This window comes from Cornus florida, unplaced genomic scaffold (genome assembly GCF_030987335.1).
Source record: "Cornus florida cultivar Cherokee Brave unplaced genomic scaffold, ASM3098733v1 CherokeeBrave_3.0.0_Hap2_Chr06, whole genome shotgun sequence".
Taxonomy (NCBI): Eukaryota; Viridiplantae; Streptophyta; class Magnoliopsida; order Cornales; family Cornaceae; genus Cornus; species Cornus florida.
In genome coordinates, this window is record NW_026775576.1 from 71,280,368 (window position 1) to 71,424,546 (window position 144,179).

The following is a 144,179-nucleotide window of genomic DNA, read 5'->3' on the forward strand; positions in this document are numbered from 1 at the left end:
CACACACAACTCAACCATTACTTCGTTAGAGGCAAGTTCAGAGATGAGTAAGGCAAAATGGCAAGTTCAGAGTTGAGTAAGTCGATGTCAGGCGCCTGCCCCCCTCTTCATTATTACTTGGATATCTAATCCAAGATTCATTTTTCAATAGGGTTTAATTTGTTTAGGTTTAACATGTAAATTAAATTATTTATTATGATGAGAAGAAGAGAGCTTACCCGAGAAAGAAGAGAAGTTTGGCCGAGAGTGATGATCGCCTGAGAAATTGCTAGAAAAACGCACGACAAAGGGTTCAGCAGGTAAGTGATGACTCTGCCTGTAAGTTTGGCCGGAGGTGGCGAGGTGACGGCCATGAATAAAAAGAGATGGTGGGTTTGTGGTTGAGTGGATGGATAGATGGTGGTGGCTTGATGCTTTGGTATAAGTTGAGGTCGAGAGAAATGGTGATGGAGAGATGGTGGCACGAAGATAAAAGAAAGATAAAATAAAAGAGAAAGAAGAGAGAGAGGATACAAAGAAAAAAAATAATAAAAAGAATTCAAACGGCCAAAGGAGATGTGGGCCAAAAAATTTGAAATTATTTTGAAATCACATTTTCTGTGTGGCTTCTCATTTGGGGTGTCAAATTATTCCGTGTAATAGTATTTTTTAGGGTAAATTATTCCGATCAGATTTTTGGAGTTAAAGTGATCACGTGACAATCATGTGACACACACTATTTTTTTAATGACCATAATGCCTTATAAGCATGAAAAGACATTAATTCTCTTTGTGTTACCATCATCACCCAAACAAACCCTTATGCACAATGTTCATCATCAATACATGCAGGTATATATATATATATATATATATATATATATATATATATATATATATATATATATATATAGCATTCAATACCTGTGACTTTAATGGCCACTCTTCCTCTAAACTGCTCGAAGTTGTGATGGCCTTCAATTCAAGGTTTCTGAAAATACACCGGAGCAATCGTCTTAATCAAGTTTTGGATTGAATGAGGCAAAATTGAATCGGCATCAAAGGCCATTATGGGCCAATAATAGCCCTAACGTTGAAGGCGTCGAAAAAGTGCAACGAGGGTAGATGCACATGGGCGAGCACGAGAGGAGCATCTGTGGGGCCGATGGCGCGCGATAGTGCACCACATGAAAGTTAAAAGTATAGTAGGACATGCAACAATTAGAACTGCTTAAGCTCGCTGAGTGAAAGTGGTCTTTTAAGAGTCTGTAGTTGCTGAATGATAGACTGGCTCTAATCAGTGGTTGATTCTGTAGAATCGATGAAGTCAGAATCTTGGTGGGGATGATCCCTTGTGGTGACCAGGATGGGGGTGGTAGGTCTAGAAGTATGAATTTTGGTTGCCAAAGTGGCAAGGGCGTCAGGGTAACGGTTGCAAGATCGTGGCACATGTGCAATCCGAAATCTGTCGAACCTGGCTGGGAGCATCTGGAGAATGGTCCGACAAGAAGCCAACATTGGTTCTTTGATCAAACAACACCGGTGGTCTGTTGAATGACAAGTTTGGAATTCCCATTAATGCATAATTTGGTAATGCCTTTGTCGAGATCCATCATAAGGCCGAGGATGAGGGCTTCGTACTTGGCCTCATTATTCAAACAGCGAAAATCAAGTTAAAAAGAAGCAGTGTGCTCGTGGCCTAGGGCAGTGAGGATGATGCCCGCACTTCCTCCCACAGAGGTCGAGGAACCGTCAAAGGCAAGATTCCACTCTCCTACGGAAGCAATTTGGAGGTCCTCGAGAGAGAGGGGAAGGTAAGGTGGCTCGTGGGAACACTGAGGGAATTGGGCCAGTAGGTCAGTGAGCGCTTGACTTTTTATTGCCTAAGAGGTACAACAAGATATGTTAAACTCGGAAAGTGCTAGTAGCCACCAAGAAATTTTGCCTGAAATTAAGGGTTGAGATAGTAGGTGTCGGTAAGTATCATTGTTGTCACCAGTTGGACGCGATGCGCTAAAAAGTAATGCCAAAACTTTTGAGTCGCAAAAACCAAGGCGAGGCTGAAGATGCAGCAAAAGGCTCTCTTCATTTAGGAAAGTTTGTTATTACACTTCAAAATATCTCCACCACTCAAAAAATGGTTTTTTCCCTTTCTTTCCCTTTATTTATAGACTTTAAAATGGTTCTAGAAGATTCTCAACTAACTCTTCATTCTGGACCGATCATTTTGGCTCATCTATGATATAGGCCCATTTCCTTTGCTCTGACATTAGGCCTTTAGATTGATCTTCCGGTCTGAGCCTGATTGGTGATGACTTGGTTGAACCATGTGCTCTTTCCAGACCCGTTCCTAGCGATCTGGGTCGTACCCGGCCAAGACACTTTTGGTATCCTCATTTATCCCCATAATCCTTCCCTAATTAATTAGGGTAGGATTATCAATGGGACTTAATCATGATAAGATGGCTCAAGGCAGCGATGTGGAAGCAAACGGTTGGCTCGATGACCCATGTCTTGAGACTTGATGCAGCATCATTGCCGTGATCCCTTAGGTATTGAACCATCTCTTCTTTAAAACCCCAAACCCTAAATCATTGTGCTCACAGCCTCTTATCATCTTCACCCTCAAGCATTGTCTCTTTTATCCGCCCCCGTCAAGAACCAGTTTTCTCCGGTAAGGTTTCCTTATTTTTTCCAGTGATCTTTTCTTGTTTTCTCCAGTGAGCTTTCCTCCATAATTTTTACTTTTCTGTAGATCTCTTTCTTTAAGGTTAGTTCCCTTTCCTTACGATTTTTCTTAGAAAAAAGAAACTTAACATTAAAAAAATTCTCACCTCTTCTTAATGGCTTCTCCTGATTTAAATGTTCTTTGTTTGAGAAACAACATCCCAAATAGTGTTTCCTTTCGAGTTTACCCCACGGACCTAGATGAGAGATCCGGGGAGGTCTCCTTCCTGGCGACATCCTTTTCTCTATTCTTCATTTGAATGTAATTAGATTTCCCTTACATCCGTTCTTCTGTTATGTATTCAGCCAATTAGGGCTCTCACCTCTTTAAGTTAATCCTAACTTCCTTAGGGTAATATCAGTTCTTTTAATTTTGAACTGTGATAGGAATCTAGATCTTGATATCATAGATCTCCTCCTCTGTTATCAAGTCACCAAAATCAGAACCAGTGACATGTACTTCTACTTTTTTCCCATTGAGCAACGATCCATATGTACGGACAAACTCTCGTCTAAAAAGGGTTGGAGAAAAAATTTAATTGGGGTCAGTGGAGATTGGCGAACTCCGTTCGGCCGGACTTTCCCAATCCCAACCACTTTCGGGAAGTGTTATGTCCCTCTATATAAGAAATATAAAAAACATCTGACTGATTGCCCTTATGAAATTTGTCTTCCTCATTTCTGAATTTTCTTTGTAGTTGCCTTTACATCAACCATGATGAATTAGTTTATAGCGTTTGCAGGGCCAGACTTGATCTTTTGGAGGAGAGAGTTCTGAACGACATCCCGTCTGCCACTGACTTGCTCACTCCTGACAACCTTTCTGATATATCCGTTCTTGGCACTACCATGAAGAATATTCAGATTCCATCTTTCAGCAGGAGAATGTGTTCTGCAGCCACTCCTGCGGCTGCACCAGCCACCTATGTGGCCACTTCAACTGCCCCGGTTATGGCTTAAATCGCTGAGCGGCCGATCACTAAGCCCTCTATATCCACCTCAACTGAAGTTTAACCTATTATGCCAAACGACGAACCCTCTGAAACCTTGAATGAAACTTTTCCACACGCTGCTCAGAACGCTAAGGATTCTTCTCAAAATGTTATGGGATCTCCCCCCACTCAAACTAACGTTTTGGAAAAGAGCCTGGGAAAAAGACCCATGCCTAAAGGTGGTTCTGATCTGAGTGAACTTCCTCCAGCCTGGAGGGCTCAGACTTTCAAGGTCACCAATACTCTTTCTTCTCCTTAATTGATCATTTCAGAGAGTGAATCAGCCAGAACCGCTGTCTCTTCACCAGCGGTGGTTCCATGGCGTCCCTTATTCAAATGAGAGGATGAGCAACTTGTTGCCCCTACAGATTCTTTGTTCAAGGATCCAGTCACCTCATTTTCTTTCTACAAGGGCATTAAGGATACAAAGGTTCAGGACAAAATGACCTTCAATGAGATGTACCAGCATTTCCCAGCAGCTACTATTGAGGTAATTCTTCTTTTTCTTTTTTTTCCCTTCTGTACCAACTTTCCAGTTCTAATAATTTTAACGCCTGTACTTACCAGAACACTTATGTCTTTGTGCAGACTCTGTTTGGGATGTTCACATTTCAGAAGAGTATTAAACATGAAAACAAGAAAATTAAGTCTCTCTCTATCAGTCTCAACAGGTTTGTCAAAGCTGAGAAGGAAGTAAAAGCCAAAAATACACAAATGTTGGTCAAGCTGAACGAATTAGAGAAGGAGATTAACGCTTTGAGGGCTGAAAGAGATGCTCTAAAGAATGAGCGGGATTCTCTTCATGATGAGCTTGACGTCCTGAAGACAAAGAAGAACGTCATGCCGACTGAGATAAATGCTCTGAAAACTGAAAAATGGATCTTCAACGCACTCTAGTTGCCGAACAATTGACCCGTTCCATCTCTAAGGAAAAATTCTTGAATAACCGCACTGCTCTGCTTAACATCATCGATCGGGTTGATGGCGGTATGAAGGCTCTTCATGCCCGTTTCTCTAGGATCGGAGCTCTCAGATATGCCGAGGGGTATAGGGATGGTTTTATTGACCGATCTCCCCCTGAAGGTAAGTCTAGCTCCTGTGCAAGTCCGGACGAGCTAGACGCATCTCTAGACATTGACCCACTGAACGACTACAAAGATCCACTCTCTGCTCCTGTTGAGAACATATTTATTAAGTGCAAAAAGATTGCAACCTTAGGGATTATCCCCCCTGTTCGTCCTCTGAGCGTTTCTGCCATTACCACCGTTGTTCCTCCAGCCATTATCGCGACTGAAAGAATTTCATTAGCTGAGAATGTTATTCACCTGGACTCTCCTTCCAGAAATGAGGAAGCACTCAATGGTGGGAAAGGAGACAATCAACCAGCGCAAATCAATCTCGTTTCCTATAGACGGCGCCATTGAAGATGCAACAAAAAGATCTCTTCATTTAGGAAAGTTTGTTATTGCACTTCAAAATATCTCCACCACTCAAAAAATGTTTTTTTCCCTCTCTTTTCCCTCTATTTATCGACTTTACAATGGTTCTAGAAAATTCCCAACTAACTCTTCATTCTGGGCCGATCATTTTGGCTCATCTATGACATGGGCCCATTTCCTTTGCTCTAAGATTGGGCCTTCAGGTTGATCTTCCAATCCGGGCCTAATTAATGATGACTTGGTTGAACCATGTGCTCTTTCCAGACCTGTTCCTAGCGATCTGGGTCGTGCCCGGCCCAGGACACTTTTGGTTTCGTCAGAGGTAGTGTCACTCGATGAGAGAATATCATGATTCAGTATCTTGGATGATGCGACTGATATAGCATATCAGTTTCTCTTGTTCGGTGTGATCTTGGGCGAGAAGGGCATCGACTGACCGTGGTGTGGAAGTGATGTACAACAGAAGAGGTTTTCTATAGATGGGCGGCTGCATGGTCTGTGGAGAGGCAAGGATTGCTTTGACCATGTCAAAAGTCGTCTGTTGGGCGACACTCCAATGAAAAGTGGGCTTGCCGCAAAGAAGATCGGTGAAAATGAAGGTCTATTCAGCCAAGGTCGGAATGAATCGACGTAAGTAAGAAACTTTGACGAGGAAACTTTTGAGTTATTTCGCAGTAGTCAGTGGAGGCATGTCGAGAATCTCCTGTGTCTTGGTAGGATCGAGGTTTATGCCATGACGATGAACGATGACGCCGAGGAATTTGCCATGATCAACACCAAAGGCACATTTAAGCGGGTTTATTCACAGTTGGTATTGTCGGCATTATGCGAAAACTCGACGTAAGTTAGCAATATGAGTGTGCTCCTCCTTGGATTTGACGACCAAATCGTCTACATAGTCTTTAACATAATGATGAAGCAGGTCGTGAAAAATGGTCGTCATGGCGCGCTAGTATATGGCTCTGGCATTCTTGAGTCCAAAAGGCATGACTGTATAATGAAAATTGCCGAAAAGAGTACGGAATGCTGTTTTGTGGGTATCGCCTGCGGCCATACGAATTTGATTGTAACCGCTATATCCATCCATAAAAGAGAACATTGCGTGTCCCACCGTTGCATCAACGAGTGTGTTGATGATAGGCAACGAAAAATTGTATTTGGGGCACGCCTTATTGAGGTCTCTGAAGTCGACGCAGATATGAATCTATCTGTTCTTCTTCTTTACTGGGGCGACGTTAGCCAGCAAAGTCGGGTGGAGAATGGGCTAGATAAAACCAGCTTGAAGTAGTTTCTGGACCTCATCTTTGATTTGCAGTTTAAGTTCATGGCGAAAATTTTGGGGTGCCTGTTTGACAAAGGGTAGTTCAAGCGGATGTTGAGGTGATGCTCAACCAGGTCAGGACTAAGGTCGAGCATTTCTTTGTAAGTCTTTGCAAAGACGTCGGAAAACTTTGTTAGCAAAAAGATTAGTTGTTCTATAATAGGGGACTTAAAGCCCACAGCAATGAAAGTGATGCGAGGTTGTCCTCTAACAGTTGCCATATTTACTTCTTCAAGGTCATCGAACGTTGGACGTTGAGAGTCTGAGCTTCGGGACTCGACTAGCTCGGCAAGACATGTCGAGTCCGGACACCGTCATAAACGATAAATGTATTTGTCATCTTTATGTTGAATGCATTTGCATTTGCAAGGCGGCGAGCGCTTAGGGCGAGAGTACATTATGTAAGGTCCCGGGGAAAGGAAAATGTTCTTCTGCATTTGATCCTATGTGGGCATCGGGATGGAGATTATGTGAGTTTTTCCTTGTTGCTTTTCGTTAAGTTCGTCAATAAAAAGGGAGTCAATGAAATGAGCTTCAGCTCGAGAGAAAGGTCACTCTAAACAAAGAAAAGTAACAACACGATTCCCTAGGATGCCTTTGATACACTGATGGTATGTGGAGGGCACGATTTCAAAACGATGCATCCATGATTAGCTAAGTAAAATGTGGTAAGAAGTTTCTGCCTCAATGACGTGAAATCGAGCATTGACTCGAAACTTGTTAACAGCAAGGTCAGCAGTAACATGGCCCAAAGTGCGTCGAAGGTCATTACCAAAACCTGCTTTTTCAATAGGCTCCTTGATAAGGTGGGTCATGGGGATGTTAAACTTTTGAAACACAGCCAGAGAAATGACATTGATAGAAGAGCCATTATCGAGAAAGGTTCGCTTGAATTCGACACTATTGAGAAGGCTAGTAACGTACAAAGGGCGATTCTGATTGGATGAGGCTTTGCGATCCGTTTCATTAAAGGATATTGTAATTCCCTGCGACTTGGAATTCATTGGATGGGGTTGGGATGAGATAGTGTCTGCACACTGTTCAGCAATTGAGGTATCAACTAGATCTCTTGGTATGGGGCGAGAATATTCACCAAATTCATCGAAACAAGTTATACCTGCCGCGGCACCAAGGAGTCGAGGATATAGACCTGACGGATATCAGTCGGGTTAGTAACTTCGAGCTCGTCGCTGGCGATTTTAGTCTGAAATAGGCACCTCAGTATCCTACAATCAGTTGTCGGATGGAACGTGGTCTAATGATATATGCAGAAGTTTGGATTAGCTCGTTCTTGGACAGTCTGGCGAGGCACCGATAAGACTACATCGCCATGTTGTATACACTTTTTCAATGTATCGGCCACCTCGTTCATGCAAATCGGGAATAAATATGGGTCATCTTGTCGTTGTGTGCGTTCTCTCGGGTCCGTGTCCTTACGCTTTTTTGAATGATCCTCCTTTGGTGGTTGTGAGTCTGGCCTATGAGCTGGCACTTGTGCGACATTAAGCTTAGAATCCTCTGGTAGGTCACGGGTGAGATTTCTGACCGCGAGGATAAGATCGGTGAAATTGTCAAGCCGTAAATTACACAGGTTGACCCAATAGTCTCTGCTTAGACCTTGGATGCAGATGTCCACTCGGTCTCTCTCGCTACTATTCTCAAAGCATCCCTTGGCTCACGTTTGGAAACAGGCTACCAATATGAGCGATGTTTCATCTGCTAGTTGTGTTTCCTTTGTCAGGGAGAGCGTAGTAATGCGCTCTTCAGCTTCCCGGAATTTGGCAAGAAATTTGTCAACTAGTTGCTCCTATGTGGTTACAGAGTCGATTTCGAGACTTTTATACCATCGATACATTAATTCAGTGAGAGATTTTGAAAATTCTCACAGACGTAGCAAATTATCATGACTATATCCGCCGAGCGCCTTTACAAAATGAGTGACATGCTCCTCGGGGTCGCCAGATGTGCCATCATACTTGGGGAACTTAGGTACGAGGTAACCGACAGGGTAAAAAGTCAGGGCGACGCTGCGTGGATAAGGTGGCTTGTTTCGAAATGCCAATGACCAGGCCGCACCAGGCGAGTTTTTTAGAAAGAAATCTCGTAGTTGAGATTCGGTGACCAAACCGTACTCCTTGCATACAGGGTTAGGTGATCGAGCCCTGTTTTGGGCTCTGGCATGTGCATAAGTCGCTGGTGCTAGAGGGTCGGTAGCATTTGAAAACACTGGGAAAGCTGGCTACACAGGTGGAGTTAAAAGAGAGGAGTGGGCCTTAGCTCTCTTAGCAGCCATCATGTAATGACCCGGTCATTTTCCTCCATTTCCTTTTCTTAGATTTTCACAGATATTTTTTTCCCGTTGATCTTTTCTTTTCTAAGTTCGGTTTCTCGTCACTTAGTGTCATCTTGAGTGCTCGGGGATGGTTTCTGAGACTCTTTCCTTAGATTGACAATTTCCTTTAAGGACCAAGTCATTTTCACATTTTCACTTTTGTAACACTATCCATTTTTCGTCTTGTTCTCGTTTGTCACTTTGTTGGCACAACCTCACTTTTGGTGTTCAGATTTGATTCCGGTTTTGCATGCATCCATGATATTTAAATTCCATGCTATGTGTATTTTTACTTTTGTAGAAAATCATGCTAGTTGTGTACTTTCTTCCTTAGAGGTGTGGATGCACACTTCTTGAAATTTTTCTTTCTTTTGGGATTTTAGTGTAATTACTATAAGTAATTATTTTTCGTCTTAGGGACCATTTTGTAATTTAATTTGGAAGATATTTTCAAAAAGACCTTTTTGTAATTTTCGAAAAGTGTGAAAAGTGTCACACTCTCATTGGTCCACTTGTTGACATTTGTGTGGGGACACTTAGGTGCCTTGGATGATGACATTTGGAGGGTGGAGATTCAACCACTTCTTGGCCTAGGATTGGTGCACTTGTTGGCTTAGATAGTTGACAAGTGTAGGCTTAAGATTAAGCCTAGAAAGGATCCATTGATTTGTGACAAGTGTAGGCTCACAAATTGGTCTTGCATTGTGTGTGTGAGAAAGGTAGTGCAAGAGCACATAGTGAGTGGAGGATTACTAGATCCTCCACTCACTATTTTTTCACTTTCATCTTTTTCATTTCCTTGTTCTTCAAAACCCTAACCTAGCCACCATTGGAGAAAAGCTTGGTTAATAGCTTATTTCTTCATTTTGGCCTCCTTCCACTCACCTTGGACCATTAACCTTGATAGACAAAAGTTTCCTCTCACTCTCCTCTTCAAAACCCTTGTTTTGTTTTCCATTTTTGAGTTTGGTTACTTAGGATTATAGAGATTCAATTCTCTATTGAGGTAGGAGGTGTTATAGTTTATTATCTAAAGGTTTTTGCTTGCTTTTGTAATGAAATATAAGTTGTATGCACGTTTTATATTAATTTGAGAAATTAATGATTTATCATAACTTGCATATAACTCATTTTAGACTTGGTATATGGCATGGCCATGACTTGATCTTTGTTATATATTAAATTGGGATGATTTAAATGAGTTTTGAAATCTAGAAATTTAATGAATTTAATTTGATTTAAATTCTACTTTATTGTACATTGTTTGTATTCCATTTTTGACTTGATATATGGCATGGCCATGACTTAGTCCTTGATATATATTTATTCGGGATCATTTGAATAACTTTTGAAATATAGAGATTTAATTAATTAAATTCTACATGATAATGTCTTGCTCATTTTGCACTTTTGATGGGATATATGTAATAACCATGCTATGTTGTTTAACATATATCAATTTGAGGTTATTTGGAATCGATTTGAAATCTAGAGACTTTTCATGTTAGGTTGATAGTCTCATGAAATATAATATGTTTAATTACCTTGTGAGCATGCTACTAACTTGCTGTAGAATTAGTACCTATGGCCTTTTAAGATGGTAATTTGACTGAGCATGATATGTGATATCATTGTCTTGAATAGCTTGTTTAAATATTTCTTGTGTAGGTATATAGCTTGTTCAGAATATTACAATTGATTACCTTGAAGGCTTGTTACTAAATTGTAGCTTATTTAGTATTTGTGGCTTAAGATGGTAATTTGGATCAATTGTTGTAAGATATTCTTGTTTTGTATATAATTGCATATTGAAGACTTGACATGTCATATACTATTTAAACCTGAATTTTAGGACACGGTTTGTGTGGATTCAACCTTACTTGTGTATGGAATGTGGTAACTTGCATTTGATTTTGTATAAGTTTTGAACTTATTGATTTTGGAAAGCTTGTGAGGACATAAATTACGTGATAGCTAGGGTTTGGTTCTAATACGAAGATAAGAGTCTTCTAAGTCATAAATGCGTACTAAGTGGTACCTTGTGGGTCGTAATTACCCGAAAATACTTGCTTGGTCTAGTGACCGCATGTCCTAATCTTTCCACTATTTGATTTCGCATTTAATTTCAAATTGTTAATCATGGATTACTTGTAGCTTGAGAATTAATGCTTACTTGGATATTTGAATCCTGTTTAGTATACTTGAGCTTGTATACTTGCTCCATGAGTTTAAATTTTATTTAGTATACTTGTGTTATGTATACTTGTCACATGCGAAATCCTATTAGTTTGGTATACTTGTGTTTGTGTACTCGATTTACGAGTTTTTCATATTAAATGTATACTTGAGTAGATATGCTTGGATGTTGCATAACTTGTTTTAATATGGTTTAGTATACTTGAAAATATATGCTTGAATATCGTATAACATGCTTTGACATTGTTTAGTATACTTGAGCATGTATACTTGTATGTCGTAGTTCATTTCAATTGCTAATGTAGCTTGAGATGATCCCTGAGTCTCACTTTTGACATAGACGTTAGGTGGCATGTCCCTTTCGAATTGTTTCATGTTAATGTAAAAATCTGTAAAAAGTTGAGTCTTTGTATGCTCATTCCCTACGAGTAAACTTGTTTACTCACCCCAAAGTTACCAGGTGATTTGTCAGGTATGAATGCCTTGGTTTGGGATGCACAATATCCCGGGATCGTTTCGATGAATTGAAGTTCTTTAAGTGTATTCTTGTTCATGACTCTTGTAAAGGTTGGCTTGAAATGCCACCTATAGCCTTTTATGTCAAAATGTGTAGATTTGATTTCATATATGTAATGTTTACATAAGTACACCTTTTGTATTGTATTTGACATGTATGAGATGAGGCCGGAGGCCAATAACATGTATTTTGTATCCAATGTAAATTTTGATTTCATGAAATTTTATGAAAATATTGAAAAATCACAAGTCATTGTCTCACCATGTTTGCATCGGGTGTGGGAATTCCATTTTCATTCTTTCATAGGGTCTTATTTATCATGCATGAAGTGTGTCCAAGGGCCAAATGATAATTTGAAAGCATTTCATAATTTTGGATTTCAAAATTTCTATTTCAAGTTTATTTTCATCTTTTTGGCCGTCGGGGGGTCGGATTTTGACTCGGCCATTTCCGGGAGCTGTGGACCATTCCTGCGCGCTCAAAATCACTATTTACGTTTGCGTGCATGATCGTTTTCATGAAAAAACCCTTTCGTTGGTAAAATGAGCCTTCTATGGACTCATTTCACATTTTTGTTGAAAAATTCAGCTTAAGGGCAATTTGGGGATTTCCTTTGGAAAATAATTTCCGGTCTCAACTCCATCACATAGAAAATGTGATTTCAGGGGGAGTTTCTCCACGACATTTTTTCGAAAAATGTCATCTTGGTCTTGAAAACCGCGTTCCAAACTCATTTTTCTACAATTTCACTCTTTCTACTGTTTGGGTTCAAGATGTGATTTTGGTCCAGCATGGATGTTCTGTCCATGTTGAACCGGTTCAAGGGGGGTTGAATCGGTTCAAGTCTTCCAGAACCTGTTTGCAGGTTCAACTTTGGCATTCCAACTTTGAACTGCCGTAACTTCTTCGTTTCAACTCCGAATTGGTCCGTTCTTGAGTCTAAATTGACCACGTCGAAGTAAACTTTCCAATGGTACCAATTTCAATTTCAGATTCTTCTCCTATCTCAAGATATCCTTATTTTAGTGAGAGGGTGTCAGATTTGATTAGAACCAAGATAGGGTTCATTTGGGATTTCACTTCCTTTAGCCTTGGGACTTCATATGAAGTTACCAAATGATGTTTTTGAATGTTTTTTTTATCTCATTTGACTTGTTGGAAGTCAAATTCCTTCCTTTTAGGGTAAAATGACCATTTTACCCTTGGTCATTCTTTTGGTAGGGTTTTGATACCCTTGTCTCCGTTTTGCTTCCGTTGAGTCTCGAATTTCCTCGAAGGGCCATTCTTGTGTCTTAGGGATGACGTACATCTCTAAGGACTTGTTTTTGTTTTGCTTCCGTATTATGGATCCGCTTCGGGTCATCATAGAACACACTGGGTTGAAAAATCCAGGGTCGTCACACTTCAACTGAAAATCTTGTAGTAACATGGTTTCTATGTTAGCCAGGCGCTCTCCTAAATCTCGCTGAGTCTGTTGTAGGGACTGCGATGTGGACATGTGTGGTCCTGCGTACGTCGACTGGTCTCGACTAGTTATCGTCTTGGCATCTCCGTAACTAGAAGCTTTATCCTGCTCGAAATGCTAAGATTGCTCCAGGTGATTGTTCAGATCCATTGGCTCTGTACTGACATCCCCAGCGGAGTCGCCAAATTGTGGGGGTTTTTTAATGGAAATCGATATTATTTAATAAATGGGAAGATATCTAAATACAAACAATGGAATCTCTGGTGATTAGGAGCTTCAGCCCTTATTTATAGGCCCAGGCCCTTACACGAGTACAGAAGTCCCTCGAGACTTCCAGTAAGGTAGCAATGATGGCTATGCTAGATATAATAGAGATATCCTAGTCTTTTTACCTTGAGGCTAATTACTATTACATTAAATGCCTATCCTTTCGAAGGCGGCGGTAGCTGAAGCTCATAAATGCGATTGCCAGTGTCTCGGTTGAGGCGCGTGGACTCCTTGTCCTTCAGTTTGCCAAAGTACCCGCCTCGAGTGGACTTTGGTGTCGTCAGATATACCAAGTGGCATTAGGGGCTTGATCCCCTACAACAACAACCTTTAAGATAAATTCTCCAGACAACACTATTCATGCCTTTTATATGGAGAGCTGAATGAATCTTTTTATGCATCAAAAAGATAAATATGGGAAATGATCATTCAACAAATATTTTTAGCCTAGCTCTAACAAAGTAAACATTTTAACCTCCACCGTAGCTCTGTTTGTTTGTAAACTAAATTTTAGAAAATTTTTTTTTTTTTTTTTGGTGTTTAGTTGTAAGTTGTCAAAAAATATTAAAACCTATCAAAAATAATTTACCCATCAATTTTCGACAAATTAGACAAGTTATTTTACACTACCTAGACCCGGGATAGACTTAAAGAGGAAGCAGGGGCAATTACCCCCCTAAATTTTTTATTTTTTTTTTACCAATAAACACTAGTATTTTTCTTATTTTGCAGTTATACACCTATGAAATCTAAATATAAAAAATAAAAATGAAAAAATCATAAAAAGGAAAGGAAAAAAATTCCCAAAAAATGTTTTACGGAGCACACTGGAACCTCCATGTAGTTCCTACCATGCATTATAAGCATTTCAGCAAGATAGGAGTATATCACATCTTATTTAAGAGCATGTTTAGCACAAAACATACATGCTGTGGACTAAGCACAGAATTCTCATATAATAAAACAAATCCATCTTTGATCAAAGGATGCAAAGATCAAAGAACATCAATAATTTGTTCAACACTAGAAGCATGGATTTAGCTTCATCACTACAATAATTTTCAGTACTCAAATCAGACCAAAATTGTCATCGGAACAGAATATGCTAAGAAACCGTTCTTCATTTTCTCCGGATTTTAACATCAAGAATCCACTGTACCTTCCCCTCTGGCAAGCGGAGTGCCACCACCTCAAACTTCTCCCAAAGATGACCTTGCCACCTGATTCCAGTTTAAAATAAATAAATAAATACTAAATCAGAAACAAAATAGCTGTACTAAATCAAATTCTGTCCTTGAGCATTATCTCAACTTAACAGTACTAATTTTAAGTGAAAATCTCAACTCTTACAACTCAAACATCAACAAGCACACTAGTAATTGAACATGCATTCCATAAGAATTAATCCGAATCTACAATGAAAAAGACAAACACGGTCAAATAACAGAAAGTGTTTCATTATGCACTGCTGTTCAAGACTGCATAAAATTTCTAGTAAATATTGAAGTAAAATTTTCAATCAGATTGTCAAAATCTCAAGAGCACTAAAATTCATTCAAAAAAAAATTTTCTTTTTGGTCAAGTAAAGAATATCGAAACTAAGAATATTTACGTTGAAAATCTCCTATGCGGAACCAATATTGCAGTGGATCCAAAACTAGGCACAGTTAAAATAACATCTCAGGAAAAAAAACCATCTATGGAGCAGCCGCTACCACATCTCCAGTGAAACCGGCCATGACCATGATTGCCTAGATGATTTCAGCAGCTATCATCTCCTCCAGTGCAAACCACTGGCGATAAACTTAGTATCACTAACACCAAAATCCCCACCGCAGTCTCCATCTAAAGGACTGACTTACACAGCTATACCACTGGATTAGGACTCACATTGTTTTCAATTTCACCACTGCCAGTCCCACTGCTTCTACTAGCACCTTTGCCTTTGCCATGACCACTAAATCCTCATAAGTCATAAACTATCCAATACATTTCTTCTGACACTAAAATTATATCAAAAATATGATTTTGTCTGCAATAATCTTAAGGTATGCAAATCATGCATAGATGCAATAACTTAAGGGAACAAGTGAAAAGAGTAACAAAAACGAAGCCTGATCCAAGCCCTTTATAAAGGAATGCGAAGTACAAATCTAAACTTTCAGAAATGCTTATTTATGCGAGACTCGTGACCATGGATCGATTTTCTTCAGCAATTTCAAGCTTGTCATTAATCATGAAAGATATGAAATATTCAGGGTGGCAGAAAAGACAACAATAAGAAGTTCACTATGACTTTGCTTCACCCAGAAGGAGAAAATTAATTGGCACCAGATGTTCAAATTCTACTTGCCATTTACCTCTGTTGTACCTATTTCAAGTCCTGGCCTAGTGATCATGTTTAGTGTGCTTTAAAGATGTTGAAGGAGGTCAAGGGAATACAGGGAGATAAACTTTAGTGAACACAAGTTTGAGAGAGCTACAACTTTTCAGCTATTGATGATGAAACGGATTCCAATGCACATGTTACCGATAACAACTACATAATGAGATTAAGCAAAAAACCAGCACACCGATAAAATTAAACCTAAAGATGGCTGCAAGAGTACAGTACATATGGCGCAATGTCAATCTATATAACAATATTGTATATTCCAAAAAAATGAATTAGCAAGCTAAAGAATAATTCCACCCAAGAAATTTCTCTCCCAAATCCTATCCTAGTTTTTCCACATTCTACTTACTTCTTTGTTTCTTTAGGCAGACAAAATTCAGATATCAGAGTGCACCTCTGCATCATGAACAAGAGCCATTCTCCACTGCATGTCCTGATCTGGTGAAACAAAATGATAAATCCAACCACCCTTCAGTCTTGGCCCAGTCAACATAACGTGTAAATTGTTGCTCTGCATCAGGCACGTCCAAAGCCAAGTCATCAAGAGATTCTGCCACTCTTCCAAAACCCTTCATCATTTGATTCATCGTAATGAGTCCAATGCTAAAACACTCCTGAAGCAAACCCCACAATCTATCATTCTTCTTCTCCATAACTGTCACCAATGATTTCTTAACAATCTCATGGTGGAAAAATGGCATGCTTAACTCCTTTATGCACCGACAAGCTTCCTTCATATCCCCCCCAGACTCAAACTCCTCTAAAATCTTTCCGATCTTGTCCTTGACATCCTCAATTGCCCATCCGTTCCTGCTGCTGCTGCTGCTCCCTCCACCACCCCAACACCTTAATATTCGTTCTCCAGAAAGTCGAGCCTTTAGCAGTGAATTTGCCATTTGAAGCACTTTGCTCCCAACTGAGTCTGGTCCCAAACACTGACTCCTAATCTCTTCCAAGTGCAGCGGGGCAAGGACTTCATCCACCACTGCTCTTGCTAAAAACATCGCAAGATCATCAACAACAACTGGAATATCCAGAACAGTGTCTTCTGCAGATTCTAGCAGCAAGATGAAGCCATTTACGACATCATCAGCTGGAAAACACAAGGATGACAACAAAATAGAAGCCATTTCTTTCTCTCTATTTTTTCGATCCATCGCTAGAATTATCAGTTTCTTAACAAATATAGCATTCAATTCGGCCAAGGAATTAGAAGAGGTCTCTGATTCTAGACAATGAATTACCTCTGAAACATCACCAGACAAAAAGTACTCCTGAACTATGAATTGAGCCTTCATCTTGAAGGATTTTGCGGCACTATCTTCTAATGACGATGATTTTCCAGTCTGTAGGGACAGTGACTTCAAAGATGAGGCACACAACCACCCCTCTGATGCTGCCTTGGAGATCAAGGACTGCAATATCCTCCTTGCATTTGGGATGTCAAGCGATAAGTCATCGACATTGTCAATAATCCGTCCAAATCCCTTTGATATCTGACTTGAATTGATCAAACCTTCTTCAGCAGCCGTCTTCAACAAATCCAAAAGCTGGCATTCAGCTTGCTGCCTTTCCATGGCCATTATAATAGCCCGTTTCACTATCTCGTGATGGAAGAATGGAACATTCAAATCCTTAATGCACCTGCAAGCCTCTTTCCTGTCATCACTCATTACATACTCTATCAGCAAATTATTTATCTTTCCTTTCACATCTTCAACAGTTTTGTTCTTGCCTCCAGCCCAACGGCGCTCAATGATTTCTGCATGAAGAGGGGCCGATAAATAGCCCTTCTCAGCTCTTTTAATGACATCAACTCCCTTTGAATCATTGGGTAAGGAGGCAATTTCTTTTGTCAAAAAAGCAGGAGGAAGTATGTCATCAACCACACCTCGAGCTATAAACAGTGCAAGAACATCAACTGTATCTGGTATATCTACGATAAAGTCATCTGCAGATTCCACTAGTTTTCTGAAACCTTTGTATACTTGTGGTGGATCAATGATATCAGCATAAAGTGATGATAACAGAACGGCGGCCATTTCTTTCTCTTTGTCATGCTTATCCATAGCCATAGAAATAAGCTTCTTAACAAAATAATAGTTATAGCTTGGCATTCCTAGTTCTCTTAATTCATTGGCAGTTGAGATAACATCATCAGTGTTGAAGTATTCCTCTGCAATTATTGTAGCTTTCTTTTTATACTCCTCAAATGTTGCACTCGATTTTCTTGCACTTAATTGTTCCTTTTCCTGCAACCAAAAATTAATTTCATTTTGGGATCCATCGATATTAGCAAGGAGCTTTAATAAGATTAAAACTTCAAAATTTAAAACCAACAGCTTTCCCTCTCTTGAGAAAAGATAATTCATGGTGACAACAATAACATAAGTCTTCCAAACAAAAACAAAAAAATGATGTTGATTCATTTAAAGAAAAAAAAAAAAAAATCAAGAGATCTTAATTACATACCTCATTGCTGGTGTAGTTTGGGTCGTTGGGGTCAAGGGGGACATATTGGTCATCCGTATCAAGTAACCCACCCCAAGTTCCTTTTCCCCCAGAACCACCTGCATAATGATAATAGTTATGCACAATGAGCAATAAACCACAAAATATTTGAGTTTAAAAGTTCAGCAAGTACTTAATGCAAGTACTTGACCACAAAACATATTGCCCATGAAAGACAGAATGCGAAACTGACCTGTTTCTTAAGCTGTGGCATCATTTTTACCCAAGACAAATAGATTTTGGCAGATTCTTAACAACCATAACTACCAATTATTTGTTTTCATACTCTATATCACGGTTTTAATTGTTTCTAATTATTAGACAAAAAGCATCTTTTTTGGTCTCAAACAAGAAATAACTCCAGTGCTGTAAAGATTATTAGGAGTAATGCATTGCCTTTTTTAGGGCGGCCATCTCTTCCAGAATGTGAATGCCTGTAATTCTTAAGTGGGCTGCCCTTGTTCGTGCCATGCTTACTATGATCATGACCCTTTGGGGACCTTGAAGATTTCGGGGATTGTGGTGACTTTGGGGATCTTGGAGACTTTGGGGATGAGGAGATCTTTAATGGAGAAACAGATAATGGATCCGCACTTTCTGAGGTTGATCGAAGTTGCTCCTGATGCTCATTTGACATGTACCCGTTAGTGACTTCCATCATAGAGAGATTCTGAACTTCACTAACAACTTAGAGAAACCACAACGAGAACCATTAATTTGCTAATACTGATGATGTTAGGTGCAGGATAATATTTGAAATTCGAAAGGAACCAAAATACAATGCCTCTTTACTCCAAATTACTGTAGTTCTGCATAAAGCTTTCTTCTTGATTGTAATATTCCCTCTATTTGTGTTCTATTAAACGTCTTAATCCATTGTGCTCCAGCACTGCAAGAACTCAAAGATAAAAATTATATATATATATATATATATATATATATATATATATATATATGGAATCAGAAAAAAATGAGAAGATCATGTGAAAAGTGAGACCAATTAATAGAAATACCAATAAGAAACCTTATCCTGTGAGCCATTGGTTATGCTCTTTATTTTATTTTATTATTTAAAATAAATAAAAATGAAAACAACCTAGCAGTAAGCAATAAACAACTATAGTTGTATTTATTTGGGGTGGAGGAACAAAGTGTTGAATAAACTCAATATCATTAAATTATTATTATCATACAATCAAACAAGGATGAACTGGCTAAACAAGTTAGTATATTTGTGGTAAAAGTTGATCATAAATTCACAAAAATATCGCCATCTTCCTCAACAGAATGAGTAGAACAATGTGGCATTCCAAGGTTGTGTAAAAAATTAGAATCTGTCACAGGAGGCCCAACCCTATTAGCATAGTGGAATAATATATATAACTTAAAAGCCCCTTCGGTTGTCTGATAAAATTAATCAAAATTCATAAAATATAACCATCCTCTTCAACAGAATGTAGAGTAAAACTTGGAATCTTATCCAAGTAAAAATGTGACCTTGGAAACCAACTTCTTGCAACAACAAAAAAATAGGAATATATATATACATATACATATATATATTTCTCTACCCAAATCAGTATTTTGTTTATTAAACGGAGCAATATACAAAAAATGCTATAATTCAACCTAATTACAAATTTTTTTGTTTTTTTCCTAGTTGATACTCACACCCCTTCTCGAGGAATTGTTTGCACCCAAGAGAATTTGAACCTTAGACCTGATGCTTCTTGAGGCACAGGCCAAGTTCTTACTACTTGAGTCAATCCCTGGGAATTTAATTACAAAACTTGGAATCTTATAAAAGAAATTAATAATAATTTGGCCTTGGAAACCAATTTATTGCAACAAGAACAAAATCAGAATATATAAATATATAAATGTATATATTTCCCTACCAAAATCAGTATTTTGTCTATGATATATACATATATATGCTAACTGTATTTTTTTAATTTGTTAAGAGTGTGTAATTCACGAGTTTAAACTATCCACCAAGTTTGTATTCCAATAGTGTCTCTTCCGCCCAAATAATTTCATGGTAAAGTGGTAGAAACCACTGTTTAATGAACATAACACAAATCTAAACAAAGCTAACTAGAAACAGGTTCAAGTATTATATGGTAATTGAGATAAAATTGAGATTGAATCTTACCTTAAATGGGCATGTATGAGAAAGAACCCGAGTTCGCCGGAGTGACATGGCACACCGGCGGTGGAGATGAATTTAACCGGTAAATGATGGGGGTGTAAATTGTGGGTACTCTTTGAATTTAATTTGATTCTTGATTCGTGGGATTTAGAAATGTGTTGGATGTGGTATATGCATGGAATGAATGGAAAATGTTGTTTAGATGATGGAAAAAAGTTGGATTTGAGTAACCGTAAGGATTCAGATCCGACTGAAAAGTTGCAGAATTTTAGCAGGTCAACTAACTGATTTCTCACACGAGTGCCCCCTATTGCCTTCTTCGTGAGGCGGGGAAAACGCCCAAAAGTGCAGGACCCTTTTTTTATTACTGTATTATTATTATTATTACTTTTGTACAGTATTTTTTAATTGTTTGAACTATTATTCTTTTTAGAGTATACCTCTTTTATGATGAATTTTTTATTAATTAACTTCAAAAGATTGACTTATTCAACAAGTCGTTTAGTTTTCAAAAGTCATATAATATATATATATATATACACACACTTTTTGTATCTAGAATTCGCAAATGACACAAATCATCACAGGAAATTACTATTGAGGCACAAAAACAAAATAAAATAAAAAAGAGAGAAACACTTTATACAAAAAAAAAAAAAAAAAAGACTCACTTTTGAATACAACAAAGGGCAAATTGGATAAATGTCATAAAACTCTCATCTAGTTTCAATTTATAGCAAGAAACTCAGTAGTTAACATAAAATTTGTGTAAGTATCTAATTTGTTGCAAAGTCGGAGTAATATTATTTTGACATAAAAGCCTTTAGTATAAATTTAAGAAAATATTTCTCTCTTAATATAAAATTAAAATTCATAAAAATTACAATTTTTCTTAATGGTACATCTATAAAAAAGAAAATGAGAATACCTTGGCATAATTTTTTTTTTTTTTTTTTACTTTTTTAATTAAAAAAAATTCAAAAGAAAAAGAAAACCTAAAAGGATAATCATTTTATGACAACCTAAATTTACATTAAGGAGCATTTTCGTATTATAATTTCACTTTAATGGTGTGTATTTAAAATATATATATATATATTCTTAATTTTTTTGTTAAAAATTAAAAAGGAAAAAATCAAAAATAAATTTTTAATTTATATTGAAGGGCATTTGTGTCATTATAACTCACTTTGCAACAAATTAGATAAGAAAAAACTACGCTCAAGTAGAATGAGGAGTTCTAAATTACAAAATGGTTTATTTTTAAAGTTTAGTGAAGGGATTATTTAATTTAAGTAAACAATTTGATATTTTAGAATAAGAGATTGAGGTCATTTTAAACCTGAATAATTTTTCTCAATGCATATGTAATTATTTTGCCTAATTCAATTAAAGTGAAAATTAAACTTTAAAACTTGACTACTTTCTAATTTAGGACTCTTAAGCTTACTTAAATGTAGTTTTCTCATTAGATAATAAGAAAAAAAAAATGTGTTAATTTTTTTTTTAAGAAGTTTCTTGCCAAAAATTAAAAGTGAAGGGGTTTTATACAATTTGCCCAATAACAAATTAATACATCATTTATAATTAGTATTTTTTAAATCATTCATATATCAAATATGTGTTTGGCATGACACCAAATTAAAAGCCAGATTTGATTCTATGGTAGACTAACGGCTAGACACTTGCCCCTTTGACTAAAAAATTTAAACAATTAGGTGATATTTTCTATCTACCATGTATGTCCATGATTTTTTTTATTCGAATTCAATGGGTTGATATAATAACCTACACAGCGTTGAGAAAGAGAGACCGAGGGAGAGAAGGTGTGGGGTAGTTTTTGAAATTACATTAATGCCCAATGATGTAGGATGTTTTAGTAATTTTATTTATTTATATATATATATTTTTTTTTTTTTTTTTGGGTCTAATTACCCACCTCAAAAAGATGGGAAGGTTAGCTTCTCTTCCTTCTCTATTTACTTAAATCTTTGTGAATTTATATATAGATAAATATATATATATATATATATATATATATATATTTTTACACCTCCATTCTTAAAACGTGCTTTGCAAGTCGTATTTTCTAGTATTCTTTCTGTCTCAAAATTTGTAAGTCACGATTCTTAAAATAGAACGTTTGTTTTAAAACAGATGTAATACTTTTTATAAGCACTTACAAATTGTTTAGAGTGATTTATGTTGGGTTTAACATTATCTAAAACATTCTAAAATTATATAATAACCTTATAAATATCTTAATACATACAAGAGTGTTCTAAAATTTTCAAATTTTAAAATATTAGCTCCTAAATGTAATGATAGATCTTCTCCTATAAATAGAGATGGTAGTAACACAAGCATTTCAATAAAATTTAGCAGTGTTTGTATTATAAATTTTATTATCCATCAATATTGGGTCCATATTATATTTTTATAATAGTATATATATTTGTTACATGAATAGATAAAAGCATACATCTTAGAATATGCACTCTCTCACCGATAAAGAGAGAAGAATTTTGATGTGGTGTGAACCTTTAGATACTGACAGATTCAAGGGTGGACTCTGATGGATCCATCTAAATAAAATTTCAAATAACCTGGTTTTATATCACAAATGTTTTTCTTGAATATTCATCTGTAAAATAAAAAATAAAATAAATCTATATTCAATCGTCGCTTCTGATTTATAATCTAAACATCTATCATTTTTTCACGAAGTTTTATCATGTCAGCATTAGTATTATTTATAAATAATGGTCCACATTATAACGAGGCAAATCGTAGACTCACAAACTTTTTGTAAGTTAAAAACTACACATAGTCGAACGGTTGCGTCTAGAAACCTGATAAATAAAATTCTCATACTTTCCTTATATTCTGCATCAATGGCACCTTCTCTCTCATGTTGCTTCACTCCCAACAGTCGCGTCTCAAGTTCCACACGATAGCCATTCATCACTATATATATATTTCAAATCATTAATTCTTCGTGCAAAACTACCCAACAACGTATACACGAGTATTCACACACAACTATTTATATATATATATATATATACACAATGCTTTTTTCAACTTCCTCGTCTTCATCATCTTCAAGTCCTGCAATCAGCGATGAAGACTTCAACCTATTTCACTCCATCGACCGCGAATTATACTCCATTTTAATCTTTTACCTATGCCGGGACCCTGCCGAGTCCATGCAAGTCATGGCACTTTGGTTGTGGCTTGAAAGGGCCGGCTACGAATCGCGTCTGGTCAAGAAACTGCTGTCAACTCCGGTGCCTTTTATTAACGCCGTTGCCGATGAGACAGTAACGTGCTTGAAATGTATAGAGACAGATAACTTTCCCACTGATCCGGAGGGAAATGACATCCCTACACTAAAAGCTTTATTAAGAAAGAGTGTTGCTATTCAATACTTTCACGAAAACAGGCTTACCATTCTTCGTGGAGTGACAAAGATCATGAATGAGGTATGTGCAAGAGCTTTCGACGACATATTGAGAAGAATTTTTCGAATCAAGTCTCTTTTCAATACACACATGGTTGGTGAATCGAGCAGTAGTTCTGGAAATAATGAGAAGAACGTGGTGCCGAATGTGACTATAGTACCGATGGGTTACTATCAGTCCCTTCTAATGGCGCCATTACATTTAGACTTGGAAAATGAGGGAGCAGTACTCGATCATAAGCAGTTTTGGCCGAGTTATGATCCTAATCACATGGTGCACGCTTATGATCCTTACGATCTCGCGATGCAGCGCCAGTTCTTGAACAGTGAGTTGGGTGATCGGTTGAGCCGTCTTAGCCTCTCTGTTCCTGTGGAAGAGAAGGAAGTCCCACAAGATGATAGGACAATCTTCTTGACATTTTCCAAAGGGTACCCAATATCCGAAACTGAAGTTAGAGACTTCTTCACTGGGTAATCTCCCTCTCTTCTCTTCTCTATATATGCGTATATTTAGTGTGTGTGTGTGTGTGTGTGTGTATATAGGAGTAAAATGCATTAATTTTTTAATTTTTTTTTTTTTTTCACTCTCATTTTATTTGACGATTGTGTGATTAATATATGGAGGAACGGTTTTGACAGAAAATTTGGAGATTTTATTGAAGTCATTCATATGCAAGAAGTGCAGCAGGATGAACAAGTACTATACGCTCGCGTTGTGTGTCGTTATGTTCCCATCATTGATGTTGTCCTCCATGGTCAAATGAAAGCCAAGTTCACCATCAATGGGAAACATGTTTGGGCCAGAAAATATGTGAGGAAGAACCCCAGGTCACCGCCGACAGTAAGTTCACCACCGCAACCAGCCTCCACGGTGGGGTTGCCACAACCCTAGTTTGGATGGGTAGTGTCCTGCATTGCATGGAATGGTTGGGTTAAATAAATGTTTGTTGAGTGGGATGTTGTTAATTTGTGTTCGTCGAGTGATGCTGTTAATTTCTGAGAATTGTTCTGAGTTGTATCATTGTGGCTACTGGTTATGTACTAATGAATGTTCCTACTATGAATAATAATAATAAAACTAATAAATAATTTTATTATAGTTGGGTGACGATATTGATGCTAGTGACATATTGATCATGACCTTGATACGGAGCTGGAGCTGCTAACTATGATAAATGGTGTAGCACAAACTCGTGCCGCATCTTCTTTATGCAGTCGAAAATGTTATCCAAAATTTGTTGTTTGTAAACACATTTTCAAAGAATTTTTTTTTTTTTTTTTGTAAAATCTCCATTTCTACTACCATTTACCTACAAGGATTACGTCCGTATAGCCCTATTAAATAAAATATAATTGTAGAGAGAGAGAAAAAAAAAAAAAAAAAAATGTAAAATATTAAAAAAAAAAAATTATAATTTTTCTCTCCTTGTTATTATGTTATTGTCTGTTATTGTACCCTATGGGGATTTTTTAAATCAGAACATAAAATTGAAAGCAAAAACGGATTTCAATGGATCAAATCAAATATTTTTTCAATCTCGAATACACAAACCACCAACATTTCTTCATTAATCTTCAGACATGAACAAAATAAGCCAAATTCTAATAGTTTCTTGTAAGGGAAAAAAAAATACAATATGTAAATTACTCTCTTACCTCATTAATTATAATACAACATTTTTGTCATTATTATATAATTTTCATTACCTTCTCCTCTGGTTAAAAAAGCCCAACACTTCAACAACTGAAGTGTTGGGCCTAAAGCAGCTTGCTTTAGTTGAAGTTGGGCTGGTAACGCATTTTCCTTTTAGAAAAATGCTACCAATGCTTTTGTTTTCATTGGTAAAATGATTTGTTGGCCGACCAAGTAGGACTTGCAGGGTCAATTGGAATATATTAACGCCTAAATAGTATTCTTTTCATTTAAAAATAAATAAATAATAGAAACAGGAATTTTATATCCACCACAGTTTACTATTTTTCACCCAAAAAAGAGAGGTTGAGTATTCTCGTTACCACGGGATGGTATGATCTCTCCACCCAAAAAAGAGAGGTTGAGTATTCAAGCTCCGCAACGAGCATGTTATTGGGGGTGTGTCGTTGAACACTACACAAGGGAGATTAATTACCAAAAATTTCAGAGGAGATAACTATTGTACTTTTTCAATCTACAACATACAGTATTTGAGGGTATACATACAGCAATTCTGCCATCAATCAAAACTGAAACTTAGTTTACAATTTCAAGCATCACTGGAAGCTAGGTCATAGAGAAGTAATTGCAGATTTATGGGCAATATCATAAACAGAAATGAGAATTTCCACACCTATCAATATGATAATAAGCCATTCCAGAAAATCTGATTTCCTGTTCTGAAGGATCTCCTGAAGAAACCGAATATTGTGCTGCAACAAAGAATCAAAATGTCACCACCACAACATTCATGTCGACTAAAAGGCAATTCTGCAACTGGTTCAAATATTGAATTAAAAAAAAAAAAAAATCCACGGCAAAGCCACTACTGTACCCTATCAAAATGTCACCACCACAACATTCATGTCGACTAAAAGGCAATTCTGCAACTGGTTCAAATATTGAATAAAAATAAAATAAAATAAAAAATCCACGGCAAAGACACTACTGTACCTCCACAAACTTCAATTTAAAATCAAGACTTGCAAATCTCTGAGTTAATTCAAATTCATCTCTGAGATATTCCCAAATCTGAGCATATTTGGCATCCTTCCAGGCAATGTCCGATCTGAATAAAGCCAAACAGATTTTCTATGAGCATACGCCACAAATATAATGCAAAGACTGATATTGTCTAAACGTATGCAAAAGGATAAAATAAAAAAAAAAAAATGAGTCAAGTTATGCATAAGAACTACAAAAAGTAGGATCAATTCATAAAATGATTCATTTTATGTTCAGCAGTTAAAACAGAAACATGGTAAAATCAGTATGGTAATAGTAAGCTTATATAAATTGCACAATGGGAATGTGATGAAGTAATTATAATTGCAAGTGGTTAGAACATTAAATTAAGTTGATCATTTTATTTTTCGCTGTCATTATCATCTGTTTTTCTACTCAAAGTATTTTAAGATTTATGAACCGAGCCGCCTTGTGTCTTCTTGGGTATGTTCCAAACTTGATGGCAAGGGTTCAAGGCCTGGTAGAGGATGAAAATTTATAATTGGAAGAGCATTTTGCCTTTAACCAGCATATGAATAATGATGCGTAACTAGAACCAAGTCACCAGCTGCCCTTTAAATTTGATACAAGTACAAGCATTTTGAATTCTTTAATTTAGCTATCTGGAATGGAATTTGTATCAAATCCACACATGCATTCCATAACGTAGTTTGCTAGGATATGGGTATAGTATCTTCAATCTGATGAGCTTTCCTAGGGACAAGGATACTGCTTTTCTCAAACATTACCGTGGCAACAAAAATTATCACTTTGTGAGATGGGATGTTTTTAGCAGAAAATTTCAGCATTATCTTTAATGAGATGAATGTTAATCACCCTTCAGAAATTGCTGCTTTAGATCAAGTTTAGTCCAAGAAGCAAAGTGATCCATAGGCTGAGCAATAATAAAATTCCAAAGTTCTATAAAGTGACCTCCGTAGCACAACAACATCCAACACTCCCAAATATAGGATGAACACACCCTAAAGCATCCAACATGTTTATTCAGAAAAGAAAAGATATAGAAGAAAACTTTTGATATCGTACACAAGGGTACCACAAGTCAAGCATGCAATAGACACTTTGAAATACTGAAGAATAATAGTATCCAAAATAAAATTATATAATGACATTTGTCGAACTTCTACTTCCACATTATGCAATTTTTAATATAGAAATTTAGGAAATTAATAGGAGTCATGCAATTTTTCTGTATAGCATACATAAAAATTAAAGATATTTATTGCTATTGTATCCTCTCCGTGTCCAAGCTCTACCAATTTTAATCTTGGTGCATATCCAGTGTTGTGTCTTATCCATACCCTTAATCTACGTCTGTGTTACATGAGGGGAATCCATCAATATTTTCAAAATATTCCAAGAAGTTAGTTGCTTATATTCGACAGTTTGTCAATTTTTTTGTCATCTATATCTAATTATGATATTAAAACAGTATATTTCATATTCCCTTCAGAACTTTGATGTATGTAAAAGCAGAATATTTATATTTCACTAATTTGAATAACTATATTAAAAATAAATTACTTTAACTTATTTTTCTCATTCATTAGAATTTTTTCTTTAAAATCTTTGATTTCTTATTATTGGGATTTATATGCCCTGGCATAGCAAATTCCTGTTTGGATTAAAGTGACATATGCTCCTGACGTTTCTGAAATATTTATGTTTTATACAATTGGTGAATTCAATGTATTATATTTCGATTCATTATAGAATTGATAGTGTCCATTTGATTATAAGAGATATTTATATATATGTATGTGATGGCAATCAATGTATGATATATAAATAGTAATCATAAATGGTTCATAGTCGGTAATTATGGATGGACTCATAATTAATTAAGATTTAAACTGGATCCGCGTTAGGTTGAGATATATTGCGAGAGCCGTCGTATGCAATTGCTCCCTATCATCGTCATGGCATTTGACTCTTAAGCATGAGAAAATTATAGACTCTTTTATTAATTAATAATTACTTTGATTTGTTCGGCGGATTCTTCGGAATCCTTAGACCGACACTTTGGGCAGTTATGTGATTAATAGGTAGAGGGTTATATTTTCAATATTTGCATCATTACTACTTGTATTTATTTTGTATTGATTATGGTTGATCACAAAGTAAATTCGAAGGCCTTCGTGTGTTTTTAGACAAAATGATTTATTTTATATTTATTTATTTAAATTATTATTTTTGTCAAACAAATGTTTTATTGTGATCGAGCCAGAAATAATCAATGGTATCAAAATAAATATATTAATTAAGTAGTCGGATTGATAGCTTTATTTATCCGATAACTAATTAAAAATAGAGGGGTCAAAGTGTAATATTGACTTAGAGGTTATTTATTATTTAATTGAAGTTCAATTAATTTCTTTTAGTGGAGTAGAAATTAATTTATGAATTAATTGAATTGGGTCCATGGACCGGGCCGATTATTAATTCATTGTAGCCAATAAAATAATAGGCCCAATGGATTCTCACTCATAGCCCAATTTGATATTGGAATCATATTAGATTTGAGACATATGAATTAGAGATTGAGAAGGATTTGTTGTTTCCTTTTCTTTATTTTTATGTTGCCTATAAATATACATGGTCTATGTATATTTTGGGTGTGATTTTTGGAAGAAGGAAAAAGGAATTTATTTTCTCTCTCTAGAAAATTAGGGTTTATATTCTCATCTAATGGAGGCTCCCACAAGCCTATTTTTCCAAGGTCATTCATGGAGGCTTATGAGTGATTCCTAAAGGCAAAACAATTACCAAGAAGATGGAGATCCAAAGAGAAGGCATCTTGCTAAGGGATCTACAATAAGTGAGAACATTCACTTTAGAGGAAAGTTTTAAAGGTTTACTCAGACCTTTGATGTAAGTATTCAATCTGTTAATTGAATGATATATTATGTTTTATTTTTGCATAAAACTTGTCTCTATGTAATAAATCAAGATCTATGAATTAAAATCCCTCGAAAAATTTTAAAAACTTGCACGTTTCCCATCAGTGGTATCAGAGCATGGTTTGATTCATTACTAGAGATCATGATTTTATGAAAACCATCATTCATGGATCCAAATTTATATATGCATATGTTTATATTATTATATGATCATGATGTATGTATAATTGTGAATGAATGATGATGAATGTTTGGGTCATGGATGAAGCTTATAGGTTATTGGAATGTAATTTTATCTTTAGATGAATGTAATTAAGGCTTTGATTTAGCCGTTTGAAAGTTCAATGATGTAATTTAATTTTTTTCATTATATTTCAAGTTGTAAATTTATTTAAAGCCATGTAATATTCATCAAAGGGTGCTATGAAGCTTCAAGAAGGTCCAAAAGGGTTAAATTAGGCTTCAGAAATTTTCTGGAATTTTTTTGGAATTTTTCGAAATTTTTCTGGAATTTTTTGGGCTAAATTTATATTTTCTGGAATTTTTAAATAATTTTCTGAAAATTTTCGGCGATTTTCCGGCGACCGGAGTGTTGCCGACGGCAAGAATGGCGCCGGAATAAAGTCTGTTGATCCAGTGTAGCATGGTACACTAGCTTTTATTGCAACCGGATCATGAACCATTGGATCAGTTTATGGAAGCTGAGAAAGGATCCTATGTAGCGCAGGTACATGACAAGTTCAAGCTACACCCAATGAAGGGGAGCGTGAACATCACGCGCCAAGGGACGCAGACCAAAGAACCTTCCGGCGCGTGCACGCGCCGATATCCAGTAGCTTGCTGGCGCGTGTTTAGCACGCACCAGACCAAGCTGCAACATCCACGCGCGCATGCAGGCGCGTCCACGCGCGTGCCACGCGCTGCAGCCCCTTCCAGGCGCGTGCGAGCGCGTGGGGCCCCGTGCCACACGCTGCTTCATCCCTCAGGCGCTTTCCAGTGCATGCGGGGTCCTCCGGGCGCGTTCCAAGCGCTGTTTTGCTATTCCAGGTGCTGTTTTGACCAATTCGAACGCGTACAAGCCTCTGCAGGTGTTCACAAGTTTTTTATTGACCCTTGCGCAATACTTAGAGCAATTAAACGTTAAAAGCTGATTCCATTGGCCGTTTTTATTTGCTTTATCTGTCATTTATTGATGTATGTGATGCATGTAATAGATAATTGTTGATTAATTATTATTCATGCATTGGATCCATGATATTTAATTAAATGACTTGATTTATATTAATTAAATTATGAAAATTAAGTGGATCTGATTACTAATTAATTTGAGGGCACTTATTGGGAAACGAAAAATTATTTTTGAAAATTATTTTTAAAGTGTGCCTCCAATTAAATATTAGTGAATCATTTAAAAGTCCAATTATTTTTTCTAAATTTAATTGGATTAAAATCAAGACGTTTTGCATGCATTATATCATGTAAATGAATAAAATGAAAACCCTAATTATGAATGATTAAAAAAAAATTGAGTGGGAGCGGGGATTTTTATACATTGCCCCATGGCCTTCGTTATTAACACCATTGTAATTAGATCTTCAAAAATAAGGCCCCACGCATGATTTGAAGAGTCTTAATATTACAAGAATGGTTGTCTCATAAAAATAAAAAATATTAAATGTTCATTGTAATTAGATCTTTAAAAATAAGGCCCTACGCATGATTTAAAGAGTCTAGATTATAATGACAACATATTTAATGTTTTATTTTTCGTTAGAGCATTAATAACGTTACACACTCAATCTAAAATCAATAGTGTTAGCTCCCCAACGGAGTGGTCTACACTAGGTGATTTTAGAAAGGCTAAACATAAATCGGGAATCATTTCATATGATAGACAAGGCATTGTCTTAAGAGATATGGAAATGATGGGATATGCCCGCCAATAGTACTAATGAACTTCGCCAACCGAATAAGTTATTGGCATATTGGTTATCCGATTTTTCATGCAGTGGTTAAGGGATCCACATATTATTGTTTTAATGGAAGTGCTCGCCTAATAGTAAATGAATCTCAACAATAGTAATAATGAACTCCTTCAACAGGATAAGTTATTGACATATTGATTGATTGATTTATTATGCTAAAGAGTTGAGGGACCCGTATCAATTAAAAGGGATTGATCACCAATAATGATAATGATTTCTTATTCAATTGAGATTTATTATATTATGTGGTTAACAAACTCACTTTAATTTTAAATATGCATGATAGTATTAATAATTCACCTTGCATATTGTATAAATGCATTTATATTCAGATTAATTATGTCTAATCCAGTTTATCTACTTGCTTACATATTCAATGTAACTGGACCTCATTAATATTGACTGAGAAAGGAACTTAGATATTTTATTCACAACGTAAGGGTACAAATGTATTTACTACTCCTAAACCTAATTTTTTTACTTTAAGATACCCAAGAGAACATTAATGCTTTGAATAAGTGAAATAAGGCAAATGAGATGACTTGGTGCAATATTCTAGAGTTTTCCTCGAATACGCTCCAAAGCTAACATTTACATTATTTTATTTTCTTCAAGCACCATGTTAAATTTCAATAAGATGTTTTGGTGAGATTAGATAGAGAGTATACCAAAGTACTATGTCAGACTTGAATAGCATCAAGATAGCCTAAGGAACTCCAGTATGAGATCGAATTTTGTAAAATGATAGTTTATTATTTAAAAAAAATTAGCTGGAGATCAATAGGGCTGACTTGGGTGGTAAGTTTCAAGTTGACATGATTATTGCCTTATTACCAAACTCGTTCGACTCTTTTATAGTGAACTAAATAAGGAATCAGTTTGAGTTCACACTCGCTGATATTCTTATAGAATTGGTAACAAATGAAAGGATAATCAAATAGTATAAGCATTCCTATCAATCTAACCTAGTCTATACCATCTTCTTCTAGGCCCAAGGTGAAGGGCAAAGTAAAGAAGAAGGATGATAATAGGACTAGGCTAACACAAAACATGGGTATCTAAAAGGTTAAAGGGAATAAGGCAGTGTATGTTGAGGGCAAAGAAAACTGTTTCTTTTGTCGCTAACTAAGACACTAAAGGACAAACTGTCTAAGCAATGACGTGGCATAAGAAAATATAAATTTAATCACTGAGCCATGTTATGTGGTTGTATCTATTAATTCCTGATGAATAGATTCTGAAGCCACTAAACATGTTTGCAATTCATTGCAAGGATTTCAGGAATCCAGAAGCCTCGATGATATGGAATATATTTGTACTTGACCTAATGTCAAGGTTGTAGCTAAGTCAGTGGGAGTATTACATCTGAAAATAGAAAGTATGAGGATATTAGTATTAGAGAACTATCTTTATGCACAGAAGTTAGACGCTATCTTATTCTTGTTTCACTTGTGGTTTATAAAAACTGTGTTGTTATTTTGTAAAACTGGTTTTATAAAATTGAATAGATATGCGATTACTTCTGGTGTATTGAAAGATGGTTAATATACTATAATCACAAACTCTTAAGATTTGCAGGATGTAGAAACTAATGTTGCATCTTCTAGATTGAATGTTAAGAGAAAAATTGTTATTCCTGACTCATTGTATTTTTAGTGTCTATTTTTGGGTTGTAATCAGTCAAAATGAGATTCAAAGATTGGTCAAAGAAGGTTAATTACCTAGTGAGGCAGAGGAGTCTAAACCAAACTTGTGAATCCTGTTTTGAAGGATAGATAACTCTAAGGGCTTAATCAGCCAAATGAAATAGACATAAAGGACAATTGGAGTCGGTACACACTGACACGTGTGGTCTTATGAACATCCAAGCAAGATTACTCACATTTTGGATAAGTTTATCTGATGCAACACAAGTCTTAAATTCTTGGTATATTCTGAGAAGGTCAAGACTGATGTGGAGCACAGATTAGGTAAACTTATCAAGATACTTCGATCTGATTGAGGAAATGAGTATTTCTTGGGATAGTGCAAAGACTATATGGTCAATGAGGGTGTTGTGTACCAGTTTTCCTCAATTGACGCTAAATGCATTTAGGTGTCAAATAGGAATAACAGAATTCCTCTTAACATGGTTAGATCTATGATCACTTATGCCACATTATCTCTTTCATTTAAGAGTTTAGCGTTAATGACATCGATGCGCATTATGAACTGCATTCCATCTTAGTCTGTCTCAAGGATACCGTTGAGCTGTGTTTTTGACTAAATCTTTAGTCTGAATCACATGCGCATATGGGGTAGTCTTGCACATGTGTGCTTGATATGGACAAGTAAGTTGGAAACAGATCATACGCATGATAGATTTGATAGCTACTCTAAAAGTCACTAGGACGGATTATTTTATGATCTCAATGATAAAAGTTGATTGTTTACACTCACTGTTTATCTATAGGAGAATCATATTATGAATCACATACCTAGTAGCATAGTGTTAGAGAATATGGTATGAGTACCAGATGTACCACATATGAACACACTTAGTATAGAGATTTAGAATTATAGATGAATTCCCTATTGATGCGTCAGCATCGTCTAGTACACAGATTCCTTCATCGGTACATTGATGTAGTGGGAGGATAATTATCTAATCCGACAGAATCATGTTTTTAGGTGAGACCGTTATGGACATCCCTGTTAAACATGAGTTGGACCCAGTAAGCTACACGGAAGCGTGAACCGATATGGATACAGATCGTTTTGGCGAGTTACTATGAAATCAGAGTTGGAATCTATGTATTCTAATAAATTCTGGGATCTTGTAGAACTTTTTAGTAGGGTGATTCCTATGGAAGGCAAGTTAATCTACAAAAAGATACCAGAAGATTTCTTAGTGAATAAATTATGGGTGTACAAGGGAATGTCATTATTTTTCTGATTCTATATATATTGATGACAACCTACTCATATAGAATGATGTGGAAGGTTTGTCATCAATAAAGAGGTAGTTGTTCAATTACTTTTAAATGAAGGATTTTTCAAGATGTAAGCTATATTCCTAGGATCAAGCTTTTGCAAGATCGGGTTAAAAGGAAAATAGGCTTATCTTAATAATCCTACATTAATAAAGCTTTGACCAGGTTTGGTATGTATAACTCAAAGAATGAGTTTTTACTTTATTAATATGGATTGCTCTCTCTAGTAAGTAGTTTTCCAAGACTAGCAGAGGAGATTAAGCAAATGAGACTGGAACTATATGCTTTGGCATATGGGAGTCTCATATATAACATGGTCTATACCAAACATGACATCCGCTACATTGTAGGGATAGTCATATGATATCAGTCCAATCTTGGACTTGATAACTGGTCTGTTGTGAAAAATATTATTAAGTACCTAAGGAGAATCAATGATATCATACTTATTTATGGATGTGATGATATGGTCCTAGTCAAGTATGCTAGTTTTGATTTTCAATCAGAAGTAAATACTATGAGGTTCGTGACTTTGTGTATGTTCACTTAATGGAAGGGAAATCAGTTCGTAGATTGTTAAGCAGATTTCAACTGCTGACTCAAACCTGCAGGTGGAATATATTGCAGCCTTAAAGGCGGCAAAGGAAGCCTATTGGTTTAATCTCACTGATTTAGAGGTTGTGGAGTATACTAGCCTGCCTATTGAGCTATGTTGTGACAATAGTGCAGAAGTAATCCAAACCAATGACCCAAGGTTCTATAGAGGAACAAGATACACTGAGAAGAAGTATCATGTTCTATATGATATTGTCCGGCAAGAAAATGTACTTGTAGCTAGAACATTGCATTGGAACACAACTTTATTGATCCATTATCAAAGGTGTCATTGATCAATAATTTTGATCATCATCTGGATAACATTGGAGTTATGTGCAATTTGAATTGGCTATGAGGGCAAGTGGGAGCTGTTGGGATTTATATGCCCTGGCATAGCAAATTCCTGTTTGGATTAAAGTGACATATGTTCCTGACGTTTCTGAAATATTTATGTTTTATACAATTGGTGAATTCAATGTATTATATTTCGATTCATTATAGAATTGATAGTATCCATTTGATTACAAGAGATATTTATATTTATGTATGTGATGGCAATCAATGCATGATATATAAATAGTAATCATAAATGGTTCATAGTCGGTAATTATGGATGGACTCATAATTAATTAAGATTTGAACTGGATCCGCGTTAAGTTGAGATATATTGCGAGAGCCGTCGTATGCAATTGTTCCCTATCATCGTCATGGCATTTGACTCTTAAGCATGAGAAAATTATAAACTCTTTTATTAATTAATAATTACTTTGATTTGTTCGGCAGATTCTTCGGGATCCTTAGACAGACACTTTGGGCAGTTATGTGATTAATAGTTGAGGGTTATATTTTCAATATTTGCATCATTACTACTTGTATTTATTTTGTATTGATTATGGTTGATCACAAAGTAAATTCGAAGGCCTTCGTGTGTTTTTAGACAAAATGATTTATTATATATTTATTTATTTAAATTATTATTTTTTTCAAACAAATGTTTTATTGTGGTCGAGCCAGAAATAATCAATGGTACCAAAATAAATATATTAATTAAGTAGTCGGATTGATAGTTTTATTTATCCGATAACTAATTAAAAATAGAGGGGTCAAAGTGTAATATTGACTTAGAGGTTATTTATTATTTAATTGGAATTCAATTAATTTCTTTTAATAGGCCCAATGGATTCTCACTCAAAGCCCAATTTGATACTGGAATCATATTAGATTTGAGACATATGAATTAGAGATTGAGAAGGATTTGTTGTTTCCTTTTCTTTATTTTTATGTTGCCTATAAATATACATGGTCTATGTATATTTTGGGTGTGATTTTTGGAGGAAGGAAAAAGGAATTTATTTTCTCTCTCTAAAAAATTAGGGTTTATATTCTCATCTAATGGAGGCTCCCACAAGCCTATTTTTCCAAGGTCATTCATGGAGGCTTATGAGTGATTCCTAAAGGCAAAACAATTACCAAGAAGATGGAGATCCAAAGAGAAGGCATCTTGCTAAGAGATCTACAATAAGTGAGAACATTTACTTTAAAGGAAAGTTTTAAAGGTTTACTCAGACCTTTGATGTAAGTATTCAATCTGTTAATTGAATGATATATTATGTTTTATTTTTGCATAAAACTTGTCTCTATGTAATGAATCAAGATCTATGAATTAAAATCCCTCGAAAAGTTTTAAAAACTTGCACGTTTCCCATCACTTATAAGAGTGCAAAATATGGGTTTTTGCCTAAAAAATTCGACAAATAAACCAAGTTAACTAAAATATTTACAAATTAATGTTTCTTTTCTGTTATAAGCCTTCAAAAAATTAGTTTATTGGTTTTTCGTTTAAAATTCTATATAAGTACCAATGTAATTGACACATTGTTGAATTTTGAAACAGTAACATAATTTCAATTATTTTCCTTCAGTACTAGCAATAGAACAATTACCTCTCAAAAAGTCCAAGCTTAAGAATCACATCAGCTAGATTAGAATTTGCCTTTCCCACTAATTGAAAAAGTTTTTTCCTTTCCATTGTAAAGGTTCCAGTTTTTTCCATCCCACGGTTAATGTCAGTGAATTCTGCAACTATTCCATCAACCTGCAAGGTTAAAAAAAAAAAAAGGAAGTATTCTGAATACATTTAACCAAGCATGAACTCCACAATATAAAAATATTAAGCTGGTTTGTTGTATACCTGGCGTACATAGTAATCAAGAGCAATACTTTGACCAAGAACACTGCCAATGGTACGGATTCCATCAATATTCAAGTACTGCAACATTATGTAATCTAATCCACCTTGCATCCATGTTACTAGAGTTGGTTTCTCTCTCACCTCATACTCTATATTTTCAAACACAAAGTAAAGTTCAGTTAACTGAAATTTTCAAAACAGAAAAAGCAAATCATCTTGCAAAGTGCTCATAAATCTAACAATACTTGGGTGGAAAAATAGATGATAATAACAGCAAAAAAATTAAATGATTTGCTTAATGTAATTCTAACCAAACACTTAATTAAAAGAATCCTACACTATTTCACATATAATTTTTAAAAAGAAAAAATGTCAAAATGTCCATTGTCAAATGTTCCTCACCATTAATGTTATTATGCATGTGATGAAAAAGTAACAAGGGAGGGAGGCAAGGAAGGAGTACTGTCTCAATAAACTGTATACCACAAATGCCATCAACTTTGCTACTCTAGATATATGTAATCAGAAACGGAAAAATACCAACAAGAGATTAAGGAAGAGGCATGCTGGACCTCCCCACAGTATTAAAGAAATACTCACATCAGAGCATGGTTATTGTATAGTTCATTTTGTGTATATTTTGTGCATTCATGAGTTTGCACCCCTACTGACTTTTGTATGTAAAAAGGAAGTATATTAGAAACTGTTTTGAGATACATGCACAGATAGACTAGCCTGTACCAGCTACTCAGAACCTCTAATATTACATTTCCCTTCTAATCCAGTTCTTCTATCCCAATTTTAAGTGGGCCTTTAAACTGTCAAAAATGGATTTTAACTGGAGCACAAGACCATTCTAGTAAGCCAGACATATTTAAGTGCATGGCAATGTATTCATGAAGAGTAAAAAAGCAATTAACTCAGGTCAAATGGTGGGACCCCACCTCCATTTCTCCTAAAAGGGGGAAGAAAGTTTTATTAAAGAAAAAACCCACACGCAATATGAATACGCCGATTGGTCAAGTTGTATCGCTACCTTCCTCCCTCCCTTCCTCCCTTCTCTCACTCTCTATCGCACGCAAACACACACTTTTAGAACTCATACTTGTTTTCCAAAAATAATAGCTAAAAGGGTAATTTCAGCTATTTAAATTGGGTCAAATAATCCAACATGCCTGGTTGCCACCAAATTTTCTACAGGGAGGTAACTAACTGTAACTAAATGAAACAAGGGAGGAGACATAGTGTTAGGTAAGATCCATAAGGAGTGCAGCTGTAGCACGCTAGCACATCCACCCCTCTAACCAACAAATTAGAGCAGAACCTGTAAGCCAACATCCTCTCACAAAGGTAAGATGCCAATTGGCAATTGATAACTGTTGGAGCATTAAAAATCTTCAAACAAACTTTTGGAGGACCAAAGACAAATTGTACAAGCACAAGTGATGTGTGTATTTTTCTCAGACCAACACAATTATAGAGCACATCTGACACTTGGTCTTGAAAACCAGAAAGTGATTTTTTAATTTAATAAATTCAAGTAGGTTCTGGTCTTTACTAAGCCTCCTTTTTTCAAGTAGGTTCTGGTCTTTACTAAGCCTCCTTTTTTCTTCTGGCCATGGGAAAACATTCCTCTTCCATAAACCTCACAGTCACAATTTGAGCTATATTTGTGGAATCTAGTGGACCGCTGATCAACAACTCCAAAGTATTTACAAGTAACATTCATTGAGGAACTTTGAGACATCTAAGGAATAACGTAGGTGCCTGTTAGGAGAACTTCTAACATCTGACATAATCAATTAAATCCAGCAATAGCGCGCCACTTCAAACAACCTGGAAATCACTGAAATCAACAAAATGAGGCTATGTGTGCATCTTTAGTTGGATTACTTGACCCTTTAACATCAAATCATTCCTGGCCATATGAAAGTGCAAAAATTAAAATCTTCAGCCTTCATGTTAATAAATGCAATGAAGATATCTTTGTTTTTTTGGTTGATAAGAAACATTACTTTCAACCTATTCTGTTCTCATATTATCGCTCATGACATTTTTAGCTAATCCTTGAACTTCTCTCAGATGCAAAAGTGTTTCTCATATAGCATATCACATAAAAAGGAAAGATCAAATGATTTTGTTGAACAATTTTTATAAACTTAAACTCTATAATTCATCTATAGGAATTCTATACATTAAAGCTCACCATCCTTTCTCATCTCAGGGAGCAATCCTGAAGCATGCTTTTCTACGATTTTAATATATCCATCAACGTCATGATCATGAACATTAAACAAGACAATTGAGCCATACTGAAAAACTACCATGTAACAGCAGTCACTTCCACTTAAACTGGAACCCGAACCCTGAGACAAAAATAATAATATCAATAATAATAACAAAGATTTAAGAAAAACATTCAGTTTGATGAATCATGCTCATTAAATTTAGAAATTTCTGGATTGCATGTATCATGTACAAAATTGGAATTTGGATTTGATAAAAGTCGCATAAAAGCACATTATGATGAAGTAATTATGACTAGAAAACTAGAGGTCATGGAATTAAGGAAAGTTAATGAAGTCACTACTGTGCCTAAAATTAGTGATGGAGGATTGCACTTTCCATGATCAGTCTTAGTAAAATTGTTAATCATACAATGAACTGTCCGGGAATAAGTACAATCACTCTGCTTCCTGAGAAAGTAGATAAGGCTATTGTATGACACACTAAACTTATCAATTGAAACAGAATTTATCATGCTTCCTTCAAATAAGCACATACTAATTTTGACGTTTGATGCACCAGAATTGAGGATCCAAGCGGGAAAGAACCAGGTGCATGTACAGAGAGCTTAAGCCATTCTACCTGATTGATCAAATATGAAGGTTGCAAAAAGAGGGCCATCCAACTGAATGTTACAATCTTGCATTCTTTCATAGTACTCTCCCAAAATTAATGGTCACATCTTGAAGAGGATGATGAATTGACGTGTACAATTTGTAAAGCATCATGATTGCTGATAGTAATGCTTGAGAATCCGTTATGAGTGATACTCACATGACTAGAGCTGAAACTAGGGAAAAGGAGAAAGACTAATGTGCAGTTCCTAACAGGTCTCCTTCAACAGATTCCATGTTTTTCCTTATTGCAATTACTTCTTGTCAGCACTAAAAACTGTCTAACACCCATACGGCACCTCATCAACTTTGATTAGTAGCTGATACTAAGGTGGGCCAATAATGGGCAGGTGCATTATTTTTTTACTGCATCATAATGTCATGCATACTCTCCCCACCACAGAGGTGGGCATATTGTTGACCAAAGGGAGGATCCTTATCAGGAACACGTTCAGATTTCGTCCATGAAAGAGAGAGAACATGAAAATGCCCAACCATTTCTCAAATAACCATCATATCTGCAATATGAAAAGGCCTACACTCTTTAAGATAATCCAATGAATCAAACCCAAACGCGCAAACTGAATGAAATGACTTCTACACTGTATGACTCCTCTTCCTGATAAAATTGGTTAGCCTCCACGAAATATGGTAACAATGCTGCATTAGTTTCATGAGAATACACGCAAAAAACTGCATCCCACAATTCACTTGCACTACTCAAACTTATAAAGCCACCGATGACTTTTTTGCATTAAGAAGGAGTGGCATACAACCATATATTTAGCCACTTTTCACTTCACAGATGGCATATCAGATATCAAAATTTGACTCCCCTCAAGCCAAAGTTCACATCATCAGTTCCAATCCTGTATGTCTAAGTTTTTTGCTTCTAATAACAGATCTGTCAAGTTTTGTGCACATAAGTTGCAGTATTGAAGCTATGATATCCTTAATACTTCTAAAACAAGATAACACTTAACAATACATTAAACCTTAGCGTTGTAATTTTTCTACACTTGTAAATCTTAGTTTCAAACTGAATAGTTTCCTTCTCCAGTCCCTCCCACATTTCCCCAACCCTTTTTCAGAGCTTAAGCTAGGTATTTTTTAACAATTTTCCTTTTTAAGTTATCAAACAGATTAGTAATGCTTATGATCAACAGCCCAAATATCTAAATAGACAAGAGGAAAGGATTAGAGAGGATTGTTTATAGGATATAATATTTTAATACAATACATTGATAATTGTGCAGATTAACAAAAAAAATGCAATCAAAACATGGAGTCCCTCAAATCAATGAAACGAGAAGGAAAACTTACATTCGGCTCAAACTTGTTGTCGCTGAACCTTAGAACAACATAATTGGTCATACGGGATGTAGGCGGAATGAAATTGGGTTTGTTTTGTTCCACTAAGCTTCTCAAATCCACACTACACCAAAATCAGCATAAAATTCAGTATGCCACTTCATTTCATCAATAGTAGCAAGTCTTATAACACATCTTCTAGTTTCTTATAAGTATGAGCACAATAAATAACAAAGAAAACAGATTATGTGAGATCCAGTTTTGTGAATATAAAAACAATGGAAAATAATCAGATTCCCCTTGCATTTTCATCTGTTTTCTGGAAACTCAGAATGCACAAAACCCATTTTCTCTAGCATTTCGTCCTTCAAAAAATTTAAAATAAATAAATAAACGAATAAAATAAAACAAATGTCTTCAAAAGTTCTGTCTTTTCTACTTTATGAACCACCTGAACATGTTACTAAATATGCATTCAAGTAATCCACAACCTGTAGCATAAATTCCACAGATATACAATGAGAATCAAACCTAGTAGAGAAGAAATAAGCCCTAACTGGAATAGAGATCTTCACATCCTCCTCACTCACACCTCCACCATTGCTACCATCCCCAACCTCCGAGCACGAAACGACGTCGTTCCACTCCATCGTATCCGGCGACGAAGACGGTGACATGCATTGAGCGACGACGAAGCTCAAATCGGAGACGAAACTGCAAGCGCTTCTAGAATTGAGATTCGAGGAATGAGAAGTTGGGGAAAAAATTAGGGTTTCGGGAAGAGAGAAACAAGAAGAGTGAAATTGTGGTGGTTTAGCAAGGACAGTACTGGGGTTTGAATGCGTAAAGAGTGTTCTACATGCTCTGATTGTTCTTGTTGTGGAGGAAGGAGAGGTTGAAGAGGAGAGAGAAGAAAGTAAGAGCACAGTCTTCGTGTGAGCGTCAATTGTACAGTGTCTCAACATCTTCATCTGAGCATTTTATTTTTGTATACTAGTATGTATCGACGAAAACAGAGTTGTACAAATATATATGTGTGTAAATATAGAGAGATTGTGTGTGCAGTGGTGGTCATGTTTTAGGATTTGGAGGTGTTATGTATATGCAATCTCCATCACTGATTTTTGATCTGGAGTTGATGGCCGGAGCTGTTCAACAGAGGTAAGGTTGGACAATGGCCTGTGAATTTGTTAGCACGGTGCACGCTGATCCGAACCCATCCAGAAAGTATAATTTGATCCAATTTCACCATCGGATACTGTTTGGTTCAATTCGGTTCGGGTCAGTTAAATCTGGGTGAAGGCCGCAAAACAGGAGCAGGAGCAAAAGGGAAAAAGTGATAAATTTTAGGCTCAGTTTGGTAGAGGGGAAATGGGAGGAAAGGAAAGGGAAGGTGATGGAGGGTATCTAAAAAAACTGTGTTAAAATGGGTGGAAGGAAAAGGAAAAAGAGGGAAGGGTTTGGAGGGTTATGTATAACCTTCTACAGTGATTTGTTTAACTTCCCAAAAATGGGAGGAAAGGGAAGGCAATGGTTGATGCAATATTTGTGATGCCAATTTTACCCTCAAAACAATATACATAAAAATTAGCAGTTGCAGAAAGAATGAAGAAACGGCAGGCAACGGCTAGGAACAGCGAACCCGAACTGGAACTGCGGCGATGGCGAACCCAAACTAGAACTGCGGCGATGGAAACTTGAAAGATATGGGTTTTGATTTTCTGAACAATCTGATATACCGATACGGGTTTTGAATTTTTGATTCGTGCAGACAGAAAGATAAACTGAAATATATAGGTTTGGGATTCTTGCAGACAGAAAAATAAACTGAAATATATGGGTTTGGGTTTTGAACTTCTGAATCTTGTAGAGAGAGAGAGGGAAATAAAGAGTTAAGAACGATAATAGAGATGGAGGCCGAGATTGGGGAGACTGAAATGATTTGCCCTAGATCGGAACCTTCAAGAACGAAGGTCGCTACAACTGGATCTGGATCGTCTAATTCTTTCTTGATTGACCTTCGTTCAAGAAATAAATTTTTCTTTCCTTTTCTTGTGGCCCAACTGCTAATATAGGAGAATATATATATATATATATATATAATAGAGATGGAGGCGAGACTGGGGAGCTGAAGATTTGCCCTTTTTTTCTTTTCTTTTTTTTCTTTTCTTGTGCAGGTATATGATACTATATATATATATATCTTTTAAAATATAATAAGGGTATAATAATAAATTTATTATTATCCTTCCATTTCCTTTCTTTTCCCAAACATAATTATTATCCTTCCCTTTCTTTTCCTTCATTAACCAACCAAACACAACGAAAAAATTATCCTTCCCTCTCCTTTCCCTCATAACTAATCTTATCCTCCCCCTTCAAACCCACCATACCAAATATAGCCTAAGTCACACGTGGTCCGAGCAAGAACAAAGCACGTTCGGTGAATCATAGTCGAGCAATTAGAACTAAACCACGGAATCTATGAAATTAATCCAAGTCATGAATGATCTGTTTTGTTTGGTTTGATTCCATACAATTTTGAATTTATATTTGTAGAACATGTGTAGAATTACTTTTCAACTTTTAAACATTTATTTATTTTTAAGAAATTGTAACTATATGTATTTGATTTTAAAAGTTGCCTATCATGATTTATAACTTTTTAATTATTTATATTTTATATAATTATTTTTATTATATAAAAATAATAAATTGTACCTAAGTGAACTAAAGTAATACCCAATTATTTATAAATTATACCTAAGCTTTAAAAAATTTAAAGGTTAAAGTTATAACAAGTGGGCGGTTGCTCATGTATCGAAAATCTTAAGATATTAGGTAGTGTTGCATACCAACCTATTTATACTTATTTTCCATTCGGATTCGATATAAGACAAGTACCCCTTGTAATATTCTCCTCCACCCAAATCGCAATGCCCTTGTTGCAGCTAGACCACCCTGCCTACCTAAGTGGGCTCACCCGGACGCCTCTAGGTCGGGCGTTTGGTGTGACACTTGTTGAGATTTTACCTATTATAATCCAGGATTATACGGATCCTACAGCTATAGGATTGAATTATTTACTCCGTGATTTAAGGCTAATTAGTAGGTAATTTGTTTCCCAAGTATTGTATATTTAGTTACCTATTTTAACTAGGTATTACTCTATAAATTGGATATAATACCATCGTGAATATTATTGAATTGAGTTTTTAATCCTCATATTATTTCTTTGAATTTCAAGATGGTATCAGAGCCGTCATTGAACCGTTATTTTTTATCTCTTTGAATTTTTTTTTTTAATCTCTTTGAATTTAGCTTTGAAATACCAGACCTATACACAGCCAATACATCAACAGACATCTCATTGCCATACAACATAACCATACCCATACACATCAATTCACAGTCACCATTAATTAACCCATCACAAGCCGCTACCAAACCGCTAAAAGACCTCACCGGATCGGGATCTGAAACGACGACGATAAAGCCGCAGCCACTGCCGTCACAAGTCTCAGCTGTCGCCGGACCAATTGTCGTCACAAGTCACAGCCAGCTGTAACCAAACCGCTGCACCTCGAAGAATCTGTATCGCCGTCGCCGCGAATCTATATCGCCGTCGCCAAACCTGAATAGCTGTCGCTGAATCTGCAGCCTTTGACGGCCGAACCGATGTCCGTAGTGTCGTCGGATCCATCTCAGCCGAGCCGAACCTGCCGCCGTCTTAATCATGGCTACTAGATCCATCGTCGCCATCGCACAAGGAGGATAATCTCCATCTGCTACCTCCATCATCAGATCGTCGGCCGCTCATCCAGTTTTTGCTGGATCTCCATCTTTTGTTTGCATCTCCATTTGTTTATCGGTGAAGGCCTTTTGGTGGAATTTGGATCTTTAACACTATTTGAGAGCCCATGGAACTATTCATCAAACCACTTGTTCCAATACACCCCAGCAGAACGGGGTTGCAAAGCAAAAAAATCGTCACTTATTGGAGGTTGTTCGTGCTTCATTGATAGAAGATCATATACCGTTATCGTATTGGGGAGAAGCACTTACCTCTGCCTCATATCTAATAAATCGAGTACAATCCAGCTCTATTGACTTCCAGACACCATTGCAAGCTTTCACTGACACAATTTTTGCCCCAACCGTCCCAAATCTACCTCATTATGTCTTTGGTTGTGTAGCCTTTGTACACCTCCATAAGTATCAGTGCAACAAGCTAACTCCTCGAGCATTGCGATATGTTTTTCTCGGATATGCTCTTCGTAAAAAAAGGGTATCGTTGTTATCACCCTCCAACTCGACGAATGTTTCTCACCATGAATGTTGTCTTCCATGAAGACTCAATGTATTTTTCCTCTGCGTCTGAACTTCAGGGGGAGTACCAGAAAGAAGTTTAGACTCTCGATTATGATTATCACACTTTTGAGGAGGCGATTCTAATAGTGATGACTCACAAGTTGAACCAGCCAATCAAGAATCGGGCGAATTGGATTCGAGTGATATAAGTTTGGATCAAAGTGGTGATGAATACCTAGAAATGGCACCAACTCCACCGTCGTCTGCGTTTGAGTCCCTCGTAACTGATATATCAAACCAATCGCTTGCTGAGGCTGTTCCTGATTTACTGCCTGAGCCACGTAGAAAACAATTGTCACAGCGTCACATTAGAGGTATTCCTAAACCCACATATGAACCCAAACTGTCTAGTAAAGTTAAGTATCCCAAGAGTCATTATGTGTCAAACCATCATTTGTCAGAATCAAATTTGTCATTTGTAAATCAATTATCTACTGTATCTATTCCTAACAGTGTGCAGGAAGCCCTAGCTGACCCAAGGTGGAAAGTAGCTATAGAAGAGGAGATGAAATCCTTACAAAAAAATAACACTTGGGAACTCATTGATCCTCCACCAGGAAAGAAACCAGTAGGATGTCGATGGATCTACACTGTGAAGTATAAAGCCGATGGCACAGTTGAATGCTTTAAAGCAAGATTGATGGCAAAAGGTTACACCCAAACCTATGGAATCGATTACACAGAGACGTTCGCACCTGTAGCCAAAATCAACACAGTTCGGGTCTTGTTATCTGTAGCTGCAAACTTGGATTGGCCATTGTAACAATTCGATGTGAAGAATGCCTTTCTGCATGGAGAATTATCTGAAAAAGTCTACATGGATCTCCCCCCAGGATGCATGATACCCGAAAAGTATAGTCGGAAGGTCTGCAGGTTAAATAAATCATTATATGGGTTGAAACAATCTCCGAGAGCATGGTTTGGAAGCTTCACAAAGTCGATGATAGCCTTTGGCTACCGTCAGAGTAATTCAGACCACACATTATTCATGAAGAAACAACAGGGTAAGATCACTGCACTCATTGTATATGTAGATGTCATGGTGGTTACAGGGAATGATCCTGAAGAAATGAAGACTCTCAAGAAGTACTTGTCCAGAGAATTCGAAATGAAAGATCTAGGTTCTTTGAGATATTTTCTTGGGATCGAAGTATCTCAATCTAATAAAGGAACCTTTATATCTCAAGGAAAATATGCCTTAGATCTTTTACAAGAGATTGGCATGACAGCAGGTTAACCAGCTGAGACACCAGTGGAAGAAGGACTGAAGTTTTGTGTTGAGTCCAATCAAGTACCTGCTGATAAAGGAAGATACCAAAGACTTGTAGGGAGATTGATATACTTAGCACACACGAGACCAAATCTGGCTTATGCATTAAGCATTGTTAGCCAGTTTATGCATGATCCTGGAGAGCAACATATGAATGCAGGTGTACACATTTTGAGGTATCTGAAATCTACTCCTGGAAAAGGAATTTTGTTCACTAAAAATGCTGGTTATCAAAACATAGATGCATATACTGATGCTGATTGGGCTGGAGCTATAGATGATAGGCGATTTACTTCTGGTTACTTCACTTTTGTAGGAGGTAATCTTGTTACATGGAGAAGCAAGAAACAAAATGTCGTTGCTCGCTCGAGTGCAAAAGCTGAATTCAGAGGTATGGCGCTTGGACTTTGTGAAACTTTGTGGTTAAGACTTCTATTGCGGGATTTAGGTTATCTACCTGGGCAACCGATTCGACTATATTGTGATAATAAAGCAACATGTGATATTACCCATAATTCAGTTCAACATGATCGTACGAAGCATGTCGAAATAGACAGATTGTTCATTAAGAAGAAGTTGGATGGAAAAATGGTGGAGTTGCCTAAGATTCGATCTGAGAATCAACTAGCAGACATTCTCACCACAGCAATCTCAAATCAAGTGTTTTCAAAATTTTTAGACAAGTTGGGCATGTGTGACATCTATACACCAACTTGAGGGGGAGTGTTAAGATTTTACCTATTATAATCCGGGATTATACAGATCCTACAGCTATAGGATTGAATTATTTACTTCGTGATTTAGGGCTGATTAGTAGGTAATTTGTTTCCCAAGTATTGTATATTTAGTTACCTATTTTAGCTATGTATTACTCTATAAATTGGATGTAATACCATCGTGAATATTATTGAATTGAGTTTTTAATCCTCACATTCGTTCTTTGAATTTCAAGGACACCAGATCGAGGATTAGGTTTGACTCTGATGCCAATTATAACGAGTGGACATTTGTTCATTTACCAAAAAATTTAAGCTATTTGAATGTTCTACGTACCTATTGTAACAAGGGTCATTTGTCCCACTTCGAATTATTGGGTATAAATGGGTGGGTATGCAACACTACCTAACAGTTTGAGCTTTTGGGTAAATGGACAAGCGTCTATCCGTTACAGTTGGTGTCAGAACCAGACCCAATCCTTGATCTGGTGACACACCAAGGCCAGGCCCCGAAGGCGTCTAGGTGAGGGACAAAAATCAGCTCCAGTGCACTTTTCACTGGAGTCTGTCCAGTGACGATCCAACAGCTCAGATCAAATCCACATCAGCTCACTTGCATTGTCAACATCCATTAAATGCCATCTCACCACCTAGTCAGCCACTTAAGTAACAAAGTTACTGACATGCCATTTTTTTTACCACATATACAGATACCCATATAATATATACTTATACATTATATGTTATATAATATATCATATACAAAATAATTTTATTCCATTATACTTTACCTTTACCTTTAAAAAAAAAAACCATCATACTTTACCTTTACCTTTTCATAAAAACCTTAATTTCTTCTTCTTCATCATCATTTTGCTCTGGTTCGTCTTTCTTCTTCTACCCCCACCATCATTTTGCTCCGGTTCATCTTTTTTCTTCTACCCCACTGTTATATATTTCCAATCTAAATCTTGTTTAAAGCTGTGAAGAGAAAGATTCACAAATTCTTTTAGTAAGGTATTTTACATTTGGGAAACTTGAAATCTTAATGGCTACTACATCTTGTTTTTACTATATTATTTGTAGATAAAAAAATAAAAAATAAAAAATAAAAACTAGGTTTTGCTTGGATTGCATTTCAGAGAATAGTTCTCAAGAACAGTTCTCAGTTTTTTCAGATCTCAAACCTGCTTGGTTAAGAGAATTTACAAAACAGTATCCAGAAAACAAAAACTCATAAAACTACTTGGTTGTATAAGTTTTAAAAAATAGTTTTCTAAACTAAGAAAATAAATAAAAATATTATTAGACCTCACACTTTTACTTCTTTAATTTATGATATTAACTATTAATGTAAATAAGTACTAGGGGTAAATTCATTTTAGCTAGTATTCTTAACTTAATAAAAGTTGTACAAATACAATATATCAAGTTTAATTACAATCCTTTTTTTGCATAACTCCAAAATGGAGGTTCTGTTTGGTGCTTGGGAGTAAGCTGGCGTCCAAAGATCTCTATGAAGTCATTAAAGTGTCCTTTTGGAGTTATGCAGAAAGAGGACTTTGGAGTTTAGATTTTGAAGTTTTGGTTAGCGCTACTGTGCAAGCTGGTGTTGAAGACATTGTTGTGTCATTTTGAGTTATATTGTCCTTAAGATAAGGACTTTTGTTTATATGGATGTATTTTGTTTCCCTTTTACGGGGCTCCATGTACATTTTTCCTAATTTATACACAAGCTTACCTTTTAAACAAAAAAAAAAAGTTTAATTAAAATTTGACTAAACTTAAATACAATAAAAGAGTTACATTAAACATTGTAAATTAAACATAGTAAAGGTATAGCAAAACAAAGTTTTCATAACATCAAACAAAATAAATTGTCTCCCACGTAATATAACATAAAGTCACATGCATATAAAAAAATAAAAAATATTCATATTTTATGCACTTCATAGTACAAGTCAGAAATCGTGTATATATATCATATTTTATGGCACTTCATTCTACTAGTCTACTGTGCTATGAAAAAAATATATACGTGGTAATGGGATGACTGGGGTCAACTCAAGACTGCCCTATCGTAACTTTTGTCCTTAGCACACATTCATTTGGCCATAGTTTAAAGTCTAAAGCGAGTTTACTGAAAAATATGATTGGTATAACGTCTAAAGAGAGACGAGGAATCACGCGTTTGACATGGGCCCCAACATTAAAAAGAAAGAAAAAAAAGAAAAAGGAAAAGAAAAAAGAAAAATAATAAAGTTGTAGTTAGATACAAACTAGTGGGCATTCATATCAATCTTCTCAACTATTTTATATGTTGTTTTACCTTTTTAGTCACTCTCTATAATCATGTAATTAAAAATAAAAAAAAAATATGAAAGGCCTTAGAAAATAAACCAGGAGCATTTATTATTATTTTATTTTATTTTATTTTATTAATGTAGAAGCTATAAAAAAAAATAGGGCTAAGTATCTAAAACACCTCTAAAGTTTACGTTTTGAACAAATAACACCCTTATTTTATTTAGTTATTTAATTTTGTTAGATTCGTATTAAAATTACGAAAATATTTTACAAAACCGATTTTCGCCCCGCCCCTGCCCCGTTTAATAAACGATTTTGAGGTGAAGATGTGGGTGGCTATTCTAAATGGGGATGGGATCGAATGACATTTCCCGCCCCAAACCATCCGTTGTCATCCATACTCGCACCATTGATCTCGGCCAATTACTAATTGAAGTGTAAGTAAACAATTTAAATAAAATTGACATATTTATTTATATGTCAATTAGTGATTGACCGAGATCACTTAATTCCGGAACTATATTGTAATTCCTTTATTTATTTTCTTGATAGTCCATACTTACTTTTTGCTAGTGACTTATGGTATTTTTCAATTAAATTTCATCACTTATAAGCAGATTTTCTTACATTTTCTATCGAACCGTTTGTATCACGCATTCGAATTCAGTGTGTTGTTACTCATTTTGTCTTCAGATTGTACTATTCATTTGAACTTATAGTGTTTTGTTACCGATGTATTTTATATTAATGCACTTAAGTGATTATTTTTATAATTTATATGTCATATCCATTTATTTTCATTTTCAGAAAAAAAGAAAATATTTATTCAGTATGATATCATAAAAATTAAATAATGAAAAACACACTTCATTTTCATTTTCTCTTGATAAGCAGCATGATTAAATAATGAATTAAGTTACAAATACATTGTCTCAACATTTCACATGATTTTCAGATTTGATTTTCATAACAAACATGCTATGCACATGCATATTTTTATTTCATTTTTCGTTCTTAAAATCACCACAACAATCAAAACAGTAATTTTTTCATCCATTTCACTTGTTGCGCTTAGTACCTTTAAAATGTAATTACCACATTGACCATGACTTGGCAATTTAAGATTTTAATTCGAGCCTCACATCAATCTCATGGAAATAGTAAATAGAAACAAAATGACAGATATCACAACTAATTACAATAGACCTTTCTTTTTAGGCACTCAAAGATGGTTCATTGTCAATATATATGTCCTGAAAATTTGGTGGCAATGGCAACTTGTTAGTTACTAATCTATATATATTCCCATACACAATAAAAATTTGGCGCCGCGCTTGCAATGGGCACATTCAAACCCTCCTACTAGACACGTGTAGTAGCAAAGTGCAACGAAAGCAACCAATTTTTTCTCCACATACACCATCATGGTTTATAAAATCACCAAATATTTTGAAGTTAGTAAACTCACCGACAAACACATATCATTTAAATTTTATTAAATATTTTGAATTTACTTGTTAACCATGGAATCATGCGTGTAAAAAAACTTTTAACATTAACTTGACTTATTAAGTAAAACACAAAATAACAATATCTTACATTTACTTTAGCAAAATTACAAAACCTATCCTATGTATTAAAACTTAATGATTGGTAACACTTTTCCCATTCCCTTAACGGCGAAGTCAGGCCAATAATAAAGTTGGGTTTATGCCAATGAAACAAAAACTGAGAATACCATTTTTATCCTTCAAATGCATGAAATACAACAACTACTATTTTAAATGCGAGGAAAATTAGTAAAATTATAACTTGCTTTACCGTGGTAGTTGTACAATATAATTTCTAAATACATAAATAAAGTATATATAAATTTGCAAAAGTAGAAGGGAGGTCGATGAGATACAAGAATAATATATTATCTGTCAAGGGCAAAATATAAAATTACATTTATACTCGCCTCATATGCCTCATGTGATCAATTAAAATTTATAATTTATGTTAAAGTTTCTTTATAATATCTTATTCAACCTTTTGAATTCACATTTCTTAATTATAGACTATTTGACTACGGCTACACAAAAATTCGGTAAAATTGAAAATCTAAATCGGACCTAACCGAATTGGACAATTTGGTTTGGTTTACCAATGGTTGGTTCAATCACTGTTTCAAATTTGTGAAATCGTCAAAATACAATTTGGTTACGATTTGACGTCCTTTAAGTTTGAACCGAACCAAACCGAACTGTTAAATTATATACATATATATATATGTATGTATATTAAATTATACATATAATATAATATAATTCTATAGTGGCGGAATATTGTTGATTTCCTGAATTGTAGTATGTTGTTGAATTAGTAATTCTAAATGTATTATGGTATTAGCAGTCTTGAAGGTGTTCACTAATTCATTTCGGTTCTAGAAGTGACAGAAAAAAATAAATTAGAAGTTCGGAATATATTAACAGTTTTGAATGTATTAACTTATATTTTATAAGTGAACGTATTAGCAATTATGAATATGTTGGTTATCTTGTTTATTGTTGTGCATTTGGATTTTGAAATATAAATATTTCTATAACATTAAAAATAATAATAATAATAATAATAAAAAGATGAACTGTGGAATCAAATCGAACTGAATCGGTGTTTCACGGTTTGGTTTAGTTTGGTTCAGTTCTTTTGGTCAAATGGCTTAGTTTGATTCTACATTTTTTGTAACCATTATATATGCTCAAACCGAATCGTGTGCACCCTTAGATTTCACATTGTTGATATAATGAATAAAGTGCATTTCTTTGTCTGCCGTCGCTAAAAAAAAAAATAAAAAAAATGCATGTGAGGTGTCTGGTAACATATTTTATAAAGTATTTTTTACAATTAAAGTATATTTTAATTTATTTTGTAACAAACAAATTAAAAACTATAGAATGTTACCATATTTAATAATAACAACTTGTAAAAGGAAGAGTGATTTTGTCTTTATAAAAAAAAGGACAAAATTGTATAAAAAACAGTTACCAAATATATACAATCTCTACCCATAACACATTTTAGATTCATACAAAAGTTTTATAGAGCAAAATTTGACATTCATTAAAAGTACTTTTAGTAGTTATTAAATACATTTAAACGCTCTATTTAAAAAAAAAAATTCAAAAGAAGGCTCCTGTGTTGGCTTTGTTGTTGAAATGAAAAAAACGCTTTTGTCACTATAGCTTTAAAAAAATTATTGTTGGTGAAAAATATGTTAAGTGTTTGGTGACATAATATAATAAATATTTTTTATAATTAAATAAAATTTTAATTTGTTTAATAATAATTTTTTTTAAAAGTTATGTATTGCTAATTTTACAATAATATCTTTTAATATAATGTCACTATATTTGATAATAGTAACTTAGGCTATACTTATCTTTATAAAAAATAAAAAGGACAAAATTGTATAAAAAAAAAAATCTAAAATATAGAATCTCTATTTGGAATACAATTTTTAAAGTTCCAAATTAAACTATTACCAAACACGCCTAAATAAAATTTTTTTTTTTTTAATTGAAAAACAATCGCAAAGGGTTTTGCACTGAAAGTCTATAACATATATTCTAGAAGCACCTATAATTTTTGCCCTCGGTATATATTTTGGAATTAATAGAAAAAACAATTATTTAATTACGCTAAATTTGAGGGGAGTTTTTGGTAAATTACTAAAGAAAAAACAAGGAAAAAGAAGACAGCTATCAATGAAAGGCATCCAGAATAGCCGTCTCAATCCTGTGGCTTTCAATACCTTTGCCGTACCTCTCTACTGCAGTTGGTTTCTCTCTCGCTCTATCCCTCTCTCTCTCTCTTTCTACATTTGTCTCTGCTTTTCGATCAGCCACTGTGAGTTGTTAAGCTCAGATTCACAAAACCCTAGCCATCTTCTTTCCGCTATATTCATAGCATCTTCAATGTGAGCCTCTCTCTTGCTCTCCCTAGATTTATGTATGTATATATATATATACATATATGGAATACATGTTTTTTGATTACTCTATTCTTGATTCATTTGATACGGCGTTCTTGTTTTGTGTTTCTTATCTCTTGATTTATCTGCCAAATGCATTATGTTTTCGTGATTCTGATCGGCATATAGAAGGCTGTTTTGGATGGCATCTGTTTCCTACATTAGGGTTTATGAAACCCTTCTTTCTCTCTTTTCATGTATATATTTGTATATATAATGATTAATATTTAGTTAAATTTATCTTTTTTGTTGTTGAATTCATTAGTGCAATCATGAGCAACGAAGAAGAAAAGAGATGCCCTCTCTGCGCAGAAGAGATGGACTGGACGGATCAGCAATTGAAGCCTTGTCAATGTGGTTACCAGGTTTGACATTCTAGTCTCTGTAGAAATTTGGATATGGAGCATTTCAATATTATTTAAAGTAGGTTTCATTTTTTTCAGGGTTTTGATTCTGGTTATTCCAACTAATTTGTTCCCCATTTTCGTGTGGATCATTGCAACAATATTTTTCCTTTGAGTGCGTCTTGGTCAATTTTTTCACTTGGCCTTCACGATGCAGCTGTTGTTTGATCTTATATTGCCACGAACTAGTTGGAATATGAATAAAAAGTTATCCTGGAACAAGAGTCAATGGTGCAATTTAATACCCTCTTTTTTGATAAGTACTTGTTTTAGTCACTCTTTAGCAAAGTGGCTGTCTTTATTAAAATTATTTTGTTTCTTCAATGATGAGTTCTTGATTTCTAGAGTACTTAACCTAACTGTTTTCCAACTATGTGCATCAACAGCCTCATTCTGGCTGCCTGAAATTGAGCGAGTAGGTTTGAGTACCCAAATTAACTAGCATGTCTTCTTGGTTCATTAATTAAAATGCTTCATTGCTTGATTTAAGAGTGAACTCACGAGATGCATATAACGTCCTAGTTTCAAATGGGTTAAATAGCATCAGTATTCACATCATAATGTTTACAGCATGCCTAACTTCTTCATAGAAAATGCAACTGAATGTTCGTTTTGACTGGAGGTTATATTGGTCTTAACATGTACTGCATCACAATTACCTTTAATATTGCCTGAAGAGGTACATCTTTGATTAAGAAAAGGATCCTGCATTTTGTAGTTTCATTAGCCCAGAATTATCTTTTACTTTCAAAGTAATTTTGCTCACCACTTTTCAACAATTGGTGAATTTTTGCTGTTTAGTTGTGGTATCGCGATGAAAGTTAGTTAGAAGTGGTCATTCATGGCATATGCAAATGCAATTTTCCTTTGGTGTTGCTGGATGCATATCTTCTCTCTCTTAAACTTTGTCTTATAAACTTTTATGTGCTTAAATGAACATCATGTTTAGGGGTTGCACCTTTGTCCCACTTGGAGAAAATTGATTTGAATGGGTATTTAGGCCAATTCGTTTTGGTGGTTTGGGTCTTAGAAGATTGGTGCCTTTCAATAAGGCTCTTCTTGGTAAATGGTTTTGGAGATTTGGGGTGGAGAGGCATTGGCTTTGGAGGAGGGTCGTTGCTTGTCGTTTTGGGGAGTCTAGAGGAGGGTGGTGTTCTTTGGAGGTGCGTGGCCCTTGGGGTGTGGGGGTTTGGAAAGTCATTCGGAAGGGATGGGATGAGTTTTCCAAACACGTTCGTTTTCGCATTAGGGATGGTAGGAGGATCAGTTTTTGGGAGGATGTGTGGTGTGGGGATTCTCCTCTCGCCATCTCTTTTCCTCATCTTTTTAGGATTGCTACGGATAGGCAGGCCATGGTGGTTAACTGTTATCATCTTCATGGTGGGACTCTTGTTTGGGATGTTCGATTCAGGCGGTTGTTTCGGGATTGGGAGATTGAGGAGGCCATTCGTTTTTTGGAGTTGTTGTATCGCTAGAGGATTGTGGATGGGGTTTCTGATTGTTGGTCCTGGGTTTCAACCTCTCATGGGCGCTTTGAGGTTAAATCCTTTTTCAGATGCCTCACGGATGTTACTAGAGCTCGCTTCCCTTGGAAGGCTGTTTGGCGCTCTAAGGCTCCTCTCAAGGTGGGTTTTTTTTGCTTGGTCTGCTGTTTTGGGAAGGATCTTAACCCAAGATAATTTGAGAAGGCGAAATCAGGTGGTGGTCAATCGTTGCTATTTGTGTCTTCGGGATGAGGAAACTGTGGATCACCTTCTCCTCCATTGCACCATGGTTAGAGACTGCTGGAATTTGATGTTTGGCTTGTTTGGGATTCTTTGGGTTATGCCTGGATCCGTTAGAGGGTTGATTGAGGCTTGGAGAGGTTGCCGTGTGGGGCCTCACATTCTGGATGCTTGGAGGGCTACGCCTCTTTGTGTGTGGTGGTGTATTTGGCTTGAGAGGAATAGAAGATATTTTGATGGGAAAGAGTTGTCGATTTCTACTCTTAAATTCTCTATTATTTCCACCCTTTTTGTTGGGTTTCTGGGAGAGATCATAGATCTTTAGAGGAAATTGTCGATTTTTTGGGCTCTTTGAAGGCTTAAAGGTCCTTGGTGGCCTTGTGTATATCTTCAAGGCTTCGCTCCCCTTTTGAGTGCTTTTATAAAATTTTCTTACTTATCAAAAAAAAAAAAAAAGTTTCTGAATTAGAAGCTGGAATTGTTTTTCATTTTTGAGTAGCCTGAACCCAGGAAAAGTTGTCAACTTTATATGTGGTTCAAAAAGATACGGAAGCTATAATCATGTTCTACTTCTGAGTGGCTTGAACCCAGAAAAAAGTTGTCTACTTTGTATTAATTTTTTAAAACCCTAATACATTTAGAGCATTCTGTAACTGATCATTTCATCTGTTTTTCTTATATCTAATTAACAACTGTAAGCTTCTGACAAAAGATGTTTCACTTGGTTTGTTGTGTGTGTGAAGGTATAACTATGTAATCATACCGTAGGACGTAGCAACGCATTGTTGATATTAAAAATCATAAATCATTTTGAAGTTTGTATTTTCATTAATAATAGCTTTGGAAAATTAGGCGATAACCATTCTGCAAATTTGTATTTTCATCAACGTTTATAATCACATTGATGCTGCTTGTGTGTCCAAGGAGTGGGATTTGAACAAAGCGCATATAGTGATGATTGTTTCTGTGGGTTGATCATTTGGTGTCTATCTTCTCATTATAAGATGCTATACCAAAGGTAAAAAAATTGATTTGATTAGCATGGAGTTCCTAGTATGAGTGATTCACTTTGTCACGTGAAATGTTTATTTGAGTACATTAATAGTTATTATATGATTAATTTTTTTTTTCTCTATTTATTATGTTTGCTTAATTCATTATTTCCCTGTAATTCTCTTTAAATAGTAAGTAATAAGTTAATTAACATCTTTGTAATTCCCCCCCCCCCCCCCCCCCCCCCAAAATTTATGTTTTCTTTCATGAGTGTCAATAGTATAATTTAGGTAATAGTTCATAGTTCAAGGGTCTTCAATTTGTTTGGGTCAAATGTTATAGAGCTGGAGATTGTCGATAGCCATAGGCCGTTGCTTGTAGACTCAGAGTTGTGTTTTGGTTGAAAATGTCAAATTTATGAAATAGCCTCTTTTTGTTGGCCTACTAATCAGGAGGATGTGGAAAGTCTTTGGAGGAAGTGAATAGGAGCAAAGTATGCCACACTTGTTAAAAGGGCATTGCTTGGTGCAATGGTAAAACGTTGGGCTGCTAAGTTTTTCTTTTTCCTTTTGTCTTAGATGTATGAGACTACTCTAGTTAGCTCCATATCATATTTTACTTGGGCTCTGATTCAGCCTGGATCAAACGTGACATAGATTTGCTTTGGCTTATTTCCATCCAGATAGTTCTTGTAGTATCCAGTTGACTATGATGAATGAAAACAATGATTTCAGGAGCTAGGCTAGGTAAGTTGCTCAACATTTCTAATTCATGACTTCATTTTAACCAACTAAAAGGAATGGAGGAAGCGGGAGTTCATATTGATGTAATGTGTTACTGTTATGTCTTCAAGCTCCATGTGGTTACATGAAACTAAAGCAAAGAGTCTTCTTCAGTGAACATTGATCTGGTCTTGATAGACTAACCATTTAAATTTTCAATACATATTTATCTTTAGTGACAACATTGTTTTGTGCAGCATTGAAAGATATAAATTGTTGTATGGTGGCAATGATTAATTTATCTATACTGTTCCCCATATAATGATAGGTGTGTGTTTGGTGTTGGCATCACATAATGGACATGGCAGAGAAAGACAAGACAGAGGCACGATGTCCTGCATGTCGGACATCCTATGACAAGGAAAAAATTGTAGGGATGGAAGCAAATTGCGGAAGGTTGCTATTCTTTTGTGACCAAGTTATTTGTCTGCCTGGATTATATAGACATAAAGTTTTACTTTGAATGCTCCTTTTGGCTAGGTTGGTGACCGTCAATACGAATCGAAAACATAAACCACAGAAGGCAAAGCCAAAAACAAATGAAGGGCGAACGGACCTTACCAATGTTAGAGTAATTCAGCGGAAAATGACATATGTCATTGGGCTTCCTCTTATTCTAGCTGATGAAGATGTGCGGAGCTCCTCTACCTCTGTTGTTCTGACAAAAAAGAAAAAAAAACTTCAACTTTGTATTGAGTTATTTCCCTCGGTCTCTGACCATGTTTTTATGGTTTTGAGCAGCTCTTGCAGCGAAAGGAATATTTTGGTCAGTACGGAAGGGTGTCCAAAGTTTCCCTATCTCGAACGGCAAGTGGGGCTATTCAGCAATTTATTAACGACACTTGTAGTGCGTAAGTTTATTTGCTTTTAACTTGAGTAGTAGCTGTTTATATGTGATATTACATTTAATCTAATGTTGTACTCTGAAGTCCTAATTCTTTGTGCTCCAACTCTTAGCCTTCAACCTTTGAGGTTAAATTCTTCCCCATTTTTGGCACCTGGCCTTGAATGCGTGCTACTACCCTGCTTGCTTTTAAGAAGTGCTTGACGTTTCCCTCCATTTGCATGTAAAACTTTCTTCCATCCCCGATACTTCATGTTCTTTCATGATAGTAGATACGAGAAATAATCATCCTTAAGAATGCACATCTACTACCACTATCTTTTTTTAAATTTGAGACATTAATCACAAATCAACTAAGCATTTGTTTGCATACTTTATTATAGAAAATGCGTGTTACAATTTGTCAGTGTTGCCAAATGGTTGATGAACTCCTCCTTAGATGTTCTTTTTTCATTCTTTACATCTTTGGTTGTTTAACAGGAGAAACTACCAGGTTGTACTGGAATAAAATACTTTAAAATATAAGAAAACTTATTTTCCATAATTGTTTTAACGATGGTCATTTCTTTATGTTTCACGGTTCTTAACAGTTCATCTTGTTTATATTTTCTTTCAGTACAATATTGTTTGCTTCTGATATTATATTATTGGACCTGACATGCCGACTATTCACTTGGTTCTTTAACTATTTGGTTCTTTAATTAAGCCATTTAGATCAAACCAGTGCAACCTGTTTAAAGCAGTTGGATTTTTAGCTGTCCTTTGTATTGTGCAAAAAAATAAAAAAAATTTAGCTGTCCTTTGTGGCTTCGACAGTTTTTATTTATTTTTTATATGATAGGATGTTGTAAGACTTGGACATAGTCACACAGATGCCTATCTGCACTGAAAAGGTAGTGGGGTTCAATCTGGATGGAAAGTGCCACATCCGGCTGGCAAATTCTATAGTTAACCTGTTTGAAGTGGCTGGATTCTGAGCTACTGGTGTGGCCCACACAGTTTAACCAATTGTTGCTGTTACAAGTCTAAAAAAATATGGTATATAGGGGGTTTGCAGAAAAAAATAGAGGAAGGGTAATGCCCAATCCGGATGGAAGGTGCTTATTAACCTGCCTCAGTGTCTCTCATCAAGGTTGACAAGGTTTACGGGTTGGGTTTTGGGGGCCTGGCTTTTAACCAAAGAAGGAAAAAGGAATTTCCAATCTCTTTCTGATAGGTGATGTTAGTGACTCCGTCCACTTCTTTAAATATTTGATTGGTAGCAATCAAGTACTAAATTTGTGGATGATGTTTTTAGTTATTTTTGAATTGATCTTTATAATGATGGTTTGTATTAGTTGGAATTCCATTATTACTATTTACAGCCTCGAATTATCGTCAAGTTAAAAGTGTGTTATGTACTTATGTCATAATTAGTACATCACAACATAATTTGTAACGTACCCTGCTGATTGACTGATAAATATTGCCTTGAAAAAGAAGGCAAAAACTATGTTTCGCTAGAAACTGCCAGATATCCTTTTAGTACTGCTGGATATCGTGTAGGGTTTACTCTGGACCTTTTGGTGTTGGACCAAAACACCCTGCAAAGAATGGAGATTTATGGGAGTCTACAGTTCAGACTGTAGTTGTTACAGTCATGCGACTGTTCTTATGTACATAGAATCCTTATTTGGCTGCCCTTTGGTTGTATAATATTATTGTTTGTTAATAATTGTTGTGATCCCTTTGTTTCCTCAGATATATTACTTACTCAAAAGAGGAGGAGGCCATTCGATGTATTCAGTCAGTGCATGGTTTTGTCCTGGAAGGTAGGTATTTAAGGTAAGGACATATTCTCTTTCCCTACCTTTAATTACTTGAACGTGCAATCCATCAGTTATCTTGGTGACCATTTGCAATTTTCTTTTGCAGAGCATCATTTGGGACTGCAAAGTATTGCCATGCATGGTTGAGAAACATGGTATGTATTTAAGTTACTTTGAGTTTATTGATTATGTCAGAATTTCTGTGTGTTAGAGGATTTTTAATGACCCTAAAGAAGAAAAGTGAATTCTAATGGGAATGTTGTCTTCGTTATCTCCAGCCTTGTACAAATCCTACTTGTTTATATTTGCATAACATTGGTGCTGAAGAAGATAGCTTCAGTAAAGATGATGTAGCTGCAGTGCATACAAGGTATCACATGCACACATTTCATTCCTTCTTCATTCTTATATTTACATTCTTTTCATTGCACGGAGACAATGTCAGGATTAACATAGGTTGAAATCTAATGGAAGTGCTTATGCCATATGAGATAACGAGTTGGGTTAATGGATACATATTAGTATATCACCAAAATTTTAGTTTGGATTCATGATGCATTTAGCTCTCTAGCAGTAGAATGATGTGGACTTGTAGATTTAGTTTATCTCAGTTCCTTCTCCAGCGAACTTTATTTCTTAGAAATCTATGATTTGATATCTGCTGACACATATGCATTCCCTGCACCGAAGCACTTGTCTGCAACCTTTATCACTTCATGTGTGAACTTTTGGGCATATGCGTTAAATCGACCTTTCAAAAATCTATAATAATTCTCAAATAAGTAATACATTTACTATTTGGGAAAAAGGTAAGGATGATGATGATGAATAAGTAATACATTTACAAAGGGACTCCACACTGGGTACTTCTGATTCTCTTGACAACAGTCTTGTTGAAGGTTTTCATTGACCCGCCACCCACTAAATTTGAGAAATCATATTCCTGAATGTCCTATTCAGTCTGGTTCTGAAAATGGACAAGGAACAGCTGTGTCAATCAGAGAGATGACATTTTGTAAAGGACTCACCGGTTATGAATAATAATTCAAGGTAAGACATGGCAGTTGATAATTCCTCAAAATGAATTACTTGTATAGATAAAAAAAAATCCTCAAAATGAATTGTTCAACTCTTGGCAAGAAGTCAACAGCATTTCCTTAAGCGTGCTTTTCCACCTAGTATTTTTTCTCCTGCAAATGAATTTTTAACAGTTAATTTTGGGATACTTTTAGTAGTTTGTGGGCACATAGGTGTTCCGTATATTCTCTTTTGCTAGTTTGCTTTGAAATTAATGGTATTGAGTTTTCTTTCATCAAGTTGACATAAATTATGAGAGTTCCTTTTATAACGTTTGCGACAAAATTGAGTCTTGAAAAGCTTATCAAGGCATTAGTCATATTGAACTTTTCTATCTGAGGCTAAGTTCTTTTCATATTTTATGTTTCTATAAGTTTCCTTTCAGTGGTTCAGCTACTCTTGGGAATTTATTTTTCCACTTCCAGCTTCAAATTCGTTTTTGCTTTAGTGCATTCATTTCTTGCTTCAGTTGCATGTTTTGCAAGAATGTTCTTTGGTGCTAGCTCATTGTGTGATTAACTTGAACTTAAATTGTGGTTTTAAAGGAATAGAGTTCAACAAATTGTTGGTGCTACACAATATATGCAACGGCGTTCAGGAAATGTGTTGCCTCCACCAGTGGATGAGCCTTTCAGTATCAATTGTGTTTCTACTGGAAAAGAAGTTGTCAAAAGTGGCTCAAAAGTACGAGTTTTGGTTTCCACATTTGCTATATTGCTTAAAAATATTTTCTGGCCATTTAAAATATGAAGCACTATTTTATTGGGTGTTTAAAACAGTAGTATTGTTTTTAGAATATAAAGGAACTATGTAAAAAAAATTGACGCATTGCTTATCAAAACTTATCAATTGTGTTCATGATATTTGGCGTGGATTTTCCAACCACCTTATTTGATGCATCGTTTTGATTGTCCAGGATGCAGCCCTTACTGCAGTAACTTCGAATGGTCACTTGGCCTGTTCGCTTTCATCATATAAAGATAAAGATGGAAACGGTAAACCGCCTAACAAAATGACTAGTTTTGTAGATATAGTTGGACGGCCTTGTATTTCTGTTCCAGAAAAAGATTGGGATGGTGCTGAAGATACAAAGACCGTGAACTTATGCTCTGAGTTGTCTTCAGTAACCATTCATACTGACAGTAATCTCGTGGCTGAACACTCTGATGCTATGCCCAGTAAAATTGATGCTATGCCATGTAAAATTTCATCTTCCACTCATCTTCCCACTGGACTGCCGGGGAAGAAAGAGGCTCAAGGATATTCAATGGAACCATTTAGGGAACCTTTAAATTTGTCAGCATCAGGGAGAGCTGATTTAAGACCCAGTGATGCGTGCTTTACAAATGAACAATCATTTTTTATGTTTGATTCCGGAAGATCAATATCGCATTGTTCGCGTAGTGATGTAAGAGAAGAATTAGTATCTTCTGATGATCAAAGATCGAAGGATTCTGATAGCTCAAGCCAAACCGGTTGTCTATTTCCTTCATCTTATCCTGTTAAAGATCATTCTATTAATCATGCTTGGCAGCATAAAGAGACCTGTAGTTTAGGTGATTTCGATGTAGATGGTTGCACTGTAAATAATCATGTGGATGAAGCTTCTATACAAGTTACACCTCTAAATTCAATACCAATCGATGGATATGATGAGAGGAAATTCCAAAATTCTGCTGAATCAGATAGGATTTTTAGAAGTTCGAATTCGTTCTCCAATGAAGAAATCATCGAGCAGTTAAGAAGACTTGATAATGATAACTCGGCCAACGATGATAATTTGGCTTTAAATGCAGTGGAGAGCAGCATAATTTCAAATATTTTGTCCATGGATTTTGATGCGTGTGATGATTCCTTGACCTTGCCTCACAGTTTAGCTGAATTATTTGAGGACACTGACAGGCATCATGGTTCTTCCTGGAATTTAAATAATAGCGACCAGTCTGGGTTCTCATTTGCAAAACAAAAGGATTTTGTGAACCAAGTAACTGATTTGGAGTCATCATCTCTCAGTAGCATTGGCCACACGTCAAAAAATTATTCTGCTTTTCAAGGTTCTGTGCAAAACAAGGAAAGCTACTTCTGTAAGCCTCAGCATCATGGTAATGTCATTTGGTTATAGCATTCTTCTATATAACTTCTGATGTTTCTCATATTCTTCTACATATCTTTAGCATCCTTCTAGTTTATACTCAAAATCTGTTCCTTTTCTACTGTTGGCTTACATTTAGCTATGTATCGGTTTGCTTTTCTTTCTTCAACACAAACTATTATGCTGTTTTTTTTTTTCCCAATTGATTGCTGCAAATCCTAGGAATAAGATGTTAGTTGGTGGTTATCTTAGTAGTATGTGATTTCCCCCATGATATTTCACTCCATGTCAGTCATGGTTTAATGTCATCGTTCAGTTGTGTGACTTTTATCTTCGGTAAGATATTTCCGTTTTATGTCATTGTTTTTTTTATAAATGTTCTCCTTGGCATATAATTTACTGCAATGGTACTACAAGGAAGTGCCAAGTCGAGTCTAGTTGGTGGGGAATGCCTAGTCTTTAAGGGGGTTATAAGATGCAGATGCTGGTTTTCTATTCTGGGGTTCTTGTAGTTTATGATGATATTGTAGTTCATGCATGTTTTTCCACGCATGTTTCTTGTTAATGGGGATTCAGATATTAATGTGTTCTACATCGGCCTTCTCCAACTACTACTGTATTGAAGAATGGTGATTTTATTGTTTGTTCTGCTGAATGTGTTTGAAATATTGTTGGTTGGTCTTCCCTCCAATATATGCAGGGAAATACAGGGGCTATTAGCCTATTACTGATGCTTTTCATTTTTAGTACTTGATTTTGCCCCTCTTATAATTTACATCTGTATGTACAAGGTCTGGGAGCATGTGTTTTAGGTTAAAAAATCTCCCTCCCCTCTTCTACAGCTGCTGAGGGATAAATAAGTTTATCAATGAATATTAGTATGCATTCAAGGTTAAAAATTCTTGATACTACAAGTGTGGCTTCTTCTATAGCTGCTGAGGGATGAAAATTTTATAAAATTTGTTGATACTGTATTTGATCTCTTCTTTATGGGACAATTATTATATATACATACATACATATGATGGTAATTTTTTTCATTTTCCGTTCTTTTATTTTTTTGTAGTTTATAAGAGAATTCTGCAATCTAATCATTAGATACAGCTTTACAAGTGTAGAATTTGAAAATTACTTGTATGGCTGCCAAGTTGGCGTTCTGCTACAGAGTGCTTGTAAGACTGAATTCTAGCTAGACTATTGCAAAGTTTGCTGTGGTAGATGGCTAGAACACTTTATTGGGCATGCCAATGATAGCTTTGGAACACGTATTTCCCCTAATATTTGGGGGTGGAAGCGGGGAGGGTTGTAATGTCTTGTATAACAGCTTGTCAAGTTTAGTTGTTATTTTTTATAATTTCCCCCCTTCAAAAACTTTGAGATTCTAGAATCAACTTACATCGCATCTCAGAAGTGGAATGCAGAGAACATGCTGAATATGTAGCGGATTTTCATTATCTAATAGAACATAAGAGTTGGCATCTTTTCAGAAGTTCTCAATGTGTTTATTGTATTGTACTGTCTGAAGATTCGACCATCAATATGCTCTGATTAAGATGATTTTTGTTGCCAGTACTGGCTTCACTAATTTTGAATTTATGTTTTATAGTTAGATTTATCTTTGCAGTTTTTGCAATAGTTTAATATGTGATATTTCCAACGAATCAACTAAATACTTGCCCCCGAAAAAGAAAGAAAGAAATGAATGATAATAAAGATATCTCCAACTAAATGGCTTATACTATCATGTCACAATGATGGTTTTCTGGCTGTGTCCTCTGTCCTGAGCATTCAATTATTTGGTGCCCATTTGGATTGCATACCTGCTTAATGTCAAGCTCTTTGTAACATGATTTTGTTTTACATATTTCAGCGTGTCAGTTTTTCATCTAACAATTCTTTTTAACAGTGTCCAGGGCTCAAAGTTTGACTCCCCCGGGATTTTCAATGCCATCGAGACAGCCACCTCCTGGGTTTTCTGCAAGTGACAGAGCTGACCATGTTCTCAGTGCTCCCTCTGGTTTGCCCCTATCTCTCTCCCCCCAACAATCACGTGATGAGTTAGGAAATTACTAAGCTTTGTTATCTGCCTTCTTTGTATCCAGGGAATCACTTTGCTAAAACTCCCTCCCTGCAAAACAATCAGCATTGTGCACTATCAACAGGAAATATCGGCCACGTTGGTGATTTTGACTTCACTGATCCTGCCATATTACTTGTTGGTAGAGGCAAGCCTACAAATGGTTTGAATGTTAATCCAGGCTTTGATATGAGGCTAGCTTGTAATCCACAAACTAGTGCATACGAAGAGCAGGCAAAACTTTGGCTTATGATGCAGCAGCAACAATCTACAGCTGCTGCACATCAGGACCCAAAAATTTCTCAGTTTTTCATGCAAGAGTCCCCATTTGCACATCAGGAACTGAGGCATCCTGCTCGCTTTGGGGATGGGTTTTCTCCCTTGGGTGATACTTACGGAATTTCTCCAAGGTTTGCGGACCAACACCTGGCTTATAATCCATCCGCCTTCACCCCAATGTCACAGCAGAAATTTGGAAATGTACAAATGTCAAATAGCTTTCAGCCCACTTTGGAAGAGCTCCAACGTAGAAATGAAATTGGCATGGCAGAGCTTCAGAGAAACGAGAGATTAGGATTCAACAAGTTCTTTCCGGGGTATGGAGATTTAATGTTACAGATGCCGAATTCAGGCGATGTATACAGCAAAGTGTATGGGATGTAATTCTCGTTTCTTGTTGAAAATGAATCTGTCCTTTTGACCTTATTAGCCATGTAGATTCAGTAAGATGGAAATTTCTATGGTTAAAAATGATTGATGATACATTTTAGCAGGATTGTCACATTACTGTTTGTTGCAGCTGTCTCTCTTTCAGGAGCTCAAAAACGGATCCTGCTTTTGTAAATCGGATATTATTGAAGATTGTGAAGAAGGAATCATCTGTTTGGAAATTCGTTCTTATTTTAGGTAATTCTGCTTGCAATACTCCAGTTAAGTATTTTATTTTATCAGCAACTTCTAATGAGATGTTTGGTGAATTTCATTGACTGGAAATGTATGCTTTTAATACCCATGCAAATGATAGTCTGATTATGATCTAATCTCGAGGCTTGGCAAATTCTACAAGATGGTGGAATTGTACCTATGGTGGGAAGGTAGTGAATGCTATGGAATTGATTTATATACAGGTGATTTGTTTCCCTTTTGTTGAAGACTGGGAAATGGGGTATTACCCTGTATCTTAGTTGGAAGAGCGCCCAACTTCCCGAGCCGAGCAGGTGTGCCTGTGTGTGAATCCCCTCTTTCCCTAGTTTGCCGGGGAAAAATGAGGGAGGGAGGGACTGTTGAAATCTAAAGAATGTATACTCTTTTCACACAGCATACATGGAATGTTTTCAGTGCTGCTCATCTGAATGGTTAGAGCTGCAAAAGTAGGTCAGAATTTAATTATCGGTAGAGCGCCCAACTTCCCGAGCCGAGCAGGTGTGCCTGTGTGTGAATCCCCTCTTTCCCTAGTTTGCCGGGGAAAAATGAGGGAGGGAGGGACTGTTGAAATCTAAAGAATGTATACTCTTTTCACACAGCATACATGGAATGTTATCAGTGCTGCTCATCTGAATGGTTAGAGCTGCAAAAGTAGGTCAGAATTTAATTATCGGACCCAGATCCTCTTAAGTTGTATTTGTGTAGGTTATCGACTAAGATTTTGACATAGAATGGTTAACGTAGGGGAGAATCAACTTAAGAGGATCCACTTCCATCTAATTATACCTTTGACGACAATCCTTCATCTATCTTCCTTCACATTTGCCAATCCAAACTCTTCTACTGCGAAATTAGCTTCTGTGGTGGTAAGTTTTATTTAGTTTATGCGGTCACTGCTAGGTGTGTATGTGTGGTGGTTTACACCCAGAAGAGAACCATTAAAGAACTGAGGTTATGTTTTGCTATTACACCAAGTAATGACCCGGACAAAAAATGGTTGGTTTAAGTGATATGCACCCATATAGTGGGAAGTTTTAAATACCATGAAATTGGTGGATAAATGAATGTTGTGAGGATTGTTGAATCAAATTTACCATTTTCGTGCAGTAAGGAGAAATGAGAAGGCTTGCAAAGAAATATTTAAGAACATAACTTGCTAGCGCAAAAAGGTGATGCCAATCACCAAAGAAAATGTTATCAAATAAAACCAAAAAAAAAAATTAAAAAAAATAAATAAATGATTAAATGGTGTAACTCTTAGAGGTTGAAGTGGTAAGGTGAGCTTTGCGTTGATTGTGAAGGTTGTTGATTGTGAAGGTTGTGTTTTATGAGAAAGGTTGCTTGCCACTTGCACCAAAAGGTGGCCCGCTCCTTTCAGAGTTGTAAACCTCAAACCTAGTCAGCAGCATGCCATCATTTAAAAACATTAGGTCTCTCTCTATACCTTACAATTCTTTCTATAATGGACCTAGGAATTCGTTTTAGGGCACGACAAAAATAAATATATTATCTAACTGTGCAGCAAGACAACTAGTCAATGAAACAACGCAATATTTTCACAAAAAAAAAAAAAAAAAAAACATAATCTAAGGATCTTTTTGGCAACAAGTTTTATTTTGCATTTGCATTTTCAATTTCATATGAAACAAACATAGTAAAGTTTTTTTTTGGCTGTGTGGGTGGGTCCCAAACAAAAAATGTTTGGTAATTAGTTTGTTGCACAATATTTCATAATTAAAAATTGTTTGAATTATTTTAAAAAATTGTGTTTATATTATATTATTATTATTTTTGAAAAATAATAATAATAATAAAAATAAATCTCGTTTTATGTTCAATCACAATAATAAAACAAGTGAAGTGGGAAAAAAAACAAAGAAAAACATTGGTCCCCACTGTGGCGGTTTTGGATTTTTAGTTTATTTTATTTTTTCTTCTGGAAGTTTACAATATAATAGTAGCTGTTGAGAAGGGTTGTCATCTACAATAACCTCTTGGCATTATCATTGCTATAGTGTATGTCCTATTTAACGAGATGGTGGAAAAAGAAAAAGTACAAAATTTTGAAAACTAGACCTAGCTTTTGATCATATTACGCAAAGTGGTTGTTCTTAAATTTAAATTTACGTTCATGTTTGTTGATTCAAACTTTTTGATTGTACGGGTTAATGACTTTTTTAAAACAAGGCACAAGTCAAGTATTAAATAGGTATACTCGCTCGCAGAACTAAATGCTCTATCAATTAGACCACTGAACCATCTGATTTAATATTATTAATTTAAAATGATAAGAATCATCTAATAAAGAACCAAAGAGATTGCAGATTATTGCATATAATTCATGTGGTTGCTACGACTTTAAGCAAGTGTGGTAGTGAAGGGTCCTATTTTTGCAACTTGTACAGTATAGAGCATATCAAAAGTCGAAAGAAGTCCATCATGGATGCTTCACATTCCTTTGTTTGAAAAGGTCACAGCCTCTGATTTCTTAGCAGCACTTGATGCGCTCAACAATACAGCATAAAGGAAAATTCAATACGATACCACACCACACGCTGAGCCTCACCTGTTGTAGTGGAGAACCTACAGTTACGTAAAACACCCGATAAGTTATGATTCGTCATGTCGTTCGATACACGACTCTTTTTCAAATTCGATACGCAATCCGTATCGACCAATTTATACTAACTTTATTCGAGTCCATTGCAACCGTGACAAATACTACGAACCAAGCGTAAAGTGTATCATTACTTTACTATAAAAACGAGAAACTATATCATACTCGGGGTACTTACACGTCATACCTCCGGCGAATTGACAGTCATGAAATGGGAGTTTTCAAGAAAAAAAGCACGACTCTCTATCGGTCACTATTTAAAGACATAAAACAGTAAAAACAAAGTTATCTCATACACACACTTCTAAAAGATAAAACCAGTCTCTTTGTGCTTTAGGAATATCTAGTTTTGTCTAAAAATTCAAGGTAGACTAATGATCTCCTTACATGTAAGAAGGTAACATGAAAAGCCTCCGAAGAAAAGAATAGTTTTAGACATTTACAAAGGCAAGTTTGGGGGCATTATATCAATCTATGCTTGATATTATATATGTCCTTATAAAATCATGGATATTAATGGATTTGGATACTACTGTTACTGGTCTATCTTTCCTGCTCAACTGACCTTCCGAATACGTATTCATGGTGTTGCTTCAGTTCTTGTGATTGTAGAAGTGAGAACTGCCGGTTGGGGGCGTTGGAATGCAGAGTTTTTGGGTGGTCATGTCATGTGGATTTAGTTGGGGGACGGTAGTCGACAAAGCAGTAGCGGAAGAGAATCCTGATGATGCTGCATTAGAGAACAGTGGCACCGGGGAAACCGTGTTATTCCCGTGCATTTGCCAGGCCCAGTTCGCGAATCCCGGTGGATGAATGCCTACAGCCCTCTTTCCCATTGCTCTTTCCTGTTGACAAACAACATATAGCCATCATTTTTGGCAGTCATTGCTCTTTTTTTAGCTTCTTTCTTTAAGCAACTACCAGAAACAGAATTACTCATCCTGCATTGAATGGCCTTTCTCCATATGATAAAATATACAAAAATGGGGAAAAAATAAAAAATAATTTGATTAAAATACGATAACATGTTCAGCAGATAAAGAAGGGACACTATCAATTATTGGTGTAGCAGTGTCACAATATGTTATACTCTTCTAAAAAAAGGTGCATAACTAAGAACCACACAGCCTTGGAGGATGACATTCCCTTGTTAATGATACCAAAAACGTATATATTAGTACCTTATGGTTAAACGTTTTCGTTGAAACAATGACAAAAATTCAGAGGCCTTTAATTGGTGTACTCTGCAAATCTCAATCTCCATTATCAAAGCACAATCTGAAAGAGTTATTATTTAGCTAAAGAAAGGTATTCTAGGAGGCCAAGTTTATGGCTTAGGTGTTCGGCTATTAGTTGAAAGCAAGTTTAGGCAAAGTCGAGAGGTTATGATCCCAGTACATATAAGCCTACGCAAATAAATATACCTTTATCAGCTAGAACAAGGACTCAAAACATATTATGGGGCGTTGCTTAGCTTTGTCTAGGATCAAAATATTATAGTCTGAAGTTTACTAGGTCCAATAAAAGTTCGTTTTTGTGTCAAATGAATCTGAAAAATAGGACAATTAATAAGAGATGTTCACCTCATTGATTGATGCGAAACTGGGATACATGCGAGACAATATGGAAGAGTGCTCGGATGCCATTGGTAGACCATGGAGAGATTGTTCACACATATAGGCAGAAGCAGAGTTCTCAACCTGTAAAATAGCATAAAAGGGCATTGAACCGTTAACCCATCAACAGATTTAAAATAACCATTACGATTTTTGACCTGTGCCAAAGAGAATGAAACTAGCAATACGTGTTTAGGACATATGGAAATAAAAACCAACAGAACCCTCCAAGATTTTGTAAATGGAACACAATGCTCCCTATGGCTAAAATGGATACAAAAAAGATGCTTGAATTTTTTACAACGAGAAAGAGAAAATGAAGATCTTGCCAAAATGGCTACCAAAAGAGAGTTGATAGAAACATGACGAAGTACTAAGCCCTTTGATTATATGAATACCTTAGGTCTTTTTACATCAGGCATTTCAAAAGCAGCACAACGAAGGTGCAAATCCCTGATGTTGTCATTCCCTTTGGAACCAGCTGAAGGGGGTGAAATCCAGAGGTCCAGATCAAGATTGTGGCCATTGCCTGCACTCATACAATTAGGAAACTCATTGTACTATTAACTAACAAGGATTGTTGGGCAATGCACCCAAAAAAAAAAAAGTAATAAAACAAAATACCTGTATTATTGGCATCCATTATCTCCCCTTTATAGGTACTTGGCTCAAAGTTGGTGACTGCTTCCCTTCCAATAGATTTGATGGCTGCTTTATCATAAGCCCTGGATTGAGAAAATGAAAATGAAGATTTACCCAATAAAATTTGAGATTTCAAAGTGAGAAATTCAGTGTTAAGGAGTATGAATTCATGCTTGCAAGGACCTTGCAGCTTCTATTTCGCTGTCGAATAATCCGAGATACATATACCTGCAAGCAAGCATGATAATTTCATGGATAAAAAAGAGGTCCTTCAATTTTTCTTCTTTGAAGTAAACGATTCTAAATTTGTTATATATCTAGAATGAAGACACACATAATGGCAAGTTCTCATAAAAGAAATCAGAGTTCACTGCACCATGTACCCAATTTTAAACTTCTAAAAGCTACAAGCCTACATCTAGCAATAAATTTGTCCAAGAAATAACAGTTTCAGTTTGGTACTCACTTCTTTCCAAGGAATTGACCCATTCGAGCTTCCCATCGACCACATTTGTGCAAGGTCACTCCTCTGTATTTCGAGCTCCCCCGAGAGAATCCAGTACTATGACGACGAAGTATGTGCACAAATTCTTCTTTTGTCAGGTCTTTCATCTGAAGATCAATTGAAAGAGGATAAATATGCAGTTGAAATTGCTCGAGAAAAATTTCCAGTAACTAGTCACCTATTCTTACTTGTTTAATATCTTCTTCATAATCACTTATATTGAAATTGATATCAGCATCAGCTCCCCGAAACTTGATGGCAGCTCTATCATATGCTCTGAATTATAGTAATCCACATTCAAGAAAGATATAGAAGAAATTCAATTTAACTGAAGGAGTTTCCTATTAGGAATAAACTCTTACCTAGCTGCCACATGAGCAGTGTCAAATCCACCTAGAAAAATCCACACAAATTAATCAAATTAATACCATAACATATTGACATAATTACACGAATAATCTCTCTCCAAGAAAACCAAATGAAGCGATAAAATCAAGCAAATGGATCATTTGCTTACCCAAATACACTTGTTTCCCACAATCCCTGTACAAGGACACAAAAAATTCAATAATAAGTTTACTATTAAGTACATAAATAATATTGTATTCATCAATTCACACACACACATCATCTCACTGCTAAATTAGGGAGTCCGTTGTATACACATCTTTTATTCATTTATTTATTTTTCGGTAATTTTATGCGCCACATAATTGAAAATTTCACAAACAACTATACACGCTTTACCAGATATGTGATTCCCATCGTCCAGTCCTCCGATAAAACGTAACTCCGCGGTACTGCGAGCTCCGAGACCTTGGTCCCCGCCGACTCTTCCTCACCTGAGGCTGCTGCTGCTTCGGTTGCTGATAGGTTTTCAACTCTGCCGCCGCACCTGATTCCGGAAACGAGAGATTCAACCACTGCGGCCGCAACAAAGATGTTGCCCACGGCGACGATCCAGCCACGAACTTCTCCGAATCACCAACTCCTCCGTTCGCAGACAACGGAAAAAGTTGCATTGTGACCAACGCGGAGTCCGAATTTTCATTGCAGTCGGCATTGATTTTGATAATGTTATCGAATCTCTCTTCGCCTTTATTGCAGATATCGAAATTGAAAGCACATAAGGCGTTCGAGACCTTGCTGTGAGTAGAACTCGAGTCTTCGTCTCCGGCAATGTTCGAAGCTTCATCGGTGTTGACGACGGAGGAATTCGGAGTACCGGAATCGTCCACTTGAGCTCCGACGCCTTCCGGAAGCTTCTGGACAGTGTTAGTCGTCTCGCTTTCATCGTAAGTAGAATCAACAAAGACTACATCAACATTAAGATCCAACATCTCTCTATACATATATATATGTGTAATTAATTTCTGAGATTGTAGTTTCTACAGAGCATCAAATTTCAATACACAGAACGAAATCAACCGGTGATAGTGATGAAGATGATGATGTGAGAGCGCGATCGGATCCGAAAATCGATTTCGATGAATAATCACAGATAAATTGAGAGATCTGAGATATGAGATGAAACTCGTCTTCTTCACAGTAACAGTTGGCGAGCAGAGAGAATCAAAACTGATGTGTGAATAAGCAGCTCAGGTGAGTTGCATTTCACAAGTAGAGATAGATAAAGAGAGATTTAGAGAGAGAAAGAGAGAGTCATGGTGGTGAAAATAACGGCCGTTTGTCAGGTTCCATGGGAAGACGAACAAATGTATATAAACAGAGAGAAGAGAGAGAAACGGACTGCAAATGTAGAGAGAGAAAGAGGAGCAGTGGCGGTAAGCCTGTAACTAAAAAAGAACAGATGCGACGTGGGATCTGTGAAGGTATCGCTGTAATACCACTTGCAAGCAAGTTTACCCACTCTGTCTCCAACAATACATTTTTTTGCTTCACAAACTTCACCTCCAATTTATATCCTAATTACTACTACTGTACTATTTTACTATTAGTCTATATTTTTATTTTGTTTTTATTTATTTATTTATTTTTTTGTAAACAATCCATTAAATATTGATTTAAATTTATGATTACTGAAAATATTGTTAAAAGAAATTTTCAACTTAATTTTTTTTTTTTTTTTTTTAAAATTTGTGCGAGTCTGAACAACTATCTCCTTAATAACATGATATAAGTTTTGTATATTCACGAATGAGATGTGATTGATATTTTATAATATGCTTTAAATTAAAAACAAAGACCGTAAAATCTTTTTGTTATGGTGGTACAATGATAATGAAATTTTTGCTAAAAAAAATAAAAAAGTTTAACGTTTTCTTATTAACGTAATATTGAAAATGACATCTACTATTCTGCTATTAGTCTATGTTTTTATTTTTTTATATATATTTTTTGTAAACAATTCATTAAATATTGATTTTATAGTTTATGATTAGTGAAAATATTGTTTAAAGAAATTTCAACTTAATTTTTAAAAAAAATTTGTGTGACTGATTCGAGCAACTATCTCTTTAATCGTCGGTACATAAGTTTTGCAAGAAAAAAAGCGCAAAATTGTTGATTATTATTTTGTTAGGAAGGTACGATGATAATGAAATTTAAGCTAAAAAGAAAAAAAGTTTAAGGTTTTCTATTAAGGTACTGTTGAAAATGACATCTACTATTAATGAAGGTAAAAGAAAAAGAACAACCCATAAATGCTTTAAATGGGGATAGGTTTTCAGTTTTCACTTAAAAAGTATGCTTATTAGAGACACCTTTTGACTTGAACAAATTAAAGAAAAAGAAAAGAGCTTGATACCTAAAAACGTACTAATCGTGGTGATTAGGTTGGTCAAATATTAAAAGCCAGATTAGGTCGGTCAAGCAATGCCACAGTTTTAAATTGTGGTAAAACTTGACGAGCATGTATGCCACCTCTAAGATATGAGTTGTTTGAGTAGTTGAATTATTTTTGAGAATTTGACATAAATATAATTGAATTTATCTGTAATTCGGGTCTTGTACTATTTTTCTCTCCTCTAATAACTAACTCTTAATTCCTATCATTCTTGTCTTAAGAAAAAAAAAAAAAAAATTTAATGTAACATCTAAAATTAAATTAATAATAAAAATAATCAATTAATGAGAAGATATTGTTAAGAATTTGTTTGACAACTGTTTTTATTTCGTGGTTTTTTTTTTTATTACTAGTAGTGAACTTTTGCAATACTGCTTTTATTTCCTGTTCTTTATTACTAGTAGTGTACTTTTGCAATGCAAAATACCGAAACATATTTTACTATTAGTCCATATTTTAATTTTTTATATCCTAATTACTACTACTGTACTATTTTACTATTAGTCTATATATATATATATTTTAAAATTATTATTATTATTATTATTTTGTAAACAATCCATTAATTATTGATTTAAATTTATGATTACTGAAAATACTGTTAAGAGAAAATTTCAACTTAACTTTTTTAAAAAACAAATATGTGAGAGTGACTCTGAACAACTCTCCTTAATAACATGATATCAGTTTTGCATATTTACGAATGAGATGTGATTGATAATATGCTTTAAATTAAAAACAAAGACTGCGGAATCTTTTTATTACGGTGGTACAATGATAATGACATTTTCGCTAAAAAGAAAAAAGTTTAAGGCTTTCTTATTAAGGTAATATTGAAAATGACATCTACTATTGTACTATTAGTCTATGTTTTTATTTTTGTATATATATATTTTTTGTAAACAATTCATTAAATATTGATTTTAGTTTATGATGAGTGAAAATATTGTTAAAAGAAATTTCAACTTAATTTTTTTTTTAAATTTGTGTGACTGATTTTGAGCAACTATTTCTTTAATCGTTAAATGATGTAGGTTTTACAAGAAGAAAAACTAGACACTGTTGATAATAATGCTTTAAATTTAACACAAAAACTACAGAATCTTTTTGTTATGGCGGTACATGATAATGAAATTTATGCTAAAAAAAGAAAAGAAAGTTTAAGGTTTTCCTATTAAGGTAATATTGAAAATGACATCTACTACTATTAATGGTATCAAAAGGTAAAAGAAAAAGAACAACCCATAAATGCTTTAAATAGGGATAGGTTTTCACTTAAAAATTATGCTTATTAGAGACACCTTTTGACTTTAACAATTTAAAGAAAAAGAAAAGAGCTTGATACCTAAAAACTTAATAATCATGGTGATTAGGTTGGTCAAATATTAAAAGCCAGATTAGGTTGATCAAGAAATGCCACAGTTCTAAATTGTGGTAAAACATGATGAGCATGGATGTAACCTTTAAAATGTAGGTCCGGTGTTGCTTTAGCGGTTGGATTATTTTTGAAAGTTGCTATTCGAGTCTTGCACAACCTCTCTCCTTTAATAATTAACCACTAATTTTTATCATTCTTGTCCTTAAAAAAAAAAAAAAATGGATTTAATATCTAAAATTAAATTAATAATAAAAATAATTAATTAATGAGAAGGGATGTTGCACTTACGGTCAAAATATTATTTTTATAACTACCATAATACTTTTGGAAGACTCATTGTGAAAAAGCAAATTAGAAGCAACAAAACTCTTTCTGAGATAGTCATATATATATATATATTTAACAAACAATTCTCACAATATTTTTGGAAGAGATTTGAACCTTACACCTTTAGAAAAGAAGATTTCTTTAAGGGTTTGTATGGCAACAACTTTTATTTCGGTGTTTTTTTTATTATTTATTTATTAACGGTAGTGTACGTTTGCAATGCAAAATACCGAAACATATTGGTAACTTTTGTTACGATTTTAAAAGTATTGCATTTGTTGTCGGAAGAAGTCCAAATTAGTGTTTCTTAATATTTTTGCAAGGTACCAAAAAACATTGTAGCATACCAATAATAATAATAATAATAATAATAATAATAATAATCTAAATGACCTTTTTTAACTAGCCGTTTTGTTTATAGATGCCTCAATAGCCTAGTTGATTAAGTCCTCGGTGAACGTTGGAGTACCTGGCTTCGACTCTCTGTATTTAATTTTTAACACTTTTTGCCTTTAAAAAAAAAAAAAAAAAAACCTAGCCATTTTGTTTTTAATCTTGCAATACTTTTTTATTGGACATGTTTTCAAAAAATTAACAACAAATTTTACATTACCAAATATGTACTTTCAATTACTAATTTACTATTGAATATATTTCACAACAAAAATATTATTTTTGTTTCAAATTAAAATAAAAACGATTACCAAACATGCTTAAAATCATATACTTTAATAGTTAACATTAATCTTGAATCGTGTTTTTTTAACAAACAAAATTCCTAAAACTGAATTTATCTAAATTGTTATTCTATTATAATTCAACTTAATTCAATTCAAAGGGTTTTAAACTTTTTATCATATCTATTTTTTTTAGAAAAAATTTAAAATAAAAAAAATCAAATCAAATTAAAGGTTACGTGTACAAAACAACATTTAAATGTATACATAAAAAAATGATAAGAAAATCAACCTTACCTGCCAAAATGGAAATCAAATGAGTCTCATTAATGAGATGGCATTCCAAGGGACCCATGATGGTAAGTCAACAACAGGCATATGGTTGCAAGTCTTTTCACTAGTGCAGACTCAATCAATGTGGACTAAAAACAGGTGGCAAATTATGAGTACATCTATTTAATATATATATATATATATATATATATATATATAAATACACGTATAAACACAATAGATTTAGCTGACTTCCACGTGGCAACACGTTATAGGTTGTAATCCAGTCAAAAATGGGTGGAGATAACATAGCCTGATTTCAATCATGGGTTTGGACAACGTAGACTATTACAATAAATGGGACTCTTCATTGGAGGACACCACCCTGTCAGCTTATTTATGGCTTAAATAAATATAAATCTAAAATTATCCCATAGTCCAATTCGATTCAACCAGCGGTTAAGATTGTCTTATCTCCCATAGTGGGGTCCATAAAAATCGAAACGTGTTTAATGCACAATAAAGTCACATGGTATCTCGTTGTTGGATGATAGTATGTAGTACTAGTATCACTTGTGGAAACCCAACATGCATTGATTTTTTCCTAGTTCAAAAAATCTCTCTTTATTTATTTATTATTTATGACTTTTGTGGGAAACCATTGACCTTAAAAAATCCTACTAATTTTTTGGTCTGAAACGTGAAATTCTATTCGAGTTGATTGAACCAACAGTTGGTATCTAAGAATAATTTTTTATTTTATGATAATTGTAAAATAAAAAATTTGCACAAAAATAAGTTTGTTGACAATATCTAGTAATAATTTTATGAAAAGTTAAACAAGATTTACAGGGTGTTCGTCTGCATTGAAATCGGTGTCTTGAAATTTTCTATTTTCTAAAATTTCATTAATTTTAATTCCCATACTTCATTTCCATACAGCCAAATACACTCTTAGATAACTTTTATAATGGTCTGAAAAGATTTTTTTTTTTTTAAATTTATATAAATTATTATTATTTTTTTTGTCAAACCTAGAAAATTCTAAGATCATCTTACAATAAAGTCATATAATCGCTTTGTTGATAATAGTAAAACATGGACTCTCACACGCATTTAGAGTGCCTCAACCAATTGAACTACCACTCTTCATGATATTTACATATTAGTCTATGATTAACTTGATGATTTGCCAATTGAAATATATATAATGTTAAAGCTAAAAAAAATATAGTACTCAGAAACTTCATTGTTAAAAATAGAAAATTAATGGGTAAATTTAACAGAGTAACTTGAAGATTAAACATTTTCATTTTGAGACCTCCATCAAAAGTAGTTATAATTTGAACATAAATTTACTTCTATTCATGAAATGTGAGTAGTCGTTGCCTTTAGTGGAAAGAGGAGAATCACGTGTTTCATATGGTTCCCTCCGACCATCAACTGCCCTTTGTCCTTTATCAAAAGCCAATAGTTAATATATATATATATATACATTTTTTTTGCCCAACAATGATTTTACAACTTGCTACTTTGGTATTTTAACCAAAAAAAAAAAAAAAAAAAAAAAAACTTGCTACTTAGGTAAAGAATGGACCTATTATATATATATATTTTAAAAAATAATATAATTTTTTTGAATTTGTCATACCTACTTAAACCGATTTACTTATAAAGTTGTTCGGCCATTTTATGAGGTTCGCCTCCTAAAATTTATTCTTTCACATCACCATGTAGTTTCTCGATAAAAAACTAGAATCCAATGTCAACGGAACAAATGTAAGACGAAGTTATATTTTTTCTAAACTTATCTCGTGAAGAAAATACTTTTTATCAGCAGGTCAGTGGTTTAGCGGTATTAAATTTCTATTTTTCGAAGAGAGGTTAGGAGTTAGAGCCTCAGTAGAAGTAAATGTATGTGAGTGCCAATTATATATATATATATATATCAAACTAATTATTTTAGAAAAAAGAGTTTTTAAGTATAAATAAACACTACAAATAATAATCATCATAATATAACAGAATAAATATTGATATAAATTCTTATAACGAGGTCTTTGTTTGTTTTTTATATTTCTTTTTATCAAAACTTTAGTTAAAATACATCCAAATTTGTAAAAGATAAAATAGGTTCGGTTTGCCTTATGTTTTGAGATTCCATGCATTGTGAGTTATATGATACAGTAGTACAATAGCCGTTTTGTATCGCATTTGCATGTGTATTGTGAGCAATATAATACAATACAACACAACACTTGTATGGTACTACAAGAGAAAAACTTAAATATTACTAATTAGAAAAACTTAGATATTACCAATATAGTGATGATATGATATTATATACTAATTAAAAATATATTCGTTTTTAATTTATACATGATATTGTATTATCACTGCACCGAAAGTATTTAAATTTTTTCTCATACTACAAAAGATCCGATAGACCTGTAAATTTTGAAATTTAATACGTGTATCCAATGATACTCTTAATATTTTCTTTTCAGCAAACTTATTGATAATTTTTTTTATCCTTGCCTTGTATATAATCGGTGCATTACTCTATAGTTTGTGAACTGGAGTTGGGAATAATTAAAATAATAAATATTGTGTGATTTCGAGGACAATGTAATTTATTCATAAATTAAAATTAGATAAACACTAATTTAATTTAATCATATTTTATTAAAGAAAAATTGTTGGAAAACATCATGCATGATGTCAATTTCGAGACAGGGTATTATTATAAAGTTGAAAGAAAAGGCCAAAGCGAGGCCGAAGCACCAATTCTTGTGTGGAGAGGGAAAAAATCAAGAGGGAGGAAAGAGGAGAGAGAAAGCTTGATGGGGATGGAAGTGACAGAAAGAGAACGCCATCAATGTCACCCCAAACAAGAGAATAAATAAGTTGAACGAATCTGGACCGTCCAATTATTATTGTCCCTTCAAAGGAGATTTGACGAAGATACACACACGAGAATCTTGTTTACTATCCCTTCGCAGAGTCCTTTCCTCTTACGGTAACCTTCTACCTTAAAAAATTCTCTTTTCAATTCAATTTTCCATTTAGGGTTAATGTGAGACATGAGAGTCATGTGACCACATTTAGAATATGGCAATTATTATCTACTGCGACACTATTAGAAAAGTTACTGTGTACCTAAACCTATCATTTGGTGGGCCAAGCTTGCCTTGGTCTTTATGATTCCAACGACCAACTTTTTTATGGAGAGTTCTTTTATGAAATTGATTTTATATAGCATTTAATATTTTAAAGAATAGTGAAATTTCTTCCGAAAAAAATATTTTAAAGAATATTTTAAAATTGCAGTTCACTCTAAAAAAAACACTTATATTCTTAATTTTACAAATAAATAATTATTATTTTTCAAATACAACAACTACCTTTTTCATTATGAAAATATCTATTGTTTTTCTTTTCTCCCCAATTAAAGTTTTGGGTCATTTCCCATCCTCTCAACTTTATTTATTTATTTATTTTAATTTTTTTAATCTATTTTGCATTAATTATCTTTTCTTTCTCCTTAAAGATTAATATTAATATTTGTAAGTAACAATGAAAGATCCGTAAATGATGAAATTGAATAAAATAATTGATCTTGTTAGCATGAAAAACATTGAAGAACTATCAAAACTTTAATTATGAGTCATTCAACATATGATAATTTTTTCTTTTTCATGTTGTATGCTTTGAGTTTAATCTAAATTTTTTATTCTTTATCCGATTTTTAAGAATTAGTTTAATATTTTTTAATATAGTAAGGACATATCTTAATGTGAAAGGTACTTTGACAACCTTAAATCTGTTGAGCATGTTTGAAAAAAAAAAAAAAAAAATCTTTAGTTTTCTGTCCTTTCCTCAATGAATATAGGAAAATTCTCTTCATAAAAACTGTAATAATAAATTTTAAATGAAAAGTATAAATAATGCTCTTAAGAAAGCTTATGAGAATAGTCATGGAATCACTTTTTTTTAAACGCATAAAAATTTAAATAAATCATTTAATACATTTTTTTTTTAAAGTATTGCTCTTTATATCTTATTCGGGACAAGCATGACTTTTTTTTTATTATCTATTTTTGAATAAAAAATTAATGACATTAACTAATTGATAGTTTTTTAATCCATGACCTAGAATTAGAGTTTTTAATATGATGTTATTAGTATACTCATGAATATGTTACAATCAAAATAATACAATTATTCAAGGGCACATTTGACCTTTTCCACCTTCTAACCGGCTGTAGCCGGTTACAGTACTTTTATGATTATCGCAATGAAGCAATCCAGTGTGATCCTTATGGACCATTCATGCAAGGCCACGTAGTGGTCAACCTTTCCGAGTTGATGATAAGGTACGGTGGGTCGTTGAAAGTAACATCAATACATTTCCTTTTGTAGCTCGTTTCTCACGTGCCATCGAACACGTGCGATTGCATTTAGTTAAAGTAGGTAACAACATCCCTGGTTTGGTAGAGAGAGAGAGAGAGAGAGTTTGTGCCACCGACTAGTGGACCTACTGTTTGGAAGATGGACTCTCTTTTTCTCTCTTCTTATCTTCAATAAGCCCAAGTTCAATGCTTAAAAAGCTTTTTTTTTTTTTTTTTTTTTTTTTTTGGTACTTTTTAATATTATGATTTGATGTATTATTTATTCTAACAAAGTGTATTTTCAAACAATTTCATTTGAAAAGAAAAATAATAAAACTCTTGAATCGGTATTATTACTGTCTTGTGTTTATTATTATTTGTAAGATGATTTTAAAGTTATAGATTGGCAGAATTCTTTGACGAAATGATTTTAATTCTAAATATCATTACTTGCAATATATAAGAATGCAGGTTTTTTACTTGCTTATCTTTTGTATAACGGAGTAATTAAAGACGCTTATCTTTTGTATAACGGAGTAATTAAAGACAATCGGTTAAAAAATTATGTCAAACTCATCAACCTAAATATCACTACTATTATTAATTTAAACACTTAAAAAAAAGAGATATGTCCTTATTTATCACTAATTAAAATTTTAAGAATCGTTATTGGACACCTATTATTTAAATAGCTAAAAAAATTAATTCTCTCTACTCATTTGAAAATAATTTGTTAATGTGTCATTTCAATCAATTCAAATCCCTTTTTTTTTTTTTTTTTAGTAGGAGAATTTTGAGAATCAAATCAGAAATCTCTCCTCTCTTATTATTATTATTTTTCCTTTTTAAAAAATTATCTAAACAAGATATACATCAAGCCACATTATTGGAATTCAAGCTACCATGAATTAAATGTTCTTATCTACTTTGCCTAGTGTGAAAGGTAGATGATCAGTAATGAAATTTTACATTAATGCCAAAATTGACCTCTATTGAAAGCATGACAACTTACAAAAACAAGTACATTTCACGGGAATTGATACCATATATTATATTCCTTCTGCTTTATATTAGATGGTAATATTTAGAAATTGAAATTTTAAAAGAGGCATGTAATTAATGTATTGTCCTCTTTTAAAATTATCAACTTGTACTTTTTTAGTTTAGATATGTATAGATACCAAGTTTGATTTTTTTTGAAAATATTAAAGACAATAATGATGGAAAGAGAAGACTTTTTTGCTTTGACTTTTTAAGGTGGACAATTAATTTGGGACATCTAAAAACAAGATAGTAAATTACTAATATGAGACAGAGATAATATTTAAAAAATAAAAGGTAATTCTTGTCACTTTATGTGTGATTTTCTCAAAATAAATGGATATGCATTTTATTATTTAGGTCATAATTGACATAGATTTACAAATTTAATAACTTTACAGGAGTATACAACTATCCAAGTCTTTAAGAAAAAGACAAAAAAAAAAAAAAAAAAAAAAAAAAAAAATCATAACTTGTACAAGTGTTAATTTCTCAAAATAGATCAACATAAATATAAAATTATATATATATATATATATATATATATATATATATATATATATATATCATATGTAGTAATGTGTGTGATTAACATGTGACTGTTGAGTATGGTTGTACCTGCATGTTGTAGGTCATAGACATAATTTGTAATTTACAATGTTAAATTTGTTCCGTTGATCCAGGAAAGTTGTATGACTCGGAACAGGAGTAGTGGTGCTAATAAAAGTTGGGCTCTGGCTGCTCTTGCAAGTGGGTAAATAATTAAAGTGTTATTCGTATTTTATTATTATATCAATATAATATTATAATATATGTATTATTATAATTAAATATATATATATATATATTTATCGATATTATAATTAATTCATGTGCTTTGCTAAAAGTAGATAAGAAATCAAGGTGTAAGGTGTACTTGTCGGCAGGTGTACGAGGTTTTAATTCCCCCGGTTCTTCTGTGACGTGGTCGCTTCCTATCCTTTCGTACCAAAAGGTCCTTCCATTGCTTTCCCTGTTTTGGTCAGGCCTTTTCAAATTTTTTTTTTTTTAATAAAAAAATTTATACAGGTGTAAAATTTACATTAAAATTAAACGATAAGTACATAAAATATATTAAGATTAAAAACACACCAAATAAAATTCGGTCTTACTTTATAAAGGGTGTTTATAATATAAAAGATGATACAAATTTAGCCTCGGCGTTTGAAATTTGAATACACAAGTGAGCACGAAAATCACATGGAGCATAGTGAAGGCTACAAAAGTACTCGAGTGGCCCACTTTCCCATTTGGGCCCATTTCATTGGAGAAGAGAACTTGAGAGTCTTGTATGTAAACCATTTGTTCCTACAGTGTGTTCACAAGTAAAGTGATTGTCTACAAGAGTGAGTAGAAAAATAAAAAGATTGAGCCCCAGCATTGGCCCAGGGCAGCTGACCACCCTGGGCCTATACTGGCCCATTAATATTATTTTTACATCTTTTGCATTTAGTTTATTAAATTTTACAAATTGCCTCTAATTTTATTTTTATTTTTTATTATTTTCAAAAAATCCCACTAATTCCTCCCCCCCCAATTACCCTTATTATACAACTTTTTTTTTTTTTTAATAAAAAAAAAAAAAAACGAAACGAAAGAAAGAAAAGTTCTTTCATATATATATACGTACACACACAGTATATATTAAAAAATTTATTTTCCGTCAAAGAAATTATAAAGAGCTGTTGAAGAAAGAGTTGAGAAGGGAATGTGCAATAGATTCAGAAACATGAGTTCAAACTTTGCAAGTACGTAGGACTCTCAATCTCACTCATTTTACCCATATAAAAAAAAAAAAAAAACAAAAAAAATTTGTAGCCCTCTCAATTTCTGTAATAGATGATGGATTTGGTCTAGTCTTTTGTTTAATTTGTTCGAGTTTTTATTGAATGGAACATGCAGTGCACATCACCAACGAGAGTCACGTTTCTTAAGGTCCAGAATCTTCCCTTGGACTATCTTAATATAAAAACTCTTTTCTTTTCCTTCCAAACCAAACAAAAAAGAAAAAAAAAATGTCACTCTATTCATCCTTTCTTCCGTTCATTTCATCAAATTAAACAAAAAGTAAGAGAGACATTTATACTTCCCTATCCATCCCTCTTCTCTCCAACCAAACGAAACATAAAGGCGTGAAGAATTATGGAACTTATAATATTGAACGTTTTTTTACCATTTTTTTAATTATATATTTTTTATATTTAGTATCATTGAATACTCTGGAGTTCATTGGTGTCCTTGCCAATCCACCCGTTACATAACTCTATAATTACTCCCAAATTCAAGGTGTACCATTCAATCCAAAACCAATTCAAGAAAATAACCTTTTGCCCTTTAAAACCTACCTGCCACGAGCACCACCATCCACCCAACTCATATTAGCGTATATAAAAACACTTCTTCTTCTTCCTTTTTTTTACAAAAAAAAAAAAAAAATTGTTCACATTATTATAAACACAGGTTAATCAAGATGGCTGTTTCAACCAAAAAGGTGATGTGCATTGGTGTCCTTGCCATCTTGCTTGTGTCGCACGTAATGTGCATGGCTTCCGCCCGGCCGGAATTCCAGACCGGACCTGCAAAATACTTCACTAAGGATGCTCAAGGTCACGTAAAGATTTCCAACAAGGTCAGATTGGAAGAGGTAAAAGATGCTAAGGAAGGGGCAAAAGAGCCAAAATTTAAGGACCCTCTGTTACAATTGTTTCAGTAAATTTTTTATTTAATTCTAAATAATATGATTGTTATTATGATCGGTCCGCTAACACATACACCGGCGGATATGAGTTAGAGAGGCCATACGATTCTAAAACAACGTTTTACATGCATCTCATTGTCAATGCCAATCATTTTCATCTTACCCGAAATTACAACAATTTATTGTATTATTGTTAAATGTTCATTGAAGTTATAATTCATTTGTAATTGAAAGTACTGAATTATTTACTTGTGCTATATAGTGAATCATTCATGTAGTGAAATTTTTATTTTGATAAAATATATAAAAATTCTATAACATATATATGCTCGTGGCAACGTAAAGGTTTCGCCGGAGATGAGGACCGGAGGGGCGTAAAGTCCATTGGTGCAAGGGATCGATATATTATCTGCAATTAATGTAAATTAACCTATTTACAATGTAATTGTTTTGGTTGTTTTCATTAACTCAAGTATTATTAGGCTTAAACGAGACATGTGGTTAACCGGTGGATTGATTCTTTGAAATAATCAATAGAGTAGTTTAGACAAAATCAATTCAATATTGATTAATACGTAATCGATCGGTTATTACTTGTAAACAACTTTTTTCTCAGAAACAAAATGTTGGTTATCCAAGCATAAAAGTAATTTGAAGGGAGTTTTCGTTCAATTTTTTTTTTTTTTTTTTTTTTTTTTTTTTAAAAAAAGGAGGTTAATAACACACTTTTTAAAATAAGGGTGAACGGGTTATGTTGAGTATATTTAAGAGTATTTTCTGCACTTTTTCCATTATATATAGCATTACTGAGAGAAGGTCAAATTCTGTTCCCAAACATGTTCAAATTTATTTTTGAGTTTTTATTGCTTATTTTCATTTATGATTTTATATTGATAAGGATTAAGGATTAAAATAAGCGATTTCTGGAATAATTTTTTTACTGATTCTGATATTATTTCCTTTGATTAATATATAATCATAAATCAAAATAGTTAGCCTTTGGGTGAGAATGGTATAATTAAAACTTGAAAGAGAGAGGAAAACAAATTTTATTAGATTCTGATATTATTTCCTTTGGTTAATATAGAGTAATTGTTATCATTACACTTATGCATCCTTTTTTGTTTGTACGACTTAAACTATTTTCCCCAAGTTTTATTTGTTCACATATTCCATGTACCATACTTCAAGACTCTACTTATTATAACACAATCTAAGGTTTTCAGGGAATCATTAATTTATTTTAATTTTCAATTTGGTTTTACAAGTGCTGTACAAGGTAATACTATAATTATATATATATATGTGTATATATATATATATATATATATTATAATAATAATAATAATACTATTATTATTTTTATCTGAAGTTAAAACAAACACATATCCATTAACTCCATCCTCTCATTCGTCAAGAAGGTATATACTGTTTGAAATAGAGGCCCGGTGCTTTTATATATATATATATATATAAAATTATCACTAAAGATTGGATTCGTTCTGTTCTATTATACTTCAAATCAAAATCAGAACCTTATCATTCTTTAATTTTTAGAACTGCAAATCAAATTATTTTTATTGCATAATACCGAGCCATACATTTCAATTCGGTATTCTAACATCGTCTCATTCGTCAAGGAGGTATATACTGTTTGAAATAGCGGCCCGGTGCTTATATATATATATATATATATATATGAAATTATCACTAAAGATTGGATTCGTTTTGTTCTATTATACTTCAAATCAAAATCAGAACCTTATCATCCTTTAATTTTTAGAACTGAAAATAAAATTATTTTTATTACATAATCTAACCAAGCCATACATTTCAATTCGGTATTCTAACATTGAAAAATATTCTTTTGTATAAAATATACACCGCCACGTATTATGTTTAATTTTTTTTTTTATCTACAACAGTCTATTAAGATACACTACTATGTCATTAATGTGTAAAATTATTGTGTATTTTACACAATTTTTTTACATAGCCACATCAGCATATTTCATTTTCTTCTCTCTTTATCATTCAAGTAAGTAGGTTTGTAAAAATTATGTGGGGTCCAGGCATGACATTGATTGATTGTTATTGGGTATATATTTTTACACAAAAGGTATAAAACAACAACTGGAGTTAAAAATAAAGAATTCAAAATTTTTATTTAAATCTATTATGAGACATCATATTTACAATATATATATATATATATATATACAACAGTTAGAGATACTCTAAAACCTTGGTTCTAAAAATCTGCTTATTCTCTTTTTACAAACGAAGTAGACAGGTGCTGGTTGGAAGAGTTAAGCATTAGACAATAGAATCAGGAGAAGAAAGAAAAAAAAGAAGGTCATGATCGAAATGGACTGAAAAAGGGCTTGGTTATCACTTATCAGTAGGGTAGCAATTTAAGCCCAAACTCATTAAATTGCTATTCTCGTTCTCAACTCTGAACTTGCCTTCTCTCTGTCTCTGCAACAACAAACTACAAAATCTACAAGAATCAGAACCCATATCGGCATATCATTACAGATTGTTTAAAATATCAAAACCCATATCCTTCAACTTCCATCGCCCGCTATTCTAGTTTGGGTTCGCCGTTCGCAAGATTCCGCCTCTGGCCCGCTATCTCTCAACTCTCAAGCCCTCTCTCTATAATTGCTAACTTGTATGTATTGGTTTTTTTTTTTTTTTTTTTTTTTTTGCTAAATTAATTAATCAATTTCTGTAGTTCTTGTTTTGCAAACTAAATCCTATTAAGTAAAATTTTTAGGGCAAATCATTTCAGCCTCCCCAATCGCCTCCATTTCTATTCTTGTTCTCGACTCTAAACTTGCCTTCTCTCTCTTTATCTCTGCAAACTACAAAATCTACAAGAATCAGAACCCATATCAGTATATCATTTCAGATTGTTCAAAATATCGAAACCCCATATCTTTCAGTTTCCATCGCCCGCTGTTCCAGTTCGGGTTCGCCATTCGCAAGCTTCAGCCTCTGGCCCGCTGTCTCTCAACTCTCTAGCCCTTTCTCTGCAACTGCTAACTTATATGTATGGGTATTGTTTTAATTTTTTTTTTCTTTCTGTAATTCTTGTTTTGCAAACTAAATCCTATTTAGTGAAATTTTTAGGGCAAATCATTTCAGCCTCCCCAATCGCTTCCATCTCTATTCTCATTCTCGACTCTGAACTTGCCCTCTCTCTTTCTCTCTGTGCAACTGCAAACTACAAAATCTACAAGAATCAAAAGTTCAAAACCTATATAATTCTGTTTATCTATCTCTCTCTCGACTCTGCAATTGCTAACTTATATTTATTGGTTTTGTTTTAATTTTTTTTTTCTTTCTAAATCAATTAATCAAGGTCTGTAATTCTTGTTTTGCAAACTAAATCCTATTTAGTGAAATTTTTTATGATCTTTTTTTTTTTATGAATTTTAGTTATAAATGTTTGTGAAGATAATGACTGAAATATGATCTCCCTTTGCAGGATTTGGAAGACTAATTGGTAAATTTGGGTTGAATTTGAGTCTTGAACAAGTTGAAGGCTTTTATACAGGTAAGTCATTTCTTCAATTATTTAATATAAATATTTTTAAGGCAAATCATTTCAGCCTCCCCAATCGAAAATGGATGTGATTTCAGTAATGAATAGTTTGTGTTTCTGGATTTAACAGAAGTAAATTGTGTAACATACTTATCTGAATTTAAATGCCAAAGAAATCATATAATGAATATTTTGTGTGAAAGTGTAGATTTATTCATTCCTTTTTATTGGGCAAGTTTGTGGCCTTAACTAGTGAAGCTGGTTTTTTTTATTTCTATCACTAATGTTTTCACTCGTAACTAAATTTATTTGAATGGTAGCTTTATTAATGCTAACTTGAATCAACTCTGATGTAGTTCAATTCTGTTTGCATGTTAGATATTCATTACTTTATTAATGCTAACTTGAACCAGATTTGGTATATATAGGGTGAGACATAAAAGATTTGTTATGTGAACTATAATGAAAAATATCAATTAATTTGCTCCCAATTTGGCGTCTTTGTAAGCAAATAATAAAATGATGCTCAAAGTCTTAGTAAGGGAGCATATAAATTTGAATAATTTGAAGAGTTTTGACTTATCACATGTTAGCATTTTAAAACTTGATGAAAGGTTCAAACTTCAAAGGCAATTGAATGCCTAATATTAGAAATTATAAGTGACCAATATAGCCAGCTTGTTGGCTTCAGGGAACCTTGCAAACTAATAGTTTGATGACTATTTTAAAGAATTCTTTATTATGGATTCTAAAGATTACTATTGTAATACTACTTTGTCTTTTAACAAAATTAACAAGCAAAATTTTTAGAGCATATATGATCAGAATCAGAGGCATATAGGATCCAATGTTTAAATGATTTCATGTGACTGAAGGATTCTAGTGTGTAATATGAGAAAAAGTTTACAGTCTTAATTGTGTAGTAGTAGTCTTGGTTTACTAGTGTTATCCCTTTTTTTTTTGGGTTTAGAATCTTGCTTTTGGTTACTAGTGTTCTCCCAATTTTTATTTTTATTATTTATTTATTTATTTATTTTTTCACTTGTGTTATCCCATTTCAGCTGATAACAAGATCGATCGATGTAATCCCAGTGTCCAATAAAAAAGTGGTTTGCTCATATAGCTAGTGGTTTGTTCATATATTTATAAGCAAATATATATATATACATCTCTTTCCTGATGGAGGCCCACCCTTTTCCCTTAATTCACGGATATAAAAACAAAAATTAGATGATTAGTAATATAAAAACTAAAAAGTGTAAAACACTAAGCCACAAAGCATAATTATTCATTAAAATATGATCCACCCCAGTGGTGTTGAAACCTTTTCAGCTCAAAGCTTTCCCAATTACAATTCAATCCAAACCAGTGATGTTGAAAGGGCTTCTCATTCCATGGACTCTCTGTGGACTTCTCACATGATCATGCAAAGATGTTTTAATGATGTTTTGGGATCTTGATTTTGTGTGTATTTGTTTATAATGTCCCTTATTTTTGAGTTTTTTCATTCAACTATCGCCACTTAGAGTGTATTTTGGTGTTATATTTTCTTTAATTGATTTGCATGTACTTGAAATGTAGTCTTCCAAAGGGGTTGGGAAAAGACAACAACGGGAGCGTCGATTGCATGGCCTATCAAGTACATCAAAATTTGTAAGTTATATGGTCTTTATGTTCGATAAAATTCTTTTATGATTGCACATTTTTAATACTTTTTATACTCATACTCAACGGGGTCACATGCCTTTAAGTGAACAATTTTGTGGTGTATCTTGAACTTTATTACTTTATTGGTACATCGGCCTGTGTGGAGGCCATTTTTATTTCCTGTTTTAAAATTTTGAAAGCATGGGAGTATGGGATCATCCTATGTGGAGGGTTTAGTTGATTGTTGTGGAGGAGAAGTTGTTGATACGTTGTTTAAGGAGTTAATGCAAGTTGACAACTTAAATTTTTTTTATGTATTAGTTGTAATTCATATTATATGCATATGATTGATGTAAGAAAAAATGGGGTGGATTAATTACCTTGAAAAAAGAGTGCTATAGTCACATTTGTATTCTCTAGTACCAAATGTTTTAGAATGGGCTTTCTAGTCAGATTGAACCGCATATCTCTTCTCACACTTGTACTTCTTCTTACCATGCTTCCTTGAGTAGTGCTTCTTGATTGTGTCCACTTCTCATAGATACACCTTTCTCTTCACTTCTTTTGTAGTTTTCTACTTTAGCTTCCAAGGTAGGTTGTGTCCTCTTCTGTGGAGCTGGAGGTTTTGCTCCTTTTGGAACCCTTTGTTGCATACCTCACAAATGAACCTGTTTGTTGCCATTAGGGTCCTGGGAGATAGTGTAATTACCTCCGCATCTGGATCTGTTATGTAGGAGAAAGAAGTCGAAATAGTGTAAAAAGTAGATAATCTTGTACTTTAAAGATGATTAAAGGCAATGTATTAGCCAAAAATCAATTAAAAATAAATATTTAAAAAGAACTATTGTATTCAACTTATAACACAAATTATGATGACAAAAGATTGGAAAGAGATCAGTTTAGAATGAGGTGTTTACAAAAAGTCAGATTTGAAATCCCACTATTTTATAATATTTATGTATATATAATATGTAATACCCCTAATTTTAAAAGGGTAGTCCTGGTATTTTAATTAAGTATTTTGTTGCATTTTTTTATTATTTAATTGTTTTGTTTCTTAGTTATTTGAATTATTTAGATTAATTGATTTAATTGCATTATTTGATTTAATTGAATTATTTGATTTAATTGGTCAATTGTTTTAATTTATTATGTGTCATTAATTGAGTTATTAAAATGGTTTAATTATGTAAATAAGTTAAATGAGTATTTTAAATACGTTAATTATTTAGGGTTTTCTTTGAGACGTCAAGTATATGTATCTAGCATATATTATAACTTAGGTTGTTCTATGGGCCGACTAGGATTTAGTTAAGGTTTTGTCTCTAATTATACATGGATTAGGGTTTTGTTTAACCTTTATATATAGAATAGTACGTCTGTTAGGGTTAAAAACAAAACCCTATTCACGTGCCAAAACTACAGAGAGAAACAGAGAGGTTTTGAGAAAACAGAGCACGTTCGGTGAGGGTTTCGACTGCGGCTTGAAGGTCGGACCTAAGAGAAGGGAAGAGCTGGAGTAGTAGGAGGCTTGATGGTGTTCAGTATTGCCGGAAACTTAGAGACGACGCCGGGATTTCATAACTGAAATCACAGGCAAATTCTTTTCTTCCTCGGCTTGTGTTCTGTGCACTTAGATAGTCTCTAGGGTTTAAATTGATCATTAACTGGAACTTCAATGTTTATTATATGTTATATTGATGATCTGTATGCGTTGAATCAATTCGGTTATAGTTCTTGCATGTCTGAGTTTCAATTTTGTTCTTTAAGCATGTTAAATCGGTATGGTTGTAATCACTGTAATTGCTTTCAACTATTGTAAACAAACCATTGGGATGCTACTGGGATTATATAAGACTCTTAGGTTCAGTATTAAAGAGGAACAGAGGGGTTGGAATGCCTGGAGACTGAGCAGATGGGCTGAAACGGAGTGAAACTGGATTGGAGGCTCTCAGAGGGGGAGAGTGTAATACCCCTAATTTAAAAAGGATAGTCTCGGTATTTATTTATTTGTTTTAATTGTATTTTTAATTATTTAATTAATTATTTGACTAATTGCTTATGTGTTTAATTGAATTAGGCATTACTTGAATATTTGATTATGTGTCTATGTATTATTTGTATTTGTCTATGTGTTAATTGTTTAATTAGATTATGTGCTTAAATGATGTTTTGATTAATTGTAAATTAAATGTTTTCTTTTCTTTTATTATTTTATTTTATTTTTCTTTTATGGTTATGGTTAGCAGTAATGGGCCAACCAATTGGGTCCCATGGACTACTTGGATAGGAGGTTGGATGTGTATGGATTATTACCCATGAATAGTTGTGTATGTATATATATAGATATATATTATATACATATATAAAAAAGGAAAGTAATTTATTAATTAATTTTATGGTAACTTGGGTAATAATATTTAATCTGATGTATATGTTTTATATTTAAATAATAAAAATATACATAGATTTGATACGTGTTATGTTTTAAGTTACTTTATAATATTATGGTAACTTAATTATTATTGGATAATTCATTAATAAATAATGAAATGTGTATAATTTATTTATTTAATAAATATATACATAAATTATATACGTAACATATTTTACTTACCTTTTTAATATATATAAAAGGAAAAGTAATTTATTAATTACTTTTATGGTAACTTGGGTAGTAATATTTAATCTGATGTATATGTTTTATATTTAAATAATAAAAATATACGTAGATTTGATACGTGTTATGTTTTAAGTTACTTTATAATATTATGACAACTTAAGTATTATTGGATAATCCATTAATAAATAATGGGATGTGTATAATTTATTTATTTAATAAAGATATATATAAATTATATACGTAACATATTTTACTTACCTTTTAAATATTTTAATATTTATTTTTTTAAGTTGATTTGGATTGGGAAAATGGTTAGGGTTATTTTATTTAGCCTATAAATATATAGCTATAGGTTGTAAAAGGGGGTTAGAAATATTCACGTGATATATTCTAGAGAGAGAGAGAGTTAGAGAGGGAAGGAGGAGAAAAACCCTGTAGAGAGAAGATTAAGGAAGAAGAAGTTTAACTTTCAATCCGAAAGTTTAAGGCAAGTTCTTCTTCTATCTCTTTCCCTTTGATTCGTGTTTCTGTACATGCCTAGAAAATTTCAGGATTTATTAAACAAATAAAATTAAATAATTATGCATGTTTAATTGGATTAGAATATAGGTTTTATGAAATTGGTTCATATCTGTTCTTGTGTTATGAATTGATAAATGCATGATTTTGATTTGATTTTCGGTGTGAATTTTTATATGTTTAAATTATGTATTTTCCATATTTGTGGAATGATGGAACATAGAAACATGTCTATGATTCCTGAACATTAAATAGGAACTAGGTTTGGATTTAAATAAATTTAAATAGACTCAATCATAATGATGTTTGCTATTTGAATGTTTTAAACAAATGAATGGATTTAATCTTTTAAAATCTTTTAGTAATTGAGATTAAATGTGTAGGATGAATTGGATACGGAGAATACTTATTTGACGGTATAATAAAATATCATCATGTATAAGATCCAGTTTGTGTAGGACATATGATATAGGAAACTTAAATAAATAATAAGTCATTCATATTTTATAATAACTTGATATCATATTATCATAGTTATTTCTGGATCGTTTGATGTATTTCCTTAATTGTTACATCAATTGTTGGATTGTGTGGTTTAATGCACCGGTATGGGACGGTGGCATTCTAAGGACGGATTAACTTATCAGTTAAGTCCTACCTATTTTATATAAGGGAATGGATTAACTAAAATGTTAAGTCCTATTTATATTCAAGTCAGGTCAGCTGAACAAGTTGAATGACTTATGGAGGATTAATTTATTATATAAGGGAATTGATTAACTAATTAAGTCCTACTTATATTCAAGTCAGGTAGCTGAACAAGTTGAATGACTTATGGAGGATTAATTTATACTGGATAGGATGGTTATTAAATTATATATATATAAGTATGGTACCATAATATGAGCTTGAGTCTCAGGATCAGTGATTAGGGCGCGTATATCGCCAGGGATGTGTAACTAGATATAGTGTAGTTGTGTACCCTGGTAGGTCTAGGTACTCATACCCACTATATGTGCGTTTTGCATGTTGCCTACTATTCAGGTTGAGGCAACCCTATAGTCTAGTGAGGTTCCTTTAGTGTGTGTATATATATATATATATATATATATATATGAACTACTAGTTACTGTTGGATTGACTAGGATGTCTACGTGTATCGGATCTCTGCTTCGATTGTAGTAGAGTAGAGCTTGTTTGTGGGCCTGACCCACCATTATTTTTCAAGTGTTCGTCAGGAGTAGAGGTTGTTCGTGCTGAGCGGGGATCCGTCTACTTTATTCGTCCGATGCTACATAGGAGTTCCTTTATGATTCAGTTTCCTAATTTAGACAGTTATTGCTGTCATTTGTTTAGTTTGAATTTTCTAGGGGTCCACACAGTATGGATTCCCGAATTGTATTTTGGAGGATCAGTTGTATCAGAAGAGTTTATTAATTAATGAAAATATATTCTGAGATTTACTATTAGATTATCATTTTAGTTTCTTGTCAGCATTTTAAATATTCTTCTTTATTCTTTTGTACTCTATGTTCGTTTCTTATCAATTTGTTTTGATATCCTCGGATATTTGGGCGTGGGCCTGGCCAACTTGCATTCGAAAATCCGGGGGTATCACAGAGAGAGCCGGCTCTATGGAAGTGGGAGCCGGCTCCTACACCCTTAGAGCCGGCTTCAAGAGTCATGGAGCCGGCTCCATGCACAAAAGAGCCTGCTCCCAAGTTTATGGAGCAGGCTCTCTCAATTTTGTAATTTCTGATATTTTTTTGACGCACTGTTGACACTGTTTGAGCGTGTGAACTGTTCTGAATGGTTCTGGAACTTCACAGAGGGACTAAGAAGTTAATTTTGGGTGTTATTAAGACCTCTAATTGATTAAGCTTTACCTCTAAGTTAATGGGACGAACAGTATAAAATTAAACTACGTTTTATGCTGTTAACGGATGGAAGGAAATTAATTGCTTGGTTTAATTTTAGAAATTTAATGGGATATAGTATGATTATAAAAATTATTTTAAATGCATGATAGGGTCATTTATTTATTAGTTTTGATCTATGCATGCTCTGGATGCTAATTGTTGAAATATTAAACATTTTTTGCAATTTCATGGATTAACGTTTGGATTTTAATTGCTGAAATATTAGACACTCTTCTGCAATTATTTGGATAATGGTTTTGGACTGTAAATTGCTAAATTATTATTTATGTGTTATAATTTACATGGATATTGAGGATTGTATGCACCGGTATGGGACGGTGGCATACTAGGGATGGTTTAGCTCAAACTGCTAAGACCTAACCTATCGGATTAAAGGAATAGATTGTAAAATATTGAATTTTTATTATGTTTAAGTCAGATCAACTAACTAAGTTGAATGACTTTCTGGATTTGTGGGTTGTAGTTAAGTCATATCAACTGAATAAATTGAGTGACTAACTGGATTGTATATTGTATGTCGGCTCAATGAATAATTGAATGACATACTCTGGTTTTGGACGGACTTTAGATATATGGTTATGGTACCACGAGATGAACTTGAGTCTCAGGCTCATTGGTTAAGGTGCGTATATGCAGTAGATATGTAGCTGGTTATGATAGGTTGAGGTGTACCCTGTTAGGTCTAGGTATTCATGCCCACCTTTGGGTGCGTTTTCGCATGTTACCTTCTATTCAGGTTGAGACCTCTTCGTTATCCAGTGAATGTCCTTTAGTGTGGATATATATGTATTTATGGATTAGATAGATATTGTGAGATATCTAGGGTGTATCTGCGTATCGGGTCACTGTATGGATTGTAGTTAGATTAGAACTTGTTCGTGGGCCTGACCCACTCTTATATTTTTCAGGTATTGGACGGTTCCAGTCTTAGGCTTAATCGAGCTGAGTAGAGACTATCATTTACTTTACCGATGATGTAGGGTTTCATTCCATACTTTAGATTTGGTTTTATTTCCAGTTATTTTATGTTCAGTTGGGATTTGATTTAGGGGTCTACTAGATGGATTCCTGAGTTGTACTCTTGGAGGTTTTTGAGAATTGGATTCTATTATTCATTATTGTTTGGAGGATTTTATATTTAGTATTTCTTTCAGCTTTATTTTATTTCTTATTTCATTTTTATATTAAGTGTTCATTTAAAATATTAATTGTTTGATAGTCCCTCGAGTTTAGGCTTGGGCCTGATCAACCCATGTCTCGGATCCGAGGGGTATCACATAATACACATTTAGACACACATATAAATAAAGAGAGAGAAAGGACAAGCTGGGGTTACAGAAGAGTTGAGAAGTTTATAGTAATACTAGTATGGAGGGCGGTGTCTCTCATGTCCCTACCTCTTTGTGATATGTCCAAGTATTGTCAACTGTTTTGGTATTATGGAAACGAATATGAAAACTAGCTACTCTTAATTCTCTCTATAAATACTATGCAATCCCATTTCTCAAAATCACCACTTCATCTATCATTTTAGCTCTCTCTATCTCTATAACATACAGTTGCATTACATAGAATATATCTCTTACAATGGTAATGATATCTAAGAGTAAGAGAGAGGATGATCAATTAGAAATTCAGTACCAGAAAGGAGTGAAGCATTTGTGTGAAAATGGCATTACAAACTTCCTAAGAAGTACATATTGCCCATTTCAGACTGACCCAATTCATTCAAAGGAAAACCATACTAGTCTCAGCTTAATCTCAAGTTTCCCATCATTGATTTCTTGAATTGCAAGGTCCAAACTGGTCCTAAGTCCTCAAGTCCCTTGCCAATGCTTGTGAACAATATGGATTCCAAACAACAAAAAACTGAAAAAGCCATAAACTAGAAGACTCAATAAGAATCAAATTAGGTTTACAAAAGTACCTAACTCACAAATCTGTAGCAATTCCATGGGTGTCCAAGGTGGAAAAAGAAAAAAAGAGACAGGTTTGATATAACCAATTAGTTGTATTTGAAGGTAGAGACAAGTTTGCCCCTAGATTTTCAATGCTTGTATGACCTTGCAACAGCTAATATTCACCCCTTCTTTTGGCGACCAAAAAAACTAAGGTGTGAAATTATAGTGTCAACAATCAATTTGGACTTATGCCACAAAGATCAACAATTGAAGCTATTTAAATATAAAAATAGATAAAAGTGCCAACAAAAATAGATAAAACTCATAAATATAAAAATTCAATCCTAAAGTACCTAATTTGTGCACTTTAAAGGATGATGATAAAAACACAACCAGGTAAACTACATGGAATTGGCTACTAATCATGCAAAAAATATAGCTGCTTTTTCCGTAACTTTACTAACTAGGATGCCCATTTATTGTCAACTATCATATCTTCGCAATAATACATGCTCGAAATTGTATAAACAAAATCAGGATGCCATTTTTCATGCAAACGATGTGCCTACATAATTTCAAGATTGTATTATAGGAGGCAAAAATTATTTAGTATGAACATACTTCTTATTTTAGTTTTATTTTCCACTAAAATAAGACTTTATACTAGACCTATTTAAATTTTTGGAAGAATGTTTAACTTTTTTTGGGGGGGAAAAGAAGAATGTTCAACTTAACTGACTTTAAAGAGTAATTTCCAAGACTTAAAATTCTCAAGCTCAGACCTTAAGTTGCGCAAACACTAACCACAACCTACGAATGTATTGGTACTTCAAATTATTAAACCTATCTAAGATTTGTCCTTTTCTTCTGATGTGCTGTGGTTAGAGCTGTTGAAGAAATGGGTATGGAAGGTTGTTACTGCTGCTTCATCTGGTTTTGATCACCTTCTCTTAGTTCGAAGAATGGCATTGATGGGGGATTACCTGTGAATATAGGGCAGCTTCCAAACTACATAGGCTACAATACCATTCATATATAGTTCAAGAACAGTGAAATATTTTTCCTAGGAATAGAGTTTTAAGGGAAATTTTCTCAGTCATTCTAGCCTACAACACTTTTATGATTGGCTAATGCTAATGAATCCCTTTCAATTTTCTGAACTTTATTTGTTTAAATTAAGGGGAAACATCAACTGTTCTTCTATACTTTTAGAAAGAAAAAAAAAAAATTGCTCATTTTATGTGCATTTGGACTTAAAAGAAATAACTAATGGTACATTGGACATATGCTAGCTAGGGAACTTTATTTCCCTTTAAGCAATTCTAGTGGGGTATGAAACTACCACTTTGAAAAATAAAACATCTATTCGCACTACCAATCATTATGATTCTTTGTTGGCCATTTAAAGTGTTCTAATTTTGATGATTAGTAACCTTATAATGAAAAGAAGTTATAAATAATCAAATATTTTCTTCTCATGACATGAAACATATATTTAATTATTGACAATGGCCTGATTGTACCTATGATTAAAATTTATTAGTATTTAATTAGAGACTTTTTCTATCAACTATACACACACACACACACATGCATGGAAATGATATCTTTCTTCTATGATTTCTATTTTGTTTCTGGTGTGTTGTTATTTTCATTGTCTCTATCTATTATGAATGTTCTTTTATGTGTGTGTGTCTATGGTGGGGGTGGGGTGGGGAATGGGGGTAAAGGTAAATTAATTTGAATTATAACAAATCTTGTTATTGTGAGATATTATTTGAAAACTTGAAGTACTATTATGTAGTAGAAGCTGATGATATTTCAACTAGCCTATATAACTATGAAGCTAAATGCATGTAACTAGAATTCTAATTAGTCTCAATATTTCTTTGGTTCAGCTCTATTTGATTATGATATATATTATATTGAAGATTTGAAGGAGGACTATTGTAGTTATGCATTACTACTCAAATGATTTCTTTTGGTGACAGGATGTCAATGACCCAAGATATTAAGTTAACATGAAGAGTCTATTGTAATGCTTGCTTTGCTTGGTTTAATTTTGACAACTTTACAACTTGCTTTACATTCTCTGACTTTAACTATTACATCTTTGTAGGTCAAAACTAGGATTGCGGTTGCCGTTACCTTTTTTGTTGCCATTATATTTTTTGTATGGCTCATAAAGAAGTTGTGTATATGTAATGGAAGAGAGAGACTGAAACAGAGCAAGAAGATATAAGAATTTTTGTTTTATTTTGGTATATGGTATAAGAAGCAAGAAATTTGTATATGGTTAATTTTTGTATAAAACAATGATTTGGAATTTGTTATATATATATGATGTTATTGGTTAGTTGTAAGTTATTTTGGTTATGAAGCTATTTTTTATTTATTTATTGTTTGCTTCTGGAGTCTTTGTAAGGCTAGTAGTAAAGGAAAAAAAGGCCTCTTGGGGGGCTGCACTATTTAAAAAAAAAAAAATTATATACCACTTTCTACAACGGTTCTGAACCGTGGTAGAAAGTCATTTTTCAACCACGGTTCTGCACCGTGGTAGAAAGAAGACTTTCTATCATAGTGTTGAACCGTGGTTAAAAGAACGGCTTCACAGTTGAAAAATAACTTTCTACCACGTTTTCGCATCGTGGTAGAAAGTCTTATTTCTACCACGGTACTTTCTACCACGGTGCAGAACCGTGGTAGAAAGTCATGACTTACTACCACGGCTGTTTTTACCACAGTTCAAAACCATGGTAAAAAGTGTTTTCTACCATGGTAAAAAACTCTTTTTCTTGTAGTGATGTCTTTTCGAGAGCTAAACGGATTACTCGTTTGTCATCCAGAGAGCGTTGAAGAGCCTCTATGTCAGCCCTCAGAGCGTCTCGCTCGGTCTGCATAAGATTCTTCTTTGTCTGCAGAACGTCTTTTTCATCATAAATGGAGTCTATTTCTCTTTTCAAAGCATCCATTTCTTTTTCTACCTCATTTAGATGGACCATTAATTCAGCATTTTTGGTACTGATCAATTTGTTCTCTTTGTTAGTCGTGTCAAGCCCAACAGAGAGTCTGCGTGACTTGTTGTTCAACGATTCGACGTGCTTTTGCATGGTTATCTGAAGATGCAAGAAATTCGTTCCCTCTTTCTCTCTCTAGAATTCTTACACTTCAACCAAAAAGATCCCCCCTCTCTTTCATTCATTCACTTATTTATAGATATTTACAAGATATTTACAAATATTGACTGATTGCTGGATCTGGGCCTATTCCTCCATAAGTCCTGGTCACCTTTGATGGGCTTACTCGCGTTCGGCCCATATGGCAGTGTCTTTATATGGGCCGACCCAGCTGTACAGACCGAGTGTAGTGCTTGCAAGTCGGATCCGGCCCATGTCGTCCTGGGCCTCCTCAACTGCCCCCATAATTACCCCTTATTTAATAAAGGGTAATTATTGATGGCGTCTCATCATGATGTTGACGGCTCGAGAGAACCACGTGGGGGAACGGACGGTCAGATCCAGAATCAATGTTCCGGGGCTCGAGAAATTTCTCGCCTTCCCGACGCTTCGGCCCTCGGGCCCCCTCGCCTTTATAATGCTCTAGAATACCACTTCACGTCCTTTTACCGTCTCCATCATCAGTCAAATCTCTCTCTTTTTAGAATAGTGCTAAGCTTTTTCTGGTGAAATCCTTCAAGAGTCATTCTTCCAGCGATCTTGCAGTCCTCCGAGGTTAGTTTCGTTCTTTTTTACTTTCGGCAGGCTTCCATTTACCCCCTTTTAGATTCTTCAAGCACTTCCACCATGGTTGTAGATCTGGATGTTCTTCGTATGAGACTTAGACTTCCTGACAACATCGAAGTTAGGGTTTGCCCTCAGGACGTTAACATTATGACCGGCGCCGGCCTCCTGCCCGGCGAAGTCTTATTCACGAACCTTCAATTGAATGTTGTTAGGTTCCCTCTGCACCCTTTCTTTAGTTATGTCTTCAATAGATTGGGGATATCCCCCCTGCAGGTCAACCCCAACTTCTTTAGAATCATATCTGTTATGCTCTTGTTGATGCGTGACAGAAATCTGGACCTTGACCTCATAGACCTTCTTTTGTGCTATAAGGTCAGTAAGATCCGTACTAACGAACCCTTCTACCACCTCTACCCGTTCGAGAAGATGTCCATATGTACGGACATAATAAAATCTGAGAAGGGTTGGAGGGATAGCATTGTGGGCATTAGTGGAGCTTGGTCTTCGCCGGCTGCAGAGGATTACCCAATCCCGAGCGCCTTTGGTGTCTGTTCTGTCTCCTCCTATAAGAAATTCAAATCTCATAAACATGACTGCCCCTGCGAAACATGCGTTCCTCGTTTTTGCACTTTCTTATGCCGTTCCTTAGAAATACCTTGTGATGACTTGAGCTATAGTGTTTGCAGGGATAGGAGTAACTACTTGAAGAAATACGTTCTGAACGATATTCCTTCCTGCTCAGATCTCCTCACTTCAGACAACCTCTTAGCGCTCTCATCACTCGGCTACAACATGAGCAGACTTCAGATTCCTTCTTTTGGCAGGAAGAAAAATACTCCCCCAGCCACTCCTGCTGCTGGGGCGACCTCCTCTCCAGCGTCAGCTTCTTCCTCAGCCACCATCTCTGACACTGTCCCGAGCACAGTGGCTATTAACTCTGTTGCCAGCGCCCCTGCTGCCAACCAGAGCGCGTCTCCCCAAGCTACCATAGCTCCTGCTGCTGCGGGGGGCGTTCGGGACAAAGAACGAGGCAAAAGGCCTCATCCTGACAGTGAAGTCGATCCTGAGGAGGAGCCTCTCATTAGAAGGACCCGGATCTCCGGGCCGGGTGCTCTCTTGCACCGTGCGATCAGAGCTCCTGCTCCCTCTGGGCCTACTGCAGCTGGTGGCTCCGCTTCTGCTTCAGGCCCCCCTTCTATCCCCACCTTACCGCCATGGGCCCCTCGGTACACCCGAACGGATGGGACGTTCGTGAAACCGAACGAGACCATGCTGAAGGATGGCCAGACCGCCATGGCCTACTACAGGAGCATGTGGACTCCGAAGGACCTTGAGGCGGCGAAGGGCCTATCCCAGAAGGATGTGTTCAGCCGCTTTCCCCAATCTGCTATGGAGGTGACTTTTATTTTCCAACTCATGAATTCTCTCATATTATTTGGTCTTGCCTTCGCCCGACCTGACTATTGGCTTAACCGTTTTTAATGTGCACCTATGCAGACATTGTTTGGAATGATGGCCATGCAGAAGCAGGTGGAGATGGGGAACGCCAGGGCCCGTAAGTTTTTTGACAGCCTGGAGGTGGCTAATAAAGAAAACGACCTCCTCGCCATGAAGAATACCGAGGTACTGGCTCGGCTTGACAAAGTTGAACAAGAGAGAGATGTCCTAAAGAAGGAGAATGACTCCCTTCAGGATGAGAAGGACGCCCTCCAGCTTGAAAAGAGCGTCTGGCAGACTGAGCGTGACTCAATTAGAGAAGAAAAGACAGAACTCCAGTGCCTTCTAGCTGATGAATAGTCTGCTCGGATGGCTTTTGAAAGAAGAGCTCTGGACGAGCGTACCGCTCTGATCGATGCGATCAGCAGAGTGAGTGGTGGGATGCTGGCTCTTCACGCTCGGTTCTCAAGGGTCGGTGCTCTTAGGTATGCTCAAGGATTCCGGGAAGGCTTCGCCGACCGGGTTCCGGATGAGGGACAGACCAGCTCCACTCCGGATGAGGTCGACAAGGATCTGGGGATCGAACCTCTGGGGGTCTATGTCGACCCAGAACCCACCGAAGCGGAACGCATATTCGATGAGTGCCAGGACATTGCTTCCTCAAGGATCATCACAGCTCCTCCTACCGCTCTGCCTCTGACCGCTCCTCAATCGTCGACCGTGGTACCTTCCATAGCCACTACTGACGCTGAGCCCCAGCCGAGCGATTCAGTCATTCACCTTGATTCCCCACCTCGTGGAGGTGAGACGGCTGATGGGGCCGAGGAGGCGAGTCGGCACGATCAGGATGCTGTTGGTACTGAGGCGTCTAGCTAGGGCTCCTTTGGACTCTTCCATTCCATATCTTTTTGTAATGATGGACATTTCTCTTTTGTAAACTCAATGCCCAATATCAATGAAACGACAGAACTCTTTTTCCCTATGTGTTGTGCTTTATTCAACTTATTTTCAATACATACATATCTTTTCTCTCTTTTTCTTTTATATTAGCTTTGCCGTGTGTTTGTTTATGGCAAGTGCCTGGCGCTCGGCTAGAATGCCACTTGCCACTTGGCTTTAAATTTTTAGCAAGTGTCTGGCGTTCGGCTCATGGTGCCAGCTGCCACTTGTCTTGCTTAAGTGCCTGGCGCTCGGCTAGAATGCCACTTGCCACTTGGCTTTAAATTTTTAGCAAGTGTCTGGCGTTCGGCTTATAGTGCCAGCTGCCACTTATCTTGCTTAAGTGCCTGGCGCTCGGCTAGAATGCCACTTGCCACTTGGCTTTAAATTTTTAGCAAGTGTCTGGCGTTCGGCTCATGGTGCCAGCTGCCACTTGTCTTGCTTAAGTGCCTGGCGCTCGGCTAGAATGCCACTTGCCACTTGGCTTTAAATTTTTAGCAAGTGTCTGGCGTTCGGCTTATAGTGCCAGCTGCCACTTATCTTGCTTAAGTGCCTGGCGCTCGGCTAGAATGCCACTTGCCACTTGGCTTTAAATTTTTAGCAAGTGTCTGGCGTTCGGCTTATAGTGCCAGCTGCCACTTATCTTGCTTAAGTGCCTGGCGCTCGGCTAGAATGCCACTTGCCACTTGGCTTTAAATTTTTATAGTAGGCCGTTGGAAAAGAAAGTTATTTTTTGTAAATTCAGTAACTTGCTCATTCATACGTATTTGATTGACAACAAACAACATCCAATTAAAGCCGAAACTTAGCTTTTATTGGTAGTACCTCTTCAGAGACGTGGCGTTCCAAGGCTTGCTGACCAACCTTCCCGCCATGGTTTCCAACGCATATGCCCCCTTGCCAATGACTTCTGTAATTCTGTATGGGCCTTCCCAGGGTGGCATCATTTTTTTGACCATCCCCACCTTTCTTTTCAGAACCAGATCGCCAGGGGCAAAATCCCTGTGTTTTACTCTCTTGTTGTGACTATTCGCCAACACTTGCTGATACGATGCTAACCTTATAGCCGCTGCGTCCCTCCTTTCGTCTATCATATCGAGGTTCAATCTTAACATCTTGTCGTTCTGATCTCGACTCCATGCTAAGCTTCTGATAGTGGGGACTAAGTGCTCAACCGGTATAACTGCCTCGGTACCATACGCCATTGCGAACGGGCTCTCCCCAGTCGGTCGCCTTGGGGTGGTTCTGTAAGCCCATAGAACGTTCGGGAGTTCATCCAACCACTTCCCTTTATGATCTTCCAGCTTCTTCTTAATGCAGGCGAAAATGGTTCTGTTTGTGATTTCTGCTTGTCCGTTGGCCTGAGGATGACTTACTGCAGCCAACTTCTGGTTGATTCCATACTCCTCCAGCAGCTTTCTTACTTGCCTGCTGTCGAGGTTTGTGCCATTGTCCATGACTATTGATCTGGGAACACCGAAACGGCAGATAATATTGTTCCAAATAAATCGTCTCACATGAGTCTGAGTCATGCTAGGATATGGTTCTGCTTCCACCCATTTAGTGAAGTAATCCGTGGCCAGTAACACATACTTGTTCTGAGCTCTTGCAGTTGGCAGAGGACCGACCACATCCATCCCCCATTGCGCGAAAGGCCATGGTGAGGCCATTACGTGCAATTCCTCAGGTGGTTGGTGGATCAATGGTCCATATCGTTGGCATTTATCGCACCTTCGAGAGAACTCCTCCGCATCTCTTGACATGTTTGGCCAGAAATACCCTTGTGTCATTGCTTTATGCGCTAACGATCGCCCCCCAGAATGATTGCCACACACACCCTCATGAATAGCTCGCAATACCTGCTGCGACTCCGCGGGGGTGACACATTTCAAGTATGGGCCAGAGTAGGACCTTCTGTACAGCTGGTTACGCACGATGGCGTACTTCGCAGCATTCTTTTTGAGTCTCCTAGCTTCATCCCTTTGCATAGGCAAAACGCCATCTCGAATATAGGTAATGATGGGGTCAATCCAACTCGGTTCGTACGGTATGACGTTGACTTGCCAAGGGTTAGAGTCCAATGGTTCTTCGAAAATAGATGGCTGGGTCAATATTCCTACTGGAATCACCCTCGCCAATGTTTCACCGCAACTCGAAGCACTACATGCTAACCGGTCTGCATCTGCATTCTGTTCCCTCGGCAGCTGTATGAATTCAATCTTTGCAAAGTCCTTGGCTTTATGCAGAACGGCAGAACGATATGCCCCCATCGTGTCATCCTTGGTCGCGTACTCACCATTTACCTGCCGAACAATCAGCTGCGAGTCACTATACACAGTCAAACTTTTGATCTGTAGCTCTCTGGCCAACTTTAATCCATTTAGCAACGCCTCGTATTCTGCTTCATTATTGGTGGCTCGGAACTCTAGTCTGAGTGCTTGGCTCAAGGAAGTACCCTCTGGGGTTTGCAGTTTGATCCCAATTCCAGCCCCCATCTGGTTAGAGGAGCCATCCACAAAAAGTTTCCAAGAGCCGCATCTAAGGTCTTCTTCCGTATCTTCGGCGTCACATTCTAGCAGGAAATCGGCCACCGCTTGCCCTTTAACAGCTGTTCTCGGCTCATACGTTATGTCAAATGAACTCAACTCTATGGCCCACTTTGTCATTCTGCCCGAGAGCTCTGGCTTGTGCATAAGCGTTCTGATTGGGAAAGTTGTTAGAACAGCTATGGGGTGGGATTCGAAATAATGCCTCAACTTTCTTTTTGCATTTACAAGTGCAAGTACCACCCGTTCGGCCTTTGAGTATCTTTTTTCTGCCTCCGTCAGTGTTTTGCTTACATAAAATACCGGGTATTGCACCCCTTCCTTGCAACGAATCAGAACGGCACTCGTCGCGACACCAGATACTCCAAGCTATAGAAATAACTTTTCTTCCAGATCTGGGGCTGACAGGACTGGTGGATTCTGCATATATTCCTTCAAATGAGTCAACGCCTGTCGTTGCTCATCCCCCCAGACCTGCCTTCCATGGCTCCGAATCGTGTCAAAGAACGGTTTGCAGTGATCTGACAATTTTGAAATAAATCGACTTAACGCAGCTATTCGTCCTGTGAGGGCTTGCACCTCTCTGATCGTCTTTGGCTCGGCATTCTTAATCAAAGCCTCTGCTTGAGCGGGGCTAACTTCGATGCCTCTGCGGTTGACCACGTGTCCCAGAAACTGTCCGGAACTCACACCGAACGAGCACTTGGTTGGATTGAGCCTCATCCCATATCGCTTTAGTACATCAAATACATCTTGCAGATGCTTTAGATGATCATCCTTCTTTCTACTCTTTACCACCATATCATCAATATAGGCTTCCACAATCTTACCCATTTGATTCTTAAAAACTTTGCTAACAAGTCTTTGATAAGTTGCTCCCGCATTCTTTAGTCCGAAAGGCATAACTTTGTAGCAGTATGTTCCTCGCTCGGTGACAAAAGAAGTTTTTTCTTCATCTGCGGGGTCCATAGGGATCTGATTATAACCTGAATAAGCGTCCAGAAAGGTTAAACGCTCATACCCGGTGGTGGCATCCACCATTTGATCAATCTTAGGCAGCGGGAAGCTGTCCTTCGGACAGGCTTTGTTCAAATTGGTGAAATCAATGCATACTCGCCATTTCCCATTCTTCTTCTGCACAACAACGACGTTGGACAACCAATCAGGGTAGTGCACTTCTCTGATAAATCCCGCATCAAGCAGCCTATCGACTTCTTCCGCTATGATCTGATTACGTTCTGGAGCAAATCTTCGCTGCTTCTGTTTCACTGGTTTGAAATTGGGATTGACATTCAGGGAATGACAGGATACGGAGGGACTAATTCCAGGCATGTCTAGGTGACTCCATGCAAATACGTCGGCATTGTGGGACAAGAAATCCACTAGCTCTTGCTGCTCTTCTCTGGTCAGTCTTATACCTACTCTGGTAGTTCGTTCTGGCCTGGACTGATCGATCTGCACATCCAGAAGGGGCTCCTCGGTTAAGTCGACTGACTCCTCCACCCTGTTCTGCTCGGGCGGAGGTTCCTGTAATTGCTATCTGGGGCTTGCCGAACGGACGGGCGCCTTTCCTTTCCCAGCATGCTTTAGTGTGACGGAATAACACTCTTTGGCTGCAACCTGATCCCCCCGAATGTCTATCACTTTATCTCCATCGGGTCCGAGGCACCTCATGACCTGATGCAGAGTTGAGGGTACACCTTGGACTCTGTGAATCCATCCTCTTTCCATCAGGAGATTATACGAGGGGTGAATTTCCACAACCACAAAAGTTTCCACAAGAGCTCGTTCTGCAGCTTGAACTTCCACTTCCACCATCCCGACGGGCTCCACCCTCTTCCCATCGAACCCTAACAAGGGATTTCCAGTGGGCTTGAGCCTCTCTGGTTTAATCTCGAGCCTGTCAAATGTGTCCCTCGGCATGACATTCGCACTGCTCCCAGGATCGATCAGAACTCTGCGCACCAAGCAGTCTGCCACTGTCAAACTGACTACCAACGGGTCTTCATGAGGCAGTTGAACACGCTGCAGGTCTGTCCAGTCGAACTTTATCTGCATCGACGGGCTCTGCTGGTGTAGAGTATTCACACTGCCGACCCTTTTCTTCATCTGCGCCTGCCGCAGGCGCGCCCGGAGCAGCTTATCTGACTCTTCACTAGGCTCGGGTCGACCATGGATAGTATTGATTATACGAACTGGTTGTGAATTGTGGGAGCTTTGTTTATGACTCCTTTTTATTTGTTCCACCGGCCGATTCTGCTCTATCGCCGAATCTTGAACATAACTCGCGAACTCCCCTCTAGCTATCAACATCTCCACTTGCCTCCTCAGGTTCCTGCATTCGTTAGTCTGATGACCGAAATCAGAATGAAAAGCACAATGTTTAGTTTGATCCCTCTGTTCGAGGGGTTGCCTAATTGGCAGTGGTGGATGAAACTTATCTTTGTTCTCCTGATACAGCCTCGCCAGAGTGACCTTCAGCGGAGTAATCAGCTCTTCCTCCCTGGACCTTTTTTCTGCCTTCCAAGAGGTCTGACGTTGCGGCTGAGCTTGCTTCTGCCTGATCTTTACCTTGGACTTTTCCTCGGTCGACACGAGCGACGTTGTCCGAGCATTAGCTGCCTCCTCTTCTTCTAGGCGCACAAAGCCATCGGCTCTTTCATTGAGTTCATCCATAGTAGTCGGCGTGTTCACTACCAGACTGGTGTGAAACGGAGTTCCGCGTGTCATGGCTAACTTGAAGGCTTGAACTGCTGTAGAAGGGTGGCATTCGATCACCATACTCTTAGTGAGATTAAACCTGGTAAGAAAAGCCTGGAGACGTTCATCCTTGTGCTGCCTCATCGTGAATAGGCTCGAGATGTCCTTCGGCGGGCGCTTGTTGCCATAGTACTGGCTTATGAACCGATCGCACAGGTTTCTGAAGCTACCAATGGAGTTCCTAGGCAAGTTTTTGAACCAGCTGAGCACCGGTCCGGCTAGGCTTGTAGGGAAACATTTGCACATTAAAGAGTTGTTTTCCGTATTCAGGGCCATTTTCAACTGGATATGATACACATGATCGATCGGATCGGTCGTTCCGTCGAACAGAATAAAGACTGGCATAGCAAACTTCCTTGGATGCGGGGCATTCAAGATCTCGTCGGTGAATGGTGAATCCACCGTCCGAGCTGCGGATCGGAGAGCTTCATTCTCTCTCTGGAGTCCAGCGGTAGCTCTGTGAGTTACGGTTCTGCCCTCCGAACCGTGATGAGTGATAGTAACGATGGAGGGCCGGTAAGACGGATCGAACGACCGTTCCTCTATGAACTCTCTTTGCCAAGGCGACGCTACTCGACGGCGATCAACCTCTATCACTTCCTCTCGATCGAACCTTTCCCGATGCGGATCAACGTGAGTCGATCCTTCGTGATCTTCAACCCGACGAACATTTGGCGGCAAATTGTCCATCATCCTTTCATCACGGTGGTGAGCTGACTGATTGTTCTCGTCCTGTTCGCCTTGACGCGCGATATTAGATTGAACACCTCCTTCACCGACCGGAAGTGGATGCGAAACTGCAGGTATTTGCCGATGTTGCATTCCAGCTTTCAATTCTGCATTCTCTTTTTTGAGAGCTTCAATCAAGTTCATCAACTCCTCAAGCTTTGTTTGCTGGACAGCCTCCATCGGATTGGAGCTTTCACCTATCATTATTCCTGAACGGAGTAAAGGCATTAATCTCAAGTTCGCGAGTAGATCCGAGCTTCGTGAGTGGGAATTTTTTAGATCTGGCTTCGAATTCTCCGAATTATGCTCACTGTTTACGAGATCTGAATTGCCTGAACTCTAAATCCGTCAGATCCTGCCACAATCGAACAACTCGTTGTTGCGTAGATCTGAAGCCACTCCTGCCAAAGCTTCAAGAATTGTAATTCCTCCCGAGTAGGTCACAATCGCTCAGATCTGGATCCAAATCCCAAAGATCGAGTCTCGATCAACCGAATCGGTTTGAATCCACTCGATATTCCTCATTGATCAACCAAACTTCCATGCGCTTCCCACAGACGGCGCCAATTGAAGATGCAAGAAATTCGTTCCCTCTTTCTCTCTCTAGAATTCTTACACTTCAACCAAAAAGATCCCCCCTCTTTCATTCATTCACTTATTTATAGATATTTACAAGATATTTACAAATATTGACTGATTGCTGGATCTGGGCCTATTCCTCCATAAGTCCTGGTCACCTTTGATGGGCTTACTCGCGTTCGGCCCATATGGCAGTGTCTTTATATGGGCCGACCCAGCTGTACAGACCGAGTGTAGTGCTTGCAAGTCTGATCCGGCCCATGTCGTCCTGGGCCTCCTCATTATCATTCCGAACAGAGTCTGCAGACAGATGCAAGAGTACTAATTATGCCAAATGCACATCCGAGGAAGAAAGAATAATAAAAATTGGCTTTAGCAGGAGAAGGGAAGGAAATTACCTCTATAGTGATGAGCGTTGCAAAAGGCGCATTTAAACCCCTTAAGCTTAGGTATTCTAGAACCTTTATCTATTTTATTTTTTCGATTTAGACTAATTTCATATTATTTCCATTCTCAGACATTTATTCCCAAAATAAGTCAATTTAGCCCAATTAGAACATAAAAGAAGTAATCTTGAGTTGAATGGAAGAAAGGAGCATAGTGGAAGCAAAATGGTGGAAAAGCAGTATCTTCGATCGATCTCAATAATTCTTCGATCGATCTGGAAGTGATCGATCTAGCCATTTCAAGATAGATCCAAGCCTTTGTCCTTATCCAAAAGATTCCACCATATTCGATCGATCAAACTTTCTTCAGATCGATCGAAATCCTTTGATCTTATCCCCACTTACCACTTTTATCTTTATCCCAAAATATCCCAAAAATATCTCAGAATTGTCTTTATTCTAAAAGGTGCCGCCAAGGATGGATCGATCTCGCCAACATTGGATCGATCTTACCAAAGTTCGATCGATCTCATCTGAACTCGATCGATCGAACCTCCTCAAGTCCGAATTAAAACAAAGTCCAGCTTATTAAAAGATGGCTCATGGTGCAATCATTGAAGGGGCCCTAGTGCACGAGTCCAGACCATTGGGTGTGACACTTGAGCTACCTATCAAAGGATTTTGAGTTATTTTTACATCATATCTTCATATCATCCAAAGGATTCATACTTAGAGACTAAGGAATGAGGAGAGTCTAGAGACTAGAGACACACCATTTTTGGGAGTTCTTTTATTCATCTAGGGTTTCCATCAAGAAGAAGAGCATTTCTACCATGGAGATAGCTCTTGAAGTTGGATGACTACATCAATGAGTGGCTAAACATCTTCTTGGGGCTAGAGTTAGCCCTAAGCATACCTTCTAGACCTTAATGCTTTGTATTTTGAGGAAATTTGTGTTGTAATGTTGTCTTGACACTTGGTTTATATATGAATCTTATTTATACAATGATTTGTGTGGTTTAATACTTCCTATTGATCATTTCATTATATCCATATGTCTATGTATGTTAGAATAGATGTTTATGTGTTTATCTCTAGTTTTTATGTTTTTGATGCATGTCTATGTGTGTTGATGCTATGGATCTAGAGATTGTCAAGGCATAGTGCTTAAATAGAATACTCTTGTGGTTTATTTGGTGGTTCATGCTCATTTCTTGATGGATTATGCCTCTCCCTTAGTTTAATTTCCATGTTCCTAGCTTAGTTATAGTGTAGTTGCCTTAGTTTTTTAGATGGGAGAACAATCCATGCTTGTTGTTTGATGTTCCATGCTTATGAATGCAAGTAGTATAATTTTTCAACTTGTTAGTGTGTTGATTGTGAGCTTAAAGGAAGGATTAATGGCTTAGTTTGATATATTGTGCTATTCACTAGGTTGTCTAGACAATGTATACTTAATTAGTCAATCTATGCTTGTTGATGCAATTAATCACACCTCTTTGAATTGCAATACATGTTTCCCCTCATTAATTATACATTAAGTGTCTAGAAAGGTGATGTTTAGTGGTGACCTCTAAATCCCAAGATCTCTCTCTCTTATTCCCCCTATCATTTATTTATTATTATTCGTTTTACATTGAACTTGCTTAGTTTTAGCTAGTAGTTTAATCAACCAAATAATCTTTTTATAACTCAACCTACAAACCCTATATATTGTTTCCATTGCAAACACGCCCACAATCCTTTGGGACGATCCCTACTCACCTTAGCTATATTTAGTAGTTAGAGTTAGTAGTGGCTTTTTATAAATTTAAAACTTGGCTACACTATTTTGCACAAATTTGGAGTGTTGCGACGACGACCACCAAGTTTTTGGTGCCGTTGCCGGGGATTGAATTGGCAACGCTGTATTTCTTTAGAAACAATTAGGAATTAGTACTCTTTTGATCGTGTCTTTACTTTACTTTATTTTTAGTTACTTATTGTGTTTGTTCTTATTTGGCTAGGTGAATTGAGCAAGGAAGTTGAACAAAGGAGAATTGAAAGCAAAGAGCTAAGCTAAGCATAAAAAAAAGGGCTAAAATCTAAAAATTGCAAAGCATAGCAAGGCTTAAAAATTCAAAGTTAAATTGAAGTTGCTCAAGGACCCTTTGTGAGATCTTTCTAACTCAATCTCTAGTTAAATCGTCGGCCCGCGTGGTGACAAGTTCTTACATAAATCGTGAGCCCGCGTGGAGGCAATTTACTTTTCTTTGCATATTGTTCAAGCATAGGAGTATGGGATCATTGTATGTGGAGATTTGTTAATTGATTTATTGTGGGGGCGAAGTGATTGCTATTTACTTGTTATTTCTTTTGCTAGTGCATGCATGGTCGGAGGTCATTAAATCCTACTCTTGTCCCTCCTAATTTGCATCTTGAATCGGTTGTTCGTAATCCTAGGGAAGAGGTAGTTCGCACCACTCCATTTCATCAATGAAGGAACAACATGATGACCATGTAGATGACCTTTGTCACATAGACCAACAAGGCATCCTCCACCCTAATGTGCATCATGACAACATCCAAGTACCATTAGGCATGCCTAGACCATTCATCCCACCACAACAACAAGGCCAAATTCCATTGGGAATGGCTCGGCCAATTTTTGCTCGACAACCTTCCATGGTTTAAGTTAATCAAGGTGCTTATGTAGCATCACCAATTGTGAATCCTCCCATTGCTTTGTGTGATCATTATGTGCCTAATGAATACAATGCACCTACATGGATTCAATTGCCCCCATTTAGAGCACATCACTATGAGATTAAACCACAAACCACTCAATTGCTTCCCAACTATCATGGACTTCCAAGTGAAGAACCTTACAAGCATTTGGATGAGTTTTTTGAAGTGTGTTCCATCGTGAAATACACGGACATGCTAGAAGAAGTGTTAAAACTTAAACTTTTTCCGTTTACCCTTAAGGACAAAGCAAAATATTGGTTCAACAATCTTAGGTCTTTTTCGATAACTTCTTGGGCAGAAATGCAACAAGAGTTCTTGAAAAAGTACTATCCGGTATCAAAGACCAATGCTATGAAAACTTCTATTCGTGAATTTTCTCTAAGGGGATGGGGAAATATTTCATGAGGTATGGGAAAAGTTTAATGATTTGCTTAGGAAGTGCCCACATCATGACATACCTAAGTGGCAACTAGTTCAATATTTCTTTAAAAGTTTACCGGATAATCACAAGGGTATGGTTGATGCATCTATGGGTGGGTCTTACCTTGACAAGTATGAAAATGGTGTTTGGCAATTGTATGAAAGCATGAATGAGAATTTAATGCATGGATCTTTATCTTCTAAAAATGGTAGAAACTTAGGTGGAAGGAAGAATCTTGGCTTATATCAAGTTGACAATTCCAATGACATAGCCACTGAAATGAATTCCTTATCTCAAAGGTTTGATTAATTTTTAATCAACCAAACTTCGGCGAATCAAATGTCTTCCTCCCCTAACCATTCTCATCGTAACTCTAACGAATCATGCATGACTTGTTCTAGTGTTTTACATTCTACTTCCAATTGTCCCCATGGACATGTGCAAAGTGAAAACTATGAGCAAGTCAATGCTGCATTTGTTAACCAAGGGAATAATCCCTATGGCACTCATTACAATTTGAGTTGGAGGAACCATCCAAACTTCTGTTGGAAAAGCCAAGGGGAAGGCTCAAACCCTCCCCAAGGTGGTTTTCAAGGCAAGTATGTTCCGCCTCTAATGCAAGGCCAAGGTTCTCAAGGTTTTAGATCATCATTTCAATCGCATGGTAATTAATTTTCAAATTCTCATTTTCCTAATCAATCATCTTATTCTTAAGGAAATTCTAGGATTCCCGCTTTTGAGGAGAAAATGTTAACCGCTCTAGGCACTCTAGAGGCGAATACTTAATTGCTTTATTCTCATTCTCAATCCATTGCTAAGCTAGAAACCCAAGTCGGACAAATAGCTAGTACTTTGAATGCTAGAGAGAAAGGGAAGATGCCTTTGAATGCACTACCAAAGTAACAACGTGTTGTGGAGACTCATTCCTCATCGGAAGGTCACACAATTGAACATGTCAATACGGTGACAACCTTGAAAAGTGGGAAGCTTATTGATAATTAAGTAGGTATTTCCAATGAAGAGAGTAAACCGGTGCAACCAAAAGTTGACACCCGTCCCGTTTCACATTTTATTCTTCCTTCATTGCATGTGCATGATCATCTTATTGAGAAAGTTATGAAAAATCATTTGAAAGATGAATTGAAAAATGATTTGAAGAGTTCTTGTGTTGAAGATGTTTCAAAGAAAGATTTTGAGAAAGTTTTTGAGCCAAAGGCTCCATTCCCGGGCGCCTTGAAAGGGTCAATTTCTATTGAAAAACAAAAGACAAAGACCAATGAAATTATTGATGTGTTTAGGCAAGTGAAGATTAATCTTCCACTTTTGTATGCAATTAAGCAAATTCCGACTTATGCTAAGTTCTTGAAAGATCTTTGCACCCAAAAGAGGAAGAACAAGAGCCAAGCACTAAGGAGAATGATCTTGACCGAGCAAGTAAGCTCTATCTTGCAACACAACACTCTCCCAAAGTTCAAGGACCCTGGTTCACCTACTACATCTTGCATCATTGGTGACCATGTCATTAATCGGGCTCTTCTAGACTTAGGAGCAAGTGTTAATCGTCTTCCATACTCGGTATATGTTAAATTGGGCTTAGGAGACTTAAAATCAACGTCGGTAGTTTTGCAACTTGCCAGCCGATCCATTAAAAAGCCCCGGGGTATCATTGAGGATGTTTTGATTAAGATAGATAAGTTCTTCTTTCCCGTTGATTTTGTTGTCATTGACACGGAACCGATCTTGAACCCCAAGAATCAAATTCCCGTTATCCTTGGCCTTCCTTTCTTGGTAACCGCAAATGCTAACATCAATTGTAGGACGGGGATAATGAAAATATCATTTGGGCATATGAAAGTGAAGTTGAACATTTTTAATCCAACCTCGAATTCAATGGATAAACATGAAGAAGTGTGTGTTGTGGAAAAATGTCTTGACAATGAATGTGATAAAGTTAAGTCCTTACTTGGAAGTGGAATTTCTAAAAGTCTATCTTCAAACTTGAATTCAAGAAATGTTGTTTCGAAACCTTGTGTTGAAAGGGCATGAAAGCCCAAGAGTTGCCTTGATGAACGACCGTCAATTCCTTTTGATCCAAATCCAATAAGTTCTTTAGAGAACCATTTGTTTGGTGGGATTCAAAAATCCATTCACCCCGTCAAGGAGGGGATGCATAACAAGATACTAGATCCGAGCTAAAAGAGCCCAACGTCTTGCTAGAGACGTTAAACACTAGTGCGATTCGTAGGGTTAACAATTTTATTCCTCCCTTATTTCTATTTTAACTTTCATTTCCTACGTCGTCTAGATATATTTTGGGTTCTTACACATGGCTAGGAACTGTGATTGTGGTTACATGCACTTTCAATTTCTAATTAGGCATTTTGTGCCTGTTCGATCGATCTCAAAAGAGGTTCGATCGATCGAACTGCCAACCCTGCATCCAATTACCTCTTTGTTCCATCGTGCGAAGATATCCTGCATAAATTAGCTCTTTGTGTATCGTGCGAAGTTATTTTTCGATCGATCTGAAATTCCTGATTGATCCAACTTTTTCCTGGATCGATCTTCAGTTCCAACACTTAGAAAAATTTTCAAACCCATGAAAATCAGCTCTCTATGCATCGTTCGAACTTGTCTGCAGGTTTTTACTTGTTGGATCGATCGAAATCTTTTCTAGATCGATCTTGGATTGATCGATCTGTGTTCCTTTGTTGACTTTGACTTTGACTGCATTTTAATTTTTAAATTTCAAAATTAAAAAAAAAAATTTAAAAATATATTTTCAAAAATACAAATATATATATATATATATATATATATATATATATATATATATTTAATGTTTATTTTATTTTCAAAAAAAAATTCTAAAAAGATTTTAATTTTAATTTTAATTTTTTTTTATTTTATTCTAAAATTTTCAAAATTCAAAAATATTTTTTTATTTTATTGCATTTTATTTTAATGTCTTTTATTTCCAAAAATCCAAAAATAATTTTAATTTTAATTTTAAAAAAACTCAAATTTTTTTTAAAAATACTGTGTCGTTTTGTGGGATTCGATCGATCTGTGTTCGATCGATCGTATTTCTTAGTGATCGATTGGACATGTCGGAGGCAGTTTTTAAAAATAGAAACCAAGGTCATTTGGATCGATTCCAAAGATCAATCCAAGACTCTAGCTTTCTTCCGTCGCTGCAAACCTTCTTCCTAACCTCCGGCGAACCTCCGACGAGGATTCCAAGTCTTCGAACTTCATTTCTCGTCTTAAATCTCATCTCTTTCTCCCGGACCACTTCTCGTACCCGATTTGGTAAGTTTGAATTTTGGATTTCAAGCTTTAATCTTGAGTGATGCCCATGTTTCCATGTTAGATCTAAGATTCCATGTTTGATTTCTTGCCATATATGAAGTTCCAAGCATGTATATTTATGTGTATATATATGTAAATATTTTTATATATTTTTGATTCCGAATTCGATTTTGGGGGTCACGTGCCTATATGAGTGACCATTGTTGAGTTGTTGATGTGTGAGAGGGACCCACAAGCTTGCTTGGGTGCCCTCCGTATCACAGATCTGTGACTTCTCAAATTTTTCACAGCAGTTCGATTGATCGAAGTTTTCTCTGATCGATCAGAGAAAGATCGATCTCACTCAATTTCAGATCGATCCAACTTGGATCGATCTCATATTTTCTTGATCGATCGAGCATCACAGATTTGCATATACACCTCACACATTATCTTTTGTGTTCCATGCTATCTTATTTATGCCCGATGCCTGTGTTTTCCACATTGGATACATTCCATACTTATACTGTTTAGCATGTTTCACTTAGTCACTCTTTATTTGGCTGCGTCATTACTTGCATAGATTCATATACTTCATTCTGAGTTATCTATCTTACTTGGCATACATGTTTCTATATAATGTGTTTCAATTCTTTATTATTTGTTACTGACTCTAGTTGTAAGTGTTTCTTTTCTTTTTACAGACCATGGCTAGGGTAAAGACTGTCGTCAACCGGCAGTATGTACGCCGAGTTCGACAGCGTGTGGAGGAGCCAGAGGAGCAGGCGAGACCTTCTCATGTTCAGGAGCCAGCTACAGCTCAGTCCTTATCAGCCGACACCAGACTACAGTTTTCTACTTCTGCGTCATCTTCTTCAGATGAGGCTAAGTATGTACCACCTCCTTCACTACCACCAGCACTGTCAGGCCAGATCAAAGACAGGCCTCGTAGGAGATATAGACACCTTTAGGTGGTGCATGAGTCAATATTCGACATTGCCTTATTTTCCCGGTCAGTTCTGACACTGGCGGCATTTGATGACATTGATCGGCGGGGCATATCTGCTATTTTTGCTCCAATTATTTATCTAGTCAACCCGAGGCTCGTCCGAGTGTTCTTTTAGAACCTCCGGCCGCCCTGAGTAACTTATCGGAGCTACAAACTACTATTGATGGCCACCCCATCCGCATCACAGTTGAGTCATTGGCCATATCATCACGATGCCCGCATATCTGCCCTCCCGGCCTTTAGTATCCTATTCTCAGGCAGTCATCCGATGCAGACATGGCCATTGCACTGATTGGTAACTACAGTGATGGTGAGACATTCGCCACAAGGACTTATTTGCCTGACGATCTTTGGTTCTTTGATTCGGTCTTGTTCTGAAATGTATTTATGACAGGCTATAAGATCCAGCGGTGCTCAGATTTTCTAGCTGCTCTTTATGCCTTCTACACTGGGCATTGGTTCTCTGTTCTGGCACTCATCTGAAATGTCATGATGAGATTTTATATGAGATTCATCAGTAAGGCCAAGCCCAAGCGAGCCACTTTCCTCCCCTTCGGACACCTTATTACACCGATCCTCTGGGACCAGCACTATCCCTTTCACCCGGAGGAGCATACTGAGTCAGGTGCTTGCCACTACAGCAAGAAAGATTGGAATAAGAGCTCTAATGCTCTTATCAGGAGCTTAGAGTAGAAAGCTATCTTGGCAGCTAAGGAGGAGACAACAATGGCAACACAGGCAGCAACAGCAGCAGAGCATGATCCAGTAGACCCACCGGCAGCTGCAGACATGCATATGGATATTAATTTAGAGCGAGAGCCTCCAGCAGAGTCCCCACATCACTCTCCGGTAGGGTCGCCATTACATTCTCAGGAGTATGGACAGGATATACCTCCAGTTCGTGATCTAGTTATCCCTGACGCTCCAGTTCCGACACCTAGCCTAGGAGAGCGTATACAGACCTTGGAGGACGCAGTTGTCTCTTTTCAGTCAGATGTGGCCTCTCTCAGCATTGACGTGACTACTCTCCGCTCAGACGTCATGGCTGCGCTGCAGGATTTATCCAGAGATATCCGGGGATTACGCTTCACTCGCCCGACCTCCTCTGCCTGATCTCTCTATCTCTTTACTCTCATCTTTTATATATCTGTGATACTTTACTGTTATTGTGATATTACTATTTTTGCGGCCAGTCTGTTGGCCCTGACACTGTGATGTACTTTATACTGTCCTTATTTTCCTTATCTTATGCATGATATTTTGGATGTCTAGTTGTTATATTGATACATCTATCTGTAATTGACACCATTATCAAGTGCATCCCAGTGGCTTCAGTGAGAGATTGCTGCCCAAATTTTTCAGGACCATCATTATTCCTCTCTTTTGATTTCATTTATTATTTCATTTACACTTGCATGTCCACTATGCACTGTTATTATCCCTTTGTTATTTGATGAGTTTTATCCAAGTGCCATCTTTTCAGGACCACTATTAATTCCAAGTTTGGGGGTTGTACCACCCACTTTGGATACTTGTGTCCCAGCCATTCTTTGCCTTAGCTGCACTGGTATACTCTTTCCTTTATTCTTTTTGCACATTGAGGACACTGTGTCATTTAAGTTTGGGGGTAATAGGTGTTATTTGCAGTGTTTACTTTTAATTCAAAATTTTGAGCATGATTTGTGTATTTGAGGGATTTTCTATGATTGATCCATGACTAGCTGTGATTTTGACCTTTTGAGGACTATATTGTTTAAAATTTAAAAATTACTTGACTTGAGAGTTCAATACTCCTTGTATGCCTTGTGGATGCCATTTAGGAGTAAATTTATTGAAAGATTGATATCTTGCTTGCATTTGTGGTCCACATCATTTTGATTTTGTGATTGTTTTGAGATTCACTCTAAAATTCTACACTAGCACAGGCGCACACTAGCATTCATTTATAGGGTATATGCTTTGTTGACTATTGAATTGGTTATATCCCAATTGGGCTAGTAGTGCATTGAAAGCTTTCATTCTTGATAAAGGTGGATAACAATCTCGGATAGCAATCTCTTTTCATTGAGTAGCCAGGATTTTAGCCTCATCAAGAACTGAATTTCTCGCGCCGAAAGGTGGAGGGCCCAAACTCTAGGTTAATAATTGAACTTGTGTTTATACCAAAAAAAAAAAAAAAAAAAAGGAAAAAAAAAGAGAAGAAGTTGCAAAAACAATAAAAAAAAATAAGGACTTCTCCCAAAAGGTGAGAAGTGGAAATGATTAGATGGAGGTTGTTTTAATTTGTAGCGTAGTTAATTTGAGCTTGTAAGTCCCTAGGGGTGTTTGAACACCTAGTACCCTAAAACCGTCTGGTTTGGGAGTCATTGACCTAACGCTCGACCTCATGAATCGCTAGTACCCTAAAAACACATTGCACTATGCTTCCATCTTTAATCCTTAGGATTAAAAAAAAAAAAAAAAAATGCACCTAATGAATAAAGCTTTAATAAAAGGTCCACTATTTGTCTTGATAATCGATACTAGATTTGTGTGTTAGTTTGAGGGTAAGGATGTGATCATTTCTTTAGTTGGCTTAGATAGCAACATATTTGATGCCGGTTCACTCAAAAAGGATTCGAGAGTTGTTTTGATTTGCATAATCATTTTCTTGATGTGTGGAGGACCATACTTGCTTGCTTGATGTTGAAATTTTGGGAGATTGCTTGGAAAGGGTTGAAAAATTGCATACTTGAGGTAGTTTTCTCCCAATACTTATTTGCAATATTGGTGCCTCTTTTGAAGGAATGAGCTTAATGTTTGTGGGTATCATTTCTGGAAACCCTCACGAGACTTCACTCGTCCACTAGGGGAAACCTAGGGGTTTAAAAGGCTTGTTGCATATGCTAAATGCAATCGTGTTCCCTACGAAAGTGGCATTATCCATTTATTACTTTCTTGTTCATACTTGTATAGTTGTTCATTTCATTCCTTTACTTTGTAGTTCAGTGCTAGGGACTAGCAATATTTAAGTTTGGGGGTGTGATGAGCACTAAAAAGTGCGTATTTAAACCTCTTAAGCTTAGGTATTCTAGGACCTTTATCTATATTATTTTTTCGCTTTAAACTAATTTCATGTTATTCCCATTCTCATGCACTTATCCCCAAAATAAGTCAATTTAGACCAATTAGAGCATAAAAGAAGCAATCTTGAGCTGAATGGAATAAAGGAGCATAGTGGAAGCAAAATGGTGGAAAAGCAGTATCTTCGATCGATCTCAACAATTCTTCGATCGATCTAGAAGTGATCAATCTAGCCATTTCAAGATGGAGCCAAGCCTTTGTCCTTATCCAAAAGATTCCACCATATTCGATCGATCCAACTTTCCTTAAATCGATCGAATCCTTTAATCTTATCCCCACCTACCACTTTTGTCTTTATCCCAAAATATTTCCAAAATATCTCAAAATTGTCTTTATTCTAAAAGGCGCCGCCAAGGATGTATCGATCTCGCCAACATTGGATTGATCTCACCAAGTTCGATCGATCGAACCTCCTCAAGTCCGAATTAAAACAAAGTCCAACTCATTAAAAGATGGCTCATGGTGCAATCATTGAAGGGGCCCTAATACACGAGTCCAGACCATTGGGTGTGACATTTGAACTGCCTATAAAAGGATTTTGAGCCATTTTTACATCATATCTTCATATAATCAAAATGATTCATACTTAAAGACTAAGAAAAGAGGAGAGGCTAGAGACTAGAGACACACCATTTTTGGGAGTTCTTCCATTCATCTAGGGTTCCCATAGAAAAGAAGAGCATTTCTACCATGGAGATAGCCCTTGAGGGTTGAATGATTACATCAATAAGTGGTTAAACATCTTCTTGGGGCTAGTGTTAGCCCTAAGCATGCCTTCTAGACCTTAATGCTTTGTATTTTGAGGGGATTTGTGTTGTAATGTTGTCTTGACATTTGATTTATATATGAATCTTGTTTATACAATGATTTGTGTGGTTTAATACTTCCTATTAATCATTTCATTTTATCCATATGTCTAAATATGCTAGAATAGATGTTCATGTGTTTATCTCTAGTTTTTGTGTTGTTGATGCATGTCTATGTGTGTTGATGCAATGGATCTAGAGATTGTCAAGGCATAGTGTGTAAATAGAATACTCTTGTGGTTTATTTGATAGTTCATGCTCATTTTTTGATGGATTGTGCCTCTCCTTTAGTTTAATTAGTTTAAATTCATGTTCCTAGTTTAGTTGTAGTGTAGTTGCCTTAATTTTTTAGATGGGAGGACAATCCATACTTATTGTTTGATGTTCCATGCTTATGAATGCAAGTAGTATAATTCTCTAACTTGTTAGTATGTTGATTGTGAGCTTAAATGAAGGATTAATGACTTAATTTGATATATTGTGCTATTTACTAGGTTGTCTAGACAATGTTGTAATACCCCTATTTCTCAAAAGGATATAATTAAAATTTAATTATTTATTTTATGTGCATTTTAATTGAATTTTAATTGATTAATTAATTATTTGTTTGATGTGCATTTAAATGTGATTATCTGGCTATGTGTTTAATTGTAATTGTTTATTTATTTTATTATTTGCTTAATTGATTAATTGTAATTATTTTAAATTAATTGTTTAAATGTGATTTAATTTACTTAGTTGATCTAATGGGTGTTTTAATGGACGGGTTTTATTTGATGGCTTATATGACTTAATTGGTTATAGTTTTTATGGTCGTTTATATAGTTTAGGTTTAGGGTTTCTTTTATGACGATGGAGTAGCCGACTTATAATTTATTTGGAATTAGAAGTAGGTTTAGTAAAGACCTATATATATAGAACAATATACGGCTACTAGGGTTGGAAAAACCCTATGCACGTAATAGTTCTTAAGAGAGGAAAAGAGAGGGAGCTGGAGAGGAAACTGTGAGGACTACCGGTTAGGTTTTCAGTTGTGGACCGAAGGTCGTATCAAGGAGGAAGGAATGGATGGCTAGTGGGATTGAACCGAGGAGTAGGAGGTTTACCGGCGGTCGGCAGTCGTCGGAGAATTTAGAGACGACGATGAAAGGTTTCAAACTGAAACCTAAAGGCAAGTTTCATTCTGTCTCTTTCCTGTAAACTTGTGTTCTGTGCATACTAAATAGTCTCCAAGAATCTAATTAAACTTTTAAAATGGACGTTTATGCATGTTAGATTAGGCTGTAATCTGTTTTACGTTCTTGTAACTGAAACTGTGTTTCTTGCATACACTGTTTTAATTTGGTTTTAAATTTTTGTCAAGCAATGCTTGTTGAAATTTGAGGAGATTTTAGGACTGTTAGGACTTAATTGAACCCTAAAAACTTTAAAAAAATTTGGAACAGAGGGTTGAACTTCGCCAGAAGCGAAGAAGACAAACAGAGGAGACGGGGAGGGGCTCTCAGGGAGAGAGCCGGCTCCCTTGTAAAAATACCCCTACGGGGTGTTTTCTGAGGTTTTTTGGATTTTAGGGGCTTAGAGGTAATTTTTAGAAAATGTTGTAAGGTTTTAAATGTTTAAAATTAACTTGTTGAAACCTTAAAATAGTTAGTATATGCCAGTGTGCTAATATTAAGGGAGATCATGAATTTTTAAAGATAAATATGCATGCTGTCCAGGAAGGAGGATAACTTAATTAGCTAGTTTGTTTTAGCAACTTAAATGGATTGATATGAAAGTTATTGTTAGGATTTCATAACAATTATATATATATAACATATTTCAGTTTCAGGAATATTGGTTATGCTGTGGTTATGGACGTCATGTAATTTTATCTAATAAGTTGCATGCTGTCGGGAATTGTAGAAATTTAGTTGCTAGTTTTGTGTTAGCGAACTAAATGGACTAGTATGAAACTATTATTGGAAATTCATATAGTATACTCTATCTAGACTTTTGAGTGTCATTTATCGGGTGCGGGATTTGTAAATTGAGGATTAAAGGGACGTCATGGGATTTAAATATTAATTTGCATGTCGTCAAGGATTGAGGAGGATTTAATTACTAGTCTTTGTTTTAGTAAGTTAAATGAACTAGTAAGAAAGTATGGTTTGGGAATTCTAGTATAATGTGCTCAGTTCATAATTCTGATAATCATTATACCATGCTATGGATGTTAATTGATGAACTGTTTTAATTTTTATTCTGTCAATTATGTGGATATGGATAGTTTGAATTGTTAGTATTACTTTAGCAATTTAAATGGAGGTTTTATGATTATAATCATATACTGGATGCATGATAGGATCTTATCTATATCTAATTTTTATTGTGTTGGTTTCTGGATGTATTTGATGTTCATATGAGTGTGCATCATTTATGGATCATATGCATTATATGCACCGGTATGGGACGGTGGCATATGAAGGACGGATTAGATCAAAACGCTAAGTCCTAACTGTTCATACATACGGAATGGATTAACTAAAATAGTTAAATCCTACATGGATGCATGCCCTGTCAACTAAAACAATTGAATGACATAACGGATGTTTGTTTGTTTTTTTTTTTTTTTTTCCTGTATTAGGAAGGATTTATATATATACTTATGGTACTGTGATATGAGCTTAAGTCTCAGGATCATGGTTAAGGTGCGTATATCGCAAAGGATGGGTAACTGGATATTGCTGATGTTCCCTAACAGGAGATGCACTTGGCCACTGGAAAGTGTGATTTACATGTTTCCTTCCATGTAGGCTGAACTACACTATAGGCTAGTGAGCATCCTATAGTGTGTATCTATATCTATATGGACTATTTTAGTTATTGCCGAGCTATCTAAGATGTATCAGCGTATCGGGTTTATGTATGGATTGTAGTAGGATGGAACTTGCATGTGGGCCTGACCCATTCTTATTTTTCAAGTGTTCGTCAGTACCAGGCTTAGAGTTTGATCGTGATGAAGCAGATATAGTCACTCACTCTTCCGACTACATAGGATTTCTGTTCTTATTTTAGTTTTGGATTTTGGTTCTGTAATTATTTTCATTTGTAATTATGAGGGGTCCACTAGATGGATTCCCGAGTTGTACGGCTTGGAAAGATTGAATTATATTAATCTATTTAGAGGATTTTTATATTTAGAATTCTTTTCAGCGTATTACTTTATTTTTAATTCTTTTGTACTCTTGCTTGTTTACATATTGATTGTTTGATAGCCCTCGGATTTGTACTCGGACTTGATCACCCGTGGCTCTAGAATCGAAGGGTATCACAAATGTATACTTAATTAGTCAATCCATGTTTGTTGATGCAATTAATCACACCTATTTGAATTGCAATACATGTTTCCTCTCATTAATTATACATTAAGTGTCTAGAAAGGTGATATTTAGTGATGACCTCTAAATCCCAAGACCTCTCTCTCTTGTTCCCTCTATCATTTATTTATTATTATTCGTTTTACATTAAACTTGCTTAGTTTTAGCTAGTAGTTTAATCAACCTAACAATCTTTTGATCACTCGACCTACTAACCCTATATATTATTTCCATTACAAACACGCTCACAATCCCTTGGGACAATCCCTACTCAGCCTAGCTATATTTAGTAGTTAGAGTTAGTAGTGGCTTTTTATAAATTTAAAACTTGGCCACACTATTTTGCACAAATTTGGAGTGTTGCGACGACGACCACCATATAGCATCAAGAGAAAAACAGGTGAACGTTTCCTTTTGGGCCAATTCTTTCTGCATCCTAACATCTTCAGGAGACAGTTGTTTGTAGTAAGCAAGGGCAGTTAAAACATCTTTGAACATGGTGTCATTGGAATTAAAAACTGATTTATCCGCTCGGACGAATTGAAGAGTCCATGGAACTGCTTCAGAGGGCGAGGTTGTGATACCCCTCGGATCCGAGACACGGGTTGATCAGGCCCAGGCCCAATCTCGAGGGAAATATCAAACAATTTAAGTATTTTAAAGCAAACACAGAATATAAAGAGTTAAGAATTTAAATAACAAAACTGGAAAGAACTATGAAATATAAATCCTCCAAATAATTCTGAATAATAATATTCCAATTCTCCAAAACCTCCAAGAATACAACTTGGGAATCCACCTAGTGGACTCCTAAATAAAAATCCCAACTGAACTGAAGTAACAGAAAAAAAAAAAAAAAAAAAAAAAAAAAAAAAAAAAAAACTATACTAGAACATCAAAAGAAGTCCTACGTAAGCGGATGAATAAGAGTCTATCCTCGACAAGCACGATCAAGCTCTAAAGCTGGAACCGTCCTGTGCTTGAAAACAATAAAAGAGTGGGTCAGGCCCACGAATAAGTTCTAATCTAACTGCAATCCATATAGTGACCCGATACGCAGATACACCCTAGATACCTAACAATATCTATTTAGTCCATACATATATATATCCACACTAAGGGACATTCACTGGACTATAATAGGGGTCTCAACCTGAATAGAAGGTAACATGCGAAAACGCACCCAAAGGTAGGCATGATTACCTAACCTAACAGGGTACACCTACCTACTATATCCAGGTATGCATCCACTGCATATACGCACCCTAACCAACGAGCCTGAGACTCAAGCTCATCTCGTGGTACCGTAACCATATATCTAAAATCTGTCTAAATATAGGGTATATCATTCATCTATTCATTGAGAAAACATACAAAACGCAATTCAGATAGTCACTCAACTTATTCAGCTGATATGACTTAACTACAACCAACAAATCTAGGAAGTCACTCAACTTAGTCAGTTGATCTGACTTAAACACAATTTAGGATTCAATAGTTTACAATCCATCCCGTTAATCCGATAGGTTAGGTTTTTGAGTTTTAAAGCTAAACCGTCCCTAGTATGCCACCGTCCCATACCGGTGCATACAAACTTCCGTATCCATGTAAATTACAACAATTAAATAAAAGTTTAGCAACTTACAGTCCAAACCATTTTCCAACTAATTGCAGAAAAATATATAATATTCTAGCAATTTAAATCCAAACAATAATCCATGTAATTGCAAAAAAAGATTTAATATTTCAACAATTAGCAACCCGAGCATGCATAGATCAAAACTAATAAACACATGACCCTATCATGCATTTAAAACAAGTTTTATAACATATTAAATCCCATTAAATTGCTGAAATTTAAATCCAAACAATAATCCATGTAATTGCAGAAAAAGATTTAATATTTCAACAATTAGCAACCCGAGCATGCATAGATCAAAACTAATAAACACATGACCCTATCATACATTAAAATAAGTTTTATAACATATTAAATCCCACAAAATTGCTGAAATTTAATTAAGCAATTAGTTTATCTTCTATCTGTTAATAACATAGAAAGTGCCTTAATTTATACTGTTTATCCCATTCACTTAGCGGTCAACCTTGATCAATTTAAGGACTTAATAACACCCAAAACCAACCTTCTAATTCTTTTGTGAAAACCCCAGAATTAATCCAAACAGTTCAACCCTTCCACAGTCTCAAAATAGTTCGTGAAAAAAAAATTCAGAAAACCACCTTTGAGAGAGAGCCAGCTCCAAGACTTTGGGAGCAAGCTCTTTGTGCTTGGAGCCGGCTCTGCAAGTGTGGGAGCCAGCTCCCACTTCCATGGAGCCGGCTCTCACCTCCTCTGAGAGCTTCCAGCCTCGTTTTGCTCCGTTTCAGCCCCACTGCTCCGTCTCCGACCATTCCAACCTTACTGTTCTTATTCTAAATTGAACTTAAAGGTTTTAATCACATCTATTATTAATTCAGGCCTTGATTTATTGTAGCAAGATTCAATACAAGACTAACACAGAGACGACGTTTTATGCTAAAACAGAAACGATAAAAACATACATGCTAAAATTGTTTTGCAGATAAGTTTTCACAGATAAAAGATGATCAAGTAAACATATACAAATCATGCATGGTTCAGTTAATGGCCAATTAATCTCCTAGAGACTACCTAGGTGCACAGAACACAAGCCAAAGGAAAAGAGAAAGAAAAGCACTTGCCTATGATTTTAGTTATGAAATCCCGGCGTCGTGTCCACTATTCCGGCAACACTGAACTACCGTAAAACTTCCTAGTGCTCTGGGATAATCTACCACAACCCTTCCTTGGTTCTCTCTGGTTTCCTCCTTGACAACCCTTACAATGCTCCTGTTCTCAACCCTCTGTTTTGCACTAACTCTCTGTGTTTCCCAAAACCCTAAACCAACGTGATTACTATATTTATAGACTTAGCACTAAACCCTAATCTTTGTTTAATAAGAGACAAAGCCCTAATTTCAATCTTAGGCGGCCCATAGAGCAACCTTAGTTATAATATACAGTGGCGGCTACATATACGAGCCGTCTTAGAGAACCCTACTGTCTAATACTAACCTTGTTAATAAGTTAATGCATTAACCGTTACTAAATCTAATTTCATAAATCAATCTAATAAAACATTTAATTAAACTAATTTACACATTAACATTAATAATACTAAATTACTATATTAATCCAAGTATATAAAAACAACATAACAATTAAATACACAATTCAATTAAATACCACAAGAAATCAATTAATGCAATTTAACTTCCATAATTAAACAATTAAATCACAATTAAATCAATTAAAGAAGTAAAACAATTAAACACTTAATCAAATAAACAAATAGGCACACAAAATGCAAGAAAACAATAATTAAAATACCGAGACTATCTTTTTAAAATTAGGAGTATTACAGAGGTGGAGGCTCCTTCTGTTCCAGAGGTGGTGGTAGGTCCACCCTGTGATATGTTAGGTGTAATCATCCCGAAAGGCCAATCCCTTCTTGACAGAGGAACTTTATCGAGGTCAGACCCACCATTCGGTCAAGCTCTCTTCCCTTGACTCTTATTTGAAGCGAACACACTGGTAAGAGGAGGGTTACTGGATCCAGGAGCGTTGACCTGAATGACATGGGAAGTATTGGTTCTCGGATTGATGACAGATATAGCGATTAGAATAACACTGGAAGTGGTAGCAGGAGCAGATGCCTAGGCAGAGGCGGAAGCCGAAGCGGAAGCAATGGCATTCTTGGGAGGATTCCTTCTTTTGCTGAAAGAGGGGATCTGGATCTGATCCATAAGAGCACCCAAAAGTGATATGTCGCTAAGATTCTCGGATGTAAAAAGTTCAAAACAAGAAGGAACGTTGCTTAGAACTTTCTCCTTCAAATGATTGACTTTATCCCTGCAAATTCTGTAACTCAATTCATTATGAGGAATACCCAGAGAATCGAAAAGAAAAGTACAGAAGCGAGGAAGACAAATTTCAGAAGGACATTCACTCTTGTGGGTTTTATATTTTTTGAACAAGGAAACATAGCATTCCCCAAAAGCGCTCAGGATGAAAAGGAATTATGTTCAGAATCAAAAGAATGGACAAAATCCTAAGAAAGTTGGGGTTTACTTAAAGAGGGGAAAGGTTTAGTCTATTAAAGACATAACAGAAGAAAGGGTGCAAAGGAAATCTGATAACGTTCAGATGGAGGAGAGAAAACCGGATTTCGTTGGGAAGAAGACCTACACAGATCTTAATATCCACGTTCTTGGGGCATACCCTAATAAGTACATTACTCGGGATTTCGTGTTTCAAGCGGAGAAGGTCTAAATCAATGGCCATGGCAAGGATGACTGGAACCCTCTAAAAGATATATTCAATTTTCCAGGAAATAAAGAAGAACAGGGCTAACCTTAAGAGTTAAGACTTGCTAAGGATACTGTGAGAGAATTGAGAAGGATAAACCTTTTATAAAGATTCGTCGGAGAAGACTTGATTTTGTTGGAAAGAATGAACAGTAAATTGATTGACAAGAGGTGTGATGGAGACAAGAGAAAGGACTATAAGTATAGGTTGAGGAGTTTTAAAAGGAAGGATGGTCCCTGTGACCGAGACGTCAGGGAAGTAAAGAGATTTCAAAATTCAAAACATCAATCTCTGAACCGATCGTTCACTCCCCCACGTTATCATCTCGAGCAGTCATATCATAATTGCGCCTCTTCGGTAATCTCACCCTAATCAATTAGGAAGAGATTAAGGGGGAGGTGAAGATACCGAAAATGGCCTAGGCTGGGTACGACCTATATTACTAAAGATTGGATCTGGAAAGAACGCTTGTAATACTCCTAATTTAAAAAGGATAGTCTCGGTATTATTTTAATAGTTTTAATTGCATTTAATTATTTAGTTGTTTTCTTGGTTAATTGTTTACTTGTTTAATTGATTTAATTATTTGTTTAAATTAAATTGTACGTGATGATATGTATTTATTTAGGAATTTAATTATTTTATTTTTATTTTTATTTTATTTATTTATATTTTTAAGGAATTGGATATGGATAGTAGTAATTGACCAATCAATTGGGCTCCATGGACTACTTGGATAAGGGGTTTAACGGGTACGGATAATTACCCATGTATATGTATATTTAATAAATAAATAAATATATATATATATATATATAAGGAAAGTCCTTAAATAATAATTTGATATATATTTATATATTATATATAAAAAGGAGTACACATAGATTATACGTAACATATATTTAAGTTACCTTTTTAGTATTTAAATTTTATTTTTATTTTATTTTAGTTTGTCTTGGAATGGAAAAAGGATTAGGATTATTTTAGTTGCCTATAAATATATAACTATAGAGTTGTGAAAGAGGTTAGAAAATATATCACGTACTATATTTTAGAGAAAGAAAGAAGGAAGAGGAAAAGGAAGAAGGAGGCTAGGGTTTTTATCAAATTCCTGAAGGCAAGTTTTAATTCTTCTCTTCTCCTTTGATTCATACCCTATGCATGCTAGATTAATTCTAGGGTTTCGTTTTTAATAATTAATTAGATCTAATTACATGAATTGGTTTGAGAATCATAAGTCATGTGTTTTAGTAATGATTTTGTAATGAACTTGTATATTTAATAAATTAATTTTACAAAGTCAGAATAATTTAGTTTTCCTGAAAGAAGCCTGCCGAACGAGGTGAAATTGGTTGTGGTGTGAATTAGTTTTTTTTCCTTCATGGTGACAAAATTGTGTTTCCTAGAAGAGCACGCCGAACGAGGCGTAATAAGTCTCTGGCGTGAATTGTTGTTTTCCATTGTGAAGTTTGTAATCATTGGGTTTTTAGTTCTAAAGTGAGGAATAATTGAAGCAATGATGATATAATGATTGTATTAAAGTAATTAATGATGGAAGTAATGATTGGTACTATGATTGATATAATGATTAATATAATGATTGTTATTATAATTGATATAATGATTAAATAATGATTTATTTATTTTGTTTTGATTAAATAGTTTTGTATTAAATATTTTAATGTTAATTTGTTTAGGGTTGGATTATTAAATTAATATTTATTATTTTTGGATTGATAAATCTATATTAAATATTTAATTAATTTAAATAGATTCATTAGGAATTTGAAATGCATTATTTTGTAAGTTTACATGCTAAGTATGAAATTTAATTAATTTTAAAAGGATAAATTAATAAAATATTGTTGGATTAAATTATTTTAATCATTTATTTAGATTTAAATTAATTTAATCAGAATATGGAGATGTACAATTCTGTTGATATGCATGTTAATTTCTTGTGATGTAAATTAAATGTATACTATCTAGAATTGATATTTTTACTCAAGTAAATGCAAAGAATGTGTTTATGATTTATATCATATTTATTGGGATTATTATATGTAAATATTATTTACATTATCCTTGGATTGGAAACTGTAACTTGGTTATGTTATGGATTAATGCACCATTATGGGATGGGGGCATAGTAGGGATGGATTAACGTAAGAGTTAAGTCCTACCTATTTTTAATAAGGGAACGGATTAACCACAGTGTTAAGTCCTACTTATTCATGTCAGGTCAACGGAACAGTTGGATGACATATTATTAAAATAATAATTGGATAGTTTATTTTGATGGTTGGATAGGACAGATTTTACATATATAATTATACGCCATGATATGAGCTTGAGTCTCAGGATCAGTGGTTAGGGTGCATATATTGCCAGGGATGTGTAGTTAGATATAGTGTAGTTGTGTACCCTGGTAGGTCTAGGTACTCATGCCCACTATATGTGCGTTTTGCATGTTGCCTACTATTCAGGTTGAGACAACTCTATATTCTGGTGAGGTTCCTTTAGTGTGTGTATATCTATATATGGACTATTTAGTTATTGTTGAATTAATTAGGATGTGTACGTGTATTGGGTCTCTGTTTGGGATGTAGTAGATTTAGAACTTGTATGTGGGCCTGACCCACCATTATTTTTCGGGTGTTCTTCAGTTCCATTCTTAGAGATTATTCGTGCTGAACAGAGACAGTCATTCACTCTTCCGACTCTACGTAGGATTCTTCTTCATGGTTTAATTATTAGTTTTATTTCAGTTCAGTTATTTCAATTAGGAGATTATTAGGGGTCCACAATATGGATTCCCGAGTTGTAGTTTTAATTAATTACTGGTATCAGAGGATTGGAGGATTTTAGTATGGGATTTTTAATTATTTTTATTTGAGAATTTTAAAATAAGGATTTATTATTTAGTTTCCTTCAGCTGATTATTTATTTAATTCTTTATTATTCTTTTTGTATTCAAATGCTTGTTTAAATATTAATTGTTTGATATCCCTCGGATCTGTGCTCGGACTTGATCACCCGTGGCTCTAGAATCGAGGGGTATCATAACGCTTGGCCCGATCGGATGACCACCCATCAGGCCCAGTATCCACTGAGACAAACCTTAAGCCCAATCTCAAAGTAAAGGAAATGGGCCGATGTCTAAAAGGAGCCCAAAAGATCGGTCCAACATGGAGGACTGAAGAAGAAGCTTCTAGAACATTTGTAAAAGTCTATAAATAGAAGGAAAATAGAGGGAAAAGGGATTGAGATATTTTGAAGTGTAAAGACTTATCTTTCCAAATTGAAAGAGTTTGTTCATTGCATCTTCAGGAAAAACATCACATTCCAAAGCATGGCCGCATTGCTTGATTAGCTCTTAGACACAAACTATATACCTTAGACTCTAAACCTATGAAACACAAGCACAATACCAATGCCAGCTACCTTTTTCTTGCTGGATTGATGCGATACCCCTCGATTCTAGAGCCAATGGTGATCAAGTCCGAGCACAGATCCAAGGAATACTAAATAATTAAGTATATAAACAAGCATTTGATTACAAAAGAAATAACTAAGAATAAATAAAATAGCAGAAAAGAAAACTAAAAAATAAATCTTCCAAATGAAATATCCAAAACCTTTAATATCATTACAACTCGGGAATCCATCTAGTGGACCCCTAGTGATAACCCAATTGAAACAACCGAAAGGAAATATAATCCCAAAACTAAAACATAAAGAGAATCCAACGTAGAATCAGAAGAGTGATGTGGACTGTCTCTGTTCAGCACGAACAAGCTCTATGTCTGAAACTGACGAACACCTGAAAAATAATAGTGGGTCAGGCCCACGAACAAGTTCTTTCTACGACAACCCAAATAGAGACCGGAGAAACTATATATCTATAGCTAACCCATGCAATAACTATATAGTCCATATTTCATATACACACTAAAAGAACCTCACTAAATTATAGGGTTGCCTCAACTTGAATAGTAGGCAACATGCAAAACGCACATATAGTGGGCATGAGTACCTAGACCTACCAGGGCACACAACCACACTATATCTTGCTACACATCCCTGGCAATATACGCACCCTATCCATTGATCCTGAGGCTCAAGCTCATATCATGGCATATGTCTCTATATATAATATTCTATCCAATCTAAAGTAACCCACTATGTATCATCCAACTTGTTCAGTTTACCTGACACAAATATAAGTAGGACTTAATATTTTAGTTAATCCATTCCCTTATAAAATAGGCAGGACTTAACTGATAAGTTAATCCATCTCTAAAGTGCCACCATCCCATACTGATGCACTACATCCACACAATCCAATAGTTGATGTAACAATTAAGAAGTACATCAAATAATCTAGAAATAAATATAATAATATAATATCATGCTATCACCAAATAGAAATGACTTATAATTTATTTAAACTTCCTACATCACATATCCTACACAAACTGAATCTTAAACATGCTGATATTTTACTATACAGTCAAGTAAGTATTCTCCAAATACAATCATGCTACATATTTAATCTTAATTGTTAGAACAAAATAAAGATTAAATTCATTCATTCCTCAAAGAATCAAATAACATGCATTGTTATATTTTAGTTTATTTAGAATTTATTTAAACTCATATCTAGTCCTTAGTTGATGTTTAGGACCCCTCAAATTCAATTAAAATTAATTCAACGCTGTTTACGAAACTTCCCCAGATAAGGCTCGAGCTTTTGTCCTAATTGCTCGAGCTTCCTATTTCAGGCTTGAGTTTCCTGTTTTAGGCTCGAGCTTTTCACCCATGGCTCGAGCTTTTCTTTTCAGGCTCGAGCTTTTCATCCATGGCTCGAGCTTTGTCCCCAAGGCTCGAGCACTGTATCAGCGAATCGAACAGTTTACGCAACTCAACCCATAATTTCACTGCAAATTCATTCTTTATTTGTTTCAGGATTCTAAGGCATGTTTCTAGGTTTCATCAATACACATACATGGAAATACATCGTTTAAAACATTTAAAAATTCATAAAGAAATCAAATCAAATCCATGAATTTATCAATTCATACAACAAGAACAACCATACAATATAATTTATAAAACCTATGTTCTAGATCAATTAAATTATAAATTCAAGTTTTAATTGTTCTTTAAATAACCCTAAGATTATACTAAAGATATAAATTCCACAAATCAAAGGAGAAGTGTAGAATAAGAACTTGCCTTAAGGGATTTGATAAAAGTTTTAGCCTCCTCCTTCTTCTTCCTCTTCCTTCTTCCTCCTTCTTTCTCTCTCTCTAAAAATATAATACGTGATATATTTCTAGTCCCCTTTTTCAACCCTATAATTATATATTTATAGACTAAATAATAACCATACTCCTTTTCTCAATCCACATCAAATTAATAAAGAAAATAATAAAATTAAAATACTAGAAAGGTAACTAAAATATATGTTATGTATATTCCATGTATATTTTTTTTATATAAATAAAATAAATACATAAGATTATCACTAAAGGACTTTCCTTTTATATATATATATATATATGTATATATATACACTATTCATGGGTAATTATCTGTACCCATTAAACCTCTTATTCAAGTAGTCCATGGAACCCAATTAGTTGGCCCATGACTATTTTCTATAACTATTAAATAAAAAAATAAAATAAAACAACCATTTAAAACATTTAATTCATAACCATTAATTACAAGAAAACACCTAACATTTAAGTAAACAAATACACATCATCTAACACATAATTCAACAAAACAAGTATTTCAAATAATTACATAATCAATTAATTCATATAAATAATTAAACAAATAGCCAAGAAATCAAATAAAGAAATAAAAATACAATTAAAACAATTAATAAAATACCGAGACTATCATTTTAAAATTAGGGGTATTATAATGGAAGTCTTTGGATCATCTCTTCTTTCAGTGTAAATTCAATAAAGTTATTTGGGAGTTCATGCAACATGCTACTGGCTTGTACATCTTACCAAACAACTGGAGTGAACTCATTGCATGGTGTGCTAACTCTTGGTCTTAAAGTGGATTTATTACTCACAAGTTACTTTTCTCATCTGCTATCTACTTCATTTGGCAAGAAAGGAATGCAAGGACATTTAGGATCAAGTCTTCTACTCCTCATCAGGTCAATCAAGAGTTGTGTTAGAGCTAGGCTTGCTTCTATCAAGTTGAATAAAGGTGCTGACTTGAGAAAGTTTACTTCATGGAGAGACTTGTAGAAGCTCTTCTCAGAAGGGTGTGAGTTTGCCCACAGGCAAGCTTGTTTTCTTCTTTGAAGTTCTACATTGCTGAAGTTTTCCTTGAAGACATTGTTGGTTAGCTCGGATTTTGCTGTCATTTCATTATGTTAGATAACTTTGGATAGATTGCATCCCTCCTGTTGTCATGTTAATTCTGTGGTGTTGTTCCAAGGCAGGGTCATTTTGATGTAATTGCTGTATTTTGTATTTGTATGTTGCCTTGGTGTCCTGTCCATTTTCATGGACTTTTTGGATTGCTGTACAATTTTTTTTTTTTCCCTATTATACAAAGCTTACCCATTCAACAGAAAAGAATAATAATAATAATAAATAAATAAATAAACCTCAACAATTTATCTGTAGTTCAAGACAACAATTTATAATATACATCTGCATGTACCTAAAGGTGTAGGAGTTACAGAATTTAATATATATTCAAGATCTTTCACCAAATTTTTTTAATTATTGAATACTCTGGAGTACCTAATAAATATATATATATTTTTTTTTACACCTCTCAAATACAAATGCATGCAATAAAATGTTGCCTCTTGATATTGTAATCACATGCAATTGATTATATTTTACCATTTACCAATATTAATTCCTTGAATCAAACCTAGATCAAGCCAGATTTTTAATTAACCAATATGTAGTTAATACTTAACCAAGTAATTAACTCCCCAAATACCTAATTACTCCCAAACTCAAGGTGTACCATTCAATCCAAAAGGTCCTCAAAATAAGCCAAATCAAGAAATTGACCTTTTGCCAACCACATGCACGACCATCCAATTCATATATAAATACTGGTTTCTTCACCTTCTTTTCTTCACATTATTCACGACTCAGGTTAATCAAGATGGCAATTTCAACCAAGAAGGTGATGCCAATTGGTGCCATTGCCCTCTTGGTTGTGTCGCAAGTAATGTGCATGCCTGACCACAAGTCCGGACCTGCAAAAGTCTTTGACAAGGATGCTCAAGGCAACGTAAAGGCCTTCACAAAGGATGGTCAAGGTAACATGAAGCCAATGTCGGAAGCCAAGTCTGGACCTGGAAAATTCTTTGACAAGGATGCTCAAGGCAACGCAAAGCCCTTTACAAAGGATGCTGAAGGCAACATGAAGCCAATCATGCCGGAAGCCAAGTCTGGACCGGCGAAAGTCTTTGACAAGGATGCTCAAGGCAATGTAAAGCAATTTACCAAGGATGGTCAAGGCAACATGAAGCCAATCATGCCGGACCACAAGGCCGGACCGGCAAAATACTTCGTCAAGGATGCTGAAGGCCACGTAAAGCCTGCGCATGTCCAAGACTTCAAAAGCGGACCTGCAAAATACTTTGTCAAGGACGGTCAAGGCAACATAAAGCCCGCGCGGGACGCCATGTCCGGACCTGCAAAACACTTCACCAAGGATGCTCAGGGCAACACAAAGGTTGCTAATTAAGCTCCATCGCCAAGATGCAGTCCTGTACTTAAATTAAGCCTATAGTACCAGACATGCATGCATGAGCTGTACGTTGCTAGCTTGTTGGAGAGGGGCTTAACATTTTTGACATGCAATGTCTTGAGTTTCAACTATATTTATAACAATGAGACTTGAATTTTTTGTCAGTAATTTGCATGTCTTACCCTCTCTCTCTATATAAATGCGATCATTTTGGCCTTTAGGAGAATATATATATATATATATACCCTTTTCGAGGCAGGTCCATATATTTTTTGAATTATACTCCCTCCGTCCCATAAAAAGTGTCACTTTTAGATAACTGACTCTCACAAATTGAACTGACACGGCTCCCAATTAAGGACATTTTTTTTGGGACAGAGGTAGTATATTACTGCTCGTTTGTTTGGAATTATTTTTCAACTGCTTAAAGCGTTTTTAATTTTAGAAAAGAAAAATAAATTTTAGTGATCAAACTTAAATAAAATAGATTTTTAAGTAAAAAAAGAAAAAAGAAAAAAAGATGAAGAGTCACAAAGTTTAAAACCTAAATGTTGATAAGTGACCTTTTAAAGATAATTTTGTCACACAATTTAACTGTTCACTTAAAAAGAATAAAATATTTTATGAAGTCAAAGTTACCCCCACATATCTCTCCCAATTCTCACTACACCAAACACTTGGACAAAACTGAAATCGAACCAATTTTATTCTCTCTGTCACGAGAAATTTTGATTTTTGATTTGTATCCAAAACCCTAATTTTCCTTTGGGCTGAGAAGCAACCCATATATGGATCTTTCGTGACCCCCTTCAATTCCAAGATTAATGTCCTTGCCAGGGAGAGTGTTTGATTATGCTTGGTTCTGTTGCGTGATCGGCTTGGCACCAATGAGGGACCTGATATGATAAATTGTGGGGTATGCTTGTATTTCGATCAACCAAAGCCATTGGTAGCTAAATTTTTTTTTTTTAGGAAGGTATTGGTAGCTGAATTTCACTTCGCATGAACTGAAGGTAAATGATAGTTTGGGATTTTGGTGTATCTGTAGGTTCCAACCTTCTTCTTCGATAGTCTGGTTGACCTAGTCTGATTTCATATATTCGCATTTGTCAATAACGGAGCAAAACCATTTATGCAAGCTTGTTTCTTCTTTTTTTTTTCTTGTTCTTTTTTATTTGGCATTATATCAGAATTTGTAGCCAATCCATGTTTGGCATTAATTTCTAAAAAGCTATTAAAGTTGAATTTGAGTTTGCAATTGCATGGTTTCGGAAAATTTTCAGTTTAGGGAGTTGCTATTATGAAAAATGATTGTAACATTTTAGTAAAGGATATTATGCTAAAATTAATGAAGTAGGTCATATTTTAATATTTTTTTAATTAGGCTATTTATTTATTTTTTTTATAAATTTGAGAAGAGTTTTAATTTTAGGTAATTTTCTTTCTATTTTTAGTTTTTATTTTATTATTAAGTTACCTTATGTTTTTATTTTCCTTTAGGAATTAATTTCTTTATAGCATTAGGGTTTTTCTATTATAAGTATGAATGTACTGTAATAGCATAATTTAACTTTTTATCTATATATTATCAGATTCTTCTATGAATTTTCTTCTAGTTTGTAGATTCAAACGACACCACCTTGTGGATTCAAGGTAACCATTGTTAACCCTCCCTCCCCAGTTTTTCTTTGGCATAAAATTGTGTGGTTCAAATATCATATACCGGCCAAAACATATATAATCTTATCATATGGTTAGCTATTAGGGGCAGATTATACACTCTGGATGCTAAGCCAGTTCGGCAGATTATACACTCTGGATGCTAAGCCAGTTCTTTACAAGCACTATTCAAATTGTTGTTATCTATGTAAGTCAGATTGGGAATCCATTGACCATCTATTCTTCAAATGCAAGTTCACTTCTCACACATGGAGGTTTATCCGAGAGGTTGCTGGATTTTACATCATGCCTAATTGCTGGTCAGATTTGATTCAGTGGTGCTGGTCACATTGGAGTTCACAAACTGCTATAGTCGATTTGCAGCAGTATATTTTATTTGGATAGAAAAAAATGCCAGAGCATTCAGGAATAGTCAACTTCCTCACATCACATTATATCCCAGGTCAAGAATTGTGTTAGAGCCAGACTTATAACAATAAAGCTTAGAAGTAGTGCGGACTTTAAGCAAATCTCTTCTTTCTCATAGCTGCACCTTTTCTTCCTGATCAGCTGCAGGGTTGTTCCACAACTTGTGGACAATCTTAGCTATTATCCTAACAGTATTGGTGGGATGGTAGTCAAATTAAATACTTTTGAAGGACAATAGGTAGTGGCCTAGCGGCATCAGCATCTTCCTTCCTAAAGAGAGGTCAGGGGTTCAAGTCTCAGAAGAGACATGTGTGTGTGAGTACCAATTAGGAAAGAAAAAAAAAACTTCTGAAGGATACTGCTGCTGTAGTGGCACCCATCTTGTTGCTAGGGTTGATGAATGTTGTTGTTGATGGCTGCTGTTGTAGTAGTTGTTGTTATGTTTGTTTTTGATGATTGTTGCTAGAGTTTTTTCATTTCTTCCCTATTTAGGGCACAAGGTACGTACTTTCTTTTCCATACACAAGCTTATCCTTTAACCAAAAAAAAGGTAACCATTGTTCCTTGTGCTTTAATCAAGACTAGTTGGTATCAGAGCCTTGATTGGGCAGATGACGATTACTTGCCGATGATGATCGTAGAGTGAAGGCCGCTTGGGCAACCTTGCATACTTACCCTCTTTGCCGATGATGATCGTAGAGTGAAGGCCGCTTGGGTAGTCTTGCATACTCAAGACCTGGTTTTGGAATTGGTAACAACCAGGTTTGTGGTTCAGTTTAAGTTCAGACTGATGATGTGTCTCGCAGACAACCGAATATAGGTTATGTTCCTATTCATCCACATAGACCTCCTTCCTATACGGAAGGAAGCAATGAGCTGAGCACCAAGCAATCAATTCAGTTCATGTATTGGCTTGAATGGAGAAACCTGTAGCCTCTTAGATGAACCTCCAAATGTGTGAACTAAACTTGCAATTGAAGAATAAGCATCCCTAGTCCCAAACCCCGAGTTACAAAGGTAGGAAGCTTTGTGTAATGCTTATAAAGCATTGGTTTAGAGTGAAGAGTATAAAATCTGTTCCTAACAGCTAACCATGCAATGGATCCATGTTGATTTAGGAATGTGATACTTGAACCAGATCAAATGATGCCATGAAAATATGATTGATGGGGTGAAATAGATTAGCCATTCAATTAAATCTTGAAAATTAGTTGGTGGGGATAAACTCTCATCTGGGAGGTGAAGTCATGAGATGGAGTATATTTTTAGATATTTATCTTGTAAACATATATCGTTCAAGAAAAATGATTTTTTTTTTTTTTTAGTTAAAGGGTAAGCTTCATTGAATAAAGGAAAGAATGTACAAGGATCCCCATCTAAGGGGAGAACAACAATACACAGCGAAGACAAAACAATACAAATTCACTACTAACCTATGCAGTAGCATGAACAAACCTCCACAACTAACCTAAGCAGCAGCATTAACAATCTGCTCTAAATAACAACCATAGGTCATGAACAATATGGGCAACCATAAGGCAAACTGACAACATTAACCAAGCAATTATGATATGGATTACTCTGATAGGCGCCATGAATGTCCTCCTACAGAAGCACAACCTTCAAGGAAAAGTTTATGTAGGTCTTCCATAGTCTCTTTCTGGTAGAGGTCAGTCCTCTTCCTCAATGCCATTGAAGCAAGCCTTGATCTGATGCAGCCCTTAATAAGACAAATGATATGTTGAGCACTGGTTGATTTATTCTTAAAGGCTCTGGCATTTCTTTCGGACCAAAGGAAGTAAATAGCAGCAGACAGAGGAGCTTGTGAGTAATGAAGTATTTATTGCACCATGTAGTTGAGCACCATGAGATGAGATCAGCCCAGCAATCAGGTCTGATGTAGAATCCGGCAACATTTTGGATGAACTCCCAAATGAGGATACTGTATTTGCACTTGAAGAATAAATGATCAATTGATTCCCAATCAGACATGCAAAGATAGCAGGCATTGGTGTAGTGCTTGTGCCTCATTGGTTTGGTATCAAGAGTGTAGAGTCTCCCTTTAATTGCTAACCATAAGATGTGGCTATGCTTAGGAATGTGATGCTTGAACCAAAAGAGGTTGTGCCAAGTGAACATCAGTGAGGGAGGGCTGAAATAATCCATAGTGTGTCTTTGAGAAAATCCAATAGGAGGACTTGGTAACCATTTAATCAAGTCAGGTTGAGGGGATGGATGTTGCAAGCTTTGGATTTGGGAGTTGAAGGAGTGTGGCTGTAGGAATTGTATGTGCTGAAGGGAGGCTGGAACAACCCACTGAGAATTGGAAATTAGACTACCACTTTAACATTTGTGTCAAGTTGAAGAATTTACATCTTAGAGAGGCCCAGCTGAGAACAAATTGGACCATTTGGTAACAAAAATCAATCCACATCATAGTATCCATGCCTGCTCCAACTTTGTGCTTGATCAACCCTCTTGTCATGTCTCTAAGCATGAGGAGTTTCCTCCAAAAGCCAGAACTGTTTGAGTTAGCTTTGACTGTCCAGAAACTTTTGTTTTTGATAAGATATCTATAGATCCAGTCCACCCACAAGCTCTTTCTTTTAGAACAAATCTTCCAAATATGCTTAAGGTTTGAAACTCTATTGGTCATTTCAATACAGTCAAATCCAAGGCCACCATTTGGTTTAAGTCTACATATGGCAAACCATGCAACCTTTGCCCTACTTTTCTTAAGTTCAACACTAGACCAGTAGAACCTTTTTAGAATTTGGTTGATAGTATCAATAACCTTCATGGGTAGAATGAAGGCTTGGGACCAGTATGCTTGAATAGAATGAAGAATAGACTTAATCAAAACTGCTCTCCCAGCATATAAAAGGAATTTTGATGTTCAGGAGCTAATTCTAGCTGTAATCTTATGGATGAGGAATTGACAATCAGTTGCATTAATTGCTGAGGGGGAAAGTGGTAACCCAAGGTAGGTAATTGGAAGCATTCCAATGTCAAATTGTAGCAATGATTGGATTTGGATTCTAATCTGCCCATCCACACCAGAGAAGAAAACCTGACTTTTAGAACAATTGATTGAGAGGCCAGAGATAAGGAGGAAATTTAACAGTGCATTGTGAAGCACTTGGGCTGAAGCCACATTACCAAAGGAGAAAAACAGCAAGTCATCAGCAAAAGCAAAGTGAGAGATGGAGAGCTTACTACATCTCCAGTAATACTTGAAACAAGGGTTGGTTGAGATTCCATTTGCAAGAGAAAGAGACATAACTTCCATCGCAAGAACAAACAATAAGGGGGAGATGGGATCCCCTTGCCGAACACCTCTCTTACCCTTAAAGAACCCAAAAAGCTCCCCATTTAAAGAAATGGAGTAGGAAGGAGTAAAGATGCACTAATTGATCCAATTAATAAATTGAGGTGGGAAGCCAAAAAGTTGAAGTGTATCCAAAATGAATTGCCAGTGGAGAGTGTCAAAGGCTTTCTTAAGGTCTATCTTCATTGTGCAACAGGGAGGATGATTGGTTCTATGGTATCCATTGAGCAATTCATGGGCAAGGTGAATATTGTTAGAGATTTGTCTATCCTTGATGAAAGCATTTTGGGCAGGGTTTATAATTGAAAGGAGAACTAGGCTGAGTTTGGAAGCAATAAGTTTGGAGATGCACTTGTAAATGATGTTGCAGCAGGATATAGGCCTAAAGTCATTTACAGATGAAGGGTTAGGTGTCTTAGGGACAAGTGCAATGTATGAGCAATTTATTTCAAAACGCATTCTTCCTGAAATGAAAAAATCCTGTATTGCTTTAGTGATATCTTGGCCAATAATTGGCCAAGCATGAGTTAAACCCATCCGGATCAGGGCTTTTGTAGAGTTGAATGAAAGCATGGTCTTCTGTATTTCCATATGTGTTGGTATGGCAGTGAGGATAGGGATGAGGCTGGAGGGAATAGTCTTAGTAATAATATTAGAGAATAAGGACATACCTGGATAAGAGCTATAGCTCTGACCAAGAAGGTTTTGGAAGTAATTGAGGAATTCATTCCTTAAATCCAAACCTTGGACAGTATTCCCCAATGAGTCTTCAATTGAAACCACCTTCCTTCTATTAGCTTTGGATGAGAATGATTTCATAAAGAATGAAGTATTCTGGTCCCCAACT

The 144,179-nt window shown here is 35.6% G+C and overlaps 6 protein-coding genes across 13 annotated transcripts; 3 read left to right on the top strand and 3 right to left on the bottom strand.

Moving 5' to 3' along the window:
- Nucleotides 1–14,101: 14,101 nt before the first annotated feature.
- On the bottom strand, nt 14,102–20,638 carry LOC132311965 (MA3 DOMAIN-CONTAINING TRANSLATION REGULATORY FACTOR 2-like). Of its 3 annotated transcripts, XR_009483144.1 has the most exons (6): nt 20,297–20,638; nt 18,538–19,030; nt 18,103–18,200; nt 16,025–17,882; nt 14,586–14,647; nt 14,102–14,455 (listed from the first exon to the last, which is right to left on the bottom strand). XR_009483144.1 is itself a non-coding variant. In XM_059810148.1 (5 exons), exons 2-4 carry the CDS (start codon nt 18,800–18,802, stop codon nt 16,032–16,034), a joined length of 2,214 nt encoding a protein of 737 aa, XP_059666131.1. In that variant the 5' UTR covers nt 18,803–19,030; nt 20,297–20,638; the 3' UTR covers nt 14,102–14,455; nt 16,025–16,031. The 3 variants fall into 3 exon arrangements, 1 of the variants encoding a protein (XP_059666131.1); XR_009483143.1 differs by lacking the exon at nt 14,586–14,647 and having other exon boundaries at nt 15,980–17,882; XM_059810148.1 differs by lacking the exon at nt 14,586–14,647.
- Nucleotides 20,639–23,364: 2,726 nt separating this feature from the next.
- LOC132314311 (uncharacterized) lies at nt 23,365–24,648 on the top strand. Its single transcript, XM_059813187.1, has 2 exons — nt 23,365–24,227; nt 24,396–24,648. The coding sequence occupies exons 1-2, from the start codon at nt 23,365–23,367 to the stop codon at nt 24,646–24,648; spliced, it is 1,116 nt and encodes a 371-aa protein (XP_059669170.1).
- A 1,169-nt stretch (nt 24,649–25,817) lies between these two features.
- On the bottom strand, nt 25,818–42,533 carry LOC132311966 (protein RETARDED ROOT GROWTH-LIKE-like). 2 transcript variants are annotated; one of them, XM_059810149.1, is made up of 7 exons: nt 41,863–42,533; nt 41,344–41,455; nt 39,327–39,486; nt 37,121–37,269; nt 36,873–37,024; nt 26,404–26,518; nt 25,818–26,162 (listed from the first exon to the last, which is right to left on the bottom strand). In XM_059810149.1, exons 1-7 carry the CDS (start codon nt 42,300–42,302, stop codon nt 26,022–26,024), a joined length of 1,269 nt encoding a protein of 422 aa, XP_059666132.1. In that variant the 5' UTR covers nt 42,303–42,533; the 3' UTR covers nt 25,818–26,021. The 2 variants fall into 2 exon arrangements, with proteins under 2 accessions (XP_059666132.1, XP_059666133.1); XM_059810150.1 differs by having other exon boundaries at nt 41,889–42,014.
- Nucleotides 42,534–53,767: 11,234 nt separating this feature from the next.
- LOC132311967 (uncharacterized) lies at nt 53,768–66,698 on the top strand. The gene is made up of 12 exons (XM_059810152.1): nt 53,768–53,953; nt 54,273–54,372; nt 58,179–58,306; nt 58,391–58,541; nt 58,652–58,761; nt 60,495–60,578; nt 60,669–60,717; nt 60,841–60,932; nt 62,185–62,323; nt 62,556–63,741; nt 65,638–65,748; nt 65,834–66,698. The coding sequence occupies exons 2-12, from the start codon at nt 54,280–54,282 to the stop codon at nt 66,469–66,471; spliced, it is 2,781 nt and encodes a 926-aa protein (XP_059666135.1). The 5' UTR covers nt 53,768–53,953; nt 54,273–54,279; the 3' UTR covers nt 66,472–66,698.
- Nucleotides 66,699–68,982: 2,284 nt separating this feature from the next.
- On the bottom strand, nt 68,983–74,025 carry LOC132311968 (APETALA2-like protein 3). 3 transcript variants are annotated; one of them, XM_059810154.1, is made up of 11 exons: nt 72,860–74,025; nt 72,630–72,655; nt 72,475–72,505; nt 72,301–72,388; nt 72,074–72,219; nt 71,791–71,835; nt 71,590–71,690; nt 71,364–71,494; nt 70,933–71,049; nt 69,915–70,194; nt 68,983–69,315 (listed from the first exon to the last, which is right to left on the bottom strand). In XM_059810154.1, exons 1-10 carry the CDS (start codon nt 73,462–73,464, stop codon nt 69,943–69,945), a joined length of 1,542 nt encoding a protein of 513 aa, XP_059666137.1. In that variant the 5' UTR covers nt 73,465–74,025; the 3' UTR covers nt 68,983–69,315; nt 69,915–69,942. The 3 variants fall into 3 exon arrangements, with proteins under 3 accessions (XP_059666137.1, XP_059666136.1, XP_059666138.1); XM_059810153.1 differs by lacking the exon at nt 68,983–69,315 and having other exon boundaries at nt 69,459–70,194; nt 72,860–74,023; XM_059810155.1 differs by lacking the exons at nt 68,983–69,315; nt 71,791–71,835 and having other exon boundaries at nt 69,459–70,194.
- A 13,976-nt stretch (nt 74,026–88,001) lies between these two features.
- LOC132311969 (uncharacterized) lies at nt 88,002–116,915 on the top strand. 3 transcript variants are annotated; one of them, XM_059810156.1, is made up of 4 exons: nt 88,002–88,416; nt 89,236–89,304; nt 90,874–90,945; nt 113,048–116,915. In XM_059810156.1, exon 4 carries the CDS (start codon nt 115,306–115,308, stop codon nt 116,233–116,235), a length of 930 nt encoding a protein of 309 aa, XP_059666139.1. In that variant the 5' UTR covers nt 88,002–88,416; nt 89,236–89,304; nt 90,874–90,945; nt 113,048–115,305; the 3' UTR covers nt 116,236–116,915. The 3 variants fall into 3 exon arrangements, 2 of the variants coding, with proteins under 2 accessions (XP_059666139.1, XP_059666140.1); XR_009483145.1 differs by lacking the exon at nt 113,048–116,915 and adding an exon at nt 100,042–100,278 and having other exon boundaries at nt 88,040–88,416; XM_059810157.1 differs by lacking the exon at nt 88,002–88,416 and adding an exon at nt 88,446–88,797.
- Nucleotides 116,916–144,179: the final 27,264 nt, after the last annotated feature.

What these genes read in the sequence shown, in the direction of transcription:
- LOC132311965 (XM_059810148.1), bottom strand. Translation starts at nt 18,802, where the DNA reads ATGATGGAAGTCACTAACGGGTACATGTCAAATGAGCATCAGGAGCAA. An exon ending in AGATGGCCGCCCTAAAAAAG is followed by an intron (nt 18,201 to 18,537) that starts GCAATGCATTAC and finishes ATCATTATGCAG; the next exon opens with GTGGTTCTGGGGGAAAAGGA. An exon ending in CAAACTACACCAGCAATGAG is followed by an intron (nt 17,883 to 18,102) that starts GTATGTAATTAA and finishes TTTTGGTTGCAG; the next exon opens with GAAAAGGAACAATTAAGTGC.
- LOC132314311 (XM_059813187.1), top strand. Translation starts at nt 23,365, where the DNA reads ATGCTTTTTTCAACTTCCTCGTCTTCATCATCTTCAAGTCCTGCAATC. An exon ending in GTTAGAGACTTCTTCACTGG is followed by an intron (nt 24,228 to 24,395) that starts GTAATCTCCCTC and finishes CGGTTTTGACAG; the next exon opens with AAAATTTGGAGATTTTATTG.
- LOC132311966 (XM_059810149.1), bottom strand. Translation starts at nt 42,302, where the DNA reads ATGAAGATGTTGAGACACTGTACAATTGACGCTCACACGAAGACTGTG. An exon ending in ACAACAAGTTTGAGCCGAAT is followed by an intron (nt 39,487 to 41,343) that starts GTAAGTTTTCCT and finishes TTTTTGTCTCAG; the next exon opens with GGTTCGGGTTCCAGTTTAAG. An exon ending in TTAAATTGAAGTTTGTGGAG is followed by an intron (nt 26,163 to 26,403) that starts GTACAGTAGTGT and finishes TCTTTGTTGCAG; the next exon opens with CACAATATTCGGTTTCTTCA.
- LOC132311967 (XM_059810152.1), top strand. Translation starts at nt 54,280, where the DNA reads ATGAGCAACGAAGAAGAAAAGAGATGCCCTCTCTGCGCAGAAGAGATG. An exon ending in CTTGTCAATGTGGTTACCAG is followed by an intron (nt 54,373 to 58,178) that starts GTTTGACATTCT and finishes ATATAATGATAG; the next exon opens with GTGTGTGTTTGGTGTTGGCA. An exon ending in ATGCATGGTTGAGAAACATG is followed by an intron (nt 60,718 to 60,840) that starts GTATGTATTTAA and finishes CGTTATCTCCAG; the next exon opens with CCTTGTACAAATCCTACTTG.
- LOC132311968 (XM_059810154.1), bottom strand. Translation starts at nt 73,464, where the DNA reads ATGTATAGAGAGATGTTGGATCTTAATGTTGATGTAGTCTTTGTTGAT. An exon ending in GGTCAATTCCTTGGAAAGAA is followed by an intron (nt 71,836 to 72,073) that starts GTGAGTACCAAA and finishes GCTTGCTTGCAG; the next exon opens with GTATATGTATCTCGGATTAT. An exon ending in AATGGATGCCAATAATACAG is followed by an intron (nt 71,495 to 71,589) that starts GTATTTTGTTTT and finishes GTATGAGTGCAG; the next exon opens with GCAATGGCCACAATCTTGAT.
- LOC132311969 (XM_059810156.1), top strand. Translation starts at nt 115,306, where the DNA reads ATGAAAAATCATTTGAAAGATGAATTGAAAAATGATTTGAAGAGTTCT.